This window comes from Macaca fascicularis, chromosome 11, assembly GCF_037993035.2.
Source record: "Macaca fascicularis isolate 582-1 chromosome 11, T2T-MFA8v1.1".
NCBI classification, from domain to species: Eukaryota; Metazoa; Chordata; class Mammalia; order Primates; family Cercopithecidae; genus Macaca; species Macaca fascicularis.
This window is the reverse complement of record NC_088385.1, coordinates 111,927,803-112,035,084: the sequence shown is the minus strand read 5'-3', so window position 1 is coordinate 112,035,084 and position 107,282 is coordinate 111,927,803. Positions and strand designations below refer to the sequence as shown.

Sequence of the window (107,282 nt, the reverse complement as noted above, 5' to 3'; positions counted from 1 at the left end):
CGACACACACTTTTAGAAGTTTAGAAATTATATGACTTGCAATTTCATAAAATTCTGAGTGAACGTTGTGTCCAGAACAAAACAGATCCCTAATCAATGTATTATATTTGCACAAGGCCCCTAATGTCACAGATATTAGTCACTAAACAAAACATTTATCTATGGCAGAACGAGTAGATTCCAATTTAGGGCTGAGTGCGGTGGCTCACTCCTGTAATACTAGCACTTTGGGAGGTGGGCAGATCGCTTGAGGCCAGGAGTTTGAGACCAGCCTGGGCAACAGGGCAAAACCCCGTCTCTAAAAAATCTTTTTAAAAAATTACCTAATCATAGTGGTGCGTGCCTGTAATTCCAGCTACCCGGGAGGCTGATGTAGGAGGACCACCTGGGCCAGGGAAGGTCGAGGCTGCAAAGAGCTGTGATCCCACCACTGCATTCCAGGGACACCAAGTCCAAAAAAAAAAAAAAAAAAAAAGATTCCAATTTAGTATTCCGTAAACCCAAGACCATAGCCACTCTTACTGTGCAAACTTTACATAAAACTCTAACTTCCATACAGAGTTTTGTGTGGGAATTCTTGGGTTTCAACTTGGCACATCATCTATGTACTTTCTTTTTTTTTTTTTTTTTTTTTTTTGAGACGGAGTCTCGCTCTGTCACCCAGGCTGGAGTGCAGTGGCTGGATCTCAGCTCACTGCAAGCTCTGCCTCCCGGGTTCACGCCATTCTCCTGCCTCAGCCTCCCGAGTAGCTGGGACTACAGGCGCCTGCCACCTCGCCCGGCTAAGTTTTTGTATTTTTAGTAGAGACGGGGTTTCACTGTGTTAGCCAGGATGGTCTCGATCTCCTGACCTCGTGATCCGCCCGTCTCGGCCTCCCAAAGTGCTGGGATTACAGGCTTGAGCCACCGCGCCCGGCCCATCTATGTACTTTCTAAAGTGTGAAATTAATCCAGACACTTACAAAAAGTTATCCAAATGATTGTATTTACAAAAATGGCACAAAGTGAATTAAACAGTCTATGCACATGCACACGTATATTTGAAGTCCATAAAACATTATTATTATTGCTCTATACAATATTAACTTAAATTTGCCCTCATATTAACCCTTTACATTACTATTCATTCTTTCATCTCTGAGTTTCCATCTGGGATTATTTTCTTTCCTACAAACTTATCCAATAATTTTCTGCTGTTGTTTGGATATTTGTGTATTTTCATGTATACATATATAAACAGACAATATTTTATTATATTAACTATAATAATATATTATTATTGTTCATGTGGTCAATGTTTACTTTTTTTTTCCCTTGAGACAGGGTCTCACCCTGTCACCAGGCTGGAGTGCAGTGGCACAACCACAGCTCACTGAAACCTCGATCTCCCAGCTCAAGCAATCCTCCTTCCGAGAAGCTGGGACTAGAGGCACCGGACCACACCTGGCTAATTTTTGTACAATTTTTGTATTTTTTTGTAGAAACAGTGTTTCACCATGTTGCCCAGGCTGGTCTTGAACTCTGCCCACCTCAGCCTCCCAAAGTGCTGGGAATACAAGTGTGAGCCACCACACCTAGTCCAATGTTCACTCTAAATTTGCTCACGTCTTTGCCTTTTTTGTTGGGCTTCTTGCATTTCTAGGTTTCCATGTAGGTAATTTTTTTTTCCCCCTGCTGGAAGGATACTCTTTCACATTTCCTTTATTGTCTGTCTGCTGATGACAAATTTTCTCAAGTTTTTGTTTCTGAAAATGGCTTTGTTTTATCTCCATTTTGATTTTTGCTGGGTATAGAAATCTAGATTGGCAGGGATTGGTCTGTTCGTCAAACTCTGTAACTGCATCTGATCTAATTTCCAATTATCAAGGAAACTCTACTTTTGATTCTTCCAGGGAAAAAGTAGACACAATGAATATTTCATTATATTGGAGTGAACATAAATTCTACATTTCCTAAACTTGGGAATAAAAATATATAACTATGGAACCTCATTCAGGAAAAATAAATAAATAAACACACTCTCCTTGTGCACCCTTCTAGTATACACAGATCAGAATAAATAAAGTGAATATCAATATTTGGAAGTTTAAAAGAGCAAGAAGTCACAAAATGCAGTCAGGAAAGTGGGTTGGACTGGCAAGATGTAGTGCTCAAAGTGAAACCCTGGATGTTTGTTGGAATTCTCCAAGTTTTAGAGATTGTTCTTTTTGTCTCCTTACTCTCTTAAACACATTCATCTATTTCAACAAGTTATTTTTTGTTTTTGGTTGGTTGGTTGGTTGGTTTTTTAAAGCTCTGGTTAGTGCTAGATACTGTAAATCCTGATTAATCAGACATGGACTTAGCCTGCAACAAGCTTCCAACAGAGACGTTAACAGGTATACAAATACCAGTAACAGATGGAGACAGCCATAACAGATGCATAGACAAAGATTCTTCCCTGTTAAGAGCAGTGAACAATTATTTGTGAGGAATAAGGAGACTAAGGGAGAAAAGAATCAGAAAAAAAAAGCACCTCCAGGAGGCAACATGTAAGCAGTACTTTTCAGAAAAGAAACGGTGATGCCAAGATAATTACAAGTGACAGATCACAAGCTTTTCTGGGAAACATTGTCCAAGAAGGAATAGGCAAGAACAGCAGTCAAGCAGAATTACATATGCAAAAGAGCAGTGAGAAATAAGAGAAAATGGCAAATTGCAGACGGCCCTGAAAGCTAGGCTAAGAAGTCTGGTTTGAGACAAACGTCCAGCTAAAGCACGTCTGAGCGTTTTTTCCACAGAGGTGAGGGAGCAGAGCATGTATCTATTAGGTTGGTGCAAAAGTAATTGTGGCTTTGCCATTACTTTCAGTGGCAAAAACCACAATTACTTTTGCACCAATTTATTCATTTATTTATTTTTGAGACAGAGTCTCGCTCTGTTGCCCAGGCTGAAGTGCAGTGGCATGATCTCGGCTCACTGTAACCTCCGCCTCCCCGGCTCAAGTGGTCCTCGTGCTTCAGCCTCCCGAGTAGCTGGGACTGCAGGCATGCGACACCACCCCCGGCTAATTTGTTTTTCTTTTTTCTTTTTGTATTTTTAGTAGAGACAGGGCTTCACTATGGTGGCCAGGCTGGTCTCGAACTCCTGAGCTCAGGCCATCTGCCCTCCTCGGCCTCCCAAAGCGCTGGGATTACAGGCGTGAGCCACAGCTCCCGGCCTACCATCCTACGAGGTAGGCATCAGGATCCCTACACAGCGAAGGCGCCCCCACTACGTATCTGTCTACAGGCGTGCTTTCTGCGGGCTCTGCTGTGGACAGCACTTGGGATGTCAGATTGACCGCTAATAAGGTAGATCCGTATGTACTGCTGCGGGGTTGAGTAACTGGTAGAGGCTCCCACAGTTAGAAAGCACCTGGACCTTGGCCGGAATTGGCGGAAAGTCCAGGCAGCGGAGAGGTGCGGTCCCTGGGACTGGGCGTGCTCTTGGTACCAAGGTCAGGGCAGGCAGGCTCCGGAGAGCCCGCGCGCTCCGCCGCGTCGCACTAGGTTGGCTGCGGGAGCCCAGCCAGCTGGCGGGGCGGGTGCCTTCCAGCTGGGGGCGGGGCCTTGCCAGCTCGGGGGCAGGGCCTTGCCATTGGTAGGGTGGGGCGGGCCGCGGGTGGTGGGCCGCGGGCCGGGCGCGGACTAGCTGAGGCCAAGAGCCGCCAGCCGCGAGCCGCGAGCCGCGCGCCAGGCAGTCCGGGGCATCCAGGCTGCAGGCCGCGCCCAGGCTGCGCCGCCAGCCTGCCTCCCGCGCCGCCGCGCCGCCAGTGCGAGCGCTCCTCTTCAGCATGCTGCGGTGGGGCAGCCAGGCGCTCCGGCGCTTCTCCACTGGCCGGGTGAGTCCCGCCCGGGCGAGCGTCCCGGCTGTCACCCTGTCCTGGTTTCCAGACTCCGGGGCGGGAGGGCCGGGGCGGTGGGGCTGGGGATGAGCAGCGATACTTAGACTTTGCTAAAAAGCAAGACAGCGTTTAAAACAAACAAACAAAAACAGAGAGACCTCAGAGAAGGGCCTGGGGAGGGTCCCGGATGGGAACTGGCACGCAAGCCATTGTCTACTGCCGGAAAGGGGCTGAGGATGCAGTTTTTGGACGTGTCAAGTCTGGCTGGGATGGCAAGGTGGGAACGGTCACTTGGTAAGGAGGACAGAGTCTGCTTCCTTTCCTTTTTCACTTCAATCATGAGATCCCTGGTCAAGAGCCGGAGCCGTATGGGGCCGAGACCGTCTGCTGGAAGAGGAGGGGAGTATCAAGTCAGTAGGGTCCTCGTTGGCGGCCTGGGAGGTGTAAGCGCTCGAGACTGGCACTCAGGGCCGGTTCAGATAATGGCACTGAAAGCCGATGGCTGCAAGCTCAGTATTCCTGAGCTGAGCTACAGATGGCAAAATTTCTAGAATTGCCAGGCGCTGCAGAGGCAGCCACGCTGGAACACTATTCTACTGTAGCACAAGAACCGAGTTCTGGCCCAGCCCCGCGCCTTGGAATTGCATCAGCTCCTCCAGAAATGGAACCGAGAGCGGACACGTTGCACTGTGGTGCTGCCTTCAGCACCCAGGGGACCTCGGGACTGTTTAGGGAAGAGAGAGAGAGAGAAATAAAAATAAAAACTGTCTTATGTATCGTATCTCTTTTATAGGAAGTACATAAAAGAATTTGCTTATCGATTCTTTTTCTTGGTCATGCCAAAGCCATATGTACACATGTATATATTCAGATGTAAAAAACTTGGAGGCAGAGAGAAGTCTTGAGTAGCACCAAAAACTGGCCCAAACTTGCATTAAAGGAAAAGCTTTCTGTATCCCAGACAACCCCAAATAATAAGAATTCGTTTTACTCTTTGCAACCAGTTCTAGTTACTTCGAGGTATATTCACCTTTTATAAAATGGGGGGGGGGGCCGGTGGGGAAGATCTGCTCTGCTAGGACTTTTGCCTGCTCTGCTGGACCCCTCATTAGCTCCCCCCACCATGTGGCACATGAGATCCCAGATGGATAGCACAGAAAGCGAGGGGCTGTGCCGAGTGCCCGAGCCTGTTTTGTGGGCCTCCTCTGTCAACACCTTTCATTGACTTGTCTTTTTTGGAGAGCAGAAGGAAGTCTTGAGGAATGAAAAGATTTTGATAGTGGAGTTTGCTAAGATTTCAGTAATAAAAGTTAAACATCCCAGGTGGCAAATGGCATAAACAAAGCCATGGATGTGGGGAAGCACTGGCGTGGTCAGGATCTGACTGTACCCAGGGGTGCGTGTGGAAAAGCAGTGACACGTATGGCTGGGAAGAAGACAGTTTCCTCAATGGTCAAAAGGAAGCTACTGAGTGATGAATGAAAAATGTGGGATGTTTTATCCTGTGAAAAATGTTCTGCACTGTGTTTTATGAGTTATTCAAAATCAAACAGATACACGGCTGGTGGGAATACAAAATCGTACAGCCACTTTGGAAAACTATTTGGCAGTTTTATATGTAGTTAAACATATACCTATCATATGACCCAGGAATCACACTCCTAGGTATTTACCCAAAAGAAATGAAACCCTTATTTGCCCACATAAAACCCTGTTCGTTGATGTTTATAGAGGCTTTATTCATAATTGCCAAAAACTGGAAATAAATTGTCCTCAACTGGTGACAGGATAAACAAGCTGTGGTATATCCCTCCATACAATGGAATTCTACTCAGTAGGGGGGGAAAAGAATGAACTACTGACGCATACAACACGGATGGAACTCAAATATGTATGCTAAGTGTAAGAATCAGACTCAAAATGCTGCATATTTTATGATTTCATTTATCTGACATTTTGGAAAGAGTAAAACTATAGGGACAGAAAAAAGATTCGTGATGTCTGGAGCTGGAGATAGGAGGAAGGATTGATTATAAACAGGCATAAAGGAATTTGGGCGGTAATGGAACTGTTCTGCATCTTGATTGTGGTAGTGGTTACGTGACTGTGTGTTAAAACTCACAGCACGGTACACTGAAAAGGGTGCATTTTACTGTATGCAAATTATCTTTTAATTTTAATTTTTTGTTTTTTTGAGACAGAATCTTTGTCGCCCAGGCTGGAATGCAGTGGCACAATCTCAGCTCACTGCTACCTCTGCCTCCGGGGTTCAAGCAATTCTCGTGCCTCAGCCTTTTGAGTAGCTGGGATTACAGACATGCGCCACCATGCCCAGCTGATTTTTGTATTTTCAGTAGAGACGGAGTTTCACCATGTTGGCCAGGCTGGTCTCGAACTCTTGGCCTCAAGTGATCTGCCCACCTTAGCCTCCCAAAATGTTGGGATTACAGGCATGAGCCACTGCGCCTGGCCTAATTATCCCTTTATCTTTAAAAACTGAAAAATCAAACAATGCTTTTAAGTTTAGTATTAAAGCAGAATGAAGGATGAATAAAAATAAAGCTTTCAGAACCTAGCAAAATCCAAGGGGAAAATTAGTTTATAACACTTCCTGATAGAATTCCTTTTTCCATCCTCTGTCTTAAATAAAGGGACTTAGAAACATTTAATGATTTCAGCTTAGTGATATGGCTGGATCTTTTTAACTAAAACAACCGTTTGTTTTAAAACCCTTTGTCAATTAGGTATTATTGCCCACCTCTGATATCCTGCCTGGCTCACTGCTTCTTCTCCCCATGGTAGGAGTTATTTAGCCCTCTATTCATGTGGCATTCCTTTGTTTAGCTTTCTCTGCCAGTGTCTAGGTCAGGTCTGTCTGGTAGCTCTGAGTTTATAGCCTGGCTCCAGGTAACTTGAGGTTACCTTCTGATCCAGCCCAAAGAGGCAGGAGACTTCCTTGGTCTTTGGAACCAAGTACCTGCTTTATTTCTCAGTTCTAGGAACCAGGTTCTTAACTCGTTTCCTCATTGCCTGACCTCTGCTCTGGTGTCTTATCTGTTCACAGGATCTCCAAATTCAACTTCAAACCATATTTAGTTGTCAATTATACTCTGAGGTCTCTAAATTCTGAGGATATAATAATATTAATAGATAGCATTAATAAATGTTTTACATATACAGTTATTCCTTGTCCCTTGTATTCATAGGGGATTGGTTTCAGTACCTCCCATGGATATCAAAATCTGAAGATGCTCAAGTCCCTTATATAAAACGGGGTAATATTTGTATATAACATATGCATATTCTCCAGTATACTTTAAATCACCTGTAGATAACTTATAATAATGAATACAAAGTAGATGCTATGTAAATAATTGTCCCACTGTATTGTTTATGGAATAATGACAAGAAAAATTATACATGTCTAGTACAGATGCAATTTTTTCCAAATGTTTTCGATTCATGGTTGGTTGAATCCACGGATACGGAACCCACAAATACAGAGGGTGACTGTGTACTCCTTTAATCCTCATGACATCCCAATGAAGTAGGTACTAGGTTGAACATCCCAAATCTGAACATCTGAAATGTGAAATGCTTTAAAATCTGAACATTTTTGAGCACTGACATGACACGCAAAGGTAATGATCATGACAGCCTTTTGGATTTCAGATTTTCAGATTTGGGATGCTCAAATGGTAAGTATAATGCAAACATTCCAAAATCTGAAAATATCCAAAATCTGAAACACTTCTGGTTCGAAGCATTTTGGATAAAGGATTCTCAACCTAGATTATTATGACCATTTTACTGATAAGAAAACTGAGACCCAGAGAAGTGGACTAACTTCTTCAGACTCTCATAACCCAAAGATAAAACAATAAGCAAGAAAGAAATAGTCCCATTTTCAAGGAGTTCATAGATTAGTGGGATAGACTATTAAATCTGTGTTTTTATGAAAAGAATAATAATACATAATACACTAACTAAAATGATATACCAAAAAGGAAATATGAATGAACAATAAAATATGAAAATACACTCAACCAAACTAGTAATCAAATGCAATTTAGAACAAGATACCATTTTTCACTCATCAGGGTGGCAAAAATTGTAAATTTGATGATATTGTGTTTCTCAGGGGAAAACATTTCCTCCAATACTGTAGAGGTCAATTTGATGCTATCTACTTCAATTAAATTTAGGTTTAAAAATGATCCTGCAGTTTCACTTGTAGGTATCTGAGAAAAATACTTCCACATGGGCACAGGAAGCATGTACCATGATATTCATTGCCATGGGATTTGTAATAATGATATATTGAAGGCCAAAATGTTTCTCAATAGGGACATGAACAAGTAAACTGAGATATAGCTACACTAAGGAATACTGTGCAACGATTTCAAAGAATGAATTATATGTACTAACAAGGAAAGTTATGAAACATTACATATAATATTATTACATTTGAATTATTTTTGAAAACACAAAATAATACTTTTTGTATATGTTTCCATGTTTTTATTTTTATTTTTATTTTATTTTTGAGACGGAGTCTCTCTCTGTCGCCCAGGCTGGAGTGCAGTGGCGCGATCTCCGCTCACTACAAGCTCCGCCGCCTCCTGGGTTCACGCCATTCTCCTGCCTCAGCCGCCCGAGAAACTGGGACTACAGGCGCCCGCCACCACGCCCGGCTAAATTTTTTTTTGTATTTTTAGTAGAGACGGGGTTTCACCGTGTTTGCCAGGATGGTCTGGATCTCCTGACCTCGTGATCCGCCCCCCTCGGCCTCCCAAAGTGCTGGGATTACAGGCGTGAGCCTGTACGGATTACCGGCCGTATTTCCATGTTTTTAAATGCCTAGGAAAGGTCTGTAGAATTCACACCAAACTACAAGAGTAGTTTCCTCTGGGGAGTGAGGAAGGGATGCAGATTGGGAGTGATGGTCAAAAGGGGCTGCAGTCTTGCCTGTGATCTTTTTTTTTTTTAATAAGGAGATTGTGTGTAAATGTAATATGCATAGTTAAAAATTAGTTTAAAAAATTGTATACAATTAAAATATTATAGTAACTGCTGTGCACGGAAATCCTGCCTCTCTAGTACTGGAGTCCGTTTCTGGACTCAAGCCCTTTGGACGGTCTCTCCCTTTACTCAAAGTCTTTGAAGTGTTCTGTGGTCACCAGCCTCGGCCTAGGAGCTCTCTCCAGTCTCTGAGTCCTGGGCATCCCCCTCTGACATCCCCTGCTCATAGGCCCCTGGATTGACATCCCTCTTTTTAAAATCTTTTATCCTTTTTATGATGAAAAAACAAAAGTTGGCCAGACATCCAAGAAAGCCCTTGCTGATATCTTCTTTATATAAGGAGGCAATAGGAAAATCAAGTTGCACAAGTTTGCATTTATGGTGGTATCCTGAATCTTGATTGAATCTTGCAGATCTACCTCTATGTAAAGTGTAACATGTTGCTTCTATTAGTATGTTGTTATAATCGGTTGCAAGAGCTTTTACATTACTCCAAACTATATCCTATATGCTGAAGGTGGATTGCTAGGTCAGCTTTGATTTTCACGCTCTGTTCCATTCTCACACAAGAGGTGTGCCTACCCAGAGCTAGTTCATGCCTCCACAGTTGCCTAAGCAGTCTATTAGCATAGGAATTAGACTCTCCTGCTTTCAATTAACTCTCCTGCTTAAAGACGCTCAGTGAATCTCATTGTCTTCACAAGAAGGTCCAAATTATTTGACACAAAGCCCTCTTTCCACGTTGTCACTTGTCGCCATTCCTTGACTCCCAGTATTGGACACGCTGTGCACATGCATTTGTTTCTTTGTAAATCCTGCACCCTCCGCCTGGCACTTCCCAAGGACCTCCTACAATCCTCTCCCTTTTCTCTGCCAACTCCCAAGATGGCTTCTCTAAGATTCAGCTAAGGAGTTGCCTTCTGGAGAAGTCTTCTCCTCTCTTAACCAAACTGTGCTCTCCTATTCTAGCACTGTGTTACTGTGTCTTAACTTGTGTGCCCTCCCTGCTAGTTGGTGGATTCCCAAGGACAGGGACCACTTCTTTGTATCTTTAGTGGAGGGGTCGCAAAGAGAAATTCCCACAGAGGCCAAACAGGTAAAGCAAATGAGGGATTTGAGCTGGATGGAGGGCAAGACCATGTCTAGGGTAAAGGTGCCACCACTGCTCAGCACTAGCTGACTGTTGCTATATGGGACCATAGACCAGGGTTGACAAACCTCCTGAGTTTTTTTGATTTTTGTTTTCTGAGACAGAGTCTTGCTCTGTCGCCCAGGCTGGAGTGCAATGGTGCGATCTCAGCTCACAGCAACTTCTGCCTCCCAGGTTCAAGCGATCCTCCTGCCTCAGCCTCCTGAGTAGTTGGGACTACAAGCATGCGCCACCACGCCCGGCTAACTTTTTTGGACTTTTAGTAGAGATGGGATTTCACCAAGTTCGCCAGGCTGGTCTTGAACTCCTGACCTCAGGTGATCGGTGCCCAGCCAAACTTCCTGAGTTTTAAAGACAAGTTACAAATTGTGCCTTCTGAGGTGAAACCTCCTAAAAATCTTAACAGAGTCCTCTTAAAAATGCTTTGTGGGCCAAATAAAACACCCCTGCCAGGACAGTAATGTGCCACCTCTACCATGCACTATGCCCAGAGCGTGGCAAAGCCTGAAACCAGGCTTGTTGGATGAGTCTCGCGCAGAGTCAGGCACAGTGTGGGACACTGTGTGCCGGATGCTCCATGAAGTGTTAGGCGTCTCAGGGTCCCAGGAAAACGTACTTTGTTTTATTCTTTTGTGTGAAGGTCCTCTGTGTGAAACTGCCAATTCTTACTTGGATAGCTTTGGCCTTACTTTATACCCTCCCCAAATGGTTCTATTAGCATCTGGCCAAAGGGCTTCAGATCAGGGCAGACTCTTCGCACTGTGCCTTGAAGTTTTCTATGGAAAGCTATGTGTACTTTTTTTAATTCTTGGAGCATAGTCAGGGTCTATATTAACTTGCTTCCTGAAGAATTCCACCAGAGGGTGGATAGCCTGGGAATGCATTATTTGACAATTTGAAAAGCAAAGGCTCTGCTCCCTCCAAAATTCTCCTCTAGTGCAGAATGTTCTCTCTAAAGAAACAAGGCCAGGCATGGTGGCTCACACCTGTAATCCTAGCACATTGGGATGCCGAGGCGGGTGGATTGCCTGAGCTCAGGAATTTGAGACCAGCCTAAGCAACACGGTGAAACCCCATCTCTACTAAAAAAAAAAAAAGATTAGCTGAGCATGATGGCATGCACCTGTAATCCCAGTTACTTGGGAGGCTGAGGCAGGAGAATTGCTTGAACCCGGAAGGCAGAGGTTGCAGTGAGCCGAGATCATGCCACTGCATTCCAGCCTGGGTAACACAGTGAGACTCTGTCTCAAAAAAAAAAAAAAGAAACAAGATTATAGAATTTATCATTCAGATTTGGAAATGACTGTGCGTCATTTTATGCCCTTTCTCACTAATGCAACAGACACCTATAGTGAGAGCCAGTTAAAGAATGGTGCTGTCTCCCACGTCACTTTCAGCGTGGCATTTCCTTAAACAGGCTGATGGAACTATTCCCAATTGACCAGTCAAACTGTCGCTATGTTTTTCTAAAGTAGGAGGGGAACTTTCAGCGTAGGAAAGCCTTAGAAACACATCTGCTAAAGTAAGATAGACCCAGGTTTGAATCCTGCCCTGGACCCTTATTAGCTCTGCCTTTGGGCAGGTTACTTAACTTTTCTGACCCCTTTGTTTTCTCATTTGCAAAATGGGTCACTGGGGGGATTAAAGATGTATAATAAGCATTTGATAAATACTTTTTGAATTAATGAAAAGGGCTCAACATAGTGTTTGGCTCATGGTGTATTTCCAATAGGAGATATCTATTATCATTATTTTTATGTACCTAGATATTGCTTATGGTATGATAATAATACTAGGTAACATTTACTTAGCATTTACTATTGCCATGCACTGTGCTAATGCATTACACACTTTATCCCATTGAATTCTTATAACAACCTTATGAGATAGGTACTATTACTATCCTGATTTTAATTGATGATGGAAAATAAAGCCCAGTTCAAGACTGCACAGCTGGTGTATGAAAAACAGTAGGTACTAGGATAATAAACAGAGTTGGAATCTCAGGGCTGCCTCTTAGTAGCTATTTGACTCCTGGCTACTTAACCTCTCTGTGCTTTAATTTCTTTATCCATAAAGTGGCTTAATAATGCCTGTCTCCACGAGTCATTGTGCAATCAAATGAGACAATCATGTGAAATACTTGGCCCATACTAGGGTCTCATTAAAATATTTGCTCTTATTTCCACCCTTTCTTCCTGACCCAAACTCCCCAGGGCGGAATCTTGTTCGTGCAGGCAGACATGCCACTCTCCACACAGCAGAGATTCTCAGACTTCCATGTACTTACGAGTCACTGAATAGTTTGTTAAAATGCAGCTTCCTGGGCTTAAGATTCTGGCTCAGTAGATTTGAAGTAGGGCCCAGGAATCCACATTTTAAACATATTCTCCCAGTTACTTCTGCCAACACAGGCAGACACCACACCCGGAGAAATAAGACTGAAGTAAAACAGCCTGTAATCCTGGCACTTTGGGAGGCCGAGGCAGGTGGATCACCTGAGGTCAGGAGTTTGAGACCAGCCTGGCCAACATGGTGAAACCCCATCTCTACTAAAAATAGAAAAATTAGCTGGGCATGGTGGTGTGTGCCTGTAATCCCAGCTATTCGGGAGGCTGAAGCATGAGATTCACTTGAACCCAGGAGGCGGAAGCTGCAGTGAGCTGAGATCGCGCCACTTCACTCCAGCCTGGGTGACCATGGAGTGAAACCCCTTCTCAAAATAAATAAATAAAGTAAAATATCTCAGTCCAATTTCCTGGAATCTTGCTAACTCATTATAAACATATTTATAGTCATAAAATCTGAAAACTTCTCAGTGTTAGAAACTCACCTTTGTAGCTTCAGCTTCAGCTTCAGCGTAAAGCTCAGAAAGTGTTTCAATGAATGTAGTGTTTCCAAAGATACTGACATGGTTTCTTTTTTTTAGGGGGGACGGAGTTTCATTTTTGTTGCCCAGGCTGGAGTGCAGTGGCGCGATCTCAGCTCACTGCAACCTCTACCTCCTGGGTTCAAGCGATTTTCCTACCTCAGCCTCCCGAGGAGCTGGGATTACAGATGCCTGCCACCATACCTGGCGAATTTTTGTATTTTTAGTAGAGACAGGGTTTCTCCATGTTGGTCAGGCTGGTCTCGAACTGCCGACCTCAGGTGATTCACCCGCCTCAGCCTCCCAAAGTGCTGGGATTGCAGGCGTGAGCCACGGCGCCCAGCCAACATGGTTTCTTTAATGCTATATTTCTCAGAGAGGATTGAATCTGGAATTGAACTCCAAATAACCAGACGACAACTGAGCGGCACATTACATTTGAGTCATCTCAGTCTCTTGGCTCTTGTGTGTTTTAAAAGTAGTATTTTAGATGTCTTGAATATCTGGCATTGGTAATGGTAAGTGGTAAAGCCAAAATTTTTGTAAGGTGGCAAACATGTAGATTCTATTTCAAGCGACAGCATTAGTTATAGGATTTGAAGATAGCATATAGGACATTTTGATTTTTTTGAGAAAATTAAATGGTCAGCCGTGCATTATCTGCAGGTGAATTTGCGGTTGTTACAGAGTTAATCTGTTTGTTTGCAAATATTTGTTGAAGCTTAATTAGGTTACTTGGGGATAGAAAGTTTGGCTGACCCTAGGATTTTTTTTTAATTAGTTAAATTACTTAAAACTTTGTTTTATTATCAGCTCAATTACAGGGAAGTTGTGATCTGGTATCCTTTTAAGTTCATACCTAAAAACAGGATGCTATGTATGCCTCTAATAAAGTGGGAAATAAGGGAAAATTAAATTTCTTCATAAACAGATTTTTCTTAGTGAGGCTTTACTAATTTAGAATTATTTGCCAGAACATTAGAGAATCCCATTTAGATCGGACGGGGATAAACATCCTAAGTTCAGATCCCATGGAGCCACATGCTAACATGGAAGAATGTAACGCAGAGAGAGTTCTGTGGAGACACTGCCAAGAGAGGAAGCTCATAGGAAGTCATGACCCTCTGACTACCCTCTTTTCTTTCTTTCTTTCTTTCTTTTTTTTTTGAGACAGAGTCTTGCTCTGTTTCTCAGTCTGGAGTGCTGTGGTACGATCTCGGGCCTCCTGGGTTCAAGAGACTCTCCTGCCTCAGTCTCCCGAGTAGCTGGAATTACAGGTGCAGCCCAGCACGTCTGGCTAATTTTTCTATTTTTAGTAGAGACGAGGTTTCTCCATGTTGGCTAGGCTGGTTTTGAACTCCTGACCTCAGGTGATCCACCCACCTCGGCCTCCCAAAGTGCTGGGATTATAAGCGTGAGCCACTGTGCCTGGCCAACGGCAGGTTTCTTACATGCATATTGCGTAGTGGTGAAGTCTGGGCTTTTGGTGTACCTGATACCCAAAGAGTGAACATCATACCCAATAGCTACTTTTTTTTTAGAGAGAGTCTCGCTCTGTCCCCCAGGCTGGAGTGCAGTGGCACGATCTCGGCTCACTGCAAGCTCTGCCTCCCAGGTTCACACCATTCTCCTGCCTCAGCCAGCCTCCCAAGTAGCTAGGACTACAGGTGTCCGCCACCACGCCCGGCTAATTTTTTGTATTTTTAGTAGAGATGGTATTTTTAGTGTTAGCCAGGATGGTCTCGATCTCCTGACCTTGTGATCCGCCCACCTTGGCCTCCCAAAGTCCTGGGATTACAGGCGTGAACCACCGCACCCGGCCCCCAATAGCTACTTTTTTAACCCTTACCCTCATCCAATGTCTTCTATCCATGCTTATGTCTTCGTCATTTAATTGTTTCACAGGTTTATTTCAAAAACAAGCTGAAATTGGCACTAATTGGCCAGAGCCTCTTTGGACAAGAAGTCTATAGCCACCTCCGCAAAGAGGGCCACCGAGTAGTAGGGGTGTTCACAGTTCCAGACAAGGATGGAAAAGCTGACCCTCTGGGTGAGTGCATCTTGGGACGACTGGGTCAAGAATTCTCAGGTGCAGGTTGGCCATCAGCTGGTGTGGCAACTCTGTGTTCATCACAATACACGCTCCTTCTGTTTGTTGTTTCACCCTCACCAATGCTGGACTTCCATCTCATGGTCCAAGGTAGCTGCCTCAGCCCCTACTATCACATCTGCATTCCAGCAAGCAGGAAGGAAAAAGAGTGGGAATCAGGGGAAAGCGTTTTATTAAGGGCGTAATCCAGAGTTGTACATATTACTCCCACTTGTATCCCATTGGCCAGAACTTAGTCACAGGCCAAATCTATTTGCAAGAGTGGCTGAGAAATATAGATTTGATTTGGGGTGGCTATGCGTTCAGCTAAACTAGGGGAATCCACTGCTAAAGGATGAAGGGGGACAACTAGCAGTCTCAGCCATATATGTGGACTTCAGAAGCATTGCAAGCATATGACTTTTAGACCTCTTTTCAGAATGAATCCTGGGAAATGAACTCTTCCTTGGTGCCTGGTCCCAGGGTCAGGACCCCCTTTCCATTGGTCATGGCCATTTGGGCTCATGGCATAACTCAGAAAAACTACCAACCTCACTTATAGAGTAACTATATGAGGAAGTGGTACAGCATGTGGGTAGCAGCATATGTTCTGGAATCAAGGAATGTATTCTGATTCTGCCACTTACTAGCTGTATGACCTTGGGCAAGTTACTTAATCTTAGCCTCCGTTCAGCGGTAGCTACCTCATGTGGCTGCTATGAAGATTAAGTTAGATTAACGTACACAAAGTGCTCACAGTATGCCTGGTTCATAATAAGGAAGCACTAATGACAGTAACTGAGTATTCTTGTTAGAATAGTCAGCGAGGACAGCCAAAAATAGCTCTGGGGCAGCCAAAAACTGAAACGAAGCCTAACACCTGGATGTCTCAGCCAGTCTCAGTGGAGTGCATTTTTTTTTTTTTTGAGATAGAGTCTCACTCTGTTGCCCAGGCTGGAGTGCGGTGGCACGAACTCAGCTTACTGAAACCTCCACCTCCCGGGTTGAAGCGATTCTCCTGACTCAGCCTCCCGAGTAGCTGGGATTACAGGCACCCACCACCACACCTGGCTAATTTTTGTATTTTTAGTAGAGACGTGGTTTCGCCATGTTGGCCAGGCTGGTCTTGAACTCCTGACCTCAGGTGATCCACCTGCCTTGGCCTCCCAAAGTGCTGGGGATTACAAGTGTGAGGCACCACGCCTGGCCTGGAGTACATTTTTTACAATGAAGACTTCTAAGTTTCCTCCACCCCAGTTTTCTTTGCCATATGATCTTTCACAATTTCTCCCATGGTCACATATTTTTACCACCATTTATCCATTTTCCTGTCATCTGACATGTGAGTTCAGTTTTATGAACATTCACATTTTGTGAACATTATTGTGCTGGTCTCTCAGATTCTTCCAAACAGATTGACCAGGGGCTAATCGTGATGGCTAGGGTCCTTCAGGACTTCCTTAGGCTTCAGAATTTAGCTTTCATGGTGGAGGCATCATCTCATCCTGAGTCAATGAATTTTGTTGTTCAGATGTAGGAGAAAGGAAGGGACACAAAAATGCAGATAGAAAGCTTTAGTTAAGACTTCTGGAAATTGCCTAAAATTAACATATATGCTATTATATATTAAATATATATAGTATATAAAAATATATACTATTATTATAAAAGTAATATATTATAAAACAGGTATGCTATATATTAATATATACCATAATTTCTATAATATATTAATATATACAATTATATATTAATAATAGTGTGTGTATATATATTTTTTATACACTTAAACAAATTTTTTTAGAGACAGGGTCTTTCTTCGTTGCCCAGGCTGGAGTATAGTGGCGCGATAATGGCTTACTGCAATCTGGAACTCCTGGGCTCAAGTGATCCTCCTAAGTAGCTCAGACTATCAGTACGTGCCACCACATCCAGCTAATTTGAAAATAATTTTTTTTGTTTGGTGGAGATGGAGGTCTCATTATGTTGTGCAGGCTGGTCTCGAACTCCTGGGTTTAAGCAATCCTCCTGCCTTGGCCTCTCAAAGTGCTGGGATTACAAGTGTGAGCCACTGTGCCTAACCTATTTTTTAAAATATATACTACTTATATATAAAACTGTATACTTGGCCGGGCACGGTGGCTCAAGCCTGTAATCCCAGCACTTTGGGAGGCCGAGACGGGCGGATCACGAGGTCAGGAGATCGAGACCATCCTGGCTAACATGGTGAAACCCCGTCTCTACAAAAAAAAAAAAATACAAAAAAAATACAAAAAACTAGCCGGGCGAGGTGGCAGGCGCCTGTAGTCCCAGCTACTCGGGAGGCTGAGGCAGGAGAATGGCGTAAACCCGGGAGGCGGAGCTTTCAGTGAGTTGAGATCCGGCCACTGCACCCCAGGCTGGGCGACAGAGCCAGACTCCGTCTCAAAACAACAACAACAAAAAAAGACCTGTATACTTAAAATATATATAAATACTTAAGATATAAGACACATAGTAAAAACGACATTTCATTATGAAAAAAATAGGCTTGTGCTGTTTGCACTTTGGTGGGCCATTTCCTATGGCATTAGGATGGAGCCATTTGTTTGGGAGGGGACAGTGCTCTTCTCAGGAAGGAGATCCTGGTCTGTTCAGTGTGGCAAAGCCCTTAGCAGGAGCTGAGCATGTATTCTCCATTCTTGGCCTCTCAGCTTTGTTAACTTATTTGTTTGGTGAATTTGGGAGAAGGAAGTAGAAAAGTTCAGCTCAGCACTTGGCAGGGAGAACGTGTTCTGGTCTACAGTTTGTTCTGTGTAGGAAGGGAAGAGATTCATGGCTTTCTAACTGTGCCAGAGGTGAGTGTGTCAAATTAGTGGGTGAAGCATTGGCGCATGCCTCCAAATCTGATGCTATGTTCTTAAAAGTTTGTATCAGTAATAAAGGTACCATTTTTGATCTAAAAAAGGAAAAGCTTTCATTAAAATCTTAAAATATCATCTAGCCAAAATCTTTTCAGTTCTAATTTATTATGCCTTAAGTATATAGATATGTTTCACCTTAGTGTGATCCAATTACAACAGCTGAAATTCTAGTCACAATCTAAATTGTTCTTCACCATGTGTTATTTATAAATATTTCATGAAACTGCAAAATCACAATATGTGAATTCATAGTGATATAAAATTACTGCTAACTTCTAAAAAAAAAAATCTTTTTTATGCTCAGCTTTGGCTGCAGAGAAAGATGGGACTCCTGTGTTCAAGCTTCCTAAATGGAGAATCAAGGGCAAGACCATCAAAGAGGTGGCAGAGGCCTACAGATCTGTGGGTGCAGACCTAAATGTGCTCCCTTTCTGCACTCAGTTCATCCCCATGGATATAATTGATAGTCCAAAGCATGGCTCTATCATTTATCACCCATCCATCCTGCCCAGGCACAGAGGAGCCTCTGCTATCAATTGGTGAGATTTTTTCTTCTTACTTTTTTGTTTTTGAGATGGGGTCTTGCTATGTTGCCCAGTCTGGGTTCAAACTCTTGGCCTCAAATAATCCTCCTGCCTTGGCCTCCCAAGTAGCTGACATTTCAGGAGTGTGCCACAATACCCAGTGAGGCTTTTTTAATTACAGAGAGGGTGAGTGTATTTCAATTGCCTACATTCTTTCTGTTTTTTACCGAGGTGATCAAGACAAGAAACTAGGCATGCCTGAACAATTGTGAGGTCCTGATTGGTTACTACTATTGCATGAACTCCCCTGAGATCTAGACATACAGTGCGAACCACGACAGCATTTACTAAGAATAGCCTATGGAGTACTAGCTCCATTGACTGTTACTAGGTATTGAGCAAACAAAGGTTTTATAGTCAGTAAGTTTGGTTGATGCCAGATTTTTAATTGCAGGATTCATTTGAGCTATTAATACGGGCTTTAATGTCAGTATCATAATCCCCTAGAGGGAGTCTGAATACACAATGTTCCCAAACTTATTTGACCACAGAACTTTTTTTTGCATAGAGCTTCTCAAGTACATTTCAGGAAATGCTGAATTACTTGAAATAATCATCAAGTAATTACTTGAAATGATGAAATGATCACCTTCATTGTCCATCTTCCCCATTCAACTCTAAGCTTCCTGAGGAAAGGGACTTTGCACAACATTTGTATTGCTATTTTCCAGTGTCAGGAACAGTGGCTGGTACACTGTAGGTACCTAATACCATAGGGACACAATGCTGTGGGTTGAGCTGGGCCTTCCTACCCTTTCTGCTTTCTGTCCTTTACCTGCACATCTTCCTAATATTCCTCGGTGTCAAGTTGTTGGAATAAGCTGGAAGCCTACACTTGGTTTAAATGTGATGAAAAACATTAATTGTATTTAAACTTTGATTACATGGGTTGACTTCTTTTTGGCTCTTATAAATAACACACTATTATTTAGTAGATATCTTCGCACTTAAACTTGTATTTTTTCTCAGTTTACACTGTTTCCACATGCAGAATCATTGGATCAAAGCATATCAGTATTTTCAAGGATCTTGATAACAATGCCAGTTAATTTCTTAGTATTTCTGAAGAGTTAGTGATTGATGGATTGATTTAGGTCTTGATTTGTACTCAAAAGTAAAAAATATTTAAATTATTACATGGCTGACCTATTATCATACTGTCTCTGTATTAGCTTGAATTCATAATCACTTCTGTCCTTCACGTTCGCTTCACATTCTGTCCTTCACAGAGTATCCTATCTGTTCTTATTCTGCCTAATACAGGGTCAAGCACGATGTAGGAATTGGACCTAGTGGGCAAATTACTTGATCTTGAAGTAGAAAGCTGACCCCTGAGAGTCAATGAGTGGTAGTAACGATAGACTCTAATGCCTTTTTGAATTCACTGCAAGTCCTTACTATACATTAACAAGAAAGAGTGAAGATATGAGGATGTATGATATAAAATAGCAGTACCATTAGACACTGCTTTTTATGAGCCCTGACGTCTCCCAGTTCTACTGTTAATTTCTCATGCTAGCTTCATTCATTGTCTACCTTTCCATTATAACTCTTATACTTTAATATCACTAATTCATCACTTTATGATACAGTTAACCAACATTTTAAATTGAAATTCTTCTTTTCACAGGACTCTAATTATGGGAGATAAGAAAGCTGGGTTTTCTGTTTTCTGGGCTGATGATGGCTTGGATACAGGACCCATCCTCCTTCAGAGATCATGTGATGTTGAACCCAATGATACAGTGGATGCACTTTATAATCGGTTTCTTTTTCCTGAAGGAATCAAGGCCATGGTTAGTATATTTTGCCACCCAGAATTTAGTAAACCTTTAAAGTTTTGAAAATATTTTTTCTTTTAGCAAGAAATTATCCATATGAATTTTCACCAAAAACTTAAAGTTTAAAAACAAAATTAGATTTTTTTTAACTAATGGGATGGTATATTTAGGATGGAAATCTGAACTTTTCAATTTCTTAGTCTGTGAAACTGACTTGTTTTTCTGAGAGCATTGATCCAATGGATGCAGTAGCATTTAAACTGCTCCATTCTTTTGCCAAATACTTGAATCTTCAACCCTGCCTATAATGATTAATTGTAAAGAAGTATATTGAATCTTAAGAAATATTGCTACGCAATTTGTTATGGAAATTTAAAAGTACTTTAAATTAGCCTCTGTAACAGGGTGAAATTTGGTGTTGCTGTATTTATTCAGAGGTGCTCTGGGGTTAAAAAAAAAAAATCCCAAAACATGTATACCATCAAATAAAAATATTGAAATACTTGTAAAAATATTGAAAGCTTTAGCCGATAATTTTGATGTCATTTAAATTTTTTTCAGAGCTAGTATGAGAGAAGTAGCAAGATTATATACAGTAGTAGCCATTGATTTAGGAGACAGGAAAGCAGTGCTTGGCTTGTATCGTTTAATGATTAAGAGAGTAGGGCTTTGATGTCAGAAAGACCTAAGCTCAAGTTTCCATTCTACCTCTTCTTTGTTGTATGACCACAGGCAAGTCACTTAGCCTCTGTAGCTTTGGTTTCTTCATCTATGCGGTGTGGATAATACCATCTGACTTGTAGGGCGGTTGCGAAAATTAAGTGACACTATTTGTGTAAAGCATCTGGCCCACAGTAGCTGCTCACAAAATGATCATTACAATCAATGTAGCATTCTGTGTGTTCAGTGATATTTGCTGAAGCCCAGATTCTAGACCAAGTTATAGCCTAGATGGAGGTGGGTGGAATGAGCTGTAAACTTGGCTCTGTTCCCCTGTGGCTATCAGACAGTTTCCCCAGGTGTAAAACAGTAATAACAATATCCACCCTGCAGGATTCTTGTTATGTTTTCAAGGGATATTTTACATAAAGTAGCTACCACAATGCTTGTCAGGATGGACCTGAAGAAATGGTAGTTATCATCATACTCTTGACTCTCTGAACAGATTTATAGGTAGTAATTCTGTCACGCAGAAACTTTAGTCAAATAGACTATGCCATTGTTGATCATTGGGCTGTAACACAGGTGACGTCTTTGGCCTTAGGTAGAAGCTGTTCAACTCATAGCCGATGGAAAAGCTCCTCGTATTCCCCAGCCAGAAGAAGGGGCAACATATGAAGGTATCCAGAAAAAGGAAAATGCTGAGGTATTTATATCAACTCAATAACACATCTCAGAGTTCATGGCCCTCCACCTTTCAGTAGTTCCCCACGTACTATGATCTTGCCAAAAGATAAGCCAGCCTGCCCTAGCCCTACCTGTTAGACAGGTGGCCAGACATATGCAGGAGAGGGGAGTCCCCTAAAGAAAATAAAGTCTGGGAAGACTCATGTCTGAGAGAGCACCCAAAATTTGCATATTAATAGTATCTCTAATGCTGGAGTGGGTGGGCACTTAGCCAAATGTGCACAGAAAGGAGAGGAGATACTATGCAAACGAACAAACAAGCAAGCAAATTAAAACCGCCCAGAAACGCCTCTTAAGTCTGCTCAATAATCCTTCACTCTGCAGTTAAAATGTCAAAATAGCGCCAGCTACATGCTAATGAAAAGGGCAAAGGGGATATTCCTTAAAAAAAAATGTCATGCTAGGTGCGCTGGGCACAGTGGCTCATGCCTGTATTCCCAGCACTTTGGGAGGCTGAGGCAGGAGGATCACTCGAGGCCAGGTATTTGAGACCAGCCTGGCCAACACAGTGAGACCCCTGTCTCAAAAAATAAAAAAATGAAAACCTGGAGCCATAAGTACAGCTTAGGGCAGAGAAAGAAATTCCAAAAAAAAAAAAAAAAAATACAGATGCAGTAGGTATAGATTTGGCCACTATACAACCTTCCTGTGGTGACGATAGTAAACAATACAGGCATTAGGTCATATTCATACCCAAAACCAACCCACACATACACACCAACTAATAATATGGGGGATCCTGTAAACCTGAGACAAAATCTAGGTGCAGACAAAGCAGAGAGCTAAGATAGACACAAACAAATTAGACAAAAAATAAATAAATAAATAAAAGAGGCAGAGACTTACCAGAGGTGGGAACTTCAAAAAAAAGTTCAACCTAATAAAAACCCAACATAAAACTCTCCAGCAGCTACTGGCCTCCTCCCCTCAACAGCCCGCTCTACGTCATCTTTACAAAGCATACTGTCCCTTTAAATAACCCTCTGCTTTTTATTTTCCTTCAATAAAGTCTCTTTTTTACTAAATCAGCCACCTGACAAAATACTCCAAATAAAACTAAGAAGCAAAAATTCCTTTACTTCCCAATAACATACTCGTTTCTGCCTCTGATGACGAGAAGCGTTTTTATTCCTTTGAGGTTCACAGCCATAGGAGGCTCAGCCTGTGTTTTGTGCCTTCCTAGATTTCTTGGGACCAGTCTGCCGAAGTTTTACATAACTGGATTCGAGGTCATGATAAAGTCCCTGGAGCCTGGACAGAGATAAATGGACAGGTACGTTCTACGGACCACTCCCCCTGCTCCCCTCCCCGATTATTACCTTTGTAAGAGACAGTACAGATAAATCTGGGCTTCCCATGGTTCTTCCTTGGTCATGAGGCGGGTCTGTGATTCACTCTCCCCTTTACTCAGCATGTATTGAGCATTTATTGTGCAGCAGACGCTAAATCCAGTCCCTGATCTCCAGGAGCCTGCAGTTTTATGGGGAGTGCAGAGAAGTGAATAAACACTCTCAGTGCAGTACGATAAACGCTATCATGGAGGCTGAGACTCAGGTATATTAGGAAAGGCTTCCTAGAAAAGCTCACTGCTTTGCTCGAACCTTGAGAAGAGTTAACCAGGTTGAGAGCAAGACAAGTAGGCGAAGCCCCAGAGATAAGAGACTCCAGCACCTGGTCAAGGACTTGCAAAAGGAGTTCAGTGAAGCCGGGGTCTGGACTGTGAGGACAGGCATGGGGAGAGCTGAGGCAGGAGAGGCGGGCAGGGGCCTGAAGGGTCTTCTATCCATGGGTAATTGACTCAGCCCAGGCTCTCAGGTTTCACCTCTTTCAGGAGGTTTCCTGATCTCACATGCCCAGCCTGGCAGGGTTTGATGGCTCACCTCTGGGTTCCAGCAACACTCTGCCTACCTCTGGTATGGCACATCATATATTGTGAGGGTCTCTTTATTCCCCCCAATACTAGCCTGTGAACTCCTTAGGGACAAGCACTTCATGTAATTGTCTTGATAATCTGAGCAGTTAAGCAGGAGTCTGGGTACATACTAAGTGCCAATAAAAATCCATGGGCTCGATGGGTGACCAAGGGAGGGAGTTTAGTGTAATGGTTAAAAGTGCAGGATCTGAAGCCAGAATGCTTCTGTGAAAATTTACTGTGTAACCTCGGGCAGGTTTCTTAACCATTGGGTGCCTTGGTTTCCTCATTGTAAAATGGAACTAATAATACTGCCTCCCTTAGGTTACGGGTAATTGTGAAGATTAAATGAGTTGGCCAGCCACGGTGGCTCACACCTGTAATCCCAGCACTTTGGGAGGTCAGGGTGGAGGATTACCCGAGGTCAGGAGTTCGAGATCAGCCTGGCCAACATGACAAACCCTGTCTCTACTAAAAAAAAAAAAAAAAAAAAAAAAAAAAAGCTGGGTGTGGTGGCCTGTGCCTGTAATCCCAGCTACTTGAGAGGCTAAGGCAGGAGAATCACTTGATCCCGGGAGGCAGAGGTTGCAGTGAGATCGCACCACTGCACTCCAGCCTGGGTGACAGAGTGACACTCTGTCTCAAAAGAAAAAAAAAAGAATTAATACATATTAACTCATTTAAGTACTTAGCCCTGGGCCTAGAGTATGTATTCAACAAACCATTACAGCATAATCATAATAGGCTCCATATATATATAGCTGATCATCCTAGAATTGCAATAAAAACTCAGTCAGCATCAGTGTCTCTTGGTTACTGTCTGGATCCAGTCCTTTTTCCATGAACGGACTCACAAAGCACCCTGTGCTTCTCATCACTTATCACCCTGCACTGTAATAGTCTGGTTACCACTGTGCATTGCCCATCACTGATGCCCACTCCCAGCACCTCCCACCCCACCCAAACCCTACCTTCAGGCTGTAAACGCTGAGAGCTTTTGATCTCATTCACCTTTGTATCAATGCGAATATGTGATAAATGCATATTCATGTCACCTGGATGTGGGGCATTTTGGACTCTCCAGTGACATATTCACAGACTCTTTCTTGCCTTGTGTCATTTCCATGGATGTTTGGGACAGTTTCTCCCATTGTGGTGTCTCAATTTTATTACAGATGATAATATGAACTTCAGCATTTTTGCAGAGAATGATGCTTATACATACCGCTATGAACAGCTTTTCTCCTGATTTTACAATCTGTGTTTGATCTCTTTACTAGATGGTCACTTTCTATGGCTCGACATTACTCAATAGCTCTGTGCCTCCTGGAGAACCACTGGAAATTAAAGGTGCCAAGAAGCCTGGTCTTGTTACCAAAAATGGACTTGTTCTTTTTGGTAACGATGGAAAAGCAGTGAGTGTTCAATATGGCTGCCTATGAAATAACCTTTTGATTTTATTCTATAACCCAAGCTATTAAGGGAATAGCTATCACAAGTTAATCTGGATTTGCACTGGGATATGGGCAGGCTAGGACATCTGTGCCTCCATTGCTGGCTGGGGAGGAGCTGGCTCTGAGTGCCCTGATGGAGATGAGGTGTCTCAAGAGAGGCCCCCCAGATCTGCATAGGCTGCCTTGTGTAAAGTGGAGAGAGGAATTCAGTGGGGAGGTAAGGATGTGAATCACTGCTTTCCACTTTCTGGTCTTGGGCAGGATGATTCTTCCCTTTGAGTCTGTTTTGCCATCTATATGACAGAGAGGAGAATCTCGTCTGTCTGCCTTCCCAGTGCCAGATTCTGGGAGGATCAAGAGAAATGGATGTGGCCCTCCTCAGATGCCCCTTGCCACTGATCCACCAGGCAGGTGCCACCTACACTGCCTATGCTCAGGAGGGTTGGCCTTGGGCCTCAGAGTGCCCTTGCGAAGCTTCCCAATGAAGCGTTCAAAGGGAATTTGTACCTTACAGATATTTTCCAGTTGCTGCAGGATAAATCAGTTAAGACTGTAGGCTTAAGAGTCCCGCTAGTTCCGGATTCTACTCCCAGCTCTGTTACTTACTATCTGTGTGGCACTGAGCAAATTACTGAACCTCATTGAGCCTCCCTTTCTGCATCAATAAAATGGGAATAATAATGGCATCCACCTCCACTGGCATTTATGAAATTAGGTAAGATCCTTCAGCACATGCATGCATTCTTTTTTTAGTATATGTGCTGCCAAAGCAAGCACTTATCCATGCATTCTTGAGTGTGGTGCAGAGCGAGTGCTCAGAGGCAGCACAGCACTAGTGGTGTCTGTTATTTTCACAATAGATTCTAGTTCAAATACCTACATCCCAGTGTCAAATTTACCAGGACTTATTTGCCATTTTGAGATGTATCTATCCCTAGACCTCACTTTTTCCTTTCTGCTGCCATTATTCAACTGCCATTTCAGCCCTTTTACACATAATGGTGAATGCTTTTAATCCATATTTTTGTATTTTTCCAAATAAACTTGCCCTTATATGCATATAATCTATAGGACTCCTGCCAGCCTCACTTTTGTATTGTCTCAATCCTCGATTTTTATGCTTGTTTTGTTGCTATTTTGTAGCTGATGGTGAGAAATCTGCAGTTTGAAGATGGAAAAATGATCCCTGCCTCTCAGTACTTTTCAGCGGGTGAGACGTCAGTGGTAGAACTGACAGCCGAAGAGGTGAAAGTGGCAGAGACCATCAAGGTGAACACATGATGACTTTAATTTTACTGTTACCTTGGAAAACTGAAGCATGTTTGTAACTGGTACCATCAGTCCTCAAAGTAGTGGGATCAGAACTTTATTTCCTCTTTTTTATGTATTAGCTGCAAGAGGAAATCAACCTCCAAATTCATATGCTCAAACACAGTATATACAAACTGATTTTTCACATAAGACATCCAAGGCAGTTCCAGGTTGGCACGGGGGTTAGGGGTGAAGTCGTTCAGGAACTCAGTTTCTGTTATTTTCAAGGTCTCCCTGGGGGGTGTCACCATTCCAGACAGCCAGAAGGGCAAAGGAGCATGTAGAATGGTGTGGAGGACGTTTACATGGGCTAGGACTGGGGTGGTGCAGGTCACTTCCACTCCTGTTCATTGGCTGCATCTAACCTGGAAAGGTGCTGAGAAATGTGGTCCAGCTGTGTGTACAAGATGAAGAGGGAATTGGTTTGGTGAAGAGCTAGCCCAGTCTCTGCCACATTGTTCTACATGGCACTTCCCTCGTAAGAGTTTCCTTTTTGTGTAGGTCATCTGGGCTGGAATTTTAAGCAATGTCCCCATTATTGAAGACTCAACAGACTTCTTTAAATCTGGAGCAAGCTCAATGGATGTTGCCAGGTAAAACCACGACCTTATTGACTCACTAGGGATTCCCTCACTAGAGATTTTGACTTTGGCTTTGACAGTGAAATCCACACACATCCTTTGTTCTGGATGTGATTACCCTATCATACCTATCTATGACACATTTTTTTTTTTTTTTTTTTTTCTGAGATGGAGTTTGGCTCTTGTTGCCCAGGCTGGAGTGCAATGGTGCAATCTCAGCTCACCCCAACCTCCGCCTCTCGGGATCAAGCGATTCTCCTGCCTCAGCCTCCTGAGTAGCTGGGATTAAAGGCATGTACCACCACGCCCGGCTAATTTTGTATTTTTAGTAGAGATGGGGTTTCTCCATGTTGATTAGACTGGTCTCGAACTCCTGGCCTCAGGTGATACGCTTGCCTCAAGCCTCCCAAAGTGCTGGGATTATAGGTGTGAGCCACCGTGCCCGGCCAACACATCTTTATTCTTTATCTTTTTTGCTGTTGTTTCCATGGTCAAGCAGATATATCTATCTATTTATTTATCTTTGTTGCTAACCAGAAGTTGTTTTCATATCTTCCGTATACCTAAAAAAGCAACCCTTAGAATTCTTTGCATCTTTTAAAAATTTGTTCTTCCAGTTTCTTAGCTAATTTTCCTCTAATATGACATCAGAATTGAGAAGCTCTGGGTGAGAATGCTAACAGGGAATTTCCTATGCAGCCTGATCCAGAATATTATCTGAATAATATTACCAGAAAAATATCTGATACCTGATATTATGCTTTCCCCCAAATCTTTTTTCTCCTACCCCCACCCCCCCGCAAATTACCCAGTAAGATAGATCTAGAATGAGGGTAATCAGGCTACTTGCAAGGACAATTGTAATCACCCAACAGTCAGAATTTCTCCACAGAGGTTTAGAGCAAGTTGAAAGGGCTGGAGTCCCAGAAAGCCTCTATCACAAGGAAACAGGACCAGGATCCTACTGGCGCAGCATCTTGCAGAGGTGTTTTTCTTGGAGTAACGTGGATAACAAGACAACTGGGAGCTCACCAGGGACTGTTCAGTCCCTTAATGGTGGGTACAGAGAATAGAAGCTAAGAGGATTTGATTCCAGGCCACATTGTGGCCATTCACTAATTAAACAAGGCAAAAATATTCCTCCTCTTGACAAAATCCTTCATATTGACAAAGCAATGTTCCTGATGAATATTCTATCTATTCACTCATTTACTTAACAACACTGATTGAACACTTACTATGTGTCAGGAACAGTTTTAGCACTGGAGATACAGTGTAAACTAGACAAGGTCCCTTTATTCTTGGAGGTTTTATTCCAGAAATCAAAAACAATCATTTCAAGAGCACGTAGTGTTTTCAAAAGTCAAGAGTTTCGGCTCCTCAAATTATAGATTTCTCAGCTGTGATTCATGAGTTCCCAGAAACTTCTAATTAGCTTAACTAAAGATTTCAATACTATATTATGATGATTATTATTACAGATAGGGCCTCACTCTGCCACCTAGGCTGGAGTGCAGTGGTGTGATCACAGCTCACTTGCACTAGCAGCCTTGCACTCCTGGGGTGGCCATCCTTTCATCTCAGCCTCCCTAGTAGTTGGGATTACAGGCATGAGCCATCACACCTGGCCTCAGTACTGTATTATTATTACTATTACTTTGAGACAGAGTCTTGCTCTGTCGCCAGGCTGGAGTGCAGTGGTACAATCTTGGCTTACTGCAACCTCCGTCTCCCAGGTTCAAGCAATTCTCCTGCTTCAGTCTCCAAAGTAGCTGGGATTACAAGTAAACGCCACCGCGCCCAGCTAATTTTTGTATTTTTAGTAGAGATGGGGTTTCACCACATTGGCCAGGATGATCTCTATCTCCTGACCTCGTGATCCGCCTGCCTAGGCCTCCCAAAGTGCTGGGATTACAGGCGTGAGCCACCGCACCTGGCCAGTACTGTATTATTAATACTTTTTTTTTTTTTTGCTAGCAAGATACTCCTGCAGGAATTACTCATTTTCTGTTTGAGTGTCTGACTTATCATAATCATCTGATATTATTATCTTGATTACGAAGGTATCATCTCTTTTAGAGAATAAATGATTGAAGCACAACCATGGTGGACTTTCTACACAGTACCTCATACACCACTGCTATTCAAGAAATGTCAGATAACCGCTGTAATTTGACAAACTAACAGTGGAAATCAAAGGATTGGAAAGGACTTCAAAAATTGTATTGACCTACTGCATATGGTTCTAGCTAGTACTTGTGTTAACTACATAATACAAACAAATGTCCATCTTATACTTGTAAATTAGAGAAAATATTCTACAATATGACATCTCTCACAATCTTTACAGTTAAGAAAGTGTCTTTCTTTCTTATTCTTTGAGTATATATGAAAGCAAAGGAGTTGACTTTATATGCTCCCTGCTATCTTGCTTATAAGTAATTAAAATATTTTTGCCTTGATTTCTTTTATTTTCAGTCACGGATAAAGTTTAAAAAAAAACTGCCACTGTCCTTCAAGATATATTTTTAATTTCTTGCCCCTAGTCTTATCAATTTCTCTGATGAGTATCACAGATCTCATAGGATATAAATAGGCATGCGATGTAAGTCTTACCTCAAAACAACTTGACAAATGCGAATAACAGTCTTCCTAACCCCTTTTAAAAATCTGAGTAACGCGAAGCTGGTTCTTACTTTAAGGCTGGTTGAAGAGATCAGACAGAAATGTGATGGGCTTCAGCTGCAGAATGAAGATGTCTATATGGCCACCAAGTTTGAAGACTTTATCCAAAAGGTCGTGAGGAAACTGAGAGGAGAAGATCAAGAGGCGGAGCTGGTTGTAGATTATGTAAGCTTTTCCTCGATGTTACAACCCTAAATCAGTGAGATCCATACACTATAAAAGACTGCTGTGCCTGTTGCCCATTTGTTTTTATATTTATGACCTTTAAAAAACAACAGCTTTACTGAGATTTAATTCAGATGCCATAAAATTCCCTTTTAAAATGTGCATTTTGGGTGCTTTTTAATATATTCACAGGGTTGTGCAACTATTATGTCATCCAATTTTGGAACATTTTCATCATCCCAAAAAGAAGCCCTATACCCATTGGCAGTCATTCTTTACTCTTCCAGGACTACCTCATACAAAAAAAGTTCCAAAATTGGATAGCATGATAGTTCCTAGAAAATGCGAATCTCTTTTCTGTCTCTCTGGATTTGCCTCTTTTAGAGATTTCGTATAAATAGAATCATTTAACATGTGGCTTTTTGTTTTTGGCTTCTTTCTCTTAGCATAATGTGTTCAAGGTTCATCCATGTTGTATCATCATTTCATTCCTTTTTCTGGCCAAGTAATATTCTATTGTATAAATATACCACAGTTTGTTTACCCATTCATCAGTTGAAGTACATTTGGGTTGTTTCTACTTTTTGGCTATTATGAATAATGCTATGAAAAACTCATACAAGTTTTTGCATGAACATATGTTTTCAAGTCTCTTGGGTATGTACCTAAGCGTGGAATTGATGAGTCATATGGTAACTCTATGTTTAACTTTTTTGAGTAACTGCCAAACTGTTTTCCGAAGTGGCTACACCATTATATAATGCCACCAATGTATGAGGGTTTCAACTTCTCCATATCCTCGCCAATATTTGCTCTCGTCTTTTCTCTTTTAGCTGTCCTAGTGGGTGTAAAGCGGGGTCTCACTGTGGTTTTGATTTGTATTTCCTAGTAACTACTGATGTTGAGCATCTTGTCATATACTTGTTGGCCATTTGAATTTCTTCTTGCAGAAATGTCTTTTCTTTCAGATCCTTTGCTCATTTTAAAACTGGCTTGTCTTTTTATTGCTGAGTCTTTAGAGTTCTTTGTCTATTTTAGATACAAGATCCTTATCAGATATAAGATTTGCAAATGTTTTCTCTCATTCTGTAGATTTATTGAAAACTTTGAGTGTCCTTTGACATACAACAGGTTTTAATTTAAATGATGTCTAGTTTATCTACGTTCTTTTACCACTTATGCTTTCTATATGTCTTGTCTGACACCTTTTATTCCTCTACTTCTCCTTCACTGCTTTCTTTTTGTTAAATATGTCTAGTATGCCTTTTTAATCCATTATTTTGTTGTTGTTGTTGTTGTTTTTGAGATGGAGTCTTGCTCTGTCGCCCAGGTTAGAGTGCAGTGGTGCAATCTCGGCTCACTGCCAGCTCCACCTCCTGGGTTCACGCCATTCTCCTGCCTCAGCCTCCCAAGTAGCTGGGACTACAGGCACCTGCCACCACGCCTGGCTAATTTTTTGTATTTTCAGTAGAGACAGGGTTTCATCATGTTAGCCAGGATGGTCTCGATCTCTTGACCTTGTGATCTGCATGCCTCAGCCTCCCAAAGTGCTGGGATTACAGGCGTGATCCACCGTGCCCTGCCTTAATCCCTTATTTTTAATTTTACTATATTTTAAGCTATTTTCTTAGTGGTTGCCTTGAGGATTATAATTAACATTTTTGCTTAAAATGGTCTAGTTCAGATGAATAACAACTTAATATCAATAGCATAGGAAAGCTTTGCTGTAACATTGTCGTGTACTTCCCTAATTTGTGCCATTATTGTCATACGAATTACATCTTTATATATCATGAGCCCACCAACACAATTTTATAATTACTGCTTTATGAGGTTGTATTTTTAATGATAGAGTTAAAAATATATTTAGGCCGGGCGCGGTGGCTCACGCCTGTAATCCCAGCACTTTGGGAGGCCGAGGCGGGCGGATCACAAGGTCAGGAGATCGAGACCACGGTGAAACCCCGTCTCTACTAAAAATACAAAAAATTAGCCGGGCGCGGTTGTGGGCGCCTGTAGTCCCAGCTACTCGGGAGGCTGAGGCAGGAGAATGGCGTGAACCCGGGAGGCGGAGCTTGCAGTGAGCGGAGATCGCGCCACTGCACTCCAGCCTGGGCGACAGAGCGAGACTCCGTCTCAAAAAAAAAAAAAAAAAAAAAAATATATATATATATATATATTTATACCAATGTTGATATTTACCTATGTAGTTACCTTTACCAGTACTCTTTATTTCTTCATGTGTATTCAAGTTAATTGTCCAGTGTCCTTTCATTTCAACTTGAAGGAGTCTTCTCAGTACTTTTTGTAGGCCAGGTATCCTAGCAATCAATTTTCTGGTTTTGTTCATTTGGGAATGTTTTAATTTCTCCTTCATTTCTGAAGGATATTTTTATTGGGTATAGAATTTTTGGATGGTATTTTTCTTTTATCATTTTAAATATTTCATCATATTGCCTTCTGGCCTTCATGGTTTCTGATAAGTCAACTGTTAATTTTCTTAAGGACTCTTTTGTATGATGAGTTCCTTATGTCTTGTTGTTTTTGAGATTTTATCTTTGTCTTTTGATTACTTGTTATGATATGTCTAGGTGTGGGGCCTTTGAATTTTCCCATCAGAATTTGTTGAGCTTCTTGGATTGTGCATTCTTGAAATGTGCAACTTAATGTTTTTCATCAAATTTAGGAAGCTTTCAGCCATTCTTTCTTCAGATATTTTTCCTTTTCCTTTCCCTTTTCCTTCTCCTCTCCTTCTGGGATTCCTTTTATGCATGTGTTGGTATACTTGATGGTGTCTCATAAGTCTCAGAGGCTCTGTTCATTTTTCTTTATTCTTATTCCTTCCTGTTGTTCAGGCTTTTATTTACCTGCTTGAATTTGCTATTGGGTCCCTCTAGTGAATTTTTTATTTCAGTTATTGCACTTTTCAACTTCAGCATTTTTATTTGGTTCTTTTAAAAATAATTTTTATCTCTTCATTGATATTCTCTGTTCAGCAAGACATTATTCTCTTACTTTCCTTTAATTCTTTAGACCTGGTTTCCTTTAGTTCATTGAACATATTTACAAAAGCTTATTGAAAATCTTTCTTTAGCAAATCCAGTGTCTAGGTTTCTCTAGGAATGGTTTCTATTAGCTGCTTTTTTCCACCTGTGTATAGGCCATATTTTCCTGTTTCTTTGCACATCTTGTAATCTTTTGTTGACAGGTGGTCATTCAAAAGAACAGAATGTCGTAACTCTGGAAAGCAGACTTTCCCCTCATCTCCCTTCACAACATTTGTTGCTGTTGCTGCTGCTGCTTTGTTGTTGTTGTTCAATGACTTTCTCGATAATTCTGTAAAGTCCGTATTTTTTATTGTTTGCCACCACTGAAGTCTCTTTTCAGTTACCTTAATGGTCAGCTAATGATTGGGCATATATTTTCTTACACACCTTGAGCCAATAAGTCTCCCAGCCTTTGCGAGGGGGCTCTGTGTGTGTGCTGGGATACACCTTCAGTGCTCCAGCAGGCAGTTTACAGCTCTGCCTCAGCCTTCACACTTCCTGCCTGCACAGGGCCTCAAGAGTCATCGAGCGTTAAGACATAAGGGCCTTCTGAGGTCTTTCCTGGCACGTGCACAAGCCCTGCATGTATATTGGTCTTCTGGATTCCCAGGAATAAGTCAGAGCTTTTCAATGCCTCCAATGGATATCTCATTCCCAGTTATTCCTCTTAAGTTTTTTGGTCAGCCATTTGTTAGTGGCTGCGGGCAGCTGAAATATTAAATAATTGCCACTGATTATTTTTGACAAATGTCCCAGGAATAGGGATGTTTGTGCATAACAAGCTCTGAGTCAGATCAAATAAAGACAAGCCCAAGCCAGGCATGGTAGCATGTGCCTGTAGTCCCAGCTACTCAGGAGGCTGAGGCAGGAGGATCACTTCAGTCCAGGAGTTTGAGGCTGTGATGCACTTGATCACACCTGTGAACAGCCACTACTCTCCAGCCTGGACAATATAGTGAGACTCTGCCTCTAAAGACAGAAAATCTCTGGGAGTGGAGCTTTTCAGGGAGCTGCCAGGTAGGCCAAATAGTAATAGTTCTTTGGGATGAGGCTTTTGAAGAGCTCCAAACCCATTTCATCCCCACCAGGGGCTACTAGGCTGCTGGTTTTCACAGCTACCATACTTGCAATGATAGTTTTCTCAAGGCTATGGCAGAGCTTTTGAGAAAGATGGGAATAAGGCAGTTAATACACCATAAAGCTCACTTTTCTTAGTGTGATTCAGCTATTCTTCTTGAAATGGATTATTGCAAGCCTTTGGTTAGTTTCCAGAGTCCTGAGAGAAGTGATTTTTAACAATATTTTCTAGTGTTCTTATTGCTTTTATGAAGGAGTGGATTTTCAGAGGTCCTTACTTTACTGTCCCAGAAGTGCTTCTCACCCATTTGTTTTTAATAAGAATTAGGCAAATCTGGAAAGCAGTTTAGCATCATCTGGTTAAGAACATGAATTTTGGAGTCAGACCAACCTAAGTTTGAATCCAAGTATCATGGCTTACTAGCTGTGTGATCTTGGGCAAGTTACTCAACTTCCCTAAGCCACAGTTTATTACCCTCCATTATTATTACCTCCATTATTATTATTTCCTCCATTATTTTTACTCTATTTATAGAGTATAATTTGATTCTCCCAACAATTCTCTGTGGTGGACATTATTATTATTACTCTAGAGATTGGGTAATTATTATTATCACCTGCAAAACATTCTAGTATGCACATAACATGAAATATGTCTTCTGTTACTTGACTCATATCACCCAATTTATAGGGTAATATTATATAATAATAAATTATGTAATAATATTATATAATAATATATTATGTAATAATAATATGTAATAATATATTATGTAATATATTATATAATAATATATTATGTAATTATATTATATAATAATATATTATGTAATAATAATATATTATATAATAATGATAATATCTACCTCAGAGAATTGTTAGGAGAATCAAATTAGGTGCTATATGTAAGACATTCAGCATATTCCCAGAATGATAATTTAAGAAAAGTGGACTGTTTGTAGAGACTGAACACATCAATTCCCACGAAATTTCCTTCATTATATCCCACATAAACACAATGGAAATAGCTCATAGATCATGAGCACTCAGTGTGGGAAAAGGCAAGAGACCTTCTTGCTATTTTTTGTTTCTTTTTAAAGCACTGACAATTCCTCCCTGTGAAATAATTTTTTAAATAAATAAATTTCCTTTTGAATACCTAGCATTGATATATTACCTCAGTTTTCCTCCCAATAACTGTATGAAGCCAGTATCATTATTCCCATTGCATTGTTGAAAAAAACTGATCCTCATCAAAGATCATTGACTAACCTCAATTTGCTTGCCAGCCACTGGCAGAGTACAATTTAGGCAACACATGTGTAACAGACAAAAAGTGAAAACCGAGAGGAACTTAAGGAAAGCAAACTTAAAACGGCACCAGTGTAAAAAGGAAACCTATTGACAAAGGCATTTTCAAGGATTTCAATGAAAGCAATAGCTGCACTCCACCAATGCTACCACTAGATGGTGGTGTTTCCATTATCTAGAGGTCTTGTGAGTTACCTTTTGCCTGTTAAGAAAGAAAATCGGAAATCTGTAAAAAGCCTGGTCTAGAGCACTTCTGTCTTTACAGCTTCTACCCTCCTGCCCCAGTTGCCAAGGCAAGCATCTTGAGACCCAAATCTCACATATGCATGTCTTCTGTATGGTTGGAACTAGAATTTGACTTCTTCCTCTGCATTCGTGAATATGCTTCTTTAGTGCTGTTTGACATCAAATTAGTAAACACGGAAATCCACTGACTCTATTAATATAATTCTCTCAGGTTTCAAAGGAGGTCAATGAAATGATGGTAAAAATGCCGTATCAGTGTTTCATAAATGGACAGTTCACCGATGCAGACGATGGAAAGACTTACGACACTATCAACCCAACGGATGGATCTGTGAGTAATTCTGTAGTGTTAGTAGTGATCACCGGTGGTGGATTTTTAGTTTATACACCATTGTAAAAGAGGCAGTCTTAAGAAGCCCATTAATTCTCTCACTCTGCCTCTAAGCACTTGATGCAAATGTACTTCATGCTTTTCTTTCAAAGACTCAGTTCTGGTACTAGCTGCTATTAACTGTAGTAACCTATTTTATAGAACATTTATGATAAATTTAGACAGGTAGCTTTACCTATAAACATCAGAGGCACTCATCTGCATAGAGATACATGTGAAAAAATTTTTCAGACTTTGAAGACTCATGGCAAGAAATTCAGCTTTCCCAAGGCACTGGAAGAACTACAGAGTCTTCTGTCTTCCTAAATGTGTTCTTCCATAAAGTAGTATGACATGAGAAGTACCGAATTTCTGGTTCACAATTTTCATATTAAAATTGTTCTTTTTCTTTACCGTAGTACTGGATATACTCATTTCTCATCATAACATTTTTTTTAAAATCAGTAATACTCTATTTTTTCTATTAATAGAATATTAATTCCAAGAACCATATTTTCATATCTCTCATGTGACCTATTTTTACTTACCTTGAAATAGACAATATGCAAAGTATCCTACGCTTCTTTGGCGGATGTTGATAAAGCAGTAGCAGCAGCAAAAGATGCTTTTGAAAATGGTGAATGGGGAAGAATGAATGCAAGAGAAAGAGGAAGATTGATGTACAGGTATTTTTATTTTTTATTTTTTAGAAAAGTAATTCTGGTAGAGATGGGGTTTCACTATGTTGGCCAGGTCTCAAATTCCTGACCTCAGGTGATTTGCACACCTCAGCCTCCCAAAGTGCTGGGATTACAGGCGTGAGTGGTGGCACGTGCCTGTAGTCCTAGCAACTCCGGAGGCTGAGGCAGAAGAATTGCTTGAACCTGGGAGGTGGAGGTTGCAGTGAGCCAAGATCGCACCACTGCACTCCAGCCTGGGCAAGAAAGCAAGACTCTGTCTCAAAAAAAAAAAAAAAAGATAAGAAAAGAAAAACAAGTCTACTACCTTTGGATATTGGCTAACATTGCCAACATTTAAAAAATTCCTGCAAAACATTCTGGTATTCACCTAGTATGAAATATGTCTTCTGTTACTTGACTCATATTAAATCCTACATATGTTGATTATGTTAGTATTGCTTGCACCAGGCAGGTCCCAGCTGGAAAAGAAGTTTAATAAAGAACTGTTTACAAAGACGTGGGCTAGGTCAAAGAAATCCAATAAAGGATACTGAAACATCCAGGCAGGGCTAGCAGCAGGGGGAAGCTGCTACGTCTTCAAGGTCTGAAGGGACAGGAGAAGGAGCTGTTACTGGAATCTGGCGAGATCTGTAGCTATAGGAGAAAACCACACTCCAGTGGAGGGGTATGGCAGCTTCTGAACCACAGTCCATCAGCGAGGGAGCCAGGGAATCCAATTCCCCAACCACTTTTTCCTTCAGTTCACCAATCTTCTATGGGTGTCTCCCAGTGGCCTCTCACTGGCCAAGCCCAATGGGAGAGCAAGGGAGCCAGGTGATGTAATCTATAAAGGTCATTCACCAGGGTCAAGGTCACAGAGCAGGGTGGAGAATGGATACAGAGTGGCAAGTGGAAAATATCCAGTACCCTGTTGTTTAAAAAAAAAACATTTTATGTCAACTTGATCTGTAAGGAATAGGAACAAGGAAGAAAAATAATAAGGACTGAGAAGAATATTTTAAATCAGTAATGAAGGATGCCAGGAATAACTAGATTCAATCATAAATTCCATTTGCTGTTTACCTAAAATCCAATATCTGACCTAGATCAATAGATCTCAGAGCAATGATATGATTTGGCTGTGTCCACACCCAAATCTCATCTTGAATTGTAGCTCCCATAATTCCCGCGTGTCATGGGAGGGAACCAGTGGGAGGTAATTGAATCATGGGGGCAAGTCTTTCCTGTGCTGTTCTCATGAAAGTAAGTCAGTCTCATGAGATTTGATGTTTTTATAAAAGGCAGTTCCCCTGCACATGCTCTCTTGCCTCTTTCCTTTATAAATTACCCAGTCTCAGGTATGTCTTTATGAGCAGCGTGAGAACTAATACAAGCAAGATCTGGAACGAATATTGTGGGAGGGGGATTTCAAGCTGGACTCTAGAGTGGCCCCAAAGGAACAGCTCCGAGAACCACTACAAATACAGAAGAAAAACAAATAGAGAAGTTGACCACAAAAGATGAATTTTTACTGTATCACAGTCATTATACAGTCCTGCACTTACCTTCCCATAAAACCCAATACCAAACAGAAATTTCTTGCAGTGTTTGTAATTCATTGTGTACGTTGCTATCTTGTCTCTTCAGTTAGTGTTGGAAATATTTTTGTGCCAACTGGAAATCCTCAAATGTTCATGGGTTCTCAGAAGGTGTGGGTTCTGGGAATGTGGTTCCAGTGACTGGTACTGGCTCAATCATTGTTCCACTTCTTACACATAGATGAGGCAAATTATACACGCTTCCAATACCCTCTGCTTCTCCTTTGTAATTCTTGAAACAAATGATTTATGAAATTATTTGTTTAATGTCTTTCTTCCCTACTGGACCATGATCTCCATAAGGGCAGAGATCTGATCCATATGTGTTTACCTCTGAATCCTCCATCGTTAGGATACTGCATTGTATGTAACAGGAGCTCAATCAATACTTGTTGAATTTCTTTCTTTCACTGACCACGCAGACTTGCAGACCTCCTAGAAGAGAACCAAGAAGAGCTGGCAACCATTGAAGCCCTTGATTCAGGGGCTGTCTATACTTTGGCTCTGAAGACTCACATCGGAATGTCTGTGCAAACATTCAGATATTTTGCTGGCTGGTGCGACAAAATTCAGGTAAGCACAAATACTATTTGTTCTGAAAGAAAAAGGGATTAACATTGATTAGTTTGTACCAGGCACTGTGTCAGATCCTCTTTTTATGTAGATTTTTTTACACCAACATAACAGGGTTGTCTCGATCCATTTTATGCTGCTATAACAGAATACCTGAGGCTAGGTAATTTATAAAGAACAGAAATTTATTCTCTTACAGTTCTGGAGGCCGGGAAGTCTAAGATAAAGGTGCCAGCAGGTTTGGCCTCTAGTTTTAAGATGGTGCCTTATAGTACATCCTCTGGTGCAGACGAATGATGTGTCCTCACCTGGCAGAAGAGTAGAAGAGCGTGAACCCACTCCTGCAAGCTCTTTTTATAGCGGCATTGATCCGTTCATTAAGGTGGAGCCCTCATGACCTAAACACCTCCTATTAGGCCCTGCCCCCCAACACTGTGGCATTGGGGGTTAAGTTTCCAGCACATGCATTTTAGGGGACACTTTCAGACCCTAGCAATGGTTATAACAACTACAGGAAGTAAATGGATAGCTCTTATCCCCTTATTACATGTGAGCAAACAGAGGCTTGAGGACATGGATGCCTTTCCTATAATTCGTAGAAAGTAACCCATACGACCAGATTTGAACTCAAGATTTTCTGAATCTAAAGTCTAATGGCATTCTTTGCACTTTACTATAATATCTCCTGAGGGTGTTGAATATTTTTCTAGACATTTTGGAGAAGCCTAGTATCATGAAGGGTGTACAAATTCAAACACCTACAGAGGCCAGAGAGCTAACATAGGTGGTGGAAGAAGACTGAGTATAAGAAAAACTTTGTCTTTGAACATGTGTCCTAGTAGAAATAAATTTTTTAAAAATTTATTTATTTTTTTCTTTTGAAATGGAGTCTTGCTCTGTCACCCAGGCTGGAGTGCAGTGGCGCCATCTCAGCTCACTTCTGCCTCCTGGGTTCAAGCGATTCTCCTGCCTCAGCCTCCCAAGTAGCTGGGATTACAGGTGTGTGCCACCACGCCCAGCTAATTTTTGTATTTTTAGTAGAGACGGGGTTTCACCATGTTGGCCAGGCTGGTCTCGAACTCCTGACCTCAAGTGATTTGCCTGCCTTGGCCTCCCAAAGTGCTGGGATTACAGGTGTAAGCCACTGCACCTAGCCAAAAAAAATTTTTTTAAGGAAAAATTTGATAAAGACACAGGAATAATAAATATTTCATTTTCCTTTTACTATATAATAAATAGCAAACATGGGGTGATCAATGGCAACAACACTAGCTCCAGCACTGGGGATACAAAAGGGAGAGGTAGGGCTTGTAGCAAACTGCAGTATGCATGTTCCTCATAGACTCATAATAACCACTGCAGTACCAGTTATTGCAACCACATTCCCAGCAGCAAAAAGAAGCAAGTGAGAAAGGGGGAGTGGCAAGGGGAATTTCACAAAGCATTCTTACCTTCCCAGTACCTTTTGCTCATATCCCTCCTTGACCATCTCTATCTGCTAAGGAGACTGGGAAACATTGTATTCATCTGAATACATTGTTGCCACCAATGTTAATGTACAGTCAGACAGACCTGAGTCCAAGTCAGCTTTGGCCCGTATCAGCCAATGTTGTTAAAGTTATTTTATCTCCCAGAACCTTACTTTCCTCCTCTATAAAATGGTCACAATAATACATACTTTGCAAGTTATGTTTTGAGGACTGGAAACAAGTATTTGTACACTACAGGATTAGACAACTCTGCAACATAGCAGGTTTGTACAAAAATGAAGTTTTTATTGTGATTCAGCCACAAAGTCATGCATATATTGATATTTACTAACGGTAGTTCAGGTCCATCTCTTATCCCCAATTATGAAATCCAAATAGCTCTGAAACCTGAAAATTGTTTGATTAGTTCAAACTGATTTGATGCCAAACCCTGACTTGAATGAACATAATCTATTAATAATATTTATTTACATCACTTAGAGTGAATATTCATATGTTTCAGTGAATCAATACTAGTGTGTTTGCATGGACACAGGGATGGGAACATCACACACCAGGGCCTGTCCAGGGGTGGGGGGCTGGGGGAGGGATAACATTAGGAGAAATACCTAATGTAAATGATGAGTTAATGGGTGCAGCAAACCAACATGGCACATGTATACCTATGTAACAAACCTGCACGTTGTGCACATGTACCCTAGAACTTAAAGTAAATTTAAAAAAATACTAGTGTGTTTGATTATGGGAGGCTTATTCAAATCCTGCTGGGGTAGCAGATAATTTAAGGTACATGCACTATATTACGTTTCTAAAGTCCAAAAAATTATGAATTCCAAGACATAACTGGCTACAAGTATTTTAAGAAATTGTACACTCTATTAGTAGTAGCAATAAGATTTTATGTGGCAAAGCAAATGAATAGCTTTCATTAAAGCCTACTATTGTGAATCTGTTAGGATTCAATTGGCTGCATATAACAGCCAACTTAATCCTGTTTTTTAACCCTATTATTTTTCTCTCACTTTCAAGGAGTCCAAAGAAAGGCAGTCAGGACTAGTATGGGAGATGCAAACTCTTTTTCTGTCTTTGCCAGGCCATCTTTAGTACCATGTGACCTCCACCCTGAAGGTTGACTCATGATCTCAAGAAAATCACTGCAGTGCCAGCCATTTCAGCAGTAGTCTAAACAAGAAGAAGGAGGAAGCAGACTTGGAGGGAAGAATAAAGGAGTTGAGTTAGTCTGGTTTAAATAGCAGTCACTTTCGAATGCTTTGTGCTTATATCTTCCACTGACCATCCCTAACCTGGAGAATGGGAACCATAATATTTGATAGGCATATTGCTGTTCCATTATTAGTACAGGGATTCTGTTACTAAGGACAGAGGGGAGAGTGGATAATAGGCAGGCAGTTCACATTCTCTGCCAGGCCAAGCAATTGGGAATGGACAAAATGAGAATTATGTTTATTCTCCTGTGTTTCATGGTTCTCTTGAGAAACAAATAGCTGTTCCTTCTTTGGCATGGATATAGTTCTTATCAACAAACACTCTTTCATATCAGCTAACAAAAAGTAAGAGAGGAAGACAGAAAATGGATCCTTTGAAATGAAATTTACTTATTTAAATTAGTAAAATAAGTATCAACTTTTCTTATTCTTTAGGGTTCTACTATTCCAATCAACCAGGCTCGTCCAAATCGCAATCTGACCTTCACCAAGAAAGAGCCACTCGGGTAAGATAAGGAGAGTGCCTCTGAGTGAATCATGAGTTGTGTTATTTGAAACAACTAAGCGTGTCGAATTTCTTCCCCGGCAGTGTCTGTGCCATTATTATTCCCTGGAACTACCCGCTGATGATGCTGGCGTGGAAGAGTGCTGCGTGTTTGGCAGCAGGCAATACCTTAGTGCTCAAGCCAGCACAGGTAAGGCCACAAAGGGCCAGGTACAGAATCGCCTCCTTCTTACATCCAGTACTTCAAAAGAGTGACATATATTTATAAATAGCAAACAAAAATGAGATCGTATGGCATTTTTCTCATACATCATGGACAACTTTTCATGTCAGTAAATACTCATTTTTAATAGCTACCTAATAACATTGTATGGAGATTCCACAATTTAAAATTTTCATAATAATAGAAGCAAGCATGGTGCACATCAGTGAAGTCCACTGACTTTCTACAAACCAATTCAATTCTTCCAAAATGCCAAGTGCCCAACATTTAGGGAATTATTTAGAGTAATTATGAGATATCAGAAAAAGTATTATGCAGGTATTCAAATTTAATTGTCAAAAATACTGTAAAGGCAGAGGTTGCAATGAGCCGAGATCTTGCCACTGCACTCCAGCCTCGGCAACAGAGCGAGACTCTGTCTCAAAAAAAAAAAAAATATATATATATATATATAAAATATGTATTATATATAAGTTCACTATATATTATATATTATATAATATAACAGAGTGAGACTGTCTCAAAAAATATATTAAAAATATATAAAATATATAAAATATATATTTATATGTATTATATATTAGTTCACCATATTATATTATATATCATATACATTATATATGATATATATTACATAAAACATATTTATATGTATTATATATTAGCTCACTATATAATATATTATATATATTGTATCTTACATTATATATATATTAGCTCACTATATATATATATATATATAGTGAAGATGTAGAAGATGAGGGAAAAGCATGTAAAAGAACATCTGTAATTATAAATATATATCTAGATGGATAACAAGAAAATACTTTTAAGAAATAGTTAAGGTAGTTTTCAAAAAAATATTTTAATGCTACAATAGCTTTTTAAGAAAAAAATATGGCAGCCAAGTTAACACTGGCTGAGACTTTACTATATAAAGTGCACTATGCAAAATAAGAAGAAAAACAAACTTCTTAATTGGGTTTCTGTTATATGCAGGTAACTTTACTATGTAGTAGGCATTCTGAGGTGCATAATTCATGGAGAAAACTTGGTCTTTATTCTAGAAGAGTTTGTAATTTGTTACCTCTCAATTCTTTCATTTCTTCTTTCAGAGCTTAAAAAAATACAGTTTCATTTGGCATAGCTACATGGTCATGTGACCATGGCCATTTTGTTTTAATCATTAAAAACGATTTGAGAAAGTAGGTATACATTCAAAGTTTTCAAAATTCAAAAGATACAAAGAGGTAGATAGTGAAATGTCTCCCTTCTATCATTACTCCCCAGCCAACCAGTTTACCTCCCAGAGACAACCAATGGGATTAATTGTTATCTATTAGTGGCTTAGATATTCCAGAGATAGTCTGTACATATATATGTGTATATTTATGAATATGTAGTTTTATATGTATATATATAGAGAGATATATTATATGTAGATATAGATATTATATATGTGTATATGTATATATTGCTAATTAATGGGCATAAAGTTTCAATTACTGGCCAGGTGAGGTGGCTCACACCTGTAATCCCAGCACTTCGTCTATTTTTTTTTTTTTGAGACAGAGTTTCGCTCTGTCACCCAGGCTGGAGTGCAGTGGCGCAATCTCGCAATCTTGGCTCACTGCAAGCTCCGCCTCCTGAGTTCACGGCATTCTCCTGCCTCAGCCTCCCGAGCAGCTGGGACTACAGGCGCCTGCCACCACGCCTGGCTAAGTTTTGTATTTTTAGTGGAGACAGGGTTTCACCGTGTTAGCCAGGATGGTCTCAATCTCCTGACCTCATGATCCGCCCACCTCAGCCTCCCAAAGTGCTGGGATTACAGGCTTGAGCCACCGTGCCCGGCAATCCCGGCACTTTGGGAGGCCAAGGCAGGTGGATCACTTGAGGTCAGGAGTTCAAGACCAGCCTGGCCAACATGGTGAAACCCCATCTCTACTAAAAAATACAAAAAATTAGCTGGGCATGGTGGCAGGCACCTGTGATCCCAGCTACTCCAGAGGCTGAGGCAGGAGAATCGCTTGAACCTGGGAGGCAGAGGTTGCGGTGAGCCGAGGTCGCAACATTGCACTCCAGCCTAGGCAACAAGAGTGAAACTCTGTCTCAAAAAACAAAGAAACAAACAAAAAAACAACTTCAATTATGTAAGATGAATAAGTTCTAGAGGTCCTCTGTACAACATTGTACCTATAGTTAATACTACTATATTTTACACTTCAAAATTTGTTGAGAGTAGAGCTCACATTAAATGTTCTTACCACAATAAAATAAAATTTTTAAAAACACACACAAACGGCCGGGCGCGGTGGCTCACGCCTGTAATCCCAGCACTTTGGGAGGCCGAGGCGGGCGGATCACAAGGTCAGGAGATCGAGACCACGGTGAAACCCCGTCTCTACTAAAAATTACAAAAAATTAGCCGGGCGCGGTTGTGGGCGCCTGTAGTCCCAGCTACTCGGGAGGCTGAGGCAGGAGAATGGCGTGAACCCGGGAGGCGGAGCTTGCAGTGAGCCGAGATCGCGCCACTGCACTCCAGCCTGGGCTGGGAGAAAGAGCGAGACTCCGTCTCAAAAAAAAAAAAAAAAAACAACAAAAAAACACACACACACACACACACAAAAAGTAGCATTTTATATACTTACCAAAAAAAAAAATTCTTCCTTTTTTTTTTAGCAGTTTCCATCGTATAGATAAAACATATTTTACTTAACCAATCCATAATTATGGATATTCAGATTTTCTCTCCTTTTGCTGTATAAACCATGCTACAGTTAATAACCTTATAAACCTTATAATGCACATGTGCAAGTATATTTATAGGATATGTTTCTAATTGCAGAATCCCTCAGTTAAAAGATACATATATTTGTGTGATAGATATTGACAAAGCCATCCATGGGGGTCGTATTAGCTCACCAGCATTATACAAGACTACTGTTTCCCACTCTTGTTTAATGGGTGCACAACACATTAAACAGCAAGAAGCCAGTTGAGTGAAGTGAGGAGACAGATAATCTAGCCCAGTAGAGCTCCACACTGGCTGTACATTAGAATCACCTAAAGTTCTCCTTTTAAAATGCTGATATGGGGCCCCACTGGCAGAGATGGGGCCCCATATCAGCATTTTAAAAAGAGAGATCTGGGCCGGGCGCGGTGGCTCAAGCCTGTAATCCCAGCACTTTGGGAGGCCGAGACGGGCGGATCATGAGGTCAGGAGATCGAGACCATCCTGGCTAACACGGTGAAACCCCGTCTCTACTAAAAAATACAAAAAACTAGCCGGGCGAGGGGGCGGGCGCCTGTAGTCCCAGCTACTCGGGAGGCTGAGGCAGGAGAATGGCGTGAACCCGGGAGGCGGAGCTTGCAGTGAGCCGAGATCGCGCCACTGCACTCCAGCCTGGGTGACAGAGCCAGACTCCGTCTCAAAAAAAAAAAAAATTAAAAAAAAAAAAAATTAAAAAAAAATAAAAAGAGAGATCTGATTTAATTGGTCTGAGTTGGAGACCACGCATTGGTATTGCTTAAAAGCTTCACGTTTTTCCAAGGCACAGCCAGGGTGGAGAACCACTGAATGATATCCAATGAGAATGCTAATTACTGAGGAATGGCAATGAGTATATATAATGTCCAAAAATTACAAACATTCTTTGAGTGCATACCAGTTGCCAGGCAGGTAGTAGTGATGAAGATACACAAGGTTTCTGTCCCCATGGAAATTACAGTCTGGCTCTATCTGCAGTTTAAAACTGGCAGTTTTATAGTTGAAGATAATTTAAATCCTGAGAATGAAAGACCCAAAGGTGCCATTGTTATGCTGGACTTTTTAATTTTATTGGATAATATTATGCAGTGATGCATTTATAATATTAGGGCTCTGTGTGAATGTCAAGAGGACTGAATTGAGATGACTCTTCTTAAACCGGTTGTCTGCTTTGTTATATGTGTGAAAGATTCCCTCCTGGCTTCATACAAAAGAAAGCACAGATTTTCATGGCCTACAGTGGTTTGGTCCAGGTGTGACAAGTTCTGACTTTATTAACCTCATATTTAGCAATGACCTACACTTGCCCAGAACCATACTAGAGGCTTTCCTATATATTATGCAAACCTATAATCCTGCAGGGACACTGGATAGCCAAATGGAAGAAAACCAATAGAAATGAAAAGAGCTGTGATAGAGATGAAACCATTTATTTTATTTATAAATGACATTTTAAAACCTTTATATTCTTACTTTAAAAGAATTATCATTAATTCAGGATAGTTTTTAAACATCTTTCTAATTATGATGGTTTCATACCAAGGCATAATCAGATATACTTGGGCTAGAATCATCTTCAACTATACTAGATGTAAATCCACTATTTTAACAGTCTTGATAACTTCAAATATTTTGGGCCAACTTCTCATCAAGTTAAATCTACATTGACATTTTACAAACCTCACAATGCGACTGTCATGGACCTGTTACTAGAAGGAGGAAAAGTGGTAGCCCTGGCTCTTTATTGTTTGCTTGTTAACATTATTATTTATTGTGCAGTTTCTATGCACATTTTTTGGCCACTTGTCCGTTTTATGAAGACAAACTTAATTAAAATAACAACATAGTCTGTGAAACCATGTAATCCGGCCTGTAAACTTCATGAGAGGGCAATCTTCTGAAAGCAAATGAGCAAGGGAAGGAACCACTGCTACCCCTTGGCCTTGTGAGCCTGTATTCTTTCCTAGGACACTGCCCATACCTTTGTGGCCCATGACCATATGACCTTCATTCAGACTGTGTGACAGCAGCATTATCCAGCCATACAATAAATGTTAGTCATGGTTCATTTACTTCATATCTTTGTCAGCTAAAATATATAAATAAAAGTTCCACTATCTTCTTTTCGCACCTCAATGGATCCTCTTGCACATCCCATTTTTAGAGTCCAAGCTAACCAAGTACTGACTTAAGACTGAATGGACGTTGGTTTTTAAGAGTGTGAAGGTATTGCTTTCATTTTGCTTCGGAGATTTGCATTGCTATGATAGATGTTTAAGGTGAGATCCATATTATGCCACTTTTTATGTGAGAAAGAAGGGAAAATAAGAAAATATGTATTTGCTGATTTGAATAAAAGGAAACACAGGAAAGATAAACTAGAGACTAATGAAATTGATTATCTATAGAACATGGGATGAATGGGGTGGAAAGGACGGTGGGAGAACGACATTCTCTGAATGGACGTTTGAATAGTCCTGACTTTTGGAAGCATATTCCCCATATTCAATGACAACAAGAAAAAGAAATAAAATCAACAAAGATGGGGCCAAAATCCTAAAAGTAAATGTAAACAAAACAAATTAAGCCATATTTCAAATGAATAACATGACCCCATTGAAGAGAGTGAGGAACCATGAACCCAAGTCACTTTTGACTAACTTTGGACTATATGTCCTCAGGATAAAGGCAACGCAAACCAACAACAACAACAACAAAACCCAAATACATATTCAACTCTAATTAATAGGCTTCTTTTTCACAGGGACATGGCTTAACAATTCTCAAATGACTTTCTCTATGTTTTAGGATTAAGCAAATAATTAAATATATTGTGGATAATGGGAGCCATGTCTCTCTTTCTTGGAGAAGAGAATGACTAATGTAAAAAGGGCAGAAGGATAGAATCGACCCTGAGATATCGGATAAAGGTATCAGTGTAAACTCATGGGTTTTAATGTATTTAGATAGTTAAATAAAGAAATGGATATAGGCATATGTGGGATAGATACACACATATATTTACATGTGTGTGTGTGTGTGTGGTGTATACATACATCTCTTTCCCAGCTCTGTCTGCTACAAGGGCCTAGAAGCGATGACCCCTCAATAATGTCCAGATATCTTGGTTTCTAAAATACCATTCTTCTCTCAAAGAAACTTGGGCTCCTTGGAGAAGGAGCTGGAGTAGGGAAGAATCAAGATGAATCTAAAATATCTTGTTGGGCCTGAAAGCAATGTAATGCTCGAAGAGTAATAGGGGCATGGCAGAATGATAAGGGGCCGTACTAAAGGGACTGCCTCAGCCAAATCTAGAACGACTGAACATCAAAATCAATAACAATAGTAAAAGATGACAACCTGCTGATTACAGTAAGAATCTATGCGTTCACACTGATATTAATTAATTAAACAGAAAGGAAAACACTTAGAGAGCCAACAAGTACATGTAAAAGGAATGATGGAATTGGAAAATCACCATTTGGCAACCATCATAATACTATTTATGATTATTATCCGGAAATTATCCATGGATACTAAAACTAGTAGATAAAAATTTGAGGAGTACCTCCCCACAAAATATTTATTAACTACAATGTATAAAATAGTAACTTATAGCGATGGAAGTTGGCAGACCACATTTGCCAAATAATCGAAATCGACTTTCCAGTATTGGAACTATTCTATAGCACGTGCCACCTGATGTGATGTCCTGAGAAAAGCCCAGCATCGTTCCAGTGGTATTGTTCCCAAAAGTGCATAACTTGAATCTAATCATGAGAAAACATCAGACAAATGCAAACAAAGAGACATTGTATGAAATAACTGGCCTGTACTCTTCAAAAATGTCAGTGTAATGAAACAGAAAACTCAGAAATTCTCCTAGATTACTGGAGACTACAGATAGAACTAAATGTAATGCAGATGTTGGATTTTCTTTTGCTGTAAGACATTATTGGGATAATTGGTGAAATCTGAATATGGTCTGCAAATCATGTATTCTATCAGTTGTTAATCTCCTGATTTTGATAATTGTACTATGGTTATGTAAAAGAATTTCTGGTTTTCTAGAAAATGCACACAGAAGTATTTAGAAGTATGGTGTATGTCTTTACTGTATTCTTAAACAGTTCAGAAAAAGATACCCCTTAAAGGTATCTTTAAAAAATAGTTTAGAAAAATATATATAGAAAGATAAAGCAAATGCAGTAAAATGTTAACATTTGAGGAATCTGAATGGAAATGTATATAAGGAATACTTGTACTATTTTTGCATCTTTTTGTAAGTCTGAAATTATGGCAAAATAAAAAAATAAGACAATGTACAATAAAAACAAAATAAGCTCTAGTGCAGCTATCAAGGGAAAACTGGGTTCTGGGCTAAAGGTCAGATGAGAGCCTGAAGAAGGTAATTGCTGTCTGCTTCTCCTCAGGTCACGCCCTTGACTGCTCTGAAGTTTGCAGAACTGTCTGTGAAAGCAGGCTTTCCAAAGGGGGTCATCAACATCATTCCGGGCTCAGGCAAGCCACTAAATGACTCACTGTGCAATAACTAATGAACGGTACTGGGGGAGCCGAGTGACTGTTTTACCACTAGAGACTTGTCCTGAATTATAACTGTATTAAAACTAAATACAACTTACCAAACAGTTAAGGATGAATATACTTACCATGTGCTAAAATCTTAAAATGGAAATACAGTGGTGGGTGAGTGGCAGTGGGGAGGGGGGTTGTACAATCATGTAAAATTACCCTAAGATGTTCCATTTTGATTTTCAAGATAAAAATCAAGGTTTACCCATCATTATTTTGGGAGTCTGATAATTTCATAAAGGGTATTATTTTAGACTTTCATCAGTTTGCAATTAATACAGAAAATGTAAAACTAAGGTGTCGATAAGAGCTTAGAATATCTACTTTCATGAATTTAAAGCCATCTTCACTATAAGAATTTGAGTATGTTTTTGTTTTTGTTTTTTGAGACGGAGTCTCACTCTGTCGCCCATGCTGGAGGGCAATGGCGTGATCTTGGCTCACTGCAACCTCCACCTCCTGGGTTCAAGTGATTCTCCCTCAGCCTCCTGAGTAGCTGGGATTACAGATGTGTGCCACTATGCCCGGCTAATTTTTGTATTTTTAGTAGTGACAGGTTTTCACCATGTTGGTCAGGCTGGTCTCAAACTCCTGACCTCGTGATCCGCCTGCCTCAGCCTCCCAGAGTGCTGGGATTACAGGCGTGAGCCACCGCGCCCAGCCTTGAGTATGTTTTAATTCATGTTTTATTCCCTAATTCTACAGGTGGCATAGCAGGACAACGTCTGTCTGAACATCCTGACATTCGCAAACTTGGTTTCACTGGTTCCACTCCTATTGGCAAACAGATCATGAAGAGGTATTGGTTTTAATATGTTGATTCACTGCAGATCCTGTTAAACTAGGTTTCAATTTTTGTTTAAACAGGGTACTTTTTGAGTGAGGAAAACTACATCTACTTTGGAAAGGAAATCTACTTATCACTGCTGAGTACTGAAATATTTGAAAGTAATAAAATACTTTCCAAAGCATTAAAGCCCAGAGTCAATAAAACCAAAGCTATGTTGAAATTCTACACCCTACTGGTAGTTTTAACAATTCAGCACAAAAGGCTTTCTGTATTAAAGCTGTGGCCCAAATTGTTTTCAGAGTATGGGTAAAAAACTGAAAAGATACATACATGTGAAATTTATATATTTTATATGACAAACCTGGATTATTCATAAAATGGAGTCCCCCTATATTTTTTTAAACTGTAAGCAATCTAAATGTCCAAAATAAACCAGTTGTTAAAATATGTCAATGTAATGGAACACTGTGTAGTCACGTTCATAGAGAATTTTAATAACATTGAAAACTGTTGTTAAAATAATAAATGGAAATAAAAATAAAGTATAACATTGTATATACTGGATGATCTCAACTATGTTAAACAAGGCAAAAGCTATGGTAGGACAGATCACAAATAGGTAGTATATCAAGATGGTAAAAACAATGGTCACTGAGGCATGGAACGGAATTTTGTGATTTTCTTCTTCTGTTTGCATTTTGGGGGAGGTCTTTTCAAAGTGTTTTAAATAAAAATACTTTTGTAAGAAAGGAAAAATAAACGGCATACTTTTAAAAATTGATATTTTTTCTCCCAATGCTTCAATAGTCTGGTTAGAGGTTTAATTCCTTGCCAGCCTTTTATGTAACCAAAATTTCTAAAGAATTTGAATTAACTTATGAGAATCTCTAATCATTTGATGACAACATTATTGAAAATTTTTTATTATGGAAAATTTCTAATATATAGAAAGCAGAAAAGCAAAATGAATTCTATATACTCATCACTCAGCTTCAGTGGTAATCACCATTCTACCTTCTATGTTTTATCTATGAATAAGTTTTCCCTTTTCCTTTCGTTCTTTCTTTTTTTTTTAAGAGATACGGTCTCACAGTGTCACCCAGGCTAGAGTGCAGTGGTGATCACAGCTCACTGCAGCCTCGAATTCCTGGGCTCAAGCAATCCTCCTGCCTCAGCCTCCCAAGCAGCTGGCACTACAGGCGCACACCACCATGCCTGCCTAATTTTCTTGTTTTTTAATAGAGATTAGGTCTTGCCATGTTGTTCAGGCTGGTCTCACACTGCTGGCATTAAAGGATCCCTTCTGCCTTGGTCTCCTGAAGTGCTGGGATTACAGTTGTGAGTCACTATGCCTGGCCTTGAATAAGTTTCTTAATATTATTGAGGCTCAATATGTTTTCCATGGCAGGTGGTAACTTACAGCTTAAAAAGTGTGTCTCTGTGTGTGTGTGTGTGTGTGTGTGAGAGAGAGATGTTAACTAAATGCTCATTTCTCATTTATATTCCTTTAGCTGTGCTGTAAGCAACTTGAAGAAAGTTTCCCTTGAGCTTGGTGGCAAGTCTCCACTTATAATATTTAATGACTGTGAACTTGAAAAGGCTGTGCGAATGGTAAGAGAGGGTCAGATTCAAGTAAATAAGTGCCTGGGCCAGGTGCGGTGGATCACGCCTATAATCCCACCACTTTGGGAGGCCGAGGCGGGTGGATCACTTAAGGTCAGGAGTTCGAGATGAGCCTGACCAACATGGTGAAACCCTGTCTCTAATAAAAATGCAAAAACATTAGCCAGGCATGGTGGTGGGCACCTGTAGTCCCAGCTACCCAAGAGGCTGAGGCAGGAGAATCTCTTGAACCCAGGAGGCAGAGGTTGCAGTGAGCTGAGATCATACCACTGTACTCCAGCCTGGGCAACACAGTGAGACTCCATCTCAAAAAAAAAAAAAAAAAATAGGTGCTTGCTTCTAAAACACAATTCACTTCTTTCTTTATCAGAGGTCTTAAATGACATTTGGTTTTTGTCTAGTCATAAATTAAAACCATCGTTTTTATGCTTAGAACTGGGAATACTCAGAGCACTTAGTTTTTAAAAATAATGTCTTTCTAATTCCCCTACTAAGGTGTTTTTAAAACAGGATATAAGTCATAGCAGGCATGTAGAAAAGTTCAAAAGATATTCTATTAGGGCTTCTAGCTTCTCCCTCCTTTCCCTACAACATCTAACCCCATCAACCTGAACAGGCCTACTTTTACCTGTTTTGCACATTGAGCTTCTGGTAAGCATTTTAGACACAACAAAGGGTTTAATATTTAACAAGTAATTAGCAACATCAGTTTCCTGGTTTTAACAATGTACTATGGTTTTATAAGATGTTATCATGGGGGAAGCTAGGTAAAGGGCACAAAGGAACTCTCACACTATTTTTGCAACACCGTGTGAGTCTTAAACCATTTCAAAGGATAAAGGCTTATTTTAAATAAAATGTAAAGGTTAAAACAAATAAACATTGGCCTAGTTGTCATTCTTCACCTCTGGGATACAGGCATAAAATGAGTCAATGCTTGGCATGGGTTGTGCTAAGCTTTCTTGTAATTGTGGGGGAAACTTACAGTCTTCCCAGTTCTATACAACTGTCCAGCCTGTGCACTAAGCAGACTCTGTTCCCCATTGCCCTTAACTGTAATTTTAATGCACACTCACAGCCAAACTTCATCATGTAAGCATCCCAAAGAGAATGGAGTGGCCTGGGAGTGAAGAAGAACCAAGTACCCCTGTGGCCAGGGCCTCTGAATGGACCGTCTGGAGGTTTCAGTGACAGATAATGGCTGGGGGTACTCAAACTGCCATTGGGGGTTGGGACTCCCCTGAATGTCTGGGTTAGGAATATATAACCTTAAAGAGTCTGTTTTAACCATTTAAGAACCCCAAACCCAAGATGGTCAACATGTTTTTGTAATGTTTACAGATAAAATGTATGCACAGGAAAAGCATGTTATTTCAAAGCATTCGTTATACTTTTTGTTTGTTTTTGAGATGGGATCTCACTGTCTTGCCCAAGCGGGTCTTAAACTCCTGGGCTAGAGTGATCCTCCTGCCTTGGCCTCCCAAATGGGTGGAATTACAGGTGTGAGTCATTGTACCCAGCCACATCCATTTGTTTTTTTTGTTTTTTTTTTTTGTTTTTTTAATATATACGGTCCAGGGAGGTTTCCTGCAGGTGAATTAGAAACTGGATTTCTAAAAAGGGAAAAATGCAAAAGTGCATCAGTCTTCCAAATCTGTCATTTTTGAGTGCCTTCATTTCAAAGATTTCTCAAACTTCTCCTTGAAAAGTAGGTATTTCTTTTCATGAGGGGGTTAGAGAGGCTTTCTAAATATTTATGATTTATGGCTGGGCATGGTGGCTTATGCCTATAATCTCATTACTTTGGGAGGTCAAGGTAGAAGGATCACTTGAGCCTTGGGGTTCAGGACCAGCAACATGGCAAGACCCTGTCTCTACAAAAAAATAAAATTAGCCCAGCGTAGTGTTCACCTGTGGTCCTAGCTACTAGGGAGACTGAGATGGGAGGATCACTTAAGCCCAGGAAGTTGAGGCTGCAGTGAGCCATGATCACGCCACTGCACTCCAGCCTGTGCAACAGAGACAGACACTGTCTTAAATAAATAAATACAAATAAAAAATTTTTAAATTGTGATTATACAATCTAATGTAGAGATTTTTAAAAGCAAAACTTGGTATACAAGTTATTACATTTAAATTTATAGAATAATCTAGATTTTCTAGGCCAAGGCAGGAGGATTGCTTAAGCCCAGGTGTTGAGACCAGCCTCAGCAACATAGTGAATCTATGTTCTGTCATAGATGGAATGTCACATGGAATGTCACATGGAATCTAGCTCTGTCACCCAGGTTGGAGTGCAGTGGTGTGATCTCAGCTCACTGCAACCTCTGCCTCCCGGGTTCAAGCGATTCTCCTGCCTCAGCCCCCTGAGTAGCTGGGATTACAGGGACCTGGCACCACGCCCAGCTAATTTTTGTATTTTTAGTGGAGACGGGGTTTCACTGTGTTGGCCAGGTTGGTCTTGAACTCCTGACCTCGTAATCTGCCCACCTCAGCCTCTCAAAGTGCTGGGATTACAAGCGTGAGCCACCACACCTGGCCTAGATTTTCTTTTAACACAAAATTTGCTTCTAATGGTACATCTTTATTGTTACACATACATTTTTTTAAAAAATGCTCATGGACCAAAAGGGGGAAAGGATAAGCAAAATCTCTCAAATCATGCTAAATCAAAACAGAGAATCTCCAAGAATCTCTCATCACTAACAAGGCCAAGAGGATTGTCTATGACTTATCTATGTTGTCTGCTGTCTTCCAAAAACAACTAATTCCCTCTGTGTCCAACTTTATGGGAATCTTGACTTCTCAAATGATGTTAGCAGTATTTTCTCTTCTCCCACTGAAGGGCATGGGAGCAGTATTTTTCAACAAAGGAGAGAACTGTATTGCTGCTGGGCGGTTGTTTGTGGAAGAATCCATCCATGACGAATTTGTGACAAGAGTGGTGAGGCACCTTCACATTTACTCTGAGTCATTTAGAGATTTTGCTTTTACTTGAAAAATCATACTTCTAGGATTGTTCATGAATTTTCAGGTGTGATAACAGTATTGTGGTTATGTTTTAAAAAAAATCAGCCCCTAGTTTTTTTTATAGCTACATACTGGCATATTTACAGATTAAATTATATGATGTCTGAAATTTGCTTCAAAATAACCCTGGAGGACAGGAAAAGAGTAGGGGAATAAATTGGCCAGAAGTTGGTAGTTGTTGAAGCTGGGTGATGAGTACATGGGGTTTCACTGTATTATGTGTCTACTTTCACATGTGCTTATGACTTTTTTTTAGTAAAAAAGAGGTTTATATAAAAACCTGATAAAGCATATTGAAGAGCTATGATACCTTACTCTACATTTGTAATATATTAGATCCTTGACACGTGTGAGAGTTACACTCCTAGATTTTTATAAATCTCTAAATAAACTATGAGAGATACACCACGAATCCCCAATTGCAGTTGACATCATAGCAATATAATTCCTTCCACTAAAATAACTAGCTAAATAAATAAACAGCCCCAGTACATTGATCATAACTCCATAAACATGGGACTAAAAGTCATCTATAGGAGTGTTAAGATGAATTATGTGGCTAAAATAAACTCTAACTTATACTATAATATGTTATTATGAAGGTAGTATTAATCACGAATTTGCTTATATTTGCAAAACCAGCACCCAGTGATTTTTTTCCCCAGACCAATTCCCTATACCCCCACCCACCAAAAAAATGAAGATATTCTTTATTCTTTCTTCATGAGAAGGAGTAACAAGGAAGTCATATAGACAGGCAGATGGAGGGCAGTCAGGTAGGCAGTGGCTGCCTCCTGAACATCACAGTGTAGTTTAATTTTGTGTCTCACTAAAGTAAAGTCTGCAGTGCTACATGTCATGGGCTTTCACAATCAGCTACAATTTGTTGAAATTTCAAACACTGAGACCAGAAATATCAAGGACTTGCTGTATTAGTACATCAACAAGCATGTTTTACAAACAGGCTGTTCGTATTCATTCTTCAGCAGCATTTCTCGGTGTTTGGTACTTGGTACCAAACACTGCATGCTGGGAATATAAAGGTGAACAAGGCAGACATGGTCCCTGGCCACTCAGAACTTCTCATCCAGCACAGAACCCTGGGGAATGCACTAAGAGATTATGGCCAGGCCTAAATTCAAAGTCATGGACCTGCTGGGTCATGATAACTCCCATTCTTCTTACCAGAATTGGACTTAACATTAGAAGATGCAGAAGTAGGTTAAGATAACTGAGGAGTGCAAGAGGTAATTACAAAGACATGTCAGTGATGAACATTGTGCAGCAAAGATTGTTTTTCATCAGAGCATTCCAGTGAGTCATCTGGCATGGCTATACCATGAGAATTTTACAAGGGCAGTCTACCACATTTGAGGAGGAAAAAAAAAAAAGATAACAATGTGACCATTTTAGAAATTCCTTTACCATGAAGAGTGTATGTGATATTAATAAATATTTCGGAATATCAGTTTGCTATTCTTAATGGATTAACATTTAGGATAATTTTCATATAGTATATGTAGCTTATATTGTGCTAGTAGGTAGTGGCTAAGGACTTGGGATTTCAAGTGGAAAAAAGTCTACAGTATTTAGTGGTGTGGTCACTTATTTATCCCCTCTAGGCCTCAGTTTCTTCTTCTGAGAGGCTGAGGGGGGAGGATCACTTGAGCTTAGAAGTTCGAGGTTGCAGTGAGCCGTGCCATGCCACTGTGATCCAGTATGGACGACAGGTTGAGTAAGACCCCGTTTCCATAAAGGGAAAAAAACAAAACAAAACAACCACTACCTCTAGTGCTACTGTAAAGACTAAATGACAATACATCTATAAACACCTTAGCACAACACCTACCACATGGTAGAAACTCCATTATTATTGTTATTAACAGTGAATTGTGTTTTTATGGACTGGTAACATACAGGTAGAAGAAATTAAAAAGATGAAAATTGGTGATCCACTTGACAGATCCACTGATCATGGGCCCCAAAATCATAAGGCCCATCTGGAAAAGCTGCTGCAGTACTGTGAAACTGGAGTGAAAGAGGGGGCCACTTTGGTGTATGGAGGAAGACAAGTCCAAAGGCCAGGTAAGATCACCTCTGTGGGGGTTTACTGGGTGCCCGCCTTCTTCAGTTGGAATGAACAGCGACAGTTTAAGACCAGCCTGGCAACATGGTGAAACTCCATCTCTACCAAAATTTAGCCCAGTGTGGTGGCACGCACCTGTAATCCCAGCTACTGGAGAGGCTGAGGCACAAGAATCACTTTAACCAAGGAGGCAGGTTAAAGTGAGCTGAGGAGGCTGCAGTGAGCTGAGATCAAGCCACTGCACTCCAACCTGGGCAACAGAGTGAGACTCTCTCAAACAAAACAAAACAAAACAAAACAAAAGGAGAGACAACTGGATAATACGTGTCTCCTGATGGAATGAAATGTGTAACACACAGTATCACCTATGAAGTGTTCCTGCCAAAAAAGCTTAAGCTGAATCTAATTACACATTTAGGCCAATCTTTCTATTCATAAGAACTGCAGTAGGGAGGGAGGAAGGAACAGGAAGTTATTTTTTCGTGGGTATAGAGTTTCAGTTTTATAAGCTGAAAATAGTTATGAAAATAGATGGTGGGGAAGGTTGCATATTATGAATTTCATAACACTGAGCCATACACTTAAAGATGGTTACAATGGTAAATTTTATGTTATGTGTATTTTACCACAATAAAAGTCATTGGGGAAAAAAAAGCAATACAAGAGATAGAGAAACAAATATCACCCAAAGGAAGCAATGATAAATCCAGAAAGAAAGATAATGTATAGAACAACTGACCATCTCTTTAACATGACAATGGAATAAAAAATAAGGGCAGGACAAAATGGGGAAATGTTTTAGAGTAAAAGATCCTTAAGAAATCTAAACACCAAATACAATGTGTAGAAGAATTTGAATCCTAAATCAAACAAACCAACTGCAAAAAAGCTAATTTCTAGACATTAAGGAAATTAAAATATAAATTCTGAATAAAGAATATTTACTACTTTTGTTAAGCATGACACTGTATAGTGGTTACATAAGAAAATGTCCTTATTTTTTACAGATTTGTACTGAAATACTGAGGTGTTAAAATTATGATATCTGGAATTTGCTTTAAAATATTTCAATAAGGAAAAGATAAATATAGCAAAACGTGGATATTTATTTTACCCTTCATTATACTGTTTTCTCTACTTTTACATAGGTTTGATATTTTCATAATAAAGACATTAAAAAATAAGAACCTGGGCATGCCAACACCAAATAGAGAAATGCAACTCTTCTTGGTTTTACTGAGCCAGAGGGAAAGAAAAAATTATAATGTAATTAAGTGAGAGGACTATTAATTGAAAATGACTTAACCTATAGTTGACATTTTTCTCTTTGTTTTTTCCAAAAAGGCTTTTTCATGGAGCCGACCGTGTTCACAGATGTGGAAGACCACATGTACCTTGCCAAAGAGGAATCCTTTGGGCCTATTATGGTCATTTCTAAATTCCAAAATGGGTAGGTTCTTCAGACACAATTTAACTTACGTTCTGACTAGATAAGTCATTTTTCCCCTTTGCCACTCTGCTATATACACAGCATAAAATTAATGAACATGTAATTTTCTACCATAAGAATAATTAACTTAAATAATTAGAAGTTATGCTTTTGCTAACATCGTAGATCATAGTATATTTTTGCTTTCCAGCTTCAATTAATGGCCAACATAATGGGCTTTTAGCTGATTAAATTTTGGTTTCTCTGCACTCGACATTTGAGGTGTCTGTGGAACAGAGTAAATAACTGAGAAATAACAAAACTGGTTTTCACATTTACGTTCCTATGGTCAGTGGCATCTGTGAAATCTTATTTCCCCAGAGAAAGAGTGCTGTTATTATAGGGGATATTGCCCCCCAAAGCTTGATACTCAACTTTTCATGGAAATATTCACAACCATCATATAACCAACAGTAAATGGCATGCTGGTTTGTGATACTGCATGAAACTTGGCAAAGAGTTCAGCTTATCGAAGAGGACCAAGTGGTAACTGAGCTCCTAAAACAATACTTAATAGAGTGGGGTCTCATGGTATACCGCACAAAATTCTTCAGAATGACTTTAGATTTATTTCAGCCAATGAGAACTTGAAAAAAAATAAAGAATGGACTTTCTCCGTCTTTGATAGATACAGTATAAAAGACTTCAGGGGACTATAAGGTATAGTGAGTACCCTTGGATATATCCATCCAAGGATGCATACTATCCCATTTCTCATTATACGTTCTCCCATGGTGTTGGTGCTAAACATGCAGACAATAGAAGTCAGGTTTGAGGGAATCTCCTGTAACATGGCTAAGTCACAACCCCTGTCCTTAAGGAGTTTATTATCTAACAGGGGAGATAGACAGAGATGACAGTTAGTCCACAGAGGGTCAGAGGCAGGATGGTGCAGTGGGTCAGAGGACAGCTCTGCCTCCTCTCCCCTCGCTACCTCTCTGAGCTTGGGCCGGTTACTTAACCACTCTGCACCTCACTCCTATAATCCCAACACTTTGCAAGGCTAAGGTCGGGGGATAGTTTGAGGCCAGGAGTTTGAGATCAGCCTGGGCAACACAGGGAGACCCTGTCTCTACAAAAATTCTTTTAAAAAATCAGCTGGGCATGGTGGCATGTGCCTGTAGTCCCAGCTACTTGGGAGGCTGAGGTGGGAGGATCACTTGAGCCCAAGGAGATGGAGGCTGTAGTGAGCTATGATTGCGCCACTGCACTGCAGCCTAGGCAACAGAGCAATACCTGGTCTCTAAAAAAAAAAAAAAAATTTTAAGCAGATGGCAGTAATGTTTTCCTGTTTCTAGCATAGATGGGAACATTTTCAGAACATAAAATGAATCTTTTGCTTTACATTTAATGAAGTTTTATGTCTTCCTAAAAACATAGGGACATCGATGGAGTGTGGCAGCAAGCAAATAATACAGAGTATGGTTTGGTAACAATGTCTACCTCCTTAGGTCATTCTATTACTAAGTCAAGTATTTGCTGTTGCTACTGCCATCAATATATGCTTGTCATTGCTGTAGACGTAAACAATGTACTATGGAGCTATGGTGATATCCTGATGGTCCTCGAGAAATGGCATAAAACCATCTTTCTCCCTCTAGTCCATTCTATAAATATTTGGGTCCCTATGCATCAGGAAGTGTGAGAGTTTTAGCAAAGTCCAAGTTCACTCCAGGTTAGGTTCCAGATTTCTTGTGCAAGTTTAAAATTTTGAATAGTCAAGATGCCTTTGAAAATCCCTTCATAAGGCACTACACTGAAACCTGTGCTGTCTCAATAAATTCAGCACGATTTTTTCCTCCAGTTTTGGAACAGATCCTGTGTCGTTGCTGGAGCACCGGATGAAATACCTGGCTTGGCCAGGCGCAATGGCTCATGCCTGTAATCCCAGCACTTTGGAAGGCCAAGGCGGGTGGATCACTTGAGGTCAGGAGTTCCAGACCAGCCTGGCCAACATGGTGGAATGCCATCTCTACCAAAAATACAAAAATTAGCTGGGTGTGGTGGCATGCACCTGTAATCTCAGCTACTTGGGAGGCTGAGGCAGGAGAATCGCTTGAACCTGCAAGGCAAAGGTTGCAGTGAGCTCAGATTGCGCCACTGCCCTCCAGCCTGGGCGACAGAGTGAGACTCCATCTCAAAAAGAAAAACAACAACAACTTGGCTTGTATTTGCTGGCCATGTGGTAGAAAATGTGTTTTTAAGCATTAGGATCATGCTAGAAGAAGGGGACATACGCTATGACGGCACATTAGAACTTGACTCAACTGAGACAAGAGTAGGTTCATGTCTTCACCTACTTGGATGTGTATACAAACTAAGTCAAAAGGCGGGGAAATCACGGGACCTATTTTGTTGAATAAGCACATGTAATCCCATTCACTCTCATTCGACGATGCAACACCATAGCATAAAGAGGTATATGAGACATGAAGTTATCCCTGCCCTCAGGGAGCTTTTATCTTCCAATTTATGGATGGCGAACCATTACCTACAGGAAGAGTTAAGTCAGCACTATATAGTTGGTTCTACCAAAATATCAAGTTTGGAAATATATGTACTACCTGATGGTAGCTGGCTTTTATTGAACATTTATTGTGTTCCAGGCATGATTTGTTCATTTCATCCTCATGACAACTAGACAGGTCCTTTGATTATTATTTCCATTTTTCACAATAATAAATGAAGGCATGGGGAGATGAAGTCATTTACCCAAGGTCACCAGGCAGTCTGGCTGCAGGGCCCTCTCACAGAACCACCCTCCTCTCCCACCTCGACAGTGGCACTGGTGGGATCTGAAACGGCTTCAGGCACTGAAGGAGGCTTGAACCTTGTGTGCAAAGTTGGAAGAGATGGAAGGAAATAGGGAGGACACTCTGAAAATCCATCTAGAAGTGGATTCATGGGATTCATGGGAGAAGGGAGGGAGTGGGAGATCATGAATGAGAACCATTGAAGAAGATTGAATATATGACTTTGGGTCAGATTTAAAAAGGTGTTGCATGATATATATGAAAAATGTAATACTAGACTTGTAATATTTTTGGGGACTTTCTTTTGGTGTGAGCCTGATATTTTTCATTTATAAAAATTTAATCAGGCTGGGCACAGTAGCTTACGCCTATAATCCCAACACTTTGCAAGGGGCAAGGTTGGGAGACAGTTTGAGGCCAGGAGTTTGAGATCAGCCTGGGCAACACAGGGAGATGCTGTCTCTAAAAAACAAAAAAAATTTTTTTTTAAATTAGCTGGGCATGGTGGCACATGCCTGTAGTCCCCGCTACTTGGGAGGCTGAGGTGGGAGGATCATTTGAGCCCAAGGAGATGGAGGCTGCAGTGAGCGATGATTGTGCCACTGCACTGCAGCCTAGGTGACAGAACAATACCTGGTCTCTAAAAAACAACAACAGTGACAACAACAACAAAAAATCATTTAAGCAGATGGCAGTAATGTTTTCCTGTTTCTAGCATAGATGGGAAAATTTTCAGAACATAAAATGAATCTTTTACTTTACATTTAACGAAGTTTTATGTCTTCCTAAAAACACAGGGACATCGATGGAGTGTTGCAGCGAGCAAATAATACAGAGTATGGTTTGGCCTCAGGGGTTTTTACAAGAGACATAAACAAAGCTATGTATGTGAGTGAAAAACTAGAAGCAGGAACTGTTTTTATTAACACATACAACAAGACAGATGTGGCGGCCCCATTCGGCGGAGTTAAACAATCTGGCTTTGGAAAAGACTTAGGTATGGCTTTACTTTTCTGCTTCACATTCCCTTTGTTGTCACATCACAGAAAAATCTGCTCTATGTTTCATGACTCGTGTATGATTTTGAGAGGCATTTCCTACATGGCAGTTAGATCTGGGTTTAGAAGGGCACTCGTTTTTTAAAATATTAAACATTTCTATTGAATATACCATACACACAGAAAAGCGCACACATAGTGTGGAAAGATACTCCTTTTCAAAAGAGTAATGTTTGAAAGGAAAAAGAAATTGCAACAATATACTTTAGCTGAAATATATTTGGTGTTTAATCTGACATTTGGCATGAACTCGGGTTAGCTGTCACGAGACTAAATGGAACCGAGAGAGGCAAATGGGTGGGGAGCAATAACCAGCGAGCTCCAAGAATAAATCCTGTCTTGGAGCTTCTTGGCAGGCTTTCAGAGTCAACACTGAAAAACCCTGCAATTGGCAGGGTTCGGGGGAGTCTGAGCAATAAGACTTAAGAGTTTGTAAAAAGCCCGAAATGTAATTCACTGTGGGCAGTGACACTCACACCTTTCAAGCAATAGCTTACTTTCAGTGCCAAACCCATGCCAGGCCCCATTCCACTTAGCCTGTGTAAGCAAAAGCAATTCTCACACGAACTCAGAGGAATAGGTACTACTATTATCTTATTGTACAGAACAGGAAAATGGGGCTCAGAGAGGCTGGGTGAGTTGCCTCAAGTCACAGAGCCAGGCACTGGCAAGAGAGAATTCAAAGCCGGGCAGTCTGGCTGTAGAGCGCATCTCTTATACCCTCAGTCTGCTGTGTTGTTTCAAAAACTGAAACGTTTGTGATTTACTGAAATGACAGTCTGCAAATATAAGTTTAGTTCATTTGGAGTTTTTTTTTTTTTTTTTTGTTACATTTTCTCTTTACTAATAATTGTGGCAATGTATTTGCAACAGTAAAAGCAGTTCTCATTTTAAATTCCACTGGGTGAAGGTAAGCGCTTGTTTCCCCCGCTTTTCCATGTCTTTAATTTGGTTTTCATGCCTGAATCCAAATCACGGTGGGAGACTTTCTTAGGGAACTTATCATTAGAAAGTGAGGCATCCCTGTTTCACCCGTCTTTTGAGAGAGTGTATTCGACCAGCTTCAGGTCAGTTTTACTATAAAATACTACAGTTTTTCTAATAGTTTCTTCCTCCCCGATTTTAAAACCCCTTAGCCCAGTGGTTGTCAACCTTAGCTGCACAGTGGATTCAAATCACCTGGGAGCTTCAAAAAATACAGAGATATTGATCTAATTGGTCTAGGGTGTGACCTGGGGTCAGGAGTCTTAAAAGCTCCCTGAGTGATTCTAATGTGGGGACAAAGTTGACAGCTCTTATTTTAGCTCAACTTCCAGAATCATGCACTCATTAGTTTCCCCATGGTATTCACTGCCCTTTAACCACTGTAGAGATTGATGACGGTATAGCTCAAAATAGAAAGAGTCAAAGAAAGGCAGACCTATTTATTTTTTGCCTAGACAGGTTCCCCTGTGTTTCTAACAAACAATATAAACTGAATTTTCCTTATCTTTAAAATAAGATTAAACCAAATGATCTCAAACTTTCCTGTGCTCAGTTCTGCTTTAATTAATTTAATCTAGAGGACAGTATCCTGGTTACTTCTGTTTAGCTTAAATGGACAAAAAGGCAGAGTCTGTCATCAAGTAGGGAAATAAAAGAGAAGGGTTTTGGTTTGAAGCTGACCAGACAACACTCTCCGCTCCTTAGAAAGCCTGGTAGCTGGTCTGGGCTGTTACCATAAAAGTGTGGTCCATGGACCACTAGCGTCAGCATCATCAGGGAATGGTTAGAAACACATAACCTCTGGGCCCACACCAGATTTAATCAGATCAGGATCTGCAGCTTAACAAAGTGTTTAGATGGTTAGTATGAACTTCAAAGTGTGAGAAGCACTGGCTTAGGCCACATTCCATTTACTTAGTGACCTGTACACCTGCGTATACCTATGTCTGAAGGTCTGAAGACATCACGTCTGCCTTTGAGTGTGGTTTGTCAACTGCTTTTCTCTGCCCTAGGTGAGGAAGCTCTAAATGAGTATCTCAAAACCAAGACGGTGACGCTGGAATATTAGAGCAACACCATCATCAGGAAAGCCTTGACAGACAGCCCTTTTCAACTCGGGACACACTTAAGAAGATTGGGTGTGCTGAGGCAGGAGGTGTCAGCCACAAACCAAAAAATACACAGATGAACCATGAAGAGGGTCAGGCCCTGCTAAAGCATTTACACACGTGCCTATTTCTAATACACCGTCCAGTGATTTGCAGTTGTTGGGTTTTCACTGTTGTATATCATATGCATTTCTAAAATACCAAGCTGCTTTTCCCCTACCTAGATGAATCTATTCATGGTTTCCATCTTGAAGATGTCAGTACCATGCAGTATAATACACAAAGTGCATTTACTGGAAACTTTGTATAATATGTACAGGTTTTTAACCTCTGAACTATACATAGGGGGTTATTAAAAAGATTTTCTATAAATTTGCTTCTAAGGAACAGTGTAACTTGTAAGGAATGTGAAGGTAGTTCTTTTTTAGTATTTGGAAATAAGATACATCTTTGTGCCTTTGATGTTCCATTTTATTTTAACCCACTGTGATGGGTGATTAACCTAGAAACATTATCTTGAGTGCCTACTAGGTACAAGGTACTATATTATGTTCTGAGGAGTATACAGAATTTAATGACATGATGGCTGGCCCCCACATAAATTTTAGTAAATAGCTTTTGAAGTGAATTTTACGTGTGGTATAGTAGGAAGTAAACAGCCTTTGAAGGCAGATCCTGGTTTGTATCATACCATCTTACTATCTGTGTGACTTTGGGAAACTGTTGCAACTCCTCTGAGCCTCCGCTTCCCTATGGGTAAAACAGAGATAGTAAATGCCTTCCTCAGGACCCTTAATAGGAGAATTCCTTGCGGTAATGTAAGTAAAGCACCTCACATTACTGCTTTGTTCATGGTAAGTACTCAAATTTAACTCTGATTTCCTCCGTCATTATTCTTAAAAGATATTGAGATAGTTTAATTAACTAGATGAATTCATTTCCCACAACTCTTTTCAATCATCAATTCCTATTTTTCTCATCCATTGTTCTGACACAATGCCTGATACAGCAGCACTGAAAAATGCCACATAATGAAAAATGGCAATAGTACAAGGAAAAGGGGTGCTTTTCTTTGGGCAACTCGCTTGTCCTTCATGGGACATCTTACTTTCCATTTTTCCACCTATTGGTTCTGCTACTCACTGGCTGTGTGATCTTGGGCAAGACAGTAATCTAATATCTCAGAGCCTAGGTTGAGTATCTATACAATGAGAATCAAATCTCTATCTCAGTAGGCATTGCAAGGAATCAGTGAGATAATATACATAATGCACTTAACAATGCATTTGGATCATAGCGTTGAAGAAATGGAAACTATTAACAGCCCATTTCCCGTTGGCAGACAGAAGTAGTCAGGTGAGTAAGTTTTCACCATCTATGTGTGACTAGAAGGTGGCAAATTTCTGAATCACAGGAGTCTCCAGAAGATAGCCGGAAAGTTAAATTCTATTAATCCTCCTTTAAAAATAAAATTTCAGTCAACATTCCTTTTTCTTTGGCTTTGAAGAAGCCCTTAGGGAATATTTGTCATTTTGGAGACTTGGCAGAATAACATGAGGAGATTAGAGAATCAATAAAAACTAAACAACAAAATCAGAGGCAGAGAACATTTTCAAAAGGAAGAATAGCAGGTTTGATTCTAGCATGATAAATAGAGCGAATTTGGCCTGGAAGCACTTTTGATTATACTATAGCTCATTTACCATCCCAGAGTTTGGCACAGCTGAAATTTTAAGTTGGAATGAATATTCACTGGGGCCAAAATGACAGTTCATATTTGAATAAAAGTGACAAAAGCCTTTTTATAAGTAATCACTTTTAAGTGAAATGTTTTAACTGATTTCATGTGATTTAGAATATGATTTAATCAAATTATTTTAATGATGGATGGAATGGCAAACAAAAACATGCCTGTTCTTCTAGACTGATTTTACTTTACCCTCTAATGTTCATCTCAGTAGCGGTGTTTTAAATATTCTCTGGGCTGCAAAACTCTTTTGGGAATCTGATAAAAGCTATGACACACACTCCGTGTGTCCCGCTTCTACCCCCAAATTCATGTGCACACACAGAATTCTGCAGATATCTTCAAGGGGTTCACAGACCTCCCAAAGGCCATGCTTGGGCCCCAGATTAAGAATTCCTTTCTCCATAGCAAGTTTTAAACATTTCTTACCAGCTTACATTTTTAGATCTGGCTGATCAGAATCAAAGGCTCTGTGTAATACATAAAGTTACCAAGTCAGCTGGAATTGGAACATCACGATCCCCAGCCTGCTGGGTGATTTACTTAACACACAGAGTAATAAAATCATCACTGTTGCTTCAGATCACAGATCATTTTGCTAATAATGCTAAGGATGAAGCTGTGATCTTATTATCACCTGAATCGGGAGGTGTGGATGCTTTAAGCAGTTCCATTTTCCTTCTAATTCCCTATCCCCATACCTTTGCTAAAGCTGTCCCCTTTTGCTCTAACACCCTTCCTGGATATTCCTACCCCTAGCTGGGCTAATTGTCTCTCCTTAATGCTCCCACTTTTCTCAAACATAGCACTTATCACTTGTACTAAAATTACTTGCCTTCCTAATTAGATATAAGCAACCCTCCCCCACTCCAGGATGGGCCTTCTGTCAACAATAATACAACAGCTACCATTTATTGAGGGCCTCCTGTGTGCAAGACCTTAGGCTAAGCATGTTTTAAAGCTGACAATGTCTGAAAAAAATGAAGAAATCGAGGTGCTTTTCTTACTACCTCTACCCCAAAGCCATCATTACCTCTTTTTTTTTTTTTTTTGAGACGGAGTTTTTGCTCGTTGCCCAGGCTGCAGTGCAGTGGTGCAATCTTGGCTCACTGCAACCTCTGCCTCTTGGGTTCAAGCGATTCTCATGCCTTAGCCTTCCAAGTAGATGGGATTATAGGCATGTGCCACTACGCCTGCCTAAGTAGAGATGGGGTTTCGCCATGTTGGCTAGGCTGGTCTCAAACTCCTGACCTCAAGTGATCTATCTGCCTTAGCCTCTCAAAGTGCTGAGATTACAGGCATGAACCACTGTGCCCAGCCCATTACCTCTTTCCTACAATTTTGCTCAAGTCTCCCAACTGGTCTTTTGGATTCCTCTCTTGTGTGGTCCTGTTCAAAGCTTAAGTCAGACAGTGTCACTCCTCTGTTTAAAACCTTTCAATGGCCCCCATTTCACGTAGACCAAAGTCCAGCTTATTTACCTGGCCTACCGATCTTGCTCCCGGCTACCTCTGACCTCATCTCCTGTCAATTTCCCTCTCATTCTGTTCCACCATCCTGACTGCCTTGACTTCCTCAAAAGTACAAGCCTGCTACTGCCTCGGGGCCTCCGTCCTTACTGTTCTTCTTCCCAGGGGTGTGCTGGTAAAATATTTAACAAGTAGTTCTCAGGGGCGGTGGAGACAACCCTAATTTGTAGCATTTGCAGGTATCTGTGTGTAAATACTCTCATCAAGGCTACTTTTGAGCTACTAATTTGCCTTCACTGAACACAGAGTTTGGGAAGAGATGCATGCCATCAGAACAAATGCAAGCCAGCACCAGCACACCACTGCCTCATCCTGCAACTCTTGCCCATACACAACCTCATGGCTGGCTGGCTCACTGCCTGCAGGTCTCTCCTCAAATATCATCTGATTAGAGACACATTCCCTGACTACGCTGTCTAAAATAGGCCATATGCTCCCACATTCATACCCCATCGGCTGTCATTCTTTATTCTCTTTATAAGTGCATTATTTTCATAGCACTTATCACTACCTATTGTGTATTAATCAATGATCTTTTCCCATTAGAATGTGAGTTTCATGAACAGGTACTTGTTTTGTTTAATACTGTATCTCCAGTCCTAATATGTAACAGGAGCTCAATAAATGTTTGCTTTCCAATGGAGAGGTTAAGTAACCTGCTGAAATCACACAGCTATTAAGTGGCAGAACAGGTTTTCAAGCAATGAATCTGGTGGTTTTAACTAAGTTGAGATAGTTTTTATTCCTAATGCCCAAATCAGGGCCTGGGTAGTGAGCTGTGGGCACATATTAAGAATTAAACTTAAAAAAAAATAAGCAAAATGGACATTATCTGTAAAATCTTTTGTGGAAGTGGCTAGAGCTAGGGTAAAGAACCAAATTTGGTTCCCCATACCTGCCCTCCAAGAAAATAAAGCTGTCAAGGAAAATCTGCGCTAAGAGTAGGGCATGAGGGATGATGGATAAGGCATGAGACATGAGAGATAAGGGGGATTAAATTATTATATTATACAAATGATGCCTGATTTTTAAAATGATTAAATACCCAATTATGTAAAACAAATTTTATAAAATAGGAAAGTAAGATTGACTCAACCATAATTTGTTGAGTCAACCCAAAAATCTATGGTTATTTCCAAACAGAAATAGCCTACAGAAGATATCTGAGATTGTTTCAAACTTTTTCTATGAATATGTGTACTTTTTTTTTACAAAATTAACATAATATTGTTACCTGCTTTTTCAATTAACAATATATCATAAGCATCTTTCTATGTCAATAAACACAATTCTGCATATTTCAATGGCTTTAATTCAACATGATTGTCGGACATTTAGATTTGCTTTTTGCTATTTTAAATGTCACAAAACATCTTATATAAAATTTATGACCAAAGTCATAATTATGTAATTAGAACAAATACCTGGAAGTGGAATTCCTGAATCAATAATCCCACTGACAATTTTCCCAAATCTTTGCCAACATTGTGTATTACAAGTTATGCACTTAGTATCTCTATGCCAATTTTCTCAGCTGTGAAGTGAATATAAGCGTATCTCATAAGGTGATAGCCTTTTTTATTTTTATTTATTTATTTATTTTTTTTTGAGACGGAGTCTCACGCTGTTGCCCAGGCTGGAGTGCAGTGGCGCGATCTCGGCTCACTGCAAGCTCCGCCTCCCGGGTTCCCGCCATTCTCCTGCCTCAGCCTCCTGAGTAGCTGGGACTACAGGCGCCCGCCACCGCGCCCGGCTAATTTTTTGTATTTTTAGTAGAGACGGGGTTTCACTGTGGTCTCGATCTCCTGACCTTGTGATCCGCCCGCCTCGGCCTCCCAAAGTGCTGGGATTACAGGCTTGAGCCACCGCGCCCGGCCTGCCTTTTTTTAAAAAATAAGGAAATTTATTCTGCCACCGATAACAGAGTCCAGCAATAGTGCAGTACACAGGTTATTTGATGCAGTGACTCTATAATGTTCTTTGCTCTTATCTGCTATCTGTGGTGTGCTCACTTCACCCTCAAGAGCTGGCTCCATTCATGGCCACGAGAAAGGAGTTCCAGGAATCATATCCCATCATAATGATAGGGACAGGAGACAGGAAAATTCTGGGCAGAAGAGGATGGGTCCCCAGTGAGGGCCCCACCCTTAAGCCTGGAACCACAGCCCAAAATGAGAACGTGCATTTCTGTTTTCCTGCTCGAATGGTGCCTTTTCCAAAACCACCCATGGCCCGCCCTACCCCAATCCTGTGCCCACAAAAACCTCTGCAAGCAGAAAGAGAACAGGAGCAGCAGCTGGCCGTCAAAGACTATGGTTGGATGTTGGAGAGAAGCAGCGTGACTTCAAAAGGACAGCTTGACAGTGTTGCTTCAAAAAGGAGCCCAGCCAGGCCAGGGACAGCTGGACTCCAAGGAAGATTATCTTCCTGTTCCGTCCCTTTTTCAGCTCCCCTTCCCACCGAAAGACGCTTTCATCGGCCATAAAATCCCCTGCATTTACCCTCTCCAATTTTCATGCACCCTCATTCCTCCTGGACACTGGACAAGAATTTGGGTGCAGGTGCAAAAGGCTGTCACACTGACCCTCCACTGAGCTGTTAACACTTAAGCCATCTATGGACAGTAAAGCTAAACGAGTGTGGACTGTAACCCTTTCTGGGGCTTCAGGGGTCATAGGCAGCCCTCTAGATGATGCTGTGAGGCCACATGGAGTTTTGCTCCTGCCAGTGCCCAAAAGCGCTCACCCAGCTCCTGCACCTGCTCACCTGTACTCCCCTTCCTGCAAGGGGTGGAACACAGTGGGACAGAGTGAGTGGAGTCTGCCCCTTCTGGCACTGAAGCAGCTGGCTAGTTCTAGTGCCTGTGCACTCCCACGAAGGGGTCAGGGAAAATTTCCTGCCTTGCTATCTTGTCCTTTCTTCTAAAAGAAAGGAATCATTTTGTCATGTGCCTCCTTTCTAGGAATGAGAAATACATTCATGTGTCATGATTCCTTCTGAACAATGCAACATTAGGCGATTTTGTTGCGTGAACACCACAATGTACTTACACAAACCTAGATAGTATTGCCTACAGCACACCTAGGCTGTATGATACAATCATCATCTTGTCATGTGCCTCCTTTCTAGGAATGAGAAATAGTCATGTGTCGCACTATTTCTTCTGAGCAATGCATCATGAGGCGATTGTGTCATGCGAATAGGCTGTATGATACAGCCTATTGCTCCCAGGCTACAAACGTGTACAGCATGTTACTCTACTGAATACTGTAGGCAACTGTAACACAACAGTAAATATTTGTATATCTAAAAATATCTAAATATAGAAAAGGTACAGTAAAAATATAGTATTATAATCTTATGGGACCACTGTTGTATATGTGGTCCATCATTGACCAAAATATCATCATGCAGCACATGACTGCACTTTCCTTCCCAAAAGTCTACAGACCTTCCAGAAGCCTTGCTGGTTAGGCTCACATCACGTGCCCATTCCTAAACCAGTAACTGGCAAGAGTTTTCCATGAACAGATGGTGGGGAGTCAAACACAAAGATTCCAACATTAAAACTTTTGGGAAAAGTCTATAAATCATATATATCCTGTATTTTTGCTTCAGGATTTTGACCCAGGATTGTGAACTGATGTTTAAGCTGAATTATTTTGTTGACATAAAGAAAAGGAAACAAGTCAGTTTAATGAACATTTATTGTATATTCCAACTGAGTGAAAGGCACTATGCTAGGCAGTGAGAGAAATACAAATGAAAGTAAGACTCAACCTCTTTTCTTACATTTCTTTTTCTTTTCTTTGAGAATGTCTCTGTCACCCAGGCTGGAGTGCAGTGGCATGATCTTGGCTCACTCCAACCTCCACCTCCTAGGTTCAAGCGATTCTCCTGCCTCAGCCTCCCAAGTAGCTGGGATTACAGACATACGCCACCATACCTGGCTCATTTTCATATTTTTAGTAGAGACAGGGTTTCTCCATGCTGGCCAGGCTTGTCTGGAACTCCTGACCTCAGGTGATCCACCCACCTCGGCCTCCAAAAATGCTAGGATTACAGGTGTGAGCCACCATGCTTGGCCTTTTCTTACATTTCTTATCACAGTCATGGATACAGGCAGAGTAATACAAACTATCCTGCTAGGCAGTTTTTAAAAATAACTACCATATTTGATGCATAATTAAAATGTTATTGGAACAGATGGGAGATTTATTCAGAATGAGATTTTTGCTTCAAAAGCCATTATACCTAATTTTCGGATCTGTAACTGTCACAGCGCCATAGAAAGACGGTACGTCACAAGTTTGAAGAGAACATTTCATTCATTTTAGGAGTGCAACTGTTCTCCAAATGACTGCCATCAACTCACACTTAAGCACCAGAGTAAGCAAAGGGTTGGAAAACCAAAGCACAACAGTAATGTACTTTCCACACACTGTAGGGCAAACTGCTTTCAAACAAAACAACTTTTAAGATAAGGCCATAACATACTGATATGTTTTGGCTGTGTCCCCACCCAAATCTCATCTTGAACTGTAGCTCCCATAAGGGAGCTGGTGGGAGGTAATTCAATCATGGGGGCAGGTCTTTCCTATGCTGCTCTCATGTGAATAAGTCTCACAAGATCTGATGGTTTTATAAAGGGGAGCTACCCTACACAAGCTCTCTTGCCTGCTGCCATGTAAGACATGACTTTCTTCCCATTTACCCTCTACCACGATTGTGAGGTCTCCTCAGCCATGTGGAACCGTGAGTCCATTAAACCTCCTTTCCTTCATCAATTACCCAGTCTCGGGTATGTCTTTATTAGCAGTGTGAGAACAGACTAATATGCATACATACAATAAAGTCCTCAAAAGTTAAATTTACAACCCATTAGCCTTTACATAATGTATGAGTGGTGGTAACTCTTAGAATAGTTGCTAACACAGAAGGGGCTCAGTAAGTACCAGCTGTTGTTGCATCTGCCAATTTGATAGGTGAAGAATGCAATCTTGATTTCATTTGCATTTCTCTGATAAATGGAGTTGAACTCTTTTTCTGTGAATTACTTCCTTATTTCCTATGGTCTTTTCACTACTGAGATTATCAGTCATTTTTTTCTAAAATGTAAAAGCCTGTGATATATTAATGACACTCTGTCATATTTCAGATATTTTTCCCAGTATTTCCCTTATCTTTTGAATTTATTTGCAACACACTAGTTTTTAATATTTATGAGGATGAATTTTGCACTCTTTTCCTTTGTAATTTTAGGCTTTGATGTTATGCTTTTTTTAAAAAAACCTTTCTTGACTATTTTACTAAATATAAACCTGTATTTTAGTATGGAACTCTTAAAATTTTTTTTTTTTTACATTTAAATCCTTAATCCATATAAAATTCATCCTGGCATATGATATGAGGCTAGAGAATCTAATCTTGTTTGAAATAGCTGGTTCTGACATTGTTTATGAATAATTCATCCATTTTACCAGATTACACAAGTAGTCTCCCTTTATCCATGGAGGATACATTCCAAGAGGATGCCTGAAACATTTGATAGAACAGAGCCCTATACACACTGTTTTCAATCTGAGAATCCAAAAGGCTACTAAGTGACTAAAGGGTGGGTAACACATACAGCATGAATATGCAGGACAAAAGGACAATTCATGTCCCAGGCGAGACGAACTGGGACAGCCTAAGATTTCATCACATTATTCAGCAACTTAAAACTTATGTATTATTTCTGGAATGTTCCATGTAATATTTTTATATTGTGGTTGACTATGGGTAGCTGAAACTGTGGAAAGCAAAACTGACAATAACAACTGTACTTGAAATTACACCTTCATATTCTCCTGCCTGGAACCATCTACGATGGCTTATTAAAGTCTCCTGTATACCTTCACGTATCCATTTAATCCATTTATTATCATTATTCCATGCCTACTGTGTACCACACACTATGCTAAGTAGTGAAATAGATAAATGCAGCTGTTCACACAAGGTAGCACAGCATCCAGTGGAAGAAGATCTTTAAATAAGTATTTATGCCAGTAACTCATCACGGCTGTGTACAGTTCGGGTGTACTCTTTTCCAGGTGAAAAAATCCTGTTTCAGATCTGTTCATTTCTTTACACATTTAGCGAGTGAGTCACAGGCAAGGAGAGCTGGTTCCAACGTCCAATAAGAAAGATCACAAAGGACCTGGATAATCATCTTCACAGCAATCACAAGAAGCCTCAGGCCAACGTGAGGAATCGGAAAGAATAAAATTCAAAGAAAACCCGAAAACATTAGCAGACAAAGTTCTATCAGCTCTACCCACTCACAGATAGTCCTTAAATTCTCAGGCCTCTTTCCTGAGCAAAAGTCAGGCTCATGGTAGATGAGGTCCCAAATAAATTTAGTAAAACCAAGGATAGGGCAGAAAGGCAACTCCAGCCTAAGGTCATTTTGACCTTTGGAAGGGAAAACCAGCTGTCGCCCTTCTTTGTATTATGCCCTCCAAATTTTCCTGTGATGTCCCTATTTTCTACATTTGATAGGTTTCGAGCTGTGGGCAACTGTGTGGAACAGTTTTAATAGCTAAGAAGTTTTGCTTTACAAAAAAAAAAAAAAAAAATCAACTAAAAACTAATTTTTCCAACCAGTAAATTCTGCGTGCATTGTATGACTTGCACTGTCACCAACAGTGATTACACTATAAAGCATCAGTTTTCCAACTCAAACTAGAAAGGAATTTTTAAAATAAAAATAGATTCAGAATAGCTAAATACAGCTGACACTTCAACAACACAGATTTGAACTGTGTGGGTCCACTTATACATGGATTATTTTCAATAAATATATTTTTTAACATTTTTGGAGATTTGTGACAATCTGAAAAAATTCACAGATGAACTGCATAGCTTAAAATATAAAAAAATTTGAGAAGTTAGGTATGTAAAAAATGCATACAATATATGTAGATATCAGTCCATCTCAGCATTTCTACCATAAAAAATATATAAATATATTATAAAAAGTTAGAATTTATCAGCACTTACCCACACAAACACTTATAGATGGTACTTAGTGCCGTCTGCAGTTGAAAGAAATACAAACAAGTGCAAAGACACAGTATTAAATCATAATTACATAAAATTAACTCTGGTACTGTAATAACTTTGTGGTCATCTCCTGTTGCTATTGCGATGAGCTCGTGTTGCAAGTGTCTACTCACGATACCATGTGACACTAATCATCTCTGTGTGAACAGTTCCTCTCTACAGTAAATTGCCTATCACAGTAAAAAGTGATCTCTTGGCTGTCTGGCAAGATGGTCAAATAGGAACAACTCTGGTCTGCAGCTCCCAACAAGATCAACACAGAAGGCAAGTGATTTCTGCATTTCCAACTGAGGTACCCAGCTCATCTCACTGGGACTGGTTAGACAGTGGGTACAGCCCACAGAGGGGGAGCAGACGCAGACTGGGGCATCGCCTCACCCGGGAAGAACAAGGGGTCAGGGAACTCCCTCCCCTAGCCAAGGGAAGCTGTGAGGTACTCTGTCGTGAGGAACAGTGCACTCTGGTCCAGATACTGTGCTTTTCCCACTGTCTTTACAACCTGCAGACCAGGAGATTCCCTTGGGTACCTACACCACCAGGGCCCTGGGTTTCAAGCCCAAAGCTGGGCGGCCGTTTGGGCAGACACCGAGCTAGCTGCAGGAGTTTCTTTTCATGCCCCAGTGGTGCCTGGAACACCAGCGAGACAGAACTGTTCACTCCCCTGGAAAAGGGGCTGAAAACAGAAAGCCAAGTTGTCTAGCTTAGCACATCCCACCCCCACAGAGCCAAGCAAGCTAAGATCACTGGCTTGAAATTCTCATTGCCAGCAGAGCAGTCTGAAGTCAACGTGGGACACTCGAGCTTGGTGGGGAAATGGGGTATCAACCATGACGGAGGCTTGAGTGGGCAGTTTTCCCCTCACAGTGTAAACAAAGCCACGGGGAAATTCGAACTGGGCAGAGCCCACTACAGTGTGGCAAAGCCGCTGTGGCTAGACTGCCTCTCTAGATTCCTCCTGTCTGGCAGGGCATCTCTGAAAGAAAGGCAGCAGTCCCAGTCAAGGGGGTTATAGATAAAAGTCCCATCTCCCTGGGACAGAGCACCTGGGGGAACAGTTGTCTGTGGGTGCAGCTTCAGCAGACTTAAACATGTCTGCCTGCCAGCTCTGAAGGAGCAGCAGATGTCCCAGCACAGCACTCAAGCTCTGCTAAGGAACAGACTACCTCCTCAAGTGGGTCCCTGACCCCTGTGCCTACTGACTGGGAAATACTTCTCAGCAGGGGTTGACAGATACCTCACAGAGGAGATCTCCAGCTGGCATCTTGTGGGTGCCCCTCTGGGACGAAGCTTCCAGAGGAAGGAACAGGCAGCAATCTTTGCTGTTCTGCAGCCTCTGCTGTTTACCTGATACCCAGGTAAACAGGGTCTGGAGTGGACCTCCAGCAAACTCCAGCAGACCTGCAGCAGAGGGGCCTGACTGTTAGAGAAGGAAAACTAACAGAAAGGAATAGCATCAACATCAACAACAAGGACGTCTGCACAGAAACCCCATCCAAAGATCACCAACATAAAAGAGCAAAGGTAGGTAAATCCACAAAGATGAGGAAAAACCAGAGCAAAAAGGCTGAAAATTCCAAAAAACAGAACACCTCTTCTCCTCCAAAGGATCACAACTCCTAGCCAGCAAGGGAAAAAAACTGGGCAGAGAATAAGGTTGATAAATTGACAGAAGTAGGCTTCAGAAGGTGGATACTAACAAACTCCTCCGAGCTAAAGGAGCATGTTCTAACCCAGTGCAAGGAAGATAAGAACCTTGAAAAAAGATTACAGGAATTGCTAACTAGAATAACCAGTTAGGAGAAGAACATAAATGACCTGATGGAGCTCAAAAACACAGCATGAGAACTTCGTGAAGCACACACAAGTATCAATAGCCTAACTGATCAAGCAGAAGAAAGGATATCAGAGATTGAAGATCAACTTAATGAAATAAAGCATGAAGACAGATTAGAGAAAAAAGAATGAAAAGGAACAAACAAAGCCTCCAAGAAATATGAGACTATGTGAAAAGACCTAGCCTATGTTTGATTTGGTGTACTTGAAAGTGACGGGGAGAATGGAACCAAGCTGGAAAACACTCTTCAGGATATTTTCCAGGAGAACCTCCCCAACCTAGCAAGACAGGCCAACATTCAAATTCAGGAAATACAGAGACCACCACAAAGATATTACTCGAGAAGAGCAACCCCAAGACACATAATCGTCAGATTCGCCAAGGTTGAAATGAAGGAAAAAATGTTAAGGGCAGCCAGAGAGAAAGGCTGAATTACCCAAAAAGGGATGCCCATCAAACTAACAGTGTATCTCTATGAAGAAACCCTATAAGCCAGAAGAGAGTGGGGGCCAATATTCAACATTCTTAAAATGAAGAATTTTCAACCCAGAATTGCACATCTAGCGAAACTAAGCTTCATAAGCGAACAAGAAATAAAATCCTTTACAGACAAGCAAATGCTGAGAGATTTTGTCACCACCAGGTTTGCCATACAAGAGCTCCTGAAAGAAGCACTAAATATTGAAAGGAAAAACCGGTACCAGCCACTGCAAAAACATACCAAATTGTAAGGACCAAAGACACTATGAAGAAACTGCATCAACTAATAGACAAAATAACCAGCTACCATCATAATGACAGGATCACATTCACACATAAAAATATTAACCTTAAATGTAAACAGACTAAATGCCCCAATTAAAAGACACAGACTGGAAAATTGGATAAAGAGTCAAGACCCATCAGTGTGCTGTATTCAGGAGACCTATCTCATGTGCAAAGACACACATAGGCTCAAAATAAAGGGATGGAGGAATATTTACCAAGCAAATGGAAAGCAAAAAAAAAAAGGCAGGGGTTGTAGTCTCTGATAAACAAACTTTAAACCAACAAAGATCAGAAAAAGACAAACAAGGGCATTACACAATGGTAAAGGGATCAATTCAACAAGAAGAGCTAACTATCCTAAATATATATGCAACCAATACAGGAGCACCCAGATTCATAAAGCAAGTTCTTAGAAACCGACAAAGAGACTTAGTCTCCCACAGAATAACAGTGGGAGAGTTTAAACATCCCACTGTCAGTATTAGATAGATCAATGAGACAGAAAATTAACAAAGATATTCAGGACTTGAACTCAGCTCTGGACCAAGTGGACCTAATAGACATCTACAGAACTCTCCACCCCAAATCAACAGAATATACATTATTCTCAGCACCACAATTGCACTTATTCTAAAATTGACCACATAATTGGAAGTAAAGCACTCCTCAGCTAAATGCAAAAGAACGGAAATCATAACAAACGGTCTCTCAGACCACAGTACAATCATATTAGAACTCAGGATTAAGAAATGCACTCAAAAACGCACAACTACATGGAAACTGAATAGCGTGCTCCTGAATGACTACTGGCTAAATAACGAAGTTTAGGCAGAAATAAGTAAGTTATTTGAAACCAATGAGAACATAGACACAATGTACCAGAATCTCTGGGACACAGCTAAAGCAGTGTTTTAGAGGGAAATTTATAGTACTAAATGTCCATATCACAAAGTGGGAAAGATCTAAAATTGACATCCTAACATCACAAAAGAACCAGAGAAGCAAAAGCAAGCAAATTCAAAAGCTAGCAGAAGACAAGAAATAACTAAGATCAAGAAATAACTAAGATCAGAGCAGAACTGAAGGAGATAGAAACATGAAAAACCCTTCAAAAAAATCAATGAATCCAGGAGCTGGTTTTTTGAAAAAATTAACAAAATAGATAGACCACTAGTCCGATTAATAAAGAAGAGAGAGAAGAATCAAACAGACAATAAAAAATGGTAAAGGGGATAGCACCACTGATCCCACAGAAATACAAACCACCATCAGAGAATACTATAAACACCTCTATACAAATCTATAAACACCTCTAGAAAATTTAGAAGAAATGAATAAATTCCTGGACACATACACCCTCCCAAGATTAAACCAGGAAAATGTCAAATCTCTGAATAGACCAATAATAAGTGCTGAAATTGAGGCAGTAATTAATAGCCTACTAACCAAAAAAAGCTCAGGACCAGAAGAATTCACAGCCGAATTCTATCAGAGGTACAAAGAGGAGCTGGTACCATCCCTTCTGAAACTATTCCAAACAACAGAAAAAGAGGGACTCCTCCGTAATTCATTTTATGACACCAGCATCATCCTGATACCAAAACCTGGCAGAGACACAACAAAAAAAGAAAATTTTAGGCCAATATGCCTGATGAACATCGATGCAAAAATCCTCAATAAAATACTGGCAAACTGAATCCAGTAGCACATCAAAAAACTTACCCACCACGATCAAGTCGGCTTCATCCCTGGGATGGAAGGCTGGTTCAACATAACCAAATCAATAAATATAATCCATCACATAAACAGAACCAATGACAAAAAGCACATGATTATATCAATAGATGTAGAAAAGGCCTTCAATAAAATTCAACACCTCTTCATGCTAAAAACTCTCAATAAACTAGGTATTGACGGAACATATCTCAATAAGAGCTATTTATGACAAACCCACAGCCAATACCATACTGAATGGGCAAACGCTGGAAGCATTCCCTTTGAAAATCAGCACAAAACAAGGATGCCCTCTCCCACCACTCCTATTTAACATAGTATTGGAAGTTCTTGTCAGGGCAAGCAGACAAGAGAAAGAAATAAAGCATATAAAAACAGGAAGAGAGGAAGTCAAATTGTCCCTGTTTGCAGATGACATGATATTTACAAAAATCCCATCGTCTCAGCCCAAAAACTCCTTAAGCTGATAAGCAACTTCAGTCAAGTCTCAGGATACAAAATCAATGTGCAAAAATGACAAGCATTGCTATAAACCAATAACTATAAACCAATAACAGAAAGCCAACTCATGAGTGAACTCCCATTCATAACTGCTACAAAGAGAACAAAATATCTAGGAATACAACTTACAAGGGATGTGAAGGACCTCTTCATGGAGAACTGCAAACCACTGCTCAAGGAAATAAGAGAAGACAAACAAATGGAAAAAACATTCCATGCTCATGGATAGGAAGAATCAATATTGTGAAAATGGCCACACTGCCCAAAGTAATTTATAGATTCAATGCTATCCCCATCAAGCTACCATTGACCCTCTTCACAGAATTAGAAAACTACTTTAAATTTCATATGAAACCCAAAAAGAGCCCGTATAGCCAAGACAATTCTAAGCAAAAAGAACAAAGCTGGAGGCATCACGCTATCTGACTACAAACTATACTACAAGGCTACAGTAACCAAAACAGCATGGTACTGGTACCAAAACAGATATATAGGCCAAAGGAACAGAACAGAGGCCTCAGAATTCACACCACACATCTACAACCATCTGATCTTTGACAAACTTGACAAAAACAAGCAATGGGGAAAGATTCCCTATTTAATAAATGGTGCTGGGAAAACTGGCTAGTCATATGCAGAAAACAGAAACTGGACCCCTTCCTTACACCTTATACAAAAATTAACTCAGATGGATTAAAGACTTAAATGTAAGACCTAAAACCATAAAAACTCTAGAAGAAAACTTAGGCAATACCATTCAGGACACAGACATTGGCAAAGACTTCATGACTACAACACCAAAAGCATGGCAACAAAAGCCAAAATAGATAAATGGGATCTAAACTAAAGAGCTTCTGCACAGCAAAATAAACTATCATCAGAGTGAACCAGCAACCTACAGAATGGGAGAAATTTCTGCAATGTATCCATCTGACAAAGAGCTAATATCCATAACCTGCAAAGAACTTAAACAAATTTACAAGAAAAAAACAACCCCATCAAAAAGTGGGCTAAGGATATGAACAGACACTTCTCAAAAGAAGACATTTATGCAGCCAACAGACACATGAAAAAATGCTCATCATCACTGGTCATTTGAGAAATGCAAATCGAAACCACAATGAGATACCAGTTAGAATGTCAATCACTAAAAAGTCAGGAAACAACAGGTGCTGGAGAGGATATGGAGAAATAGGAAAGCTTTCACACTACTGGTGGGAGTATAAATTAGTTCCACCATTGTGGAAGACAGTGTGGCAATTCCTCAAGGATCTAGAACCAGAAATACCATTTGACTAAGCAATCCCATTACTGGGTATATATCCAAAGGATTATAAATCATTCTACTATAAAGACACATGCACACGTATGTTTACTGCAGCACTGTTCACAATAGCAAAGACTTGGAACCAACCCAAATGCCCATCAATGACAGACTGAATAAAGAAAACGTGGCACATGTACACCATGGAATACTATGCAGCCGTAAAAAAAGGTGAGTTCATGTCCTTTGCAGCGACGGGGATGAAGCAGGAAACTATCATTCTCAGCAAACTAACACAGGAACAGAAAACCAAACACCACATGTTCTCACTCATAAGTGGGAGCTGAACAATGAGAACACACGGACACAGGGAGGGGAACATCACACACTGGGGCCTGTTGGGGGGTGGGGGCCTAGAGGAGGGATAGTATTAGGAGGGATACCTAATGTAGATGACGAGTTGATGGTGGCAGCCAACCGCCATGGAACGTATATACCTATGTAACAAACCTGCAAATGATCTCTTATGGTTATCACATGTTCTTCATCTTTAGTGCAATATTGTAAACCTTGAATAACACCATAGGTAGGAACCATATAAAGTGCTACTAGTGATGTTAGAATTTCTTCCAAGAAGCAGAGAAAAGTCATGACATTACAAGAAAAATATGAATTGCTTGACGTGCACCATAGACTGAGGTCTGCATCTGTGGTTGCCCACCATTTCAAGATAAATGAATCTACCATAAGGACCACTGTTAAAAAAGAAAAGGAAATTTGTGAAGCCATTGCTGCAGCTGTGCCAGTGGGCACAAAAATCCTTTTGTGAAATACATTTTTATTTCCTATTGAAAATGCAGCTTTTATGTGGGTGCAGGATTGCTATCAAAAAGGCTAGACTCTAATATGATTTGAAAAAAAGGGAAGTTATTAAATGACAACTGAGAGCAAAGGGAAAGTGAAGGTTCTAAAGCTGGAGAATTCAATGCCAGCATAAGATGCTTTGAGAATTTTAGAGGTTTGACTTAAAAAAAAAAACAAAAACAGTCAAGATAACAGGAGAAGCAGCTTCTGCTAACCAAGAGGCACCAGCCAAGTTCCCAGGTGTCAATAAAAAAAATCACGGAGAAGAAAGGATACCTTCTCAAACAGGTTTTTAATACAAACAAAAGTACCCTCATCTGGGAAAAAAAAAGTCACAAACGAAATAATCTGCACACCAAACTCCCATGATGCACAAAATACCTATATAACAAACCTGCAAACAAGTACCCCTGAACCTAAAAGTAAAAAAAAAAAGAGCCACAAAAGACATCAATTAGTAAAAGAAGTGAGCACGATTTAAGGCAGGAAGGGACAGGCTAACTCTACTGTTCTGCGCAAGTGCAATCAGATTTATGATCAGGGCTGCCCTTATCTGTAAGGCTGCTAATCCCCGCGCCTGGAAAAGATAAACACCAGTTGCCAGTCTTCTGATTGTACAAAAAGGCTTGGACAAGACCCCTTTCCCTGGATTGGTTGCATCAATGCTTTGTCTCTAAAGTCAAGAAGTACCTTGCCAATAAAGAACTGTCTTTTATAGTTCTTCTGATATCAGACAATACCCAGGGTCACCTAGAAACCCATGAGTTCAACTCTGAAGGTATCAAAGTGGTCTACTTTCCCCCAAACAGAAGGCCTCTAATTCAGCCTCTAGGGTCAGGGGATCATGAGGACCTTTAAGGCTCATTATACATGATACTCTATGGAAAAAATTTTCAAAGCTATGCAAGAGAACACTGATAGAACATCATGAAATTCTAGAAGGATTACACCATTGAAGACAATATCATTGTTATAGAAAAAGCTGTAAAAGCCATCAAGCCTGAAACAATAAATTTGTGCTGAAAAAAACTGTGTCCACATATCATGCATGAATTCATAAGATTCACAATGGAGCCAATCAAGGAAATCATGAGATTGTGAATGTGGCAAAAAAGGTGGGGCAGGTGAAGTGAAGGGTTTCAAGACAGGGATCTTGGAGAAATTCAAAAGCTAACAGACATCACACCAGAGGAATTAACAGAAGACAGCTTGATAGAGATGAATGCTTCTGAGCCACAGTGCCAGACGATGAGGAAGGTGGAGAAGCATCAGTACCAGAAAACACAATGACATTAGACAATCTGGCAGAAGGGTTCTGATCATTCAAGGTTGCTTTTGACTTCTTTCACAACATGGATCTATGACACACACGCTAAAACTAAAGCAAATGGTAGAAGAAGATTGGTACTGTATAGAAACATTTTTAGAGAAACTGAGCCAGGAGAATAGGGTCTGGAAGCAGGGAACCTAAGGCCAATCCACACTGACTTCCTAGACTGAATCAAAAGGAAAACCCCAACTTTCCATGCCCAAGTAACAAAAGGATCAGAGGCTACTCCCTTTGCAACTACCCCACTACTGTGTCACAGACGAAAAATGGCAAGTACTTCTGGTCCCCTCCTGCAACCAATCAGACTGATCACAGGCCTAGTCTTCATTTGCGCAGGGTTATAACTTTGTAACTTCACTTCACCTTCCACAACCAATCAGATGCCTGCATAGGGTGTAATGCAGTAACTTCACTTCAGCCTCTGACTGGTCAACTTCAGCAACTAATCAGACTGGCTGCAGACCACTACTTCATTTACATAGGGTGTAAACCAAGTAACCAATGGGAAACCTCAAGAAGGTATTTAAACCCCGGAAAATTTTCTAACCAGTACTCGAGCCACTTGCTTGAGCCTGCTCCCACTCTGTGGAGGGTACTTTCATTTCAATAAATCTGTGCTTTTGTTGCTTCATCCTTTCATTGATTTGCATGTTTTATCCAATTCTTTGTTCAAAACGCCAAGAACCCAGATGACTCAGAGTCAAGATCCTCCACTAGTAACAAAATGAATAACTCAGAAAGTCAGACAGAAATTACAATGTATTTCCATAAAGTTACAATGAGTGTGCCTTCTTCGTCTCTACCTCCTCCACCTCTGCCAACCCTTCTGCTTCCTCCTCCTCAACCTACTCAACTTGAAGAAAATGAGGATGAAGTCCTTAATGATGATCCACTTCCATTTTAAGAACAATAGTATATTTTTCTCTTCCTGATTTCCTTAGTAATATTTTCTTTTCCCTAGCTTACTTCATTGTAAAAATACAATATGTAATATATATAACATACACAATATGTGTTAGTCAACTATTTATCTTATCACTAAGGCTTCTGGTCAACAGTAGGCTATTAGTAGTTAAGTTTTCGGGGAGTCAAAAGTTATACATAGATTTTTGACCACAAAGGGGGTCAACACCCTAACTCCCGCATTGTTCAAGGATCAACTGTATAAGTAATTCTTTTGTAAAATCTTTTTTCTTTTTCACATATTTCTCCCTCATTAAACCCATTTTGATGGTGACAAATAAGTTTGACTTCATAATAACCTAAAAAAACTAGGTTATTTTATTCAAAGGGATCATTTAAAACAAAACTGGTAATTTTTACTTATTTATTTATTTTTTGAAATGGAGTCTTGCTCTGTCACCCAGGCTGGAGTGCAGTGGTACGAGCTTGGCTCACTGCAACCTCCACCTCCCGGGTTCAAGTGATTCTTCTGTCTCAGCCTCCCAAGTAGCTGGGACTACAGGTATGTGCCACCACGCCCAGCTAATTTTTGTATTTTTAGTAGAGATGGGGATTCACCATGTTGGCCAGGCTGGTCTCAAACTCCTGACCTCGTGATCTGCCCACCTCAGCCTCCCAAAGTGCTGGGATTACAGGCATAAGCCACCGCGCCTGGCCTTTATTTTTACTTTAAAACAAAATTGATGTTTCTGAAATCCATGCTGAAGAAAAAAGATGCTAACAAATTCACTCATCACCATGCACAAAATTAAGCTTTCTAAACTCTACCTCAGAAGAGAGTAAAGGTCATTCTACTCTGGGAAGACATCCAAATGCTATATATTCCAACTCTTTAAAAACCAGCTCTGGTTTCTCTGAGAAAGAAAACACATCCAATATTACACATGTGAAATTAAATAAGCAGGAGGCTATTAGCCTGAGACTCCCTTGGTACTTGTAGTTCCTATATACAAACTGCAATCTTACTCAGTAATAAACAAACCAAAACCTAACTTAGCAGTATACTTTTGTAACAAATAGTTAGGTTTAAGCCAGAGAGAAACAGCTGAGCTTCAGTCAATCATAGGCAGTCAAGTTATCAGACCATGCACAAATAAGGCAAATGCCTAGCTGTAACCAATCAAGCTATTTCTGTAGTTTACTTCCACGTTTGATTTATACTTATGAAACCATACTCTCCGTGCCACAGAGTGGAACACTCTGAACCTTCCAGTTTTCAGTGCTAATTCATAAAATTGTTCTTTGCTAAAATAAACTGTTAAATTTAATTTGTCTAGAGGTTTTAACAGTTAAGTGTTTGGTGTCAGAAGTGGGATCCAAAGGTGACTTCCAGCAACCACCCAGGAGCACCCTAGTGACCAAATGAATGTATTTGCTGAGCCCATTGTATCCATTCCTCTCTCACAGCAACTGGAGGTTGTACATGATTTCCCTTTCAGATTATAGCTACATAGATTTATGTTTTGAGCTCTCCAAATTTACTTGAACAATTCTTTTACCAAACAGGGTCCAGAGACTGGGTCCACTAGAAGGCCTATGGTAAGTCACAAGAAGACAGGGAATCATGAGTTCATCTGGATACATGGAGTCTAGAACTCCTCCATCTGGAACTAGAGCCAATTTTGTGTATAAGAACTACAGACTCGGCCGGGCGCGGTGGCTCAAGCCTGTAATCCCAGCACTTTGTGAGGCCGAGACAGGCGATCACGAGGTCAGGAGGTCGAGACCATCCTGGGTAACACAGTGAAACCCCGTCTCTACTAAAAATACAAAAACTTAGCCAGGCGAGGTGGCAGGCGCCTGTAGTCCCAGATACTCGGGAGGCTGAGGCAGGAGAATGGCGTGAACCCGGGAGGCGGAGCTTGCAGTGAGCTGAGATCCGGCCACTGCACTCCAGCCTGGGTGACAGAGCGAGACTCCGTCTCAAAAAAAAAAAAAAAAAAAGAACTACAGACTCAGGGCATGTTGCTTTTCTAAAAAATGAGTGAAACTTACAAAAAATAATTTAGAATTCCAGTGGCCCACAGTGGGAAAGTTTTAACCTACATAAACTTGTTCACTTGCAAGGCACATTACAAAAGAAAGAATCCAAAATGCTTCATAAGCAATGAGATGCATTTTTTAAATTGGTACACACAGGCAGCTAAGAGTTCTTAGAGAAGGCAAATGAAAAGCTTAAGAAGCTTAAGGATGATACAAAAAAAGACTAACTTGACTGATTCAAACCTGTTTTGTTCTTTCTCTTCACCCATCCTTACCTCAATACTCTGAGTCTAATAACCTTTTTGCTCAACTACTCTTTCACTCTAAAGATAATGAAAAAAAGCAAGTTAGACAAATGCCTTACAAAACGAGATTCTCTGATCAGCCAGGCCTGCCTGTCATAACCACCTTTACTCCATGGTCAAAAATTAAGCTTCCAGACATGGTAAAAGACTTCCCTAGCCCAGGGGAAAACCCCCAAAAATGTACTGAAGATTTTAGAATTCTCACAGGAGCTTACAAGCCAGGACTTCCCGACCAATTTATTCATATGATACTGGGACACAGCAAAGCTTGAAAATGTATGACAACAGAATGGGAAAAACTTAATGAGGATATTAAAGACTCCCCCAAGGTTGCAATACTAGTCTCTGATAAAACAGACTTTAAACCATCAAAGATCAAAAGAGACAAAGAAGGCCATTACATAATGGTAAAGGGATCAATTCAACAGGAAGAGCTAACTATCCTAAATATATATGCACCCAATACAGGAGCACCCAGATTCATAAAGCAAGTCCTTAGAGACTTACAAAGAGACTTAGACTCCCATACAATAATAATGGGAGACTTCAACACTCCACTGTCAACATTAGACAGATCAACGAGACAGAAAGTTAACAAGGATATCCAGGAATTGAACTCATCTCTGCAGCAAGCAGACCTAATAGACATCTATAGAACTCTCCACCCCAAATCAACAGAATATACATTCTTCTCAGCACCACATCGTACTTACTCCAAAATCGACCACGTAATTGGAAGTAAAGCACTCCTCAGCAAATGTACAAGAACAGAAATTATAACAAACTGTCTCTCAGACCACAGTGCAATCAAACTAGAACTCAGGACTAAGAAACTCAATCAAAACCGCTCAACTACATGGAAACTGAACAACCTGCTCCTGAATGACTACTGGGTACATAACGAAATGAAGGCAGAAATAAAGATGTTCTTTGAAACCAATGAGAACAAAGATACAACATACCAGAATCTCTGGGACACATTTAAAGCAGTGTGTAGAGGGAAATTTATAGCACTAAATGCCCACAAGAGAAAGCAGGAAAGATCTAAAATTGACACTCTAACATCACAATTAAAAGAACTAGAGAAGCAAGAGCAAACACATTCGAAAGCTAGCAGAAGGCTAGAAATAACTAAGATCAGAGCAGAACTGAAGGAGATAGAGACACAAAAAACTCTCCAAAAAATCAATGAATCCAGGAGTTGGTTTTTTGAAAAGATCAACAAAATTGACAGACCACTAGCCAGACTAATAAAGAAGAAAAGAGAGAAGAATCAAATCGACGCAATTAAAAATGATAAAAGGGATATCACCACCGACCCCACAGAAATACAAACTACCATCAGAGAATATTATAAACACCTCTACGCAAATAAACTGGAAAATCTAGAAGAAATGGATAATTTCCTGGACACTTACACTCTTCCAAGACTAAACCAGGAAGAAGGTGAATCCCTGAATAGACCAATAGCAGGCTCTGAAATTGAGGCAATAATTAATAGCCTACCAACCAAAAAAAGTCCAGGACCAGATGGATTCACAGCTGAATTCTACCAGAGGTACAAGGAGGAGTTGGTACCATTCCTTCTGAAACTATTCCAATCAATAGAAAAAGAGGGAATCCTCCCTAACTCATTTTATGAGGCCAACATCATCCTGATACCAAAGCCTGGCAGAGACACAACAAAAAAAGAGAATTTTAGACCAATATCCCTGATGAACATCGATGCAAAAATCCTCAATAAAATACTGGCAAACCGGATTCAGCAACACATCAAAAAGCTTATCCACCATGATCAAGTGGGCTTCATCCCTGGGATGCAAGGCTGGTTCAACATTCGCAAATCAATAAACATAATCCAGCATATAAACAGAACCAAAGACAAGAACCACATGATTATCTCAATAGATGCAGAAAAGGCTTTTGACAAAATTCAACAGCCCTTCATGCTAAAAACGCTCAATAAATTCGGTATTGATGGAACGTACCTCAAAATAATAACAGCTATTTATGACAAACCCACAGCCAATATCATACTGAATGGGCAAAAACTGAAAAAATTCCCTTTGAAAACTGGCACAAGACAGGGATGCCCTCTCTCACCACTCCTATTCAACATAGTGTTGGAAGTTCTGGCTAGGGCAATTAGGCAAGAGAAAGAAATCAAGGGTATTCAGTTAGGAAAAGAAGAAGTCAAACTGTCCCTGTTTGCAGATGACATGATTGTATATTTAGAAAACCCCATTGTCTCAGCCCAAAATCTCCTTAAGCTGATAAGCAACTTCAGCAAAGTCTCAGGATACAAAATTAATGTGCAAAAATCACAAGCATTCTTATACACCAGTAACAGACAAACAGAGAGCCAAATCAGGAATGAACTTCCATTCACAATTGCTTCAAAGAGAATCAAATACCTAGGAATCCAACTGACAAGGGATGTAAAGGACCTCTTCAAGGAGAACTACAAACCACTGCTCAGTGAAATAAAAGAGGACACAAACAAATGGAAGAACATACCATGCTCATGGATAGGAAGAATCAATATCGTGAAAATGGCCATACTGCCCAAGGTAATTTATAGATTCAATGCCATCCCCATCAAGCTACCAATGAGTTTCTTCACAGAATTGGAAAAAACTGCTTTAAAGTTCATATGGAACCAAAAAAGAGCCCGCATCTCCAAGACAATCCTAAGTCAAAAGAACAAAGCTGGAGGCATCACACTACCTGACTTCAAACTATACTACAAGGCTACAGTAACCAAAACAGCATGGTACTGGTACCAAAACAGAGATATAGACCAATGGAACAGAACAGAGTCCTCAGAAATAATACCACACATCTACAGCCATCTGATCTTTGACAAACCTGAGAGAAACAAGAAATGGGGAAAGGATTCCCTATTTAATAAATGGTGCTGGGAAAATTGGCTAGCCATAAATAGAAAGCTGAAACTGGATCCTTTCCTTACTCCTTATACGAAAATTAATTCAAGATGGATTAGAGACTTAAATGTTAGACCTAATACCATAAAAATCCTAGAGGAAAACCTAGGTAGTACCATTCAGGACATAGGCATGGACAAAGACTTCATGTCTAAAATACCAAAAGCAACGGCAGCAAAAGCCAAAATTGACAAATGGGATCTCATTAAATTAAAGAGCTTCTGCACAGCAAAAGAAACTACCATCAGAGTGAACAGGCAACCTACAGAATGGGAGAAAATTTTTGCAATCTACTCATCTGACAAAGGGCTAATATCCAGAACCTACAAAGAACTCAAACAAATTTACAAGAAAAAAACAAACAACCCCATCAAAAAGTGGGCAAAGGATATGAACAGACATTTCTCAAAAGAAGACATTCATACAGCCAACAGACACATGAAAAAATGCTCATCATCACTGGCCATCAGAGAAATGCAAATCAAAACCACAATGAGATACCATCTCACACCAGTTAGAATGGCCATCATTAAAAAGTCAGGAAACAACAGGTGCTGGAGAGGATGTGGAGAAATAGGAACACTTTTACACTGTTGGTGGGATTGTAAACTAGTTCAACCATTATGGAAAACAGTATGGCGATTCCTCAAGGATCTAGAACTAGATGTACCATATGACCCAGCCATCCCATTACTGGGTATATACCCAAAGGATTATAAATTATGCTGCTATAAAGACACATGCACACGTATGTTTATTGCAGCACTATTCACAATAGCAAAGACTTGGAATCAACCCAAATGTCCATCAGTGACAGATTGGATTAAGAAAATGTGGCACATATACACCATGGAATACTATGCAGCCATCAAAAAGGATGAGTTTGCGTCCTTTGTAGGGACATGGATGCAGCTGGAAACCATCACTCTTAGCAAACTATCACAAGAACAGAAAACCAAACACCGCATGTTCTCACTCATAGGTGGGAACTGAACAATGAGATCACTTGGACTCAGGAAGGGGAACATCACACACAGGGGCCTATCATGGGGAGGGGGGAGGGGGGAGGGACTGCATTGGGAGTTATACCTGATGTAAATGATGAGTTGATGGGTGCAGCACACCAACATGGCACAAGTATACATATGTAACAAACCTGCACGTTATGCACATGTACCCTACAACTTAAAGTACAATAATAATAAATAAATTTAAAAAAAAAAAAAAAAAGACTCCCCCAAAACCTCATCAAGAGTAGGGACAACGAGAGCTGGAAAAATTGTCGAAAACCTTTAAAATTCAATTCCTAAGATATTGCTACAAAAAATTAATTGGTCCATCGTACAATCTCATAGACAAAAAATAGAATGAACCAGTTTCAGATTACAGGGTCCATTCAGAAAGACTATTTGCAAAACATTCCAGGTTCCAATACACCAAGGGATACTTCTGGCAATGCCTGAAACAGGATTAACTGCTCTATTTGTAAATGGGGCTCATCTTGAACTTAGTAACCTGAATAAAAAACACAAACCAGGATGAGAAGTTACAGATGTGATTGAATTGATAGCCCTAGCTAAACTCTAGAATTCTAGAGTAAGTAAAAGACCAAAGGTCAAAAAGCTTGTCTCTCTAATTACAATAATCACAAAGACCAAGACCAAAGGGACTTCCTCTCCCTTATTTCAAGCTAAAACCAAGAGATCTTAGACCAATAAATTATTTGCCCTAAGGTGTCGCCCTTCATTGCAAACAACTAGGATGCTGGAAAAGAGATTTCACACTCTTATGTCGGTGTACCAGTAAGCCTCCTTCCTTTGGGCCATACTATTTCCCCCCCACCAGAGCGAGTCCACAAGGTCTTAACTCTAGAGATAATAATCAACATTGATGAGCATCCAGGGAATTCTCCAGAAAACTGCTCCCCATAATACCTTTAAATAAACATGGAAAAACAAAAGTTAAAACAAATGAAAAATCTTACACAATTCTGGTGGATACTAGAGCCACTTTCATCTACCATAAACTCTACCTTAATAAGCTAATACATCCCTCAGAGTAAAAACATGTACTCTGTGGAAACATCATTTCTGTGGTAGGGTTTCAAATGAAGTTCAAAAGGTTCCCATAGTGGAAGCCATCCAGCTGACATCGGTGTCATTTACAGAAAATCATACTTTTTAACTATGTGATACTGCCCCAGTAAATCTGCTGGGGCAAGACTTGCTCTCCAAGGCAAAAGGGCATATAAAATTCTCTTTCAGAGGGACAAATAATCTTACAGTCTCCTGAACCAGAACTGTTATGCTCTCTAAAGGCAGAAACTGAAAAAATATTGGTGGGATGAGTATTCTAAAATTGTTAAATGGTTTACAACCAATGTTTGGTTTATCAAGCTCATAATCCTGGAAAGATAATCAAAATTTTAGGTGGTACATTTCTACTGCCTGCTGGGCCATTTGAATGTTTACAGATGGATTTCATCAATTGCCACCTTTAATGGGATAAAAATATGTTCTTACAAAAGTCTGTGTGTTCTCTAGTCAGATAGAAGCCTTATCATGTAGGAAGGCCAATGCTATGACGATAACTAAGAAGTTGTTAGAAAGTATGTTCCTTCTGGGGCTTCCCTGGAGGACTCTCCAGCAATAGAACAACCTGTTTCAGTGGACAAGTTATAAAACAGCTAAAACAGTTCATCAAACACAATAGTATTACCATCATCCCTAACACCCTTAATCTTCTGGAAAGGTCTAAAGAATAAATGAAACTTTAAACTGAAATTGGTAAAGTTAACCGAATTGATTGAATTGCCTTGTCCAAAGGTATTACCATTGGCTTTATGGGCAATTAGATCCACTCCAACAGAAAATACAAAATAAATTAGTTTCTTATGAAATAGCTACTGAAAAACCTATGCCCCTAATAACAAAACCTCATATATCTCCTGCTCCTATAAACTGACATGACTAAATACTGCAAGGCCTTAATGTATTATGCCAAAGTGTATTTTCACCAGGTTAAAAAAAAAGCCTTTCATGATCTATCAATGGAGGACAACCAAATCTTTCACAATCTGGAACATGGAAAGTGGGTCTTCTGAAAACAACATGAGTGAAACACTGCCCTCAAACCCTTATGGAAGGGACCATATCAAATTCTTACCACCCATACTGCAGCAAAAGTTCAGAGCCTCCAGACTTTTGCTGCAGTATGGATGGTAAGAATTTGATCATGGATCAAGAGTTCTCTTCTCTGTCATCATGAAAACTATGTCCCTTTTCTTTTTCCCTTATTTCCTATTGCCTTAATCTTTCCTTTTTCTTACAGGAAAATCCATAGGACCATAATTTATGACCGCTTTAGGTAAGGCTCATGCTCTAGCAAAAAAAAACAGAGCAACTATTTGGGTTTGTGGGCTAATGAGTAAAAACCAGGAAACAGTTCCACTAATGCCAACACCTCTCTGAGTTCCCAAAGAGAATTACCCTGAAACCCCAAAGGAAGAGAAAGCAATCCTTGATGTTCTAAATGTCACTGCTATTTGCCTGCCTACACTCACTGAAAGCAATATCCTAACCTTTCCAATTAACAACCTAATCACTATCAAATAAAGAACATCAAACCAAGCGATGCCTACAAAAGGTATATTATGCTTCCAGGCATCACATACTCAAGACTTGGGGACTATCTATGTGGGCACTTGTGATTATTTGTATAATGTCATTGGATTAAATATAGTAAGGTGCTTTTCCACTAAATGTGGTTATGCACACTTACGCTACAAAGGGAACAGGTCGGAGGCAAGATGATCAGCTAGATGCTGCCAGAAGGAACACCTGCCACCAAGGGCCTGGGATATCAGGAACACTGGTGCACTCGTAGCAGATCTTCAGGGGGAGGGCATTGAGAGTGGATGAAGGGAAGACACAGGTGCTGGGCTGAAGAGGGAGGAACGAGGAACGCTGCAAGGGGCTACCACACACTAGGACTCGTTCCTGGCCCCTGACTCCTGGAAATGGGGTGAGTTGAGCAGGCAAACAGCAAGTGACTCTCACCACAGGCCTCTGGAATCTGGCAGGAGACCCCAGGATCCCCATGAACACTTGAGCTTGCAGGGAGAGCTTCTTAGAGAAGTGGTAGGAGCAGAACTCTAGCTGGTGCCGAGCCCAGAGGCTTTGGTGCAGGAGCATCTGTAGTGGATCATGGCCAGCGATGCCCATCACCCATGACTCACCTTGCTCCCCTAAGAGACTTCAACCCTAGAGGAACTATCAGACCTAAAAAATGCAGGGCAGTCTTTCCTATGAGACCTGGCCAATCTGAACTAAGCACTCCTCAGTTTCCTGGCCTCTTCCTGGGCCTCAGCCTGGCTGTCCCTGCTTGCAGTGCAGCCTTGGATGCCCAGGTGGGATGGGTCCTGGGGGCCTACACCAACCTGAGTTGGCAGATCGTGCCTGAATGGCGGAGAACTCCAGCACCACTCCCACCCACAACAGACCGTGCACCAGACCACCTGATCCCACTCTCTCCTCCCACTGCAGCCTCCCCCATGCCAGCTTGCCTGCAGGTGCTCGTATGCAGCCAATACCCGAATCACTTTCCCAGCACCTGTGCACAGACCTTGCTTTCAATTTCCTGCCAGTGCACTCGGCCATGCCACTACTGCTGGCTTGAGTGCACTGCACCCGACCACCATGCTGCCACTGCCACTGGAGCATCTGCAGGTACAGAGACCACCAGTACCCCACCCCGACACCAACACAGCCACCAGTTGCAAAACTAGGCACAGTGACCAGTGGACCTGCCCTGCACCCTGCGCAGTCACTGCTGCCAGCAAGAATGTGCACACATTTGGCACCAGTCCCACAGCCACCAGTACCCTGCCTCTGTGTCAACACTGCCAGTGGTGTGAAACTATGCATGGAGACCAGCGGCCTGCCCTCATACCCTGAGTGGCCACTGCCATGCACAGAGGGCACACACAATCCAGCAGTGGCCGCAGCGCCCCACCCCCATGCTAACACCACAGCCACTGCAAAAGCCTGCACAAAAAACAGCACCCTTGCAACTGCCAGCACCCCTCCGAAGCTGGTGAGTGTGCACCGCACCCCACTGCTACTGCTGGCACGTGCATATAAGGACAGATCCCACTGCCACTGCCATACAAAGCACTTTGGCTGGGACCACCCATTGAAGTGTTCTGATCAGTGGTCCAGAAATATCTTGGCCCCTCTAGCAGAGCAGGTTCCTAACCTCCAGTGGCCAGAGAACAAAGCCGGGGACCTGACATCAGCCCCCCGCAGAATTACAGCACATAGTCTAGGAGTCCTGAGTTGAGCCTTGGCCCCTGAAAACCTTCTAGAAATGAAATCAGTTGGCTAAACCCACTTCATACCACAATCATACACACAAGGACATAAAGTAGGATAAAAGAAAAAAAAAGCATCCAAAGGATAGCAACTTCAGGCACATGAGCCCACAAAGATAAAAAAGAACCAGTGCAAAAACTGACAACTCAAAAGCACTAGTGTCTTCTTACCTCCAAACAACTACAGTAGTTCCCCAGCAATGGTTCTTAATCAGGCTGAGATGGCTGAAATGGCAGAAATAAAATTCAGAATACAGACAGGAATGAAGATCATCAACATACAGGATAAAGTCAAAACGCAATCTGTGGAATCTAAGGGTTACAATAAAACAATACAGAAGCTGATAAACAAAATGGCCATTATAAGAAAGAACCAAACTGATCTGATAGAGTTGAAAAACACACTAAAAGAATTGCATAATGCAATCACAAGTATTAACAGCAGAATTGACCAAGCTGAGGAAAGAATCTCAGAGCTTGAAGACTGGCTCTCTGAAATAACTTGGAGAAAAAAAACAATAAAGAAGATGGACAAAACTTCCGAGAAATATGGGATTATGTAAAGAGACCCGATCTATGACTCACTGCTGTGACTGAAAGGGAGAGAAACCAAGCAACTTTGAAAACATATTTCAGGATATCACCGATGAAAATTTCCCCAACCTTGCTAGAGAGGCCAACATTCAAATTCAAGAAATGCAGAAAACCCTTGTGAAATACTATACAAGTAGATCAACCCAAAACACATAGTCATCAGATCCTCCAAGGTGGAAATGAAAGAAAAAATGCTAAAAGCAGCAAGAGAGAAGGGACAAGTTACCTACAAAGGGAACCCCATCAGACTAACAGCAGAACTGTCAGCAGAAACTCTACAAGCCAGAAGAGATCAGGGGCCTATAGTAGCATTCTTAAAGAAAATAATTTTCAACCAAGAATTCATATCTGACCAAACTAAGTTTCATAAGCAAAAGAGAAATAAGATCCTTTTCAGACAGGCAAATGCTAAGGGAATTTGTTAACATCAGACCTGCCTTACAAGAGTTTTGGAAGGGAGTGCTAACTATAAGAAGGAAAGACTGGGTTACCAGCCACTACAAAGACACACTTAAGTACACAGATTAGTAACACTATAAAGCAACCACACTGACAAGTCTGCACAGTAACCAGTTAACAATATGACAGGATCAAATCCACACTTATCAATACTAACCTTGAATGTAAATGGGCTACATGCCCCAATCAAAAGAAACAGTGTGGCAAGTTGAATAAAGAGGCAAAACCCAATGGTAGGCTATCTTCAAGAGATCCACCTCACGTGCAATGCCACCCAGAGGCTCAAAGTAAAGGGATGGAGAAAATCTACCAACCAAACCAAAAGAAAAAGGCAGGGGTCGCTATTTTAATTTCAGACAAAATATATTTTACAAAGAAAAAAAAAAAGACGAAGAAGGGCATTACATAATGGTAAAGGGCTTAATTCAACAAGACCTAACTATCCTAAACATATATGCACCCAACACAGAAGCACCCAGATTCATAAAGCAAGCATTCAGAGACCTACAAAGAGATTTAGATAATACTGGGAGACCCACTGACAATATCAGGCAGATCTTCAAGGCAGAAAGCTAAAAAAGATAATCAGGACCTAAGCAACCAACACAGGAACAGAAAAATACCACATGTTCTCATTTATTAGTGGGAGCTAAACATTGAGTACACATGGACGCAAAGAAGGGAACAGACACCAGGGCCCACTTGAGGATGGAGGGTGGGAGGAGGGTGCGGATTTAAAATTACCTATTGGGCACTATGCTTATCACCAGGTGACGAAATAATCTGTACACCAAACCCCCACAATACACAATTTGTCTATATAACAAACCTCCACATGTACCTCTGAACCTGAAAGTTAAAAAAAAAAAAAAGAAAATAATAAAATGTAGAATATTTTTTTAAAAGGAGAGGAACTATAAAAAAGTAAGTTTCCTTCTAGACCTTGTTCAGGAACTATACAGATGTACCAGTGGATGAACTGAACTGACTCATGCTCAATTACTACTAGGTAGCCCTCTTTTCCAGTCTCAGAGGGTCTGCCTGTATTGGTCTACAGAAAATATGCTTACTCCATTTTGCTCCCCACTGGTTAGGATCTTACTGTTTGGCATGGTTCAATCCTGCCTTCCAAATAGCTTCCCCGAAAGTCCCCATAAATACCTCCTATTATCAGAGTCTAAAATGCTTAGCAATTGAAATTAGCACCAACCTTGGAATAGATGAAAATAAAGATAAGCTAGTTTCCAGCCAGGGGCAGTGGCTCATGCCTCTAATCCCAGCACTTTGGGAGGCCGAGGCAGGTGGATCACGAGGTCAGGAGATTGAGACCATCCTGGCTAACACGGTGAAACCCCGTCTCTACTAAAAATACAGAAAAAAAAAAAAAAATTAGCTGCGCATGGTGGCGGGCACCTGTAGTCCCAGCTACTCAGGAGGCTGAGGCAGGAGACTGGCGTGAACCTGGGAGGCAGAGCTTGCAGTGAGCCAAGATTGCGCCACTGCACTCCAGCCTGGGCGACAGAGCAAGATTCCATCTAAAAAAAAAAAAAAAAAAAAAAAAAAAAGATAAGCTAGTTTCCACTGAGGAAAGACTGCAGTGGAGCTCCTGGGGACTCACTCTTTGTGGTGGTTGGGTGCTAGTCATATGGAATTTAAAAGTAATGCACAGATAGGGAAAAATCTTATTTTACGGCCAACCAGACCTCCTGGGGTAGAAGTCACCCTCTGAAAGTATTTAACAAAAGCACTTAATGGGATATCATGCAGCCTTAGATCTCCTCTTTGCTCATGTTGGGAGTTATGTGTGGTGCTAAACAAAACCGAATGTTGTACCTATTTTTCCAGATTTTGCTACTACGGAAAATTCAATACAATAATATAACTGATACTGTTGTTTCTTTGGACACTGCCACCATATGCATGAAATACATTTCTCAAGGGAACAGAACATATGATGTTTGCAGGAAGAGCTAACAGTAAGTTTGCAGGCATCCCAAATGGTGGATGACAAGCTGGGCTTTTCCAAGGTTTTCTAATCTTTATGTTTCTTCCAGGGGGTCTCCAGATTCCTATGACTTTTGTTATAAGGCTAATGACAAAAAACGGCTACCTCTTTAAATAAGACCATTTACAGCAACCACAGTCCTTAATCCCCATCACTTCCCAAACAAATACCATGATTAACTGTTCTCAAATACTGTGAACCGTCTATATTGCCTGAACTTTGACTTGTTTGATTTTGAAGAGTATGGTTCATAGGCGCTCCTGTCAAGCAGTACACTTCAGTTTCTTGGTATTATTCTCCTGAAAGTCATCGTAATAGTCTCTTTGGTGTGCGATACCGTCTCAAGAGTCTTAAGCACTTTTATACAGCCATCCATTATGTGCTAAATGGTCTTACTGACCTGACATCATGACTTGTGAATTCCATCCTGAGACCAAACAAGTCCATTATAATGGTGATGGAGAGTGGCATCAATGCCTAAGGTTTTGGTCAATCTCTTCAAGATCCAGAGACTGATAAAAAGGAAACTGTTAAATAAGCAGGAGGCCATTACTAACCGCAATCATGAACACACCAAAACCTAACTCAGGAGTGTATTTTTATAGCAAATAGCCAAGTTCAGCCAACCACAAACAGCCAAGCCTCAGCCCATCAGACGAGGCAGCCTTAGGTCTCCTTAGATCAGATCATACCTATGGGACATCGGGCAGCCTTAAGTCTCCTCTTTGCCTTATTTAGGCAAACACCTAGCTGTAACCCATCAAGTTATTTCTGTACTCTACTTCTGTGTTCAGCTGATAAAAGCACACTTTCCATGCTGTAGAGTGGAGGTCTCTGAACCCCTTTCAGTTTACAATGCTACCTAACTCATGAATCATTCTTTGATCAAATAAACTGTCAAATTTAATTTGTCTGAAGTTTTAACACATAAAAGCACTATAGGTGCCTGAAAAGCAAAAGTCAGTGAATCATTCTTTTTCACAGAATTTGCAGACATATGTCACCTGTTTCTTTTCAGATAATTTATTTGACTATTTCTTTTTTTTACTTGCTGGACTGTCCAAAACTTCAATCTTGCCTTTTCCACCTTCAGAATTGGGAAGCTTAATGTTATCTATGGTGACTTCAGATGTGATGCTGTCATCTTCGTCCTCTGATTCTGAACTGTTCTCTGAACTGTCTTGTGAACTCTCTTCTGAACTGTCCGCTTCTTTTGAATCCGACTGATTCATCTCAAACAAAGCCACATCCTGCAAAAAGTAGTGGGCAGGAAATCTATTTCAGAGCAATTCCTTAAAAAGTCATAATAAAACAATATTGAGAATAACCAATACTCAGCAAAAATACTGAAACATAAAGGATAAGAATTTTTTTTGAGACAGTTTTGCTCTGCTGCCCAGACTGGAGCGCAGTGGCGTGATCTCAGCTCACTGCCACCTCCACATCCTGGGCTTAAGTGATTCTTGCACCTTTCAGTCTCCTAAGTAGCTAGGACTACAGGTGTGCCCCACCACATCCAGTTAATTTTTATGTTTTTAATAGAGATGGGATTTCACCCTGTTGGCCAGGTTGGTCTTGAACTCTTGACCTCAAATGATCCACTGCCTTGCCCTCCCAAAGTGCTGCAATTACAGGTGTGAGACAGCACACCAGGCCACAAGGATAAGAAACGTTTTTAATACAACATGGTTCTTTTATACTTTTAGTTGTCAGGGTCTGCCATAATGATGATTTAAATTTACAATAAGTGTCTAAAACATCTGCTATGGCCGAATTCTATATACCTTAAACACATTCAACAACATTCATTCTGCAAATACTAACATGAGTTAGGCACTACACTAGGTACCAGAGACTCAACAACAACAAAAAAATCAAAACAAACCTCTCGCTTTGGTGAAATTTATATTTTCAGGCAGAGACCCGTAAATTAAAACCTGCAGGCCAAATCCTGCCCACTGCCTATTTTTGTTCAGCTCACAAAGTAGGAAAGTTTTTTCTATTTTTAAGTGGTTGAGGGGAAGAAATTAAAATACTGCTATTCACGAAAGGTGAAAATTGTGTGAAATTCTCATTTCAGCACCCATACACAGTGACACACTACTCTGAGCCAGTAAGAGATCACTCGGGGCCTTCCGTTGGAACTGTTGAGAGAGAAATCTTTCTGAGTTGCTGAATCTAAGGCTGAAGCTGCTGATAAACTGGCAAACTGCCACAGGTGGGGGAGGAGCACGCTCTAGATTAGGCCAACACTAGGAAGCAGAACCAAAAGACAGAGCGGCTGACCTCTGAGGACACTGAGCACCTGGATCCAGGTGCACCTGAAATCACCACCCCTGGAGTTTTTTTTCCCCAATAAAATGTTTTCCCCTTGCTTATTCATGTATGTATTGTCAATGGCTGCTTTCACACTATGACAGTAGAGTTGACAGTAAGCCCCACAGAAATTAATGTATTTACTATCTGGCCTCTTACAGAAACATTTGTTGACTCTTGTTCCAGAGGCGAAAGAAAGGCAATAAACAAATACATATAAAGCATAATGTAGGATTGTGAAAATATGGAAAAATAAAGCAAGATAAAATAATAATAGAGCTATCGGGGAAGACCTCTCGATCAGGTGACAACTGAAAAGAGACAGAGGGAGTCGAAATGGAGAAATCTAGGGAAAAGCATTCTACCTGAGAAAACCATGGGGGAGAAGATCAGGCACAGTGAGACTGGTGCTGGAGGGCAGTAAATGATGAGGACTGTGTAGTAAATGATAAGGTCAGACAGAGCAGCAGTGCCCAACCTCTTTGACACCAGGGACCGGTTTTGTGGAAAATTCTTCCACGGACCTTGGCAGGGATGTTTTTGGAATGAAACTGTTCTACCTCAGATCATCAGGCATTAGAATCTCACAAGGAGCACACAACCTAGATCCCTTACATGCACAGTTCATAATAGGGTTCGTGCTCCTATGAGAATCTAATGCCGCTGCTGATCTGACAGGAGGCAGAACTCAGGTGGTAATGCACGCTCACCCACTGCTCACCTTCTGCTGTGCGACCTGCTTCCTAGCAGGCCACAGACCAGCACCAGTCCACAGCCTGGGGGTTGGGAACCTCTGAGATAAGAGAACTGCAGGCAGGATCATATGGGCCCCTTGAAGGACTTAATTTATTTGAAACGTGATGGGAAGCCCCCAGGTCCCAAACTGTGTGAAGAACAGACCCCAGGGAAGAAACAGTGAACGCAGGAAAACCTGTTAAGAAATTGCTGCAATACTCCAAAGGAGAGACCATAAATACCTGGGCCAACAAAGGTCCAAAGGAACAGCAGAGGTTGTACAAAGTGGTTAGATTTGGGATATATTCTGGAGGGAGAGCTGACCAGACTGGCTAATGAATTAGATATTATTAACAATTGTCTCAGCTCTGTCCAGACACAGATATTATAAAGGGAATTCCAGTGCAGAAACAAGACATGACTATAAACTGAGAGAACATTTTTACACATAGCTTATGTAATCAATTGCTCTCTTCTACACATCATTTATTTTTGCATACTCAATAAATCAGACTATGATCACCTCTTTTGGGGCTTGGACAGAAAAAAAAATCCAGTTAGGACATTGAGTAGATTATGCTTCAGAATAACAAATATAGCATTTGACTTAGGAAAAAAAAACCTTCCTGTGACATCATATGACTAAATCATAAAATGACTATGTACCTATACAACATTGGAAACATGAGTTAACACCAGGACAATGAAAACTTGAAAATAAAATGGAAAAGTTTTCTTCTTAGGTGACAAGTAGACTAGTAATTTCACCATATGAAAACAAAGCATAGTTACCATTTGTATAACTTTACCATGAGGCCCATCAATGTTTTCAATATTGAAACGACCAGGTGGCGCAGCTGCCATTTCTTTTCTTAGCTTTTCATTTGCCCGTGCCATCTGCGGGAGAAAGGTCTGCACCTGGTCCAATACTGTGGAAAGTAAATACAGCATATCAACATTTATGCTAGTAAATTCTGAAACCTAGGATTTCCTATAAACACTTCTGAATTGAGTATTAATAATAGCAATCATAATTACATATCTTTTAGTTCCCTTCATTTAAAAACCCTCCATCCTCTTCTGAATAAAGCAGTAGGACTACACAATCCAGCAATTAATTGTTTCTCAAATGTTTTGTTTCTCATATATCCCCAGGACTGTAAACTCCTAGAAGGCTAGCATTCAACGAATAGTAACTAAATAGGGAGGCAGTGTGACTTAACAGTTAAGAGCACCAGGTTCTGAGGCTTTAGGGTAAGACTGACTAGGTATATACAGAATCCTAGTTTTACCTCTATCTGAATTACCCTGGGCCAGTTAATTAAGTAGTGATTATTTCTGCCTACCAAACATCTGTTCCCCTTCTTCTGATAATATAACCCTTGCTTTCCTTTTAAGCTGGTGTCACTCTTAGTCACTCTTGCCCCTCACCCCATGCCTACATCCTCCACATCCTTGGCCACTGTACTGTGCTTTAGTGGTATCACAGTGACACGCTGCTCTAGTCAGGCCAATAAGAGATTACTCGGGACCTTTTGTTGAACTGTTGAGAGAGAAATCTTTCTGAGTGAATGACTGAGTTGGCTGAATATAAGGCTGAAGCTGCTGATAAACTGGCAACTCGCCACATGTGGGGGAAGAGTATGCTCTAGATTAGCCCAATGCCTAGGAAAGCAGGACTAAGAGACAGAGTGGCTGACTTCTGAGAACACTGAGCACCTGGATCCAGACGCACCTGAAATTACTGCACCTGGAGTATTTTTTTCCCCCAATAAAAAGAGCCAACATAATTTCTTTTTCTGCTTAAGGCAATCTGAGCTGGATTTTAGCCATTTGCAACCAAGAATCCTAATTAATACATTTAATTTTACCACTTGAAACCTCAGTGTACTAATCTATAAAAAGGGAGTGATAACTGTCAGTCACTATGCCAAATACAGAGCAGTCAACAAACAAGAATATTTATTTTCTCTCTCAAAAGAGGCTCAGCACATAATCATGCATATAACAAGCTCTCAGAACTTACGTAACTGTTATGGCTACATAACAGATGACTAAAATGTCCAGCGTAAGGAAGAAGAAAAGAAAATAGCGGCCAAGGTCAAGTAGACGACCTCTATTTGTAAAATAAGGTGCTGGAAGGACTCCCTAAGAGCATGTACACAAATAAAGCCCTACACAATAGGGAATGTTAGCTCTCATTCCCCTTCGGATATACAGAAAGAGAAATTACTAATACAAATAAAAGGTATTTTTCTGTCCTCAGATTTAAATCTATTGCTACAGACAGAAAACCTGGTCCCGCTTTTGTTTCCAACTAATGAATCAAGTAGAGCAAAACAAGTACCAAAATGTGTGGCCTGAACCCTGATCCTCAGAAGCCAAATAATTCCATGGTACTCTAGGAGAGTATATGCTGAACGCTGAGGCTAGTCCAGTCGTAGTTCTTCTAAATTAAATAATATCCAACACACGACACCGTAATATTAAAAATGTCCAGCATCTAATAAAAAATTAGCAAACATGCAAATAAACAGGAAAACATAATCCATAAAGAGTAGGGAAAAAAATAAAGATTCAGAAGTGACGCAGACAATAGAATCAGCAACAAGAATGTTAAAACAGCTCTTATAAATATACTTTGTATGTTCAAGGAAGAAAAGAAAAGCACAAACACAAGGAAAGAAACAAAAGATATAAACAGTCTCAAACTTCTAGAGATGGAAACTGTATCTACCTTGAAAAAATACACTTGACAGAATTAACAGCAGATTAGACAATATAGAAGAATAGTGAACTCAAGGAAATCAGCAATAGAAGCTATCCAAATTGAAACGCACAAAACATAAGACCCAAACAAACAATGAATGAGCCGTGGGACAACCCCAACTGTCAAAATTAGGTGTAACTGGAGTCCCTTCAGGAGAGGCAAGACAGGAGCAAGCAACAACATCCGTAAAAATTTCCCAAATTTGATAAAAATTATAAACTCATAGATCCAGTAAGTTCAACAAACCCAAGCTCAAGACTCACAAAGAAAACTACAAAGGGCACATCACCATAAAATCAGTAAAAACCAGTAATGAAGACAATCTTAAAGGCAGCCAGAGAAGAAAAGAAACACCATATTCATGACACAAATTGACAGTAGACACAGGCATCAGAAACAATGCCACTGAAAAGAAAGTGTAGTGACGTCTTCAAAGTACTGGAGAAAAAAGAAAAAGCAAAAACCCACACTGTCAACCTAGAATTCTAAATCCATTAAAGCATCTTCCAAAAACTGAAAGCAAAATAAAGACTTTCTCAGACACACAGGGCTGGTAAGTCTATCACCAACGGAGCTGCACTATCAAGAATGATGTTTACAATGAGAAACCTGATTTTTTAAATGTGCTGAAGATTTAAATGTGCTGAACAGGCCGTTTACCAAAGACATACAAACAGTGATACACGGAAAGATGCTCAACATTATTAGCCATTATAAACAAATTAAGATCACAACGTGATACCACTATATCCACACTAGACTAGTTAAAATTAAAAAGGCCACACCACATTTTGGTGAGGATATGCAGCGACTAAACTCTCATACCTTGCTGGTGGAAATGCACAATGGCAATTTCTTCTTCGTAAAAAAAAAAAAAAATTCACACCTTCCATATACCTGCAATTCCACTCCTAGGTAAGGAACCCCTCAAAACAAAAACCTATGTCCACAAAAACCGGTTTTTGGATGGACAGCCACCATGTCGTCATTTTAGCTATTGTAGATTTAGTGCTACAGTAATAATGCTAGTTAAATTTTCCTTTCAGAGTACTCATGATTTCTTAGTTTATTGATGTGATAACCTTCATGCTTATTTACATTGTTTTTATTGAATTTTTGCCTTTTTTTTTTTAACATTAAGAGTGAATTACAGAGAGGGCATTCATGTAATACTTAAAGTCTGAGTGTGGGACATACTTACGAATGTGCAGTACAGCAACATACAGAATAATTAATAAAGAGAATTGGCCATTATGCTGTATTCTAAGTAATATTTATCATTTAAATAATTGTGTCCAATTCAATGGGATGTGGTTGTGGTTTTCCATCCATATATATTAAGTTTGAAGCTCAGTAACCTCTAAAAAAATTTGCCATGGAGATTAACAATTGTTTTTGACTTCCCAAAATTCATCCAACAAGCAGTTTTTCACAAAAAAGCTACCCTCTTAAGGTAGAGAAATAATGTAAGAAATTCTATCCTGTGTACCGACTTTATCATGTAAATCCCAAGTAAGACTTGTTCCACTGGACTATCTGTGGTTTGATACCTGACCATAAAGGCAGAGACCGTCCCAACAAATAACAGCTTAATTAGACAAAACTCAGCATTAGAGAGCGTGAGAGAGGGGAAGAGGTACTTACAGGGACTCCTCTCTATCCGAACTGTTTGAAGAGAGGAGGTCTTCCTGGACTTATTTTGGGAGTTGATGAGTAACCTGTCCCATATACCTGAAAATACAGACACACAAACACCCTTAATTTACTACTGCACAAAAAAGCAAAGGCCCACCAGTAAGCCTCTCACATGACCAGTCTTTAAGTCTTGACTGTTCACACACCCCAAGATTTTTTTTTAAAGCAGCACTCCAAGCTCCATGACAACATTTTAATTCTTTATGTACAGACACCTCTCCTTTCTTACATCTAGCCTGTCTCATTCACCTCTAACACCAATGCCAGGTAATAAATGCACATTAATCTGCACTTTTCTGGATCAGAAATTCATCAGTAGACAAACGTGGGTCTGCAATGACAGAATGGAGGAAGCAGTACAGAGCATAACAATGGTTAAGTGAAGGCAGAAATGGTGACTAGTTGTGTAACACTGGGCCACTCACCTGATCTCAAAGCATTTGTTTCTTCATTAGTAAAACACGCTTGCCTGGTATTTTCCCTTCTCTGAAGATGTTCAACCCAAGAAAAACAGCCTTTTGGCGATTTTGTCACCCACTCTACCTTTTCACCCTCATCTCTCACACTTGAATCATCCCAACTCTCTATCCCATCAGAGTTCCAAGAGGGGAACTTACGAAACTCAAGGCTTTGCACACCCTATTTCTAATACCCGGAAAATCCCTTAACTCTCTGGTTAAAAAACACATCAGCAAAGCAGAGCGCAACAAACATCCATTGAATGCCTACTACTGAAAGCCTACTGGATTCGAGATGAGAGCACAGACTCTAGAGCCAGACTACTTGAATTCAAATCCCAGTTTTGCTATTTTCTAGCCACATGATCTCCAGAAAGTAAATTACCTGTATGATAAATCATGTCTCAGGTTCCTCAACTATGAAACAGAGATAACAGAGTTTCTGCAAAGGGTTGTTGTGACGAGTAGATGAGTTAGTTCCTGGGGCATACATAGTAAGGACTACATAAGCTTTGGTTATCATTATTATACTTCCTTCGGAATCTCTGGGTTCTCATAAAACCCTTCTTCAAGCTAGTATTTACTGACAACATGCCCAAGCCTTTTTACGCATTCTCCTCCTTACAAAAATTCTACTGGCATTACTACTACCACCATTTTCCAAATGCAAAAACTGAGGCGTAGGGAATGAAAATAAGTCCCACCAGTTAATTACTAGTGGAGCTGGGATTCGAATTCATGCTTTTAAATTCTACCTATAGTGTCTGAAATGCTGTGTGGATTTCCCGGATGCATGTCTTCCTGTACAAAACAGCAACACTAAGGGGTGGTCGGTGTGGGTGTGAAGGAGGAAGAGACTGTTAGCATAATATTACTCCGCTTCCCCCTACCGGCCAACTGCTCTGACCCAGGCAGCCAGACCAAAAGCCCTCCCTTCTCCAAAAGAGTTCGAGAGCGTCCCAGCTTTCAGTGCAGGGGAGGTGCCTAGCAGCGGCGCCTGGCAGGGTGGGCGCTCACTACCTTGTAGAATAGGAACCACTAGCTGGGGAAACTGTTCCGGGCCCGCAGCCGGGTGCCCGCCCCAAAGCCCCCACCCCTGCCGCCAGCAAAGCACGCCGGAATCCCGCAGCAGTCCCCGGGGCTCCCCTCGAGGGTACGGAGCACGGACAGGGAGCCACAGGCCCCGGGCTGCACCGGCCGCGCCGCCTCCGCCGCACGTGTGCGGCCCATGCCTCTGTCACCCGTCCGTCACCTCCGCGGCCGTCGCTTCCCGCCGTCAGCAGCTCCTTGGACACTGGGACTCTAGAGGAGTCCCGGGTGGGCGACAAGCAACTCGCGCTACCCTGGGGCTTGCCATGGACCTCCATGCTTCCCTCAAGCCTGCCCTCTCAGGCCCGGATGCAGGAAAGAGGCTCGGGTAAGGGGGCGGGGCGAGGGCCACGATTGGAGGAAACTGCGGTGGGCGGAGTAAGGAGCGGAGAGAGACTCCGGGGTGAGCGTGGTGCAGCCCGGAGGCTGCGCGGGAGCTGGGGCCATTCCTATCCCTGGGATAAAGTAAGGTTCAGACTCTGTCATAGGAAAAAAGAGCTGGCTCGATTTCGC

The 107,282-nt window shown here is 40.7% G+C and overlaps 2 protein-coding genes and 1 long non-coding RNA gene across 6 annotated transcripts; 1 reads left to right on the top strand and 2 right to left on the bottom strand.

The window, feature by feature from the left end:
• The first annotated feature begins 3,617 nt into the window (after nt 1-3,617).
• On the top strand, nt 3,618-68,978 carry ALDH1L2 (aldehyde dehydrogenase 1 family member L2). 2 transcript variants are annotated; one of them, XM_005572084.5, is made up of 23 exons: nt 3,618-3,862; nt 14,812-14,956; nt 18,203-18,437; nt 20,113-20,278; nt 21,528-21,629; nt 22,854-22,943; nt 24,863-24,997; nt 26,180-26,305; nt 26,849-26,940; nt 29,631-29,778; nt 35,671-35,790; nt 36,388-36,515; nt 38,530-38,680; nt 41,832-41,902; nt 41,986-42,091; nt 49,325-49,412; nt 50,190-50,283; nt 51,786-51,885; nt 54,743-54,841; nt 56,847-57,012; nt 58,358-58,463; nt 62,053-62,252; nt 64,311-68,978. In XM_005572084.5, exons 1-23 carry the CDS (start codon nt 3,815-3,817, stop codon nt 64,364-64,366), a joined length of 2,772 nt encoding a protein of 923 aa, XP_005572141.3. In that variant the 5' UTR covers nt 3,618-3,814; the 3' UTR covers nt 64,367-68,978. The 2 variants fall into 2 exon arrangements, with proteins under 2 accessions (XP_005572141.3, XP_073863762.1); XM_074007661.1 differs by lacking the exon at nt 18,203-18,437.
• Nucleotides 68,979-72,975: 3,997 nt separating this feature from the next.
• Nucleotides 72,976-97,063, bottom strand: LOC141408092 (uncharacterized). Its single transcript, XR_012420559.1, has 2 exons — nt 96,912-97,063; nt 72,976-76,184 (listed from the first exon to the last, which is right to left on the bottom strand). It is a non-coding gene; the product is annotated as an uncharacterized lncRNA (long non-coding RNA).
• A 1,650-nt stretch (nt 97,064-98,713) lies between these two features.
• On the bottom strand, nt 98,714-107,062 carry NOPCHAP1 (NOP protein chaperone 1). 3 transcript variants are annotated; one of them, XM_045365830.3, is made up of 4 exons: nt 106,066-107,062; nt 105,172-105,258; nt 101,550-101,686; nt 98,714-98,956 (listed from the first exon to the last, which is right to left on the bottom strand). In XM_045365830.3, exons 1-4 carry the CDS (start codon nt 106,079-106,081, stop codon nt 98,738-98,740), a joined length of 459 nt encoding a protein of 152 aa, XP_045221765.2. In that variant the 5' UTR covers nt 106,082-107,062; the 3' UTR covers nt 98,714-98,737. The 3 variants fall into 3 exon arrangements, with proteins under 3 accessions (XP_045221765.2, XP_005572139.3, XP_073863763.1); XM_005572082.4 differs by having other exon boundaries at nt 106,933-107,062; XM_074007662.1 differs by having other exon boundaries at nt 101,567-101,686; nt 106,933-107,062.
• Nucleotides 107,063-107,282: the final 220 nt, after the last annotated feature.

What these genes read in the sequence shown, in the direction of transcription:
- NOPCHAP1 (XM_005572082.4), bottom strand. Translation starts at nt 107,047, where the DNA reads ATGGAGGTCCATGGCAAGCCCCAGGGTAGCGCGAGTTGCTTGTCGCCC. An exon ending in TCGGATAGAGAGGAGTCCCT is followed by an intron (nt 101,687 to 105,171) that starts GTAAGTACCTCT and finishes TACTTTCCACAG; the next exon opens with TATTGGACCAGGTGCAGACC. An exon ending in ATGGTAAAGTTATACAAATG is followed by an intron (nt 98,957 to 101,549) that starts GTAACTATGCTT and finishes TACTTTTTGCAG; the next exon opens with GATGTGGCTTTGTTTGAGAT.
- ALDH1L2 (XM_005572084.5), top strand. Translation starts at nt 3,815, where the DNA reads ATGCTGCGGTGGGGCAGCCAGGCGCTCCGGCGCTTCTCCACTGGCCGG. An exon ending in TTGAAAAGGCTGTGCGAATG is followed by an intron (nt 51,886 to 54,742) that starts GTAAGAGAGGGT and finishes CTCCCACTGAAG; the next exon opens with GGCATGGGAGCAGTATTTTT. An exon ending in ATTTCTAAATTCCAAAATGG is followed by an intron (nt 58,464 to 62,052) that starts GTAGGTTCTTCA and finishes CTAAAAACACAG; the next exon opens with GGACATCGATGGAGTGTTGC.